The sequence below is a fragment of the Eulemur rufifrons genome, chromosome 9, assembly GCF_041146395.1.
Source record: "Eulemur rufifrons isolate Redbay chromosome 9, OSU_ERuf_1, whole genome shotgun sequence".
Taxonomy (NCBI): Eukaryota; Metazoa; Chordata; class Mammalia; order Primates; family Lemuridae; genus Eulemur; species Eulemur rufifrons.
In genome coordinates this window covers 43,785,812-43,903,883 of record NC_090991.1, presented here as the reverse complement: position 1 = coordinate 43,903,883, position 118,072 = coordinate 43,785,812, and the positions used below count along the sequence as shown (strand labels likewise).

General features: G+C 37.0%; 1 protein-coding gene across 1 annotated transcript; it reads left to right on the top strand.

The window, feature by feature from the left end:
• The first annotated feature begins 11,785 nt into the window (after nucleotides 1-11,785).
• Nucleotides 11,786-111,789, top strand: SMURF2 (SMAD specific E3 ubiquitin protein ligase 2). The gene is made up of 19 exons (XM_069481621.1): nucleotides 11,786-11,837; nucleotides 61,507-61,545; nucleotides 68,483-68,591; nucleotides 71,133-71,266; nucleotides 73,926-73,991; nucleotides 77,416-77,500; nucleotides 79,456-79,539; nucleotides 81,405-81,607; nucleotides 84,236-84,320; nucleotides 88,981-89,139; nucleotides 96,656-96,851; nucleotides 97,933-98,036; nucleotides 100,822-100,936; nucleotides 102,978-103,156; nucleotides 104,009-104,146; nucleotides 107,208-107,328; nucleotides 109,579-109,780; nucleotides 111,072-111,147; nucleotides 111,463-111,789. The coding sequence occupies exons 1-19, from the start codon at nucleotides 11,786-11,788 to the stop codon at nucleotides 111,560-111,562; spliced, it is 2,247 nt and encodes a 748-aa protein (XP_069337722.1). The 3' UTR covers nucleotides 111,563-111,789.
• The last annotated feature ends 6,283 nt before the right edge of the window (nucleotides 111,790-118,072 follow it).

Genomic DNA, 118,072 nt, shown 5'->3' with positions numbered 1-118,072 from the left:
TGCCAGCTGACCGAAGATGAGTAAGCAAATCCAGCTGAGACCAGAAGCCCAGCCCAAATTGCTGACCCATATAATTGTGAGCTAAGTAAATTATTGTGGTTTTACTCACTGCATTGTGGAGTTGCTTGTTAAGTACACCTGCTAGGGACATCACAGGTTTTACAACGGTTCAATTTTACTTACTTGATTTTGAGGCAAGCTTTGGAGCTATTCTAATCTTCCCTAACATTCTGAGTTTCCCCACCATAGTATTATGCTTTAGTGCAGGGATTATTGGGCACTGTAGTCACACACCTGGGGCTGAATCCAGTCTCTTCCACTTACCACTTCGTGATCTTGAGCAAGTCACTTTCCCCTCTCTGAACTTGATTTTCTCATCCATGAAACATGGAAGATAATATCCCTTGGGGTTGCTTATCCAATATCCATTTGTGGCCCTCACACTTTCTTCCTAACAGAGCCCTGATTTCATTTAGGTATTCATACATCCTCCACACGGACACCTGTGTATCCTCTCCATCCTCTACGTAGCCAAGATCAGGAGGTGATTCCCAATGATTCTCAACTCATCTTGGAAATTCCATTCTCTTTTCCAATAGCTTAAGAGTGAGCATATGGTCATATTCTGACCATTAGGACATGAAAGGAAACATGCTGGTGTGGAGGAGCTTTTGGGAAAGATTTCTTCACTCCTAAGACAGAGGAAGAGATGATCTGTTTCTTCTTCTGAAGATTGTTTGGTCTGGATGTGAGGCTGGGAACTGTCACCACTATTTTGTGGTCATGAAGGGAGTCACTTGAGGGCAAAGCCAAAGCCCTGAGAAAGGCAGAGGCAGGAGGTGGAAAGAAGCTGTGTCCTTGAACAAATCGCTAAACCACTGAAACGCCAACCCTATCTCAAAACCACTTATTATACAAAATAATTCTTGTTTATTACTTAAGCCTGTTCAAATCAGGTTTTCTGTTCCTTGCTAACCAAAGCATCCTATGTGATATATCCTTGGCATAGCATCTAGCACACAGTAAGCCCTCAATAAATATTAGCTCCTCTTATAATTATATCGGCTTTTTTCCTGCAGCTGTTAGGTGGTTTCAGATTTCATAGATCTTGGAAAAATACTTTGCTGAATCCTACCGACCTAGGTCTGGGTCTTTCCTCTTTACTATGGCTCTAGTTCTAGAGCAGGGGTTGGCACTACAGCTAGTGAGCCAAATCTAGCCCACTGCCTGCTTTTATAAATAAAAGTTTTATTAGAATACTGCCACACTCATATATCCATGGCTGTGTTTGCATTACAATGCCAGAGTTGAGTAGTTGCTATGAAGACCTGATGGCCCACAAAGCCTAAACTATTTGTTTTCTGACCCTCTAGAGAAAAAAATTGCTGGCCCCTGTTCTGGAGTAAATTCTTTATTTATTTATTTATTTTTTTTAGACAGAGTCTCACTCTGTTGCCCGGGCTAGAGTGCTGTGGCATCAGCCTAGCTCACAGCAATCTCAAACTCCTGGGCTCAAGTGATCCTTCTGTCTCAGCCTCCCAAGTAGCTGGGACTATAGGCAGGTGCCACCATGCCCGGCTAATTTTTCCTATATATATATTTAGTTGTCCAGCTAATTTCTTTCTATTTTTAGTAGAGATGGGGTCTCACTCTTGCTCAGGATTACAGGTGTGAGCCACCTCGCCTGGCCTGGAATAAATTCTTCATCTCCTCAATGTAGATTCACATGGGGACCTAGTTAACAATGCAGACTGCAGCTTCCACCCCAGCGATTCTGCTTTACTGGAAGTATTAGTTAGAACTCTTAGGGGGCAAGTGACTGAAAACCTGACCCAAACTAGGTGATGGCTTTAGGAATGACTAGATACAGGGCCCCATGGGGGTAATGAAGATCAGATTTCGCTCTCTTCATCTCTTGGCCCCTCTTCCCCTGTGCTGACTCCAGTCTCAGAATGTGTCCACCACTGAGGGTCACAGTATGGCCCAGCAGTGCCTGTCCTTAGTCCATGGCCAGTGGGAAAGAGGTAGAATCTTTGTCTCAACATTTTCAGGAAAGCTGGAGAATCACTGTGATCGACAACCTTAGCACTGAAAATGCACTCTAGAAAGCAATGGATAATTCCCTGCTTCCTTCTTTGTATTTCGTGTGGATTATCTGTCTTCCTTCAATAGATTACAAGCTTTAAGAACAGTGCTCAGCCCCTAGTGTATTCCTAGTAAATACCATTTCGAAGGAATAAATGTGTATTTAAAAATTGGGAATGGGCTCATTCCTCACATATATTTTTGTTTTCTGCCTTTAAAAAATGTATATGTTTATATTATGAACATTCTTTTATGTCACTAAATAAATGAAGTATGAAAACCTGTGCAGCAAGAATACATGTCAAATTCAGGATGGTGGTTTTCTCTAGGGACAGAGGGAAGGAGGAGAATTTTCTTCTTTTTTTTTTAATATAAAAATATGCAAAGAAAAAATTAAGCCTTTGGGAACATGATTTTCAGTGACTGCACAATAGTTTATCATAAGAATATACTATATATTTTAAAACCAATCTCCTTTTGTACATTTAATTTGCTTTCACTTTGTTCTTGTAAATAGTATTAGGATGAATATCCTTGTATGTGTCTTTATGCATACCTCTGATTATTTCCTTAGAATAGATTCCTAGGAATAGAATTATAGGGTATAATGTGTGGTCTTTTTTTGTTTTTCATTTCATTTTTTTTTTAGAGACAGGGTCTGGCTATGTTGCACAGGCTGGCCTCAAGCTAGTGGGCTCGAGAGATCCTAATGCCTCAGCCTTGCAAGTAGCTGGAAATACAGGTGCATGCCATGGCACCAAGCTGATGTGTTTTGATATTTATTCATAAATTTCTTTCTGGTAAGGTTGAAACCAATTCAGTGCATAGGATTTTAAACCTGCAATAACAAGTTTTTATAAAGAAATGGCCACTGAGGTTCTAATATCAAAAACAATTATTTAGAAATCCTATTCCCATTGTGTTTATGTATCTGTGTAGATAAACGACTCTCCTTGCTCCATAAATATCTCCACAGTTACAGATCAGCTTTCCAAGAAAATGGGTGCAATTACGCATTCTTCTCTGTCATCATTTGTAAAATACAAAATGACATTGCTTTATAATGATCTTCAAAGTCATTGTGTCTGCTTTTAATGAAGAGCAGGATGAGTTTGCTTCTTACTTAACTCCTGATGTTTCCTTACACATGCAAGGATGCCAGTTAATGTAATACTCCTGACCTCTCACCTCCCTTTAATACACTCAGGCCTTGGAAAGGTGGAACTTACCAACTGCGGGATTAAGTTTAGAATTTTTCTTAGAATCCAGTTGCCTACAGAGCACTTGCTTTTTCTTTAGTTTCTTCACACCATAAGTCTTCCTGGGATAGGCCTCCCATGACAGAGGCCCTGGGTAGTCCAGCCCTCCCTCAAGGGGAGGCCTGAAGTTTTGATCTGGTGTTTTGGGGGGGCTACCTTAAAGCCCCTAATAATGAAGAGGATGTATTTCAATAATTGACTTTATTGGCAGAGTCTGTGATGAGCACTAGCATGCACACTACAGGAGGCACGTGACTGTGAAGATGTCAGAAAACAGCCTAATTTTCTTCATCTAGAGGGAGGTGAACATAGATGATTTTTAGTGGTTCTCCCATTAAAAAAATCTATAATTAATTAAAATGACAAAACTCTAATATATTAACAGATACATTCACAGTAAAATAGAATTTATTAATCAATCAAGTAGTCAATTATGCAATATAAAAGACTTATATTCGATACCTTCTTGTTTTGATAGGGCAGACAGGCCAGAAAGCAGGTGCCTACTTAGTGTCTGAGGGTGAGAGGAGGAACTGACCCGGATAGGACAATGGGAACCTGAAAGATGAGAGCCTTGAGTCCTTTAGCACAGGAGGAGCAGAGAAGGAGGAAATGAGGCTGAGGAGGTGGCCTGGCAATGCCAGAAATGCCACGCAAAGCTCTTTGGACTGGATCGTAAAGGCAATGAGCAGCCATTGAAGGATTTTAAGCAATGGTTTGACATTGACCCCATGGGCTTACGAGTCATGTTGATCTCATTCTGGCCCATTTTCTCTGCATTACCCATAAAGACTGCATCGTACAAATATTTCCACATCTCCTCCCATCCCGCCCTTAGAGAATCGTGTTGTAGCTACTACAGTTTGTATTTTGAAGATGATTGGATGTGACTTTTTTTGAGGCTGTTCATGTGGCTCCGTTGTCCAAAGTAGTTGCAGTCGGGTGATGCCCCGCTCCCTCTCCCCCGGGGCCAAGGCTGCTACCTCATCCTGAAAAGATGTGTTGCTTCATGCTATCAGCTTACAGCAAAACATGCACAGATAACTTTTCAAACATTTAATTGTAATACTTCCATGCTTAAATCACCAAATTGGCCTTGGAAAATATGCAATGTCTTCAAATTACATTCTCTTTTAACTTGGAATTCATAATATAACAGGCCAGTTTGTATACTTAAGACATTTGAACATGGGCGCATAAAATGGCCTACATTTACATGATTTTCTATTTTTTTAAAAAGTACTGTATAAGAAATGCAACGGAGAATGAACATCAGCTGTGCAATGCGCCTTATTACCTGTATTGTATGTGAACAGGTTTGGAAGGGACTTAGTGGTTGTATTCATTTCCCAGGGCTCCCGTGACAAAGTACCACAAACTGGGTGTCTTAAAACAACAGAAATTTATTTTCTCACAGACAGAGAAGGCTAGAAGTCAAAAATCAAGGTGTTGGCAGGGCCATGCTCCCTCTGAGACTTTGGGTAGACTATTTCCTTGCCTCTTCGTGGCTCTGGTGGTGGCCTTGGTGCTCCTTGGCTTGCAGCTGTGTCACTCCGCTGTCTGCCTCTGTCATCACATTCTTCCCGTGTCTCTCTGTCTTCACATGGAATTTTTCTCTTCATCAAAAGATACCACTCATGATGAATTAGCGCCTACTCTAAAGGCCTCATCTTAACTTGATTACATCTGCAAAGACCCTATTTCCAAATAAGGTCACATTTGAGGTACCAGGGGTTAGGACTTCAACATATCTTTGTGCAGGACACAATTCAACCCATAGCAGAGGTCATGTAGCCCACCTCTCTTCTGGATATATGAATCTGCTGTACAAGATCTGTCTAGTTTTAAGACTTAGACACAGGGCATGATGGTCAATTTAAGGCAAAACCAAGTAGTTGTGGTAGGGGCTGAAAGAGGATCTTGACACTAGATCTTTCCAGTCTCACCAGGTGAGTTGCTGTTGAACCCACCTAAGCCAGAGAAGTTGGTTAGAGAGCTGGGTGGGTAAGGTGAGGCACAAAGGGTGATGCAGGCAAAGTCTGATGCTGGGCAGAGCACAGAGCCCACTGGTGGGGAATCCAGCTGGTGGAAAAACATTCTGGAGGTACACGGGTGGGTGGCCATTGCCTCTAGATCACCACTGTCCAATAGACATGTGATATAAATCACATTTGTAGTTTCAAATTTTCTAGTAGCCATATTGCAAAAAGTAAAAAGAAATAGGTAACATTAACTTTAATACTATATTTAATCCAAGTATATCCAAAATATTATTCCAACATGTCATCATATATTGAAAATAAGATATTTTGCTTTTCTCCCCATCCTAAGCCTTCAGAAGCCAATGTGTGTTTTACACTTGCAGCACATTGCTGTCCATATTTTAAGTGCACAATAGCCGTATGTATTAGACCACTCTAGTTCTCAAAGTGCTGCACCTGGGTGGTAGGATCCAAGCCACAGGCTGGATTGCACGTGAGACTCTGGTTGTGGGGAAGAACAAACACAGGCAGGAGCGAGACAGGCAATCAAGAGTCTCTGGAGATAGCCAGGTATGGTGGCATGTGCCTGTAGTCCCAGCTACTCAGGAGGCTGAGCCAGAAGGGTCCCTTGAATCCAGGAGTTGGAGGTTGCAATGAGCTATGATGACACCACTGTACTCCGGCTGGGATGACAGAGCAAGGCTCTGTCTCAAAAAAAAAAAAAAGTCTTTGGAGAAGGGCTTAGGACAGGTCTGAAGTGGAAAAGGTGTTCCAAGTGGAGACAAAGTGAATGCAAGGGCCAGGGGCCCACTTAACCTTGCTTAAGTAAGGGGCAGGGTAGTTATTCCACAGTGAGATCCTTGGAAATGAAGTTTGAGAAGTACACCTGGGCCAGGGGAATTGGCAGGGAATCTGTCAACCACTCTCTTTGTCTCCCTTTTTAGGGTGGAAGCCTCTTATCTCAGCTTCTCTCTGTCTGGCTTTGTCAGTCTCTTTCTATGGACTAATTTCCTCTTTTACATATCTACTTGGAAAGACCTCACTATGGACTTAAACTGGCTTCCTCAGCTACTAATCCTATGACCTCTCAACTCAGCTCCCTGTGTCTAGCTCAGTCTCTCAGTGTCCCCATCTCACGTTCCAAGGAGAGAAAATCTGATTGGCCTGTTTGTCAGTCATCCACCTTCAGCTCAATGAGCTAAGGCCAAGCTTACCTTAAACACGGCTACCCAAGCCCATCCCTGATGTAAGGCAGTGGTTCTCAAAGAGGGTTCTCTGCATCAGCAGCATTAGAAATGCACATTCATGGGCCGCACCCCAACCTACTGAATCGGTATCTCTGGGGATGGAGCCCAGGACACTGTATGAAAGCTATAGGTGAGGGCAGGTATCTCCAGAAGGGGATGTGTGTAGGGACTACCATTTTACTACATGAAGACAGAGGGCAAGAGGCAAGTGGCACGGAGGAGCCTGAATCTGCGAAGACACGGGTAGGGGGTGTGACCCAAGCTTCTATCACTGGGGACTAGGGCTCCTGGGAGGGGCCAGAGAAGGGGTTGTAGAGAACAGCTCAGAATGTGACTTAATCCTAAACCCTGTCAGGACAGGACTGCCCGTGAGGGTTTTTAGTGAACCCAACTTTGAGGAGCTAAAACAGGCAGGGGAGGAAATGAGAGGAGATAGCTATGGAGGGTCTAGGTGATGACAGCAAGTATGTCGGGGGCTGTGCATGCTTGCTTTATCAGCTCTATGCTGATTTGGAGGAAGCTAGACCTAATGTTAAATTAAGTTAAATTCATGATATCTTAAAAATGAAAGAAAGTTGACTTTTAAGCAACGAGTGCCTGATGTTTGCTTTTTCCAGGGCGCATAAACTGTATTAAATGTGAAATTTACACTACAAAAATAGCTTCGCAGGAGGACCATTGTTAACACAACCTTACCTCAGACAGATTTTTTATTACTGGAGATATTTTTTCTATGTAAAAATATATTAATGGCTGGAGCAGAAGAGACATACCAACCACAGATGGTAAGCATTTTCTTGCAAAGTCACCTCAAATTTAACATTAGCCCTGGAAAACAGAAAAATGTTTTAAACAAAAGGTTTGAAATATTCTTTTAACCATGTGTAGATTTTCACTTATGGCCTAGGATACCATCATAAAGAGTACAACTTTAAATGATTAGTAAAATATATTAATGAAAAAGTTTAAAACTTTTGCTCAAAAATGCTATTTAATGCATTTCTGGTACAGAATTTTCATTGGAAGGTTCTATTAAATAGCATTTATGGTAAAAGACTGATTTTATTGGTATGAAACAGGTGGTGTCACTATACTTGAGACAGATGCCTAAAACAATGATTTGATAAAATGTGTGCAATTCTACTGAGAGCAAATTAGAAGTCACAAGGGAATAAAAAGGCTTTGAAAAGATTTTCTGCAATTCCCATACCCATCAAAGGCATGTACAGGCACAATTTATATTGGAAGTGGATTTCTATTTTAGGAAGAAAGCAAAGGGTGAATTCTTTAAGAATTGTTATTCCTCTTCTTTTTTTCCCTCAAAAATAAATCTAAAAGTGTTTCTATGATGAAGTAATTTGGTGCATCTAATGCTGAAATTTAATCTAATGGAAGTTTAGCTTTCCTTAATGCTGTAATTTAAGATAGTGCAGTTGTTTTTAAAGTGTGGTTCCCTAATAAACAGCATCACCTGGGAACTTATTAGAACAACAAATTCTAGAGCGTCACCCTAGACTGACCCTATCTGAAACTCTGGGGCCAGAACACAGCAATCTGTGTTTAACCAGCTTTCCAGGCAATTCTGATACACATTGATTGAAGTTTCAGAACCACTTGGTTAGCAGTTCCTAAACTTGGTTGTGTGTCAGAATCCCCTGTGGAGCTTTAAAAATACTTCTTAGCCTGACCACAGAAAATTCTGATTCAGTAGGTCTGAGATGGGGCTAGGAACCTATGTTTTCAAACCCAGATGACTTAGGTTTGGGAGCCATTGGTTAAAAACCATGATTAATTAAATTCAATCTAAGTTAATGAGTCCTTTTCCCTCCCTCTCTCCCTTCCTTTCAAAAATTCTCTTTCACTAGACTGACCTTTAGTTATTATTATTATTTTTCTGAGACAGAGTCTTGCTATGTTTCCCTGGGTAGAGTGCAGTGGAGTCATCATAGCTTACTGCAACCTCAAACTCCTGGGCTCAAGTGATCCTCCTGTCTCAGCCTCCCAAGTAGCCAGGACTACAGGTGTGTTCCACCATACTTGGCTAATTTTTTCTATTTTTGGTAGAGTAGGGGTCTCGCTTTAGCTCAGGCTAGTGTCAAACTCCTGACCTCAAGCAATCCTCCTGCCTAGGTCTCCCAGAGAGCTAGTATTACAGGCATGAGCCACTACACCTGGCGTAGTTATTATTTTTTTTCCATCTCAGTATCTTCAAGGCCTAATATAGTGCCTGATATATATAAATCAATAAATATTGGCTGAATGAATGAATCTCATTGTAATATTTTGCTGTGTAGTTAGAGAATGGCCCTACTTTCATGTTCAATCCTATTTTCTTTGCTCGAAGACTTTTATACCCGGACATATAATTGATATAAGATTCCCAAACTTCAGTTAACTGTCTTCTTTGTCTTTCTCAAATTCTGACTATCAAATTGGTAGTTCCCTGCATATTTCCATTATAATATACACTTTAAACATATCCCAAGGGAGGGGAAACATAAACTTTTTTTTTTTTTTTTAAGGCTTCTGATCCAATCACCTCTGTAGTCTAGGATTGGATTAGTTGAGGCCGCTCCACTCAAAGATGCATTCAAAATGACTTTCCTATTAGTACTATTTTGCTTTATTTTATCATTTTACTTCATTTTAAACCTTTAGTTAATTTTATTTTTTATTAGATGTTTAAAGTCAATGTCAAATAACACTTAACATGGTAAGGAAAATAATAATAAAATAAACATCCATGTACTCAGCTTAAGAAAAAGGTCATTATCAGTATATTGAATGGTTTTAAAGTATCATTCTTGTCTGAATGTTTTCTTTTTTCCTTTTTTTTCCTGTGGTCCTATGCAGAATGGATGAATCTTTGTTTTAAACAATAGGATTTAATTTCATACACAGGCAAGCCTAAACAGTCCTCCTCTGCACATTATGTCTGTATACATTTTTCTGTGCTGTCACTTACATATTTTGAACTTACTCCTTTAAACTTCACAACAGGCAGTCTCCCCCAGGCTCCTTATCAAGTTCTGAAATCCTAACTTCTATTACCTAATACAAGACTACAGATTATGTTAGTTGGTGGTTGGGAACAGTGTATATCATAAGAATAAGGCAAATGGGTATGTATACATTAGTTTGCTAAGTTTATTGCCACCGTCCAGCCCCTTATATTGTGATAGCAGCTATTGTTCAAATTGATTCGTGTATCTTCAGATCTTTTGTAGTACAAAGAAGCATTTCTAAAGGAACTTGTCCATTGCTTTGCACACAGTAGGCACTCAGTATTCGTTGAATGAATTTCTAGCACTGTCCCTGGTATTTTTAGTCTGACTTTTAGAACTTCTTTATATAATTGTTGGATCACTTTAATTGTAGGGCTGTATCAGACTGATGAAATGCTCTTGGAAGTAACTTTATCTGGAGAATGAAGTGACTTCACTGATACATTAAAAGCAACGACTGACACTGAGTTAGGATTAAAATGCATTAGACTTCATTAAACATTTAAAATTGCATGTTATAACAGCCTTAAGCAAAACTAATAGAACACACAAAAATCCCTCGTACTATTATCCTTAGTTTACGTTGTGCTAGATACTTTTGCATATATACACACATACAACTTTTATTCTGCTTTTAAACTTTGCATTATATACATACTCTCTCATATTATATGATCCTCATAATTGCCACTTAAATGGCTTGCATAAAAAACCATGCGGTAGATGTACTATAATTCACCATTAAGCTGTTCCCTCATCCCCCCCTTTTTAAATTAATGTATTTATTTTGAAACAGTCTCGCTCTGTCGCCTGGGCTATAGTGCAGTGGCATCATCATAGCTCACTGCAATCTCGAACTTCTGGGCTTAAGTGATCCTTCCACCTGGGCCTCCCAGAGTGCTAGGATTACAGGTGTGAGCCACCCAGGCAGGCCCCCCTTTTGTTATTAACCAAATTTTGCAAAGAATATCTTTTGTATTATTATTAATTTGTCAAGAATAAATTCCTAGCAGTGCAATCACAGGGTCAAAGGGTAACGTACATTTTTTTTTTCATTTTCTGTTTTTTCCTCCTGAGATAACGAAATACAGTACTGTATGAAAAGCTTTTCATACATTGCTCTCCAAGGTTCATCTTGTTAATCCTTTAAAATACTAGTATCATCTCCTTATTCCTGCGCTATAGCTGAAAAGAGAGCCCGAGCAGGCGGGTAACCCGATCTCGTCCATCAGGTGAGTACAATACCAGGAGTAAAGCACTCCTGGGGATTTGCTGGAACCATCTGCGTGGGAGTGCTGTCTCTTCTCTCGCCCAAAAGACGCTAAATTCCCAGAGGGCAGCGGACGCGGTTCTAACCTTGCTCGCCACAGCCTCCCAGAGCGCCCTGCGCGCACTGGGTGTTTAATAAATGCAATCTGCCCTGCTCGGACAAAAGCTCTCCCTTGAATGGGCTGAACGCTAACCTCCAGCTGCCGCGGAGCTGCCCTCACTGCCCCCACCTTGTTCCTTTGCCCGCCCCCTCCTCAAGTTCTGCCTCGGACCCGCGCTGCAGCGCACACCTTCCCTGACGGCTGCTGCCCTGGCCGAGCCACGCCTCTTTCCCTGCGCCCGGGCACCCGGCGCGCGCCCGCCCGCCCGCAGGCCCCGCCCCGGCCCTCCGGCCCCGCCTCCCGCCTCCTCCCCGCCCCCCAGAGCAGACGAGTGGCGGCGGCGGCCCCAGGACCCGGGTCCCTCAGACAAGAGGGCGGGTGGAGGAGGAAGCGGCCGAGCCCTGAGTCCCGCTCCGGCGCCGCCGAGCACCGCCTGCTTCAGCCGACCAGTCCCGTTGGCTCCCGGGTCTCGCCGAGCCGAGAGGAGGGAAAGGCCGCGGCGGCTGCGAGGAGGCGTCGGGGGCGCGGGCGGAGGCGGCGCGGCCGGCCGCGGCTGCCGCTTTGTTGTGCGGCCCGGGCCGAGGAAGGAGAAGTGGGAGGAGGGGGGAGCTCGGCGTCCCGCTCCCTCCGCGGCTCATGGCGACGACGCTCGGCACATCCGGGACCCTCCGGCCGTGGCGGCCGCGGCGCCGGCTGCTCGGGCCCCAGCCCCGGCCGCTGTGGTGACTCTGCCGCGCCTCGCCGTCGCCCCCGCCCTGCCCGCCGGCCCGGAGCCCCGCCGCCGCCGCCGCCGCCCCCTCCGCCGCCGCCGCCCCCGCCGCCCCCGCCGCCGGGGACATGTCTAACCCCGGAGGCCGGAGGAACGGGCCCGTCAAGCTGCGCCTGACAGGTGAGGGGGGACGGGCGGGCCCTGGCCGGGCAGCCGCGGGTGGGCGAGCTGGCGGGAGGTGCCTGTGGCCTTGGGAAGGGCCAGGGTCGCGATCAATGGTGAGTTGGGGTCGGGGGCGTGGGAAGGCCTAGTTCAGGGAGAGGAATTGGAAAACCACTCGCTCTGCTTTGGAAATTCTTTTTAAAAAGCCAGAGGTGACTCGGGGGTCTTTTGTGGAGGCAGGAGTACACCGGTTCGAATCGCAGGCGGATTTGAGGTCGGGAAGTCTTGGCGGAGGAGCCGGGCTGGCTCTCCCCGGGCCTCGGAGAGCAGCCCCTGGGCTGCTGCCCAGGTGGGATCGTGGAGGGGATGAAGGGCTCCCGTGGCGAGGATTATTGAATCCGGTTGCTGACTGCGCGCAGTAAACACTCCTTAAAGATGGAGCGCTTAACGGGAGGGTGTGTGTGTGTTCACGGGTTGTTAACTTGTACACCCGCTTATGCCCGCGTGCAAAAACCTACTCTCTGCTGCCGGCCACAGCAGCCAGCGCCACACACTTTAAACGCACGTCTTTGGGAGGAAAGGAGACTGAGGTTGACTTTTTCCGGTATGTCTGCCTGATCCGACGAGTCGAGCTCATTGTACACTGTGTTTTGGAAGTGTTTGATTGTAGGGTAGCATGTTTTGGGTTGTTCCTTGTAGGCCGCAGAACTTATGTCTCGCGTCTAAACTCTAGACCTGCTTTAAAAACACAACTTTTTTTTGGGTACATTTCTAAGTATGTGCTCATACAAACTTTCAGGCGAACTTTCTCTCACTCTCCCCACCCTCCCCCTTCCCTTTTCTAAATGGAAAAGAATGTCCGGAGGGGTTGCCAGACAGAAGACTACTTACTAAGTGTTTATGATTCCAGGTGCATGAAATCTTTAACATTACAGGTACGTTTTGCTTATAGTGCCATTTTTGGTATTTTTACATAGACATGTCACCCCCATTTTAGGAAGACTTAAATTTGGTTTGAAAAGTGTTATTGAAATCAATGTCGCTATCCTAGTCTCACCATTTGCCATTAATAAATAAATTGTCCACGTTTATCTTCGGATGAGTAGTAAGATGATTTTCTTTAGAGGGTGTGTGTGTGTGCATGTGTACGATTAAACTGTAATTATGTTTGCCCACCCTAGACTTTGAGATTTATATGGACTAATTTTGTAGTTGAATGCTTTTGTGTCACATCCCAGTCCACTGGTTGAACTTTCTAGATAAAAATTTGCAGTGAATTTGGTATGTGAGAATTTAGCTTGGATGTATGTTGGCTGCAATTTAAAAAATATTACTTTCATGACAGTTTTGCTTTCCCTGAGGAAAATTGGAAAGAATCATTAACTGAGTGGTTCTTAATGGAAAACCTGGATTGGGGGATGCTTGCCTTCTCTCACCCTCCCATTCAGTGTCCTTATGTTGGGGGAAGTCAACGAAACCTTTATAAGGGATCCCTTATCTATTGCTGTTCCTGTCTGGAGTCAATTCTCTATCAGTGATCATGGAAAGAACCTGTGATCCCAGGTGTGCAAAATGCATCAGAAATAGGCTGTTGCCATTTACTTCCCTCTAGGCTATATATTAATACGCATAGAGAAAATGACAGAGAAAACAGGAATTTTGATTTTCTGCAGATGAGTTTTGAGGTTTTTAGTATTATTCGATAGATCTTAAAGTGTTTATCTGTGGTTTCCTTACTGCATATGATACGTTATAAAAATTTGTAAGAAAAGTTTGCTAGGAGGCAAGATTACACTTGTATTTTTAGGGGGAGAGGGAAAATTGAACTAAATTTATAGAGTTATTTTGTTTTAGATTTTTTTCTGAGGAATTTCAAATACCCTGTATCCCTTAATTGTAAAAACAGTTTGAGGTACTCTCAGTTTTTAAAACCATTGGGAATTTGTCTCTGAATAATTTTCTTTTAAAATTTGACAAATATTAAAAACATTGTCCTTCTTCCTTTCGTTACATATGGTAGAATCTCTTCTGTTTTGCCAGGAAAGTTAACATATATTTTTTCGTTTTTGTTCATCATTTACAAATTAGATGGTATAGATTTTAACAAATAGATCTCAAGAGCTGGATTCAATTAGCAGCTTTTTAGGACATAAACATTAAAGGGTTAGATGGAAAAGATTGTTTTGACTGACTGGATAAATGACAGGGCTGTGTTTGATGTGCGTCCAGGAATTGGTCTGGAGCTGGTGCCCAACTTCTCAGTCCATCTCAAGAAGCCAAATAAAATATTTAACCTAGGCCTCATTTTGTTTAAAAAAAAAAAAAAAAGTTGATTCTTTGTTGAGACCTTAAGAAATGTTTGGCATACCTTTAGACTAAGTGTTTAACAGTTCATTTAGATCCGGGTTCCCTAATAGAGGAAAAAAATCACTTAAAAAAAAAAAAAGCCTAATCCCACAGTGAATTTTTATTTGGTTTACAATACACTTGAGCTATGAGATGTTTTTAAATTATTGTTGTTTGCTTTAAGTTAATACCGTATTAGTGCTTTAAATTTATAGAGTGCCTTTGATTCCAAGGTGCTTTATGAACTGTAGTTACTCAGTTATATCCTTAGTGTGGAATTGCTCCTTTACTGAAAGGTGTAAACAATTCTTGCATGGTGACATACACACTCTCACTGAAGGAGAGGAAATATTAGTATTTGAGCCATGAGATGTCTGCCCATAATAGATATTAGATTTTCCACATATTATTCCTAAAACCACAATCAGTGAACTCTTTGGTACTTGCTGATGTTAAGAAGGAGGGGCTAATTTAATCCCAAAGTTGAGATTCCTCTGGGTATTGATGATTAAAACCCGAATTTGTCCATCAAGCTACTTCTGTTGTTCTTTGATACAGTAACACATGATCATTAAAATGGGCCGCGTGCTAACGCTAAACGCTATCAACTTCAATTAGTATTTGTAGAGCAAATTGATTATAAAGTGTATAATTTATATAGTGTTATACTTGCATGACTATCTGATATATAGCATTTCTCACAATGGTTTGAATAGAAAATATTCTTTATATTTGGTTGTAGTAAAAACTTTGGGGTAATTTTTTATACCATTATTGTTTTTGAAAACCAAAGGCTGGAAAAAGAAGTTTAGTGTAATTTCTAATATTTAAACTTTTTAGGTATGGAGAAATAACAGATTACTTCTCCAGAACATTTATTTCAGACCTTTTTGTAAATTCAGTGTTTTTGTATGCTGCTTCTCTTGTTATTAATTTACAAAACTTTTGGCAGTAAGGAGGTTAACCTTGTCTATAACATAAGGAAATTTAACTTTAAAAATCTCACGTTAGTCTGGCATGGTGGCTCTTGCCTGTAATCCCATTGCTTTGGGAGGCTGAAGCGGGAGGATTCCTTGAACCCAGGAGTTGGAAATTATAGTGAGCTATGACCAGGCCAGTCGAGCACTTCAGCCTGGGCGACAGAGGGAGACCCTGTCTTTATAAAAAGAGCAAAAAGCAAAAAACCAAACTTACTTTAGAAATGTTAGTATCTTAATATTGTTTGACTGCATATTTTATTGATTCAAGGCTTTAAAAATTAAAACTTGATTGTATCCTATAGGCTTCTAACTATCTGAATGTGACTAAACACCATAATGACTTATTCTAGGGGTATTAGTGATTTGAATGTCCCCAATTCATTTTATTTTCTTGGTTTTTGAGGAGGAAGCCAGTGTGGCTTAGCTCCTTCCTTTGTCTTAAATTCTCTCTTCTAGTCTAAGCCTCTTCAGACAGGCAGTAGAACATGCCTGGTAGGTTGATGTAGTTTGGTTTTCATGGTGAGTAAAGTGTGTGTGTGTTTTAATCATGGCTTTTACTTTTTTCTTGTTGGTTGAGCTATTACTATTACAGCATGCTAACATTCATTTAGCATATAAGTTAGCATATTTAGCATATAACTCAATTTTAAGGGAAAATGAAGGGTCACACTTAGGCATGCAAAATTTTTGTTTTAGTCATTTTTGATGAATCTTAAAAGATGTAATTTGTCCTACTCTTTTCAAAGAGGCCATTCTTAGCAGAACTTGATATTTTATTTATTATGATTCACTATCAAGAATATAAATTACTGTGTTGTTGTACTATGTAGTGTGAGGATATCATTATGGCCTGTAGAGAGAACTATTTGACCCTGGCTAAATGGTAATAGGTTGCTTAACTTTGTTCTTACTGGTTTTTCTCTTTGTCCTCATTTTTGGGTACTGTTACTTTCTCTCAGAATGCTGGACATTTGAAATATACTGTTGTAATCAGTACTTCTATGTAGTTCTGTAAGACTGACATATATTGTTTTTTTTATTTTTTTATTTATTTATTTTTTTGAGACAGGGTCTCACTCTGTTACCCAGGCTAGAGTGAGTGCCGTGGCTCAGCCTAGCTCACAGCAACCTCAAACTCCTGAGCTCAAGCGATCCTCCTGTCTCAGCCTCCCGAGTAGCTGGGACTACAGGCATGCACCACCATGCCCGGCTAATTTTTTCTATATATAGTTTTAGCTGTCCATATAATTTCTTTCTATTTTTAGTAGAGATGGGGTCTCGCCCTTGCTCAGGCTGGTCTCGAACTCCTGAGCTCAAACGATCCACCCACCTCGGCCTCCCAGAGTGCTAGGATTACAGGCGTGAGCCACCGCGCCCGGCCTAAGACTGACATATATTGAATGTTTATTAAGTGCTAGACACTGTGTTAAGTTTATGTCTTTTATCACTTTTAGTTCTCACAGTAGCTGTATGAGGTAGGAGAAACTGAAACTTGAGGGATTAAGTACATATCACAACTCAAGTTGTCTGTCTGGAAAGCCTGTTACAAGATTAGAATTTGTATGGAAAAATAAGTATATTCCATTCATTTGGAATTACCCTTGTGCCTAGCAATCCTTACTCATCTTTTAAGGCTCAGCTCAAGGATTACCCTTATCCCTTGAACTTTCCCTGGCCTGAATTGATCTCTCCTCTGTGACTGTTTAAGAGGCTCTTCTTCTAGTATCAGACCCAACTCACTGATATGCATTTATTGTTTCTATCCTTTAAACTCCAGGAAGGCAGGTTCCATGTGTCAGCATGGATTAAGACCTTTTGGGCATTTTATTGAATTCTGGAAAGATGTAAGTAGTTCTATATATGTTTTTTTTTTTTAATTTTTAAGTTTTTTCCCCAGGAACTGGTGCCATAGTATACATGTGTTCTTTATGGCTAATGCACTGGGTTTGAGTGGCAAAAGATGAGGCTATAGACAGGGACCAACCCAGTCAGGATTTTATTATAGTTCGCCAGGATTTTTTTTGGGTAGTAGGAACCGTTGAAATATTTTTAAGCTTTGATATATTTGCTGTTTAGAAAGAATCTGGGAGCAATATGGAGGATATGGAGGGAGCTATGAAGACTGGTTTTAGGATAACTGGTTAAGAGGATTCAATGGCAACCACTGTTCAGATTTTTTCTTGCTTTAATGTTTACTTCTAAATTGTGCTATTACAAATACTGTAAACATCTTGGTGTAAATAACCTTTATTTTATTTTATTTTATTTTTCAAAGAGTCAGTGTCTTACGCTGTTGCCCAGGCTGAAGTGCAGTGACCCAGTTGTAGCTCACTGTAACTTCAAATTCCTGGGCTCGGGATCTTCCTGCCTCAGTCTCCTGAGTAGCTGGGACTACGGGACTACAGGCCTATGCCACCATGCCCAGCTTATTTTTTATTTTTTGTAGAGATGGGGGTTTCACTATGTTGCTCTGGTTTGATTTTGTTGTTGTTGTTGTTAAGGATTATTTTCTTAGGATGTTTCCATAAAAGTAGTGTTATTGAGTTCAAGTGTGTGGGTCTTTTTAAGGTTCTTGATTAATTTTTTCTTAGGCTGCTGCTTAAATGAGTTGTGCCTATTTAGAGTAGCAGTGAATGAATAAGTATCTCTTCTTACTATTCTATTACAAACATTGGCTCTTGTTTTTTCAGTTCTTTGCTAATTTCATGGCATATACTATTCAAACATTTACTGGTGAAGTTGAATATTTTCCTGTCTGTTTACTAATTACATTTCCCTTTGTTGACTTGTTTGGCCTTCTCCTAATTATCTTGTAGGGCCTTAGTGTTTTTCTCATTGATCTACCTGAGACTTGAAAATATATTAATCTTTTGTTATATTTGCTACAAAGATTTCCATGGTCTATTATTTGTCTTTTAATTAGGATCATTTTTGGACATAGAGAAATATTTTAGGAGTCAAATCTGTCCAATCTTTTGTTATTCCTATTCTATACTTAGGCCTTTTTCTTCAAGAAGCTTGGTAGATAAGTACCTTTTATTTTAGTGTTTTTAAAAATGGTTTAAGAAACTACAGATGTCCCAAAAGTTGCCATATATAGGGAAAATGGGAAATTGTAGCTAAATGTACCTTTATTTACAAAATATTCATTAGAAAATTTTGTAAGATTTTTTTCTTTGTATGGAGAGTTTTGGAACACCCTGTGTTTCCCCCAAAATTGCTATTTAGCTGTTTCATCATTATTTATTAACCAATTCTTCCTTTTCACAGTGATACAATATCTTTTCAGTTATGTTAAATTAGTTATAATAGAGTCAGATCCCTCTCTTGTTCAGTGTCATACTGTTTTCATTATTGTAGGTTTATAATTTAGTTTAATATTCTCATTGGACCTATCTTTTTTTTCTTCCACATAAATATTAAACTTGTTAAGCTTAAAAAGAAATTTCACTGGTGTTATGATTAGAATTGCAATACTTTGGGAAAAGGAGACATTTAAATATATTTAGTTTTCTCACCTAGGACCATGCTGTAGTTTTACATTTAAGGTTTGGCCCATATTGCTCAGTATAGTTTTATAATTTTAGTCTTATGTTTTAATTAATTTCAGCTCATTTATGTTTGTGGCATTTACATTGTATTTTCTAATCTTAGTTATTGCTTGTATTTAGGAATGCGGTTATATATTTTTGCTTGATTGAGCAATTTTGCTGAACACTGAGCCTATTCATATTTTCATTTGATGCTAGTTTTCTAGGTACCAGTATTTGGTGGTTTTTACAGTTGAATGTCAACATTTAAGAATTTTCTTTTAGATTTTCCCACTAATGTATAAATATTTGAACAAAGCATGGAATTTTGTTTTAGGATGGCTTCTGAAGGCATTGACTCCTTTTTTACAAAACACATTTGATTCTTAAGGCTGGGCAGGTATGGTGGCTCACGCCTATAATACTAGCACTCTGGGAGGCCAATGCAGGAGGATGGCTTGAGGTCAGGAGTTCGAGCCCAGCCTGAGCAAGGAGACCCCATCTCTACCAAAAATTTAAAAAATTAGCAGAGTGCGGTGGTGTGTACCTGTAGTCCCAGCTACTCAGAAGGCTGAGACAGGAGGATCGCTTAAGCCCAGGAGTTTGAGGTTGTGGTGAGCTATGATGACACCACTGCACTCTAGCTAGGGCGACAGAGCGAGACTCTGTCTCAAAAACAAAACAAATCTTAAGTTTGGTGGTTTGGTTTTATATTAAAAATTGACAGTAGGCATAAAGCTTAAATTTTAAGATAAATGTTGATGTTTCATTTTTAGATAGGAATTACTACACAGATGCACAAAGGGCATTTCTTTCCTAAAAGTTTCCTCATGCCCTTTCATAGCCAGTCATTGTCTTCTCCCATCCCCAGAACTTGTCAACCACTGATCTGCTTTCTGTTGCTGTAATTTTGCCTTTTGTAGAATTTTGTATAAATGAAATTATATAGTCCTTAGCCTTCTGGGTCAGGCTTCTTTCGCTTAGCATAATGCTTTTGAGATCCATCCATGTTGGGTATCCTGTACTTTGTTCCTTTTTAGTCCTGAAGAATATTGCAGTGCATGCCGATTTGTTTATTCACAAATATCCACAGACATTTGTGTTTTCTAGTTTTTGGCCAGTATGAACTAAGCTGCTATGAAAATTTGAGTACATGGCTCTTTGTGAACATGTTTTTCTCTCCTTTGGGTAAATCAGTGGGATTGTTGGGTCATACAGTAAGTGTGTGTTTTAACTTTTTAAATATCTGTGAAACTTTTTCCAAGTTGTACCATTTTGCATTTCTACCAGTAATGTAGGAGGGTTCTAGTTGCTTCCTGTCCTAGCCAGCACTTGAGATTATCTTTGATTTTAGTCATTCTAATTGGTATGTGCAGACATTTAATTGTACTTTAATTTTCACTTCCCTTCATGGGCTTATTTGTTCATGTAATCTTTGAATATCTGTTCAAATCTTTTGCTCATAGTTTTAAAATTGGATTGTTTTCTTGGGTTTTGAGAATTCTTTATGTATTCTGAATACAAATCCTTTATCAGATATGTTTTGCAAATATTTTCTTCTAGGCTATAGCTTTTTTTTCTCCCCAGTGATGTCTCAAAGAAGAATTTTTGAAGGTTGATAAAGCCCTGTTTATCAATTTTTTCTTTTATGGTTCATGCTTTTTGGGTTCTAGGAAGTATTTTTCTAACCCATGGTTCTAAAGATTTTTCTCCTATGTTTCCTTCTGCACTATTTATTATTTTAACTCTTACATTAAGTCTATGATCCTTTTGAAGTTAAATTTTTTAATATCGTGTGAGAAGTAAGGGTCTAGTTCCCCCCTCCCCCAAGGGTATTCAATTTTCCCTATTTGTTGAAAATACTCTTATTTCCTCCACTGAATTGTCTTGGCACTTTGGTTGAAAATTGATTGACAATATAGTTCTGTTTCTGGACTCTATTCTGTTTCCTTTATTTATAATTCTGTCCTTTATAAGTTTGTCCTGTATGACTACTACACTGTTTTCATTACTGTAGCTTTAAAAATCTTCTGGTTTCAAACATTGATAAAAAGCTTTTCATAAATATTTTATTATACTAATAAGAATAATTGAGTCTTTGATTTAGGATCTTGCAATGCTTTAGGCCATTATTTCATTTATTTGGCCAAGAATTTTTTATTGTTTTTGACCTGTGTGAGACATTGATAATTTTTATTATGTAGTACCATGAATGGAGATACAAGAAATGAGAGTAAGCCTAGATTGGGCCCTACATTTTTCTTTTCAAAATTTCTATTATGGACCTTATATTCTAAAATTATTTTTTTATCTCATTGATGAAAGAGGATTGCAACAAGCATGACTTACCAAAGTTTGCCTATCTACCAGCTATCTCCTCCAAATCATTTTTGGGAAAAGGTGGGACCTAAAGAATAAACTTACCTAAACGGTGACCATGGAGAAGAAAGGATATAATTGTTATGTTAAATGTGGGTCGGATTATGAATATTTGTTTCATTTGTATTATGAATGTGTATCTTTTTCTACAAGACAAAAGAAATAAATTTAATTTTATTAAAATCTAAGCAGACTTTTTTTTTTTTTTTTTAACCACAGTAAATTCCTGGGAACTGTCATAAAGTGGAAATCCATAAGATCTTATTTTCTGTTTAAGATATACTTGGTAATTTTATTCGAGGCAGACAGAATGTTGTAGAAAGAATATAGAACTTGGAGGCAGAAAATCTGGGTTCAGACCCTAGTAATGCCACTTAAAAGCTTTGTGCCCTGAAGCAAATCACTTATTTTCTCTGTGCTTGTCCCTTGAGTTATAAATGCAAACTTAAAATGACAGTGTTATTTATTTTAGGAATCTGCTGGACAAGAAATAATGTATGTTAAAAATACTGTTCAAACTGTAATGTTTTATGTAAATATATTTTGTCACTTTTGACCAAAGATTGTGTTTTAAATAAGTTAGTCAAAACCAATTACATGTTACATTTTATAGGAGCAGGTACAACATTACAAATAATTAATATGGATATTTATTTAAACAAGATCATGTCTTTTAAATAGGCATAAATGTCTCATATACCTTGGAGTACCAGTGTATCATAATGTGTTCATATAGTGAGTAAAATATAATTAGCTACTTTGTTAAAATTTTTATCTTGGCCAGATGCAGTGGCTCACACCCGTGATCCTAGCACTTTGGGAGGCTGAGGCAGGAGAATTGCTTCAGGCCAGGAGTTTGAGACTAGCCTGAGCAACATAGCAAGACCCTGTCTCCACAGAAAATAGAAAAATTAACTGAGCATGGTGGCACAAGCCTGTAGTCCCAGCTACTCAGAAGGCTGAGGCAAGAGAATCGCTTGAGCCCAGGAGTTTGAGGTTGCAGTGAGCTGGGTGCACTGTACTCTAGCCTCGTTAACAGAGTGAGCCCTGTCTAAAAAAAACCAAAAAAAAAAAAAAAAAACAACTTTTAAAATCTTGAAGTAGTATAGTAGATATTTAAACAATTAACTCTACTTCTCTGTTCTTTCCCTCCCCAATTTTTTGGTAAGAAGTAGAAAATCTTTAGAGAATAGTTTGGATGGCTCAGGATTTGGGGAATGGGAGAGATGTTTGGAGGAAGTGTTTTTGACTTGATAAATTTCCCTGTAGCATGCTGGCACTTTCAGAAATAGCCTGTACTTTCACCTCCTGCCAGTAGATGGGGATATTTCTGCACTGGTAGATGTCACGAGTGAGTAAAGGCCTGTAAAACTGAAGCCCAAAGTTGAAATGAGTATAGTTAGAATAAATGGAGTTGAAGTAGAAACTGAAAGGTAACTCCAGCTTCTAATGAAAATCCATATTTTAGTACAAGCTTTCTTTTTTTTTTTTTTGAGACAGAGTGTCGCTCTGTTGTCCGGGCTAGAGTGCCGTGGCGTCAGCCTAGCTCACAGCAACCTCAAACTCCTGGGTTCAGGTAATCCCCCTGCCTCAGCCTCCCGAGTAGCTGAGACTACAGGCATGTGCCACCATGCTCGGCTAATTTTTTCTTTACATTTTTAGTTGTCCAGTTAATTTCTTTCTATTTTTTAGTAGAGACGGGGTCTCGCTCTTGCTCAGGCTGGTCTTGAACTCCTGACCTCAAGCCATCCTCCGGCCTCGGCCTCCCAGAGTGCTAGGATTACAGGCGTGAGCCACCATGCCTGGCCAGTACAGGCTTTCTTATGTAAATTTTTTAAATGCTACACGTTATAGGAGCAGATACAAAAATTCTTCTTGTTAGAGTTGCAAACATTAATTAGTCCTACTGTTATTTTTTTATGATCTTATATCATCAGGCTTTAAATATAACTTTCTTCCTTCAGTCAAGAAGAAAACTTATTGTTTGGTTAGATTACTCAGAACCATGTTAATCCAACACCATAAATGAACTTTTTCACAACTGAACTTTGGGAATTTTGTAAAGAAAGAATTTTGTAAAGAAGAATGGAAAAAATCTTTTTTAAATTTAAGAAAAATAAAGTGGCATTTGATACATTCAAAATAGCATCTCTAAACCAGTATTGGATACATAGTACATCCTCTAAATATTCGTGAATTAATGATGAAATTGGAAAAAAGCTTTCACAATCATAAGGACCTCATTTGAAACAAATAATAGGATCTCTGTGATATCATTATTGAATTAACTTACATTTATACTTTAATTTTTTTTTTTTTTGAGACAGAGTCTCGTTCGTTCTTTTTGTCCTGGCTAGAGTGCCGTGGCGTTAGGCTAGCTCACAGCAACCTCAAACTCCTGGGCTTAAGCAATCCTTCTGCCTCAGCCTCCCAAGTAAGTAGCTGGGACTACAGGCATGCACTGCCATGCCTGGCTAATTTTTTCCATATGTTTTTAGTTGTCCAGATAATTTCTTTATATTTTTTAGTAGAGATGGGGTCTCGCTCTTGCTCAGGCTGGTTTTGAACTCCTGACCTCGAGCGATCCTCCCACCTCAGCCTCCCAGAGTGCTAGGATTACAGGCGTGAGCCACCGCGCCCGGCCTATACCTTAATAATTTTAACAACATTAAGCTATAAAGTTATAGGACTGAATTGTTCATTTATTAATATTTGACTTGATGGATAGAATTCTTTTACCATAGTCTACAAATTTTGTTTCTTAATACAATAAAGATCAAATGATACTCACTGGAAAAAAATCTGTTTCTGTAATATCACCTAAGAAAAGTCACATATATAAGTAGCATGTTAATGTTAGGAGGATAATTTAATATCTTTTCAGAGCTCTGTGGTTTTAAAGTGTATAATTTATTATGTCATTTAATTACTGTTGAGATCCTGTCTTTATAGATATTCTGAACCAGTAAAAATAAAATTAGCACCTTTTATCTGATAGTTTGTTTCCTAAATCTTATGAAGAGAATAGTAATAGATTTTTGAGGGAACAATTGGTACAGCTATTCTAGTTCTTTAGAAATAAGGATAGATGTACCCAAAAGTTCTTTGTAATAAAATTTGAATCTTTATATATCAATAGTTTTCTATTTCCTAGGTTTTTTCTGTTTTACTTTAGCTTAGATAGGAAACCAATCTTTTTACTACTTTAAAATGGAGTTGGTGATATTTCAAGTTTCTTCTGATTTCCAGTTTAGTTAACCTTTAAATGTGTTTTTCCTAGCTTGAAAGAAGACTTGGAATGATGGTGAAGTATGTTCATATTTACATATTCATTCAGTAGACAGTTGCTGAAAGTCGTACGTGCACCTAACACTGAGGTGTGGGCTTTAGTATTTCTAGAAGAGGTTAGGACCTTGATCAAGTTTTCTGGGAGCTTGCAGTGTAAACAAACAGACAAGACTACACTCGATGGATGACATAACCACATAGTCAGTGCTAGAGTTAGTGGTACATGCAATGAGGGTGAAATAGAAGAATGAAAGCCCCTGGATATTTTTAAGGGGGCTCAATTTCCAAATTATAAAATTGATCAATCTTTCATATTTTCTACCTTCCACTTTATAAAAAGAAAGGTACACCACTCAGCCATCCCAAATTAGTACATTGTCCTGTGGTAAGAGACCAGCAAAGAGACAACTGAGAATATTGGTGAGGTTGCTGTGAAAACAGTGATGCCAGTGGCTGGGTAACATCTTTTCACAGGTCAGATGGTTTCCATTCTTCCATTTTCAACAAAATTGAAGGACGTGATCAAGTTTTAGCTGATCATTAAAAATTATTTTCATAAAAAATAAATAAAGGCCGTTATTTACCAGGAAGATTTTAAAAAATTACAGATTTTTATTTTTTTGGCATATAACTCAAAGATTTAAAATAATTTAATGGCATTGCTATAACGAAACTCCTTTCATTCCCATCTAATTATTTATGTAAGTTTTCTTAGCACTCATATTTATAGAAATGAGAAGTAGGAACAGAACTTATGCTGTACCATTACTCATTCTAGCGTAGTATTCACTAATAGAAACATGAACTAATTGAAAATAAGAAAACCCCATATGTTTCATTAAGAGATGCATTTCCAGTTCTTCTCCTCCCTCTCTTCTCTTTCTTTTTGAATAATTGCTTTGTTTATCAGAATCCAGAAGAGGTCTCTACATTGTATTGGTTGGTATGTCTTATAAGTCTCCTTTAAACTATAGCCTTTCCCGGCTTTTTTCTCTGAATTTTCCTTATTTTTTTTCAAATTAATTTATTATAGAAATCAGGCCTACTAAATGCCTTCAGTGTCTAAAAACTCATTATAATTTGGCCCTAGCCTTCCCATCATACCACTGTGTTCCACCACTCTGAACTCATCTTTTTTTAAATTTCACATTCTATCTTCAAGTTTTTGACAGTGCTGTTTCCTTAGGCTCTGTTACCTTTCTTCTCTACCTAGTCTTCCTGCCTAATCTACTGAGCTTTTAACATGTAGCTGAAGCATTATCTCTCTGAGAAGTCTTCCCAGACTTCCCCAGGCTGAGTTAGATGTCCCTCTCTTTCAGTTAGTTAATATCCTAGTAGGAAACAATTAACACTGTCACCTTAGGTGAGAGAGGGTAATGAAGGGACTACTTACAATGGTATGAGAAGGGTAAGGGAATCCAGCCAGGAATAGAACCTAGTGACTAGCAGTGACAGGAAGTTGCACCATCTTTGGGGCTAGCAAGAGATCAAAGTGGGAGAGAGTAGTTACGGGAGCCCAGAGAGACCCTTGCTGTTGCTTCTCATTAACTGAACCCAATTTAAAGCCAGAGGCAAGGGAACTCGGTTTATGTAGTCCATAAAGGGAGCCTCTTAGGGCATACAGGGTAAAGGGTGGAGAATGGATCTGGAGGAAACATCTAGCACACCCTATTTATTCTCCTATAGCACTTTAGCATACTTCTTATTGTATTATTTATCATATTGACTTAAAATTCAAAATTATTTGCATTGGTGTTTCCCCCGTAGCACTGTGAACTCCTTTGTAGCTACAGACTAGCTCTTATTCACATTTGTGTACCCACAGTGTTCAATAGATTCTTGTTTTAAAAAGGATAAGAAACATAACTTAAAACGTCTGTCCTTCTTAGTGGTAATATGGCGATTCTTGGTTCAACAGAGTAAATGTAATAATTTTTGGTTTGTTTGGCAGTTTTGATGCTTCTGCAATAAATGGCTCACTCATTTTGGTTCAAGAGAGGCCAGGGGCCGGGCATGGTGGCTCACACGTGTAATCCTAGCACCCTGGGAGGCCGAGGCAGGTGGATCGTTTGAACTCAGGAGTTTGAGACCAGCCTGAGCAAGAGCGGGACCCCATCTCTACTAAAAATAGAAAGAAATTAGCTGGACAATGAAAAATATGTAGAAAAAGTTAGCTGGGCATGGTGGCGCATGCCTGTAGTCCCAGCTACTCGGGAGGCTGAGGCAGAAGGATTGCTTGAACCCAGGAGTTTGAAGTTGCTGTGAGCTAGGCTGATACCACGGCACTCTAGCCCGGGCAACAGAGTGAGACTCTGTCTCAAAAAAAAAAAAAGAGAGGCCAGGGATTAATATGATAGATAACTACTGTACTTAGAAGGATTGTAATGCAAGGCTCTCGGTTGACTACTCAGTGGCCTGGTAAATATATTTATCTTGCTGCAGAAGAATCATGGTGTAGGGAAAGAATCTGTAGCGGTTATAAGGCCAGTTATGTTAACTTTGGGAAGAATGGGCCATATTTTCTATGAGTTCTTACCTAGCTTTTTCAAATCCCTTAAATATATGAAAGCTGGTCTCTATCTGGAAAATCTACCTGTATTGCTAGCCAAAAAAATTATTCTTCTTCCCCCAGTTATTTGAATGAATTATCATATATTTGCCATAAAGGCTTATTAGAATTGCTGCATAAAAAATAAGTTCAAAACTTAGAGGCTGAAATAAAACCCCAATAATTTTGTATCTCACAGTTTGTGTGGATCAGGAGTTTGGCAAGGGGGCTCAATTGGGTGATTTGGGCCCAACGTCTCTCATGTGTTTGTTCAGATGGAGCTCTGGAATAGCTGGAGGCTGGCTTGGGATTTCTCTCTGTTCAGGTGGTGTCAGAGCCTCCATGTGTATCTGCATGGACTAGTTTATGAACATGACTGGCTCAGGACATCAGGAATTGTCCAAGGAACAAGGTGAAAATTGCATCTCCTTTTTGGACTTAGTCTGGGAAGTCCTTGTTGCATTATGTTGGTTATAAGCAAGTTATTTAATAGTTAAAAGCCCTTCTAGATTCAAGGAGAGGGAATTTAAACACCCACCTCTTGATGGAAGAAGTGTCAGAGAATTTGCAGTCATTTAAAAAAATTGTTATAGGTGGTGGTGGTAGCAGTGGCAGCTGCTGCTGCTGCTATTTTTTGTTTTGGACTATTTATTCTTTGGTATACTAATAGATACCATTTTCAGCTTTTAAAAAATTTATATTTTAGGAATTTGGAGGAAAGAGACTTTATTCCAGTGAATGGTTTGCAAACCAGGTAGACGGAGCTGGTATAAAGCAGAGGTGCACTCCCATTTTTAAACTTTTATAATTTAGTTATTTTATGTTGTACCTTTCAGTTTCTGGCAATTTTATTACAGAGTACTTAACAAATGGCATAAAAATTTTCAATAGCCTCTAGAAGAGTTATGATAGTTTTTTAATAAAGTATAAAAATACATAAATTATTTTAGTAAAGGATTAAAAAGATAATACTCGTAAAAAGAAAGATCGCAGACACTATTTGAATAATATAATTTTATGCAAATATGTGACTTTAATTCTTCTCTGGAATTTTTTTTTATATATATATATATATATATATTTTTTTTTTTTTTTTTTTTTTTGAGACAGAGTCTCACTCTGTTGCCCAGGCTAGAGTGAGTGCCGTGGCGTCAGCCTAGCTCACAGCAACCTCAAACTCCTGGGCTCAAGCAATCCTCCTGCCTCAGCCTCCCGAGTAGCTGGGACTACAGGCATGCGCCACCATGCCCGGCTAATTTTTTCTATATATATATTTAGCTGTCTGTATAATTTCTTTCTATTTTTAGTAGAGATGGGGTCTCACTCTTGCTCAGGCTGGTCTCGAACTCCTGAGCTCAAACGATCCGCCCACCTCGGCCTCCCAGAGTGCTAGGATTACAGGCGTGAGCCACCGCGCCCGGCCTGGAATGGTTTTTATATTGAAAAAATACTATAATTCAGAGTTAAGAATCAAAGAATGTTAATACTCCCCTATAGGGGCTGCATTGTTTTCCTTTTCTTTAACCCTTCTACAGTCCATTCTCCACAGAGCATCTTCATAAATTAAAAGCAAAAGTCAATTGAGTGATTTTACTCCCCTGCTTTAATACTGCTTTCCATTATACTTTGAATGAAATAGACATTATTTACCCAAGACCTTATATAACCTAGTCCTTGTTCACTGGTCTTTCCTTTGCTCATCATGCTTTAGTCACGTTAATTTTCTTTTAATTTCTCGAAAAGAGCCAGTCTCTTTCCCACCTCTGGCCTTTTCTCTCTCTCTCTCTTTCTCTCTGTCTCTCTCTCGCTCTCTGTCTCTGTCTCTCTCTCGCTCTCTGTCTCTGTCTCTCTCTCTCTCACAGCCACTGTGGTAAATAGTTCAGCAGTTCCTCAAAAAGTTAAACAGAGTCACTGTATGACTCACCAATTCCTCTTCCAGATATATATATAAGAGAATTGAAAATATGTTTACACAAAAACTTGTACATAGTAGCATTATTCATAATAGCCAAAATAGTTGGGTCGAAATAACCCAACTGTCTATCAACTGATGAATGGATAAACAAAGTATGCTATATTTGTACAATGAAACATTGAGCTATAAAAGGGAATATAGTACTGACATATACTATAGCATGGATGAGCCTCAAAAAAATTAGTAGATTCAAAGAAGCTAGATACAAAAGGCCACATATTGTATGATTCAACCTGGCAAATCCATAGAGACAGAGAATAAATTCATGATTGCCAAGGAACAGGGGGAGAGAGAATTGGGAGTGACTGCTAACAGGTATGAGTTCTTTTTTCAGGGGGTGATGGAAATGTTCTGGAATTAATGGTGATGGTTGTACAGTATTGTGTGAATATATTAAAAATCATTGAATTATATAGTTTAAAATGGTGAATTTCATGTTTTATGACTTTTATCTCAAGCAAACAAATTGCAGACAAATCTGCCATAACAAAAACATTTTTCTGGTTTTATGTTTGTGTTTTTTGTCAGCTTGTTAAAATGTTTGATTTATTTTCTCATTCTAAATTGAATATTGGTTCTCATACCTAATTCTGTATTACTCTTAAAGTGGGCCCCCCAAACTATAAACTCCAGGCTACAAAATCTGAATGTGCCCCAGGATATATATTAGCATCAGATAAAAATTGTTCAAGAACTGTGTCATCTTTTTAAGAATGGAGGATTGAACAAACATGTTTGTTTCTTCTATGTCCCAAAACCCCATTCAAGGAGAATAAAGGGATTAAAAATAGCATACATGTATAAGAGTAGAAAGAACAGAAGACAGCAAAATAAGTGATGTCAAAAAAAAAAAAAAAAAAAAGGAAGATGAAAGGTGGTTGGAGTGGTTTCTGTAGCTGAGAAAGTGGAATGTAAAGTGTCTGCTTTATATATATTAATACAAAGGGGTATACCAAGTCCTTGCAGGCTTCTGGCCTATTTTTATCACAGATCTCTAGAAAGACTCAGGAATTGAAGGCAGCAGATATCTTTGAGGGTGCAGGTGAGATGTGAGGCTGAAAATGGAAAATGGTTTCATGCTTGTTCTATACACACCTTAGCCTGGACTAGCAGGTGACTATTCTTCCCCTGCTCTCTCAAAAAGTTAAAGATTTATCTTGTGGAGAAAGTTAACCAAACTGGCTCCAGGCCCAGGGGTACCTGGCACTGTAGAAGATGGTCCCACCTGAAAATGGGACTGGCTACATCTAAATGGTGAGAAGCCCCCTCACACTGGTCAGATCCAAGAACACTAGCAATAAATTATGTCTTTTCTTCTTTATAAAGAAGTCTTTTCTGGAAAAAATTGGACAGCTCTAGAGAAAACATTTATAAATACTGATATTTGGAGTCTCCCGATGAAACAACCAGGTCACCCTGCCAGACATTCTACAGAGAAAGCCGTCAGTTGCCAGGTGGGGAGGGGAGGGGCTTGCCACTCACTTGTTATGTTTTTTACTTCCACATTAAGAATTAGAAATGGCACTGCCTTTACAGAATACCAGAAGTGAGAATACAGTGGAGCATGCCCTCAAAATTCTGAGGAAAGATGATTGTTAGCCTAGAACCCAGCCATATGCTCAGTCAAGTGTGAAGGCAAAATAAAGTAATATCTTTATTGACTGTTTCAGGATCTTACAGTCTGAATGTCAGTTTGAATGCATTTTAGTATTGAAGCCTTAGTAATGTAGGAAATTGGATTGAGCACCCCTACATACTCTCAAGCTTTTAGTTAGTTTTGGAGATAAAGCTTAAGGTCTATACTTTGCTGTGACATGTCCCTTGAGCAACTACTGAGCTTAATGCTGTGTCTTGTCTATTTTACTAGGCTGAAACTTACTTGAGGGAGGAATTTAGCTTACGTAATTTGCATAAGCATATAAGAGAATTCAAAGCATTATTTATTAAATGATGAAACCTAAGGCCAGGTGTGGTGGCTCACATCTGTAATCCTAGCACTCTGGGAGGCCGAGGCGGAGGATCACCTGAACTCAGGAGTTCAAGTCCAGCCTAAGCAAGGGCAAATTCTTGAGCCCAGGAGTTTGACGTTGCAGTGAGCTATGGTGGTGCTATTGCACTCTAAGTCTGAGTGACAGCAGAACAAGGAGGGGGGAAGGCCAGGGGGGAAAGAAAAACAAAACAAAATAAAACAAAACCTGATTACAAAATAATACTTACCTACATTTCAGAAATTTTGAAAATTACCATAAAGTACTAGAAAAATAAATCATTACCTGGTGATCACCTTACGTTTTGGAATATATTGGAGGATTCTTTTTTTTTTTTAAGTTGATGGTCCGAGGAATGTACTTTAGTAGGGAAATTACTTTCTTTTTCTAAGTTTAAAAATAGATTTAAATTGGTATGTATTGAAGGAATTGTTTTGAAACTTTTAAACTTTGCTACACAGTGGTGGAGTGGAGAAATCAGTGTTGCATTGGGGTAGTGTTATTTGGCTTGAACTATGAAGAACAAGACTTGGGACTTGTGGTATTGTGATTGATTTGAAGTGACGTGAAGAAACAAGTTGTTACCCAGTTTTTATGTCTTCTGTACATAATTTTAAAAGTTTTAAGAAATTGAATAAATGTATATGCATGGCAAATTTAGCTTGTACAAAAAAGATGGTACAGGAAGATTAATTTTTGTCAGTTCCCTAGTTTCTTATTGTGGCCCGCTACTCAGTTATCAGTTTCTCCTACTTTGTATTAGGTTATTAAATATGAAATGTATGATTCTAATCAAAAGTTCATTATATCCCAAACAAGCAGCAGTACAATTAATCAAAGTATGTGCCTAAATCATCAACACAGTTTTGCTATCTTAATGGTAGCTTGCTTATGCCAGCAGCGCAGAAGCCTGGAGAGTGGTGATGAAATCGCAAAAGGCATTTTCCACAGCTTGTTGAGAATTGAATATTTTTCCTTGCAAGAAGTCGTCCAAAGCCTGGCAGAAGTGGTAGTTGGTGCAAGGTCTGGTGAATACTGTGGGCGACAGTTTCCAAGTCTGGCCTCTGTAGTTTTGAGCAGCATTGTTTTTTGCAACATGTGGTCTTGAAAGAGGCTTAGCCTGTCTCTATTGACCAATCTGAGCTGCTTAATTGCAAGCATCCTCCACATTTCATCCAATTGGTTGCAGTAGGCATCCTTTGTAATTGACCAGGTTTCACAAAGCTGTAGTGGATAATACCAGTGCTAGACCACCAAATAGACACCATTAGCTTTTTTAGATGAATATTTGGTTTTGGAGTGTGTTTTGGCACTTCATCTTTATCCAGCCATTGTGCTGACTGCTTGCAATTGTCAAAAAGAATCTATTTTTCGGCACACGTAACAATATGGTGTAGAAATGGTTCACCTTTATGTTGTGACAGCAAAGAAAGGCAAGCTTCGAGACAATTTCTCTTCTGACTCTGGTTTAATTCATGCGTTACCCATCTATCCAGCTTCTTTACCTTGCCCATTTGTTTCAAATGGTCCAATATTGTTGGAATAGTAATGTCAAACTTTGCTGCTAGTTCATGCGTAGGTTGAGATGGATTTGCTTCTACTACAGCCTTCAGCTTATCATTATCCACCTTGGTCTCAGGTTACCCACATGGCTCACTTTAAAAATTAGTATCACTGGAATGGAACTTCTCAAACCATTGACACCCTGTGTGTTCATTAGCCACATCCTTCCCAAACACTTCGATGATATTTTGAGCTGTCTACACTGCATTGATGCCATGATGAAACTCATATTCAAAAATAACATGAATTTTTGACTTATCCATGTTTTCACAAAAATTGCTCTAAAAGAAATTGTGAAAGAGAATCACAAGCCAAAATGTGCATTTGAAAGACTGAGGAGGTACTTTCACAATAGGGGAAAAAAAAAAAAAAAAACAACCAAGAAGTGTCAAAGTGAAATGTCAGAGATACTAGTTGTTAAACTTAGTACTTAAGGAAATCAGACATTTCATACTTAATGATCTAGTAAATTGCTAACTGCTTATGTAGCGGGTACTTGTGATTTTTGCCTGCCTATCCATTTCCTCCTCTTGTAACTTTTATCCTACTTTTCCTTTTGGGAACCTCTCCTACCCCACTCTAAGTCCAAGTAAGTCCAGTGGTCTAAACTCCTCCCCTGGACTCAAACTGTTCTATTCTTCAGGTGGAGAGAGAAGCAGGAGCAAAATCAGAAGATACAAAGTACTAAGTTATGTGTGGGGAGGGGAAGAAAAGGAACTCTTGAGGTCAAACTGTGATTTAAATTATAGGCTAAGGCATCTGTATTTTATCCAGTAAGGATGTCAGGAGTTAGTATAACATTCTTGAATTGTAATTGATTCACCATTCTTCCCAGTCCATTTAATTGTCAAGCCCTACACGCTCCTTTGAAATCTGTCGACTCATCCCTTCTTTTTCCACTCTTACTCATTCCACTACCATAATTCAGTCCTTTTGACATCAGACTGAGATTGTTGCCATAGTTAACAAAACACATGGTTTTTCTGCTTGGAGTCTTTTCTCCTGTAGCCCATTCTGGACAGCACTATCAGGTTATTTTACTTAGATCATCACTTTGATTGTTTTTCTCCTGCTTGGAAACCTTTAGTAGCTAGCTCCCTGTTGTTGACAGGATCTGATCCAGGCTCCTTAGCCTGTCATTCAAACCATTCCAAAAATTAACCCCAGTCTACCTTGTAAGCCTGTTTCTTTGTAACCTTGAAAATACTGAGTTTTAACAGATCTTTTTAGTTTTTGCCAATTTGGTGGATTAAAAATGTTACCATGATGTTTAATTTCTTTGATTCATAATGTAATCATATTTTTATATTTTTATTTGCCATTTCTACTGTGAATTCCATGTTTTTATTGTTTTAACCATTTTTCTATTCTGTTTGGTTCCCCCCCCCAATTGTAGAAGCTCTTTATATATTCTGGATATTAATCCTTCGCTATACTCTATATTTGTTTTGTCTCTGTCATTTCTCTTTTCACTTGGTTTATGGTATCTTTTGCCATACAGAAGTTTTTAAATGGTTAATTATTATGGGATTCAAATTTAATATTGGATAAAGATCATACATGACATTGTAGAATTGGCATTATTATGCTAGGTTTTAACTGTTTAAGAAAAGCTTGATAAATGTTAACTGATTATAGTTTCATTTCATTTACTTGCCATTATTATGACACTGACTTTAAAAAACCATCCTTCTATGTAAAACAGGCTTCCTTTTTCTCCTAATTTTAAATTATAAGGACAGTTATAAAATAGTTGGATTATGTCATGAGATATTGAAATGATTCAATTTTTTAAAGGGCAGTAGCTTCTATAGTATAGTTTCTTTTTTTTAATTAATTTATTTTTTATTTCAGGATATTATGAGGGTACAAACGTTTTGGTTACATTTTATGTCTTTGCCTCACCCAAGCGAGCATTAGAGGCATTTCCTTCCCCTCTGCAATGCTCACCGTGTCCGTTAGTTGTGAGTTTACCCCCCCAATCCCCTAATCCCTGGAGAATATTAATAGTATAGTTTTTTTAAAGTGATTTTTTTTCCCCACATAGTTGATTTCATTTAGAATTGTTACATTTTTTGAAACATGAAAGCCTAGAAAACCTGTTTATTTTCTGTGAAAAAATAGGAATAGGAGAATAAAACTTTGTATCACATTAGGCTGAAGGTTCTTTTCTGATGTTTTAATAAGCACATAGTTATGCTACTTGAACAAGAGGTTCTGAGCATGTACAAATAGAATTTAGAGTGTCTCTTCAACAATTTTGAGCACACTTTCTGTGAATATACTCTGAAAAGAATTGTTTTAAATAAGTTTTTAGTAAACTATTTCTAGCAATGTTTAACCTCTCTCAAAATTAAACAATTAAAACTAAAACAATTAAAACTAAAAAACAAAAATTCATCTTGACAAAGTAAGGTTTATCCCAAGATTGCAAGGGTGATTTAATGATAGAAAATGTTAAATACAGTTGACCCTAGAACAACATGTGTTTGAATTGCATGAGCCCACTTATAAGTGGATTTTCGTCCACCTCTGCCACCCCGAGACAGCAAGACCAACCTTTCCTCTCCTCTCCTCTCCTCCTCAGCCACCTATTCAACGTGAAGATGATGATGAAGAATTTATGATGATCCACTTCCACTTAATGAATAGTAAATATATTTTCTCTTCCTTATAATTTTCTTAATATTTTCTTTAGCTTACTTTATTGTAGGAATATGGTACATAATACATATAACATACAAAACGTGTTACTCAACTGTTTATGTTATCGGTAACGCTTCCAGTCAACAGTAGGCTATTAGTAGCTAAGTTTTTGGGGAGTCATAAGTCATATGCAGATTTTCTACTGCACTGGAGGGATGTCAGCTCCTGTAACCCCCGCATTGTTCAAGGGTCAACTGTAATTACCATTAACAGAATAAAATAGAGAAAGCAAATGTTTATCATATTTGATGCAGGAATAAGTTTTAACACCTGCTTATGTTAAAAAAAAAATGCTTAGCAAATTAAGCTTAGAAGAAACTTCCCTCCTTGAAAATGGATTATCTACTAAAATCTTATAAGGAAAAATCCCATTTAATGATCAGTTGGTATAGAAGTTTTAAGATAAGGAATAAGAGCAGAAAGTTCAGTATTTCTGCTTTTATTCATCATTGCACTGGCAGTCTTAGGCAGTACTTAGAAGAAAATATATATATAAGGATTAAGAAGGAAGAAATAAAATCATAAATGACATAACACAGGGTTCAGGACAGTATACTAGGATGATGACCACATTTGAGAAAGACTAAAAGAAGCCAACAAGATAGTTGTCTTGATATAATTTTCTTTGAGACCAGTTTCACTATGTTGCCCAGGTTGGAGTGAAGTGGCTGTTCACAGGTCTGATTATAGTGCACTGCAACCTCCAGCTCCCAGGCTCAAGCAATCCTCCCGTCTTAGCCTCCCGAGTAGCTGGGATTATAGGTACATGCCACCATACTTGACTTTGATCTACTTTTTAATTTAAATGTGATGAACATATTTCTGCTACTATATTTGACAGTTTGAAAATTTTCTTTTAATAAACCATTAAAATTGGTTGCCAAATTTTGGGAATAAAGCACCAGTGAGAGTCTGTGTCTAGGAGGATGGTCATTTTTAGTGTCAGACCAAGCTGCAAATAATTTCTGGTTACTTTAGAATGTCATCATACTTACTAGTCAAAAAAGCCTTTACATGTTAGTATTCAGCAGTAATTGGTCAATTTACAATTATGTCTCAGTTTATTCAGAGAGAAATTATCCAGATTACCCGTAGATATTCATTCATCCATTCTGCTGCCTGCTTTGTTAAACTTAGGCCCTGTATGTGGTATTGGGGCTACATAGATGGCTATGTAGATAGATGAATGAGACAGTTTCAGCCCTTCTGGAGATCATTTCATAGCTGTCGTGATAAAAATTATCTAAATGTTTCAGTGGTATAAATGATGCTTCATTGGTAAATGTGCTATAAAAGGGATGTATGTCAAATATATTATGAGAGAATAGTGAAGTAATTGGGTCTATTTTGGACTTTTCTGTTCCTTCAGTCCGTCAGTGCACCAATGTCTGTTCATGTGTTAGTATTAATTATAGAGGCTTTGTAGTTTCAGTATCTGCTAGGCTAGTTCTCCCCCCCCCCACCCCCCAATAGCTTTTCCTGTTCTGGGTTTTCATAGCTATTCTTTTCTGATATTTTTGTATGAACTTGGGCATCTCTGTTTTCCTAGCTTCAGAAAAAGACTTCTGGCATTTTTATTGGCATTTCGTTAAATTCATAAATTAACATAGGGATAATATTTTCATGATGTTGAATGAGACATTTTAATCAAGATCTGAGGGATTTAATTTAATGTCATTGATCACATTTCATTGTCATCTGAGTGTTTGTAATATTTCAACTTTAAAGAATTTTGATTTGAGGGGGATGTCCTAATATGTGATCATTTTTCTATGACTATTATATGTGTCTATGTGCTTAATATTGTGTTATCAGGGCATATGTATATAAAATATGTCAGAACATACAACATTTGTATACTATTCTTTTACCAATGTCCATACCTTTATTTGTGATTCTAGAATTAAATATAATAAGTGTTCACCACCAGTTCTTTTGCTGAACTTGCCTTGCCTCAGTTATTTCTTTCTTGGATGAGACTCATCCTGCAGTAGACCCCTCAAGAAGGGTTCTTGCACATGCACAGCTGTTTTTCAGTAGCCTTGTACTTAAAGGATTGCTTTGCTGGATGTAAAACCTTTGGCTTGCACTTACTTTCCTGGACTTTCTTGAAAATGCTTCTCAGCAGTTGCCTTGTTATTTGTGGTGTTCTTGAGAAGTTTGATACCAGCCTGTTTTTCTTACGAGTAGTTATCTTCTTGCCTGGAAGTCCTGGTGGTGGTGGTTGTTTGTCTTTAAAGTCTAGTTTTGTTAGGCTATGTCTCGGTGTTTATTGTTTTGGGTCAGTTTTCCCAGGTATGTCTTGAGCTTCTTTTTTTCCGAGAAAGTTTTGTTGGATTATAATTTTAAATATTCTTTTGTTGTTTTTCTTTTTCAGAGACTCCCAATTATATGTGTATTGGCCGCCTTTGCCTCCCTTGAGTTTTAACCACTTTCTCTCTGACCCTTTCTACTGTTTCTTATTTTCATTGTCTTGATTGTCTTTTTGTTTTCCTCAGTGACTCTTACTAGATTTCATTTGATTCTGTTCTCCATGAATACCTTGTTATTTATTTGAGACAGTCTCACTCTGTTGCCCAGGCTAGAGTGCTGTGGCATCAGGCTAGCTCACAACAACCTCAAACTCCTGGGCTCAAGCAATCCTTCTGCCTCAGCCTCCCAAGTAGCTGGGACTACAGGCATGCGCCACCATGCCCAGATAATTTTTTCTACATACTTTTAGTTGTCCAGATAATTTCTTTCTATTTTTTTAGTAGAGACGGGGTCTCACTCCTCTTGCTAAGGCTGGTCTTTAACTCCTGAGCTCGAACAATCCGCCGGCCTCGGCCTCCCAGAGTGCTAGGATTGATTACAGGCGTGAGCCACCGCACCCAGCTTATTTTTCATTTGTATAGTGGTTTTATTTTCAGTATCTTTCCTGAGTTTGATCAATTATTCTTGCCCTTTTCCTTCTCCTCCTCCTAATTCTTTTTCTCCTTGTCCTTCTCTTTTTTCCTTCTCTCCTTTCTGTTCTTTGTTTTTATGCATCTTTAAACTCTTGTGTAAGCATATTTAATTCGTCTTGGAGTGTAATGTTACAGATTTTTTTTCCCCATTGTGCTTGTTTTTTGGGGGCACAATTTTTCATTAGCCTGAGTGTTTTATTTGCATCTTATGTTTTTATGGTTGTATGGAGAGTATAAAACTCTTCACAGCCTTCTTTTGGCAAATCTCTTGGTAGTTGCCTGTGTTCTTAAGTTACCTTAAAATAAAGTTTGGTATTGAGAGTTGTTTGGTGTTTTAAGCATATTATTGAGGCCTCAGAATTGTAGGGACCAGAATTTTACTGATATTCTTGCCTGTAATTGAAGTGAGATTATTCATATTATGTGAACAACAAACCAATGGAGGTAGTTAAGTCTTGGAATTCAAACTTGCAACATAGTGAATGTGGAATATTTAATAGTTATTATGTTGCATGGTAAATATATAGTAAAGAGTTTATGTAGTAACTATTATTTTTACCAAGCAAATACAAACATTTCACCTGGGATGGAATGATACTGGGGTAGGTGTGGAGGGGTTAGTGAAAAAGAGAGTTTCTTTTCTCTGCTTCTGTTTTTATGCTCTTCTTTCTTTTTGAAGTTGTTTTTTTCTCTATCTGATTTTAAGGGACCCTGATCAACTTCCTACACCTGAGTATAGAGGAATCTGTCACTAGAGATTCTACCTTTTATTATAATAATAAATACCATGTATCCATATTTGCCAAGTTTTAAGAAATTATTAAATCTCACTTAATCCTTAAAGTAATACTATGCAATAAGTACGTACAAATATTATCATATTGTCATTAGAAAACACCAAACTCAAAGAGGTAAGTAATTTGTCCAAGGGCTCACAGCTAGTTAAGTGTGGAGGAGCTTGAATTGGAATCCCAGATGTGTCTTACTCTTGTCTGTGGGCTCTGTGTTACACTGTCTTCTTAGATTGTTTAGGTCTCTTGACAGAGGTCTAGAGGCCTTTGAACAGTTTTTTGTTTCTTTTCTTCCCCTAAACGGTTACTTTTTGTCTCACTTTTCCCTTCAGCTTAAAAAAAAAAAAAGAAAAGGTAAAAGAAGCATTTGTAACTTCCTTTTAGGACCAGGTTTTAGGTCAAATAAGCTGAGTGTGTGTTTTGAATTAAAAGTTTTTTGTTCCCCTGCTTATGTCTCTTTCCCACAGCTGTCTGAGTGTTAAGTCAGTTGGAGATACACTTGGTTTAATCGGCACGGATTCCCTAGGAGGATTGACGTTAGGAGTATGTTGGGGCAGGGTCAGTTCTTAACCACATGGTGTGGATTACACAGGATACTTTGGGTGGTATAGTTTCATACATCTCAGCTAATGGAGAAATCTGTGATTAATGTGCCAACAGTCAAAACTTCTGGAGATGAAAAACTTTGCCTTTTTTGCGGAACACTAGAGTGATGGGTGGTTAATAGACGAGGAGAGGTAGTATGTGATAGTTAAGTGCAATTTTACTGGTGACTTTATGTTGCTGATCCTCTAATCTGTAATTTTCTTCCATGGAGTGGGAATAATATTATTAATCCATAGTAAATTCTCATTAAATTTTGAGCTAACCCATATAAAGTGCTTAGTATAGTGCCTGGGAAGTAGTGAACACTAAATGAATATTAGTTATTGTGTGAATACCTCTTACATCCAGTGAAGAGAGAGTGAAAATGAGGGCAGACGTAGAGTTTAGGGTCTTGTCAAGTTTCTGTTTTTTGTTTGTTTGGGAGGGCTTGGTTAAGTGCATTTTGTGTTCTGAAAGAATACGTCTTAGGAGCTAGACTGGTTTTCAAAGACCAGTCAAGATGTGTTCTTCAGCTGTCAGGGTTAGTTAATTCCCCTCTCTGGGCTCTGGAACTTTGTCCTATCAAGTAGTCTTTTTGTTTTCTTTCAGAATTTAAATATCCACACGTCTGTCATCTTTAAAAGTCCTTTAGCCCATTTCCTTTAACTCCTGCATTTCTTTTCAGGTCTGTTAAAAAAGTAGTCTGCTCTCATTTCTATCCATGTTTTCGTCTTTTATTTATACACAAATTCAGTCTTTGCCCAGTACTCTTACGAAGCTGCTCTTGGTGAGGATACTGGTGCTCTAATTCAGCAGTCCTCAACCTTTTTGGCACCAGGGATCAGACTGGTTTCATGGAAGACAATTTTCCAGGGGTGTGTGGGTTTGGGGCGGGGGAGGGAGGCGGAGCTCAGGTGGTGGTGTGCAGCCCTCTTTTCCTGGGAGGCCACAGACCTGGACGGGCCATGGCTGGGGAGTTGGGGACCCCAGCTCCAATTGATAAAACTAACAGAGCCTTTTTCTGTCTCACCTTTCTTGACCTCACTACTTTATTTGACTAATAGTGCTTTTCAGGGATACCCTAGAGTTAGTTGAGTGCTGGTGAACGTGGAGCCTCCAGGGATGTGTTTTAGGTTCTCCCCAATCAAACAAAGGAAAGCCCTTAGCTGGAGCCTTCAAGGAGCTTGCAAAAGCAACTTGTCCTTATCCTTATCAGTTCAACTAATGAGAGGCAAGCTCTGGGTAGCTCTTTTAATTTTCTAGGGACAGCTTAAAAAACCTATTTGTGCTAAATTTGTTTCAACTCTGGGTATAATATCATTTGTTTTCTTTCCCCCTGTAGTTGTCCTAGAGCTTTCAAACAGAAATTTTTAGGGTTGACAGTATTAACAGTTCTTCTGCCTTACTGCTTACACCTAACCTGTTGCACCAGTTTGGGTGTGGTGGCAGAAACTAATTTCTTGTGTTTTGGCAGGTTAGCTCTCTGCACACTTGTAGAGTAAGAGGCTCCCTTTCTTTTGTGGCATTTAATTTGTGTAGGATTGTATATTTTTAGAAATTCCCAATTGGCTGATAATCTCTAAAATGAAGTGGTTTTTTTACTTGATGCAGGCATGAAGACTTGGGAAGCCTTTTATATAAAAAAAAACAAACACCTAGAATTTTTCTAACCATTTAATCTACATTAACTTTATACTTCACTACTTAGGAGCAAAAGCTGATGATTTTTCCCTGCAGTTATCCTCAAGTGACTAGTCTATCATTTATTGTCCTCTGGTAAAACCATGCCGTTCGCTGAGGTCAGGTTTACCGCTAATCTTAATATTATGAGAGCATCTCCAAGTTCAAACTTTATATAATTGAAATACAAATAATTTCATGTCTCTTAGCTTGATATTTGTTTAAAATATTAAATAGCTCCTTCCAGGTACTTTTTGTTATTTCCTTTTGTGATTCTCAGGTCATTCCTCTAAATCTAACTAACAGTTAGTGTTATTGTCTTTGTAAGTTTTTTCTACATCTTCCCTTAGGCCTAAGCCTTTACTTTGTGAGACCTTTCTTACCCTGAGACCAGCAGCCTAGGTCTCAGGGTAAGAAGTATTTTCCTTGCAGTCAGATCACAAGTTCAGTTTTTATAGACTTCAGGTCAAAATTCTTCTCTCAAGGAAGCCTTCCTTGTGGATGTTTTCCAGCAGTCCCCAACCTTTTTGGCACCAGGGACCAGTTCATGGAAGACAGGTTTTCCATGGACGGGGTGGGGGTAGAGCTCAGGTGGTGATGTGAGTGATGGAGAGCTGCTGCAAATACAGGTGAAGCTTTGATTGGTGTGGGCCCCTGTTTCCTAAGTTTCATGGAAGACAATTTTTCCATGGATGGGGTAGCAGGGGCTGGGGGCCGGTGAGGGGATGAGGCAGCAGAGCTCTGTGGCCCAGTCCCTAACAGGCCATGGACTGATACTGGTATGCGGCCGGTGAGTTGGGGACTGCAGTTGTAGGCTCTTCTTGTAGGTGGTTTCTCAATAGGCTTTCTTTGGTTCTGGAAAGTTAGTTTACCTGTTGGTTAACCTGATTGATTCTCCTGGCCTGGGATATTGCTAAATAATCATGTGATTCCCCATTATCTGATGAGGGAGTAATGTTGCAAGATTAATTTTTGAGCAGAGTTGAAGAGTGATATACAAAGTGAATAATGAAAGGATTTCATAAGAAGTAGGATAGCTGAGAAAAAAACAAAGGTTGCTCAGAAAGAAGTACCAAGAATTGCATAGCAGGTGGCGCACATCCAGTGAGTGGAGAAGCAAGCACTATGTTGGTGAAGGTGCCATGACGTGCAAACAGGAAGGGTATGTCTTAGCAAGATAAGCGGTGGGCTTCTGGTGTGAACAGAAGCCCATTGCTTATGTAAGGAACGGAGGGGAGGGTAGTGTTTGATTATGAGGTACTGGGAATCTAAGGATCATAGTTCTGTTGATTGCCCTGAGATCTTGAACGTATTAGTAGTCTTTTCCTTTAAGTTTCTGAAGGAGAGCAATGCAATAGTATTACCAAGGACTACAAGTCTTTGTTCTATTATAAAAAGACTCAACAGAGGGCATGGTGACACATGCCTTTAGTCCAGCTACTGGGTAGGCTGTGGGAGGATGGCTTGAGGCCAGGAGTTTGAGGCTGCAGTGAGTTATGATCATACCACTACACTCAAGCCTGGGCGACAGAGCCAGACTCCGTGTCTAAAAAAAAAAAAACTCAATAGAGAGGTTTATTCTTGATAATCTCTTCAGATTTAAGTGGATATTGGTGTAACTGAGGCAGGGTTTTGTAAAGATCAATTTTAACTTTTTTAGTAGAATCAGCACCACGTGTTCTGCCTGTCAGTAGAATCTTTAGCTAAAGATTCTGGCAGAATACGTGGTGCTGACCCTACTAAGAGTACAGGTATCTGATCTAACGGTGCGTTAGGAGAGGCCAGCATATATATGAAAGCAAGTGTGTTTAGGGCTGCTATAATTTGGTTTTGTGCACACTTTTCGTCTAGGATCTCTAAATGTATGCCTTCTGTAGAACATTTAATTTGACAATGCTGTTTACAGAACAAACCTCAACCTAGTAAATTAGGTAGAGCAGAGTCACACTGTAGGAAGGCGTTTTCCTTTTCTGGTGGACTAATTGAAATTGGTAAAAGTTGTAAGACTGGGAAGTTAATAGGTATATTGGGTATAACCACCAGCTATTCTGTTGATACTTTGAGGAAGAGTGGGAAGGAATTTAAAGTAGAAATAGAAGGCCCTGTATCCATTAGGAATTTGTATGCCTGTCCTTCAAAAGAAATTTAACTTCATTTTGTCTAGTAAGAATATATTATAGTAAGGTGCTATTAACATTCAGTGGTATGTCATTACTGTGTCTCTAACTTGCCTTGTTGGACTCCTTTCTCAGTTTTTAAGGGATAGTTACTTTTCTGGTGCCTGAACTGTATGGTTTCAGCATGCCCCCAGGATAGTTCTTTCCTGTATCAGTTATGGGAGGGAATGTTAGACTTTAAGTAAGTTAAAGGGACATGTTCTTTAAAAAAATTTGTTCAGAGTTCTTTGACAATATTATGTTGTAATTCATCTAAATAATCTATTTGCCAATCCAGTGATATTCTTACTAATCTGGCTATTTCTGGTTTTAATCTGTTAAAGAGGGCTTAAAGGGCCTTGTAGTGGTCTGTCTCTAGGTCTACACAGAAATATTTCCTAAAAGTTTCTAAAATCTTCTGATAATGAATGATTTTGCTTGCAATTTTGGATTTTGGTCCAATCTACTTTGGTAAGAAAGGCTTCTGAGATGGCCTGCAGCAGACACTTTACTTTAAACTTTCTTCTGATTAGCGATAAAAGTTTGTCAAGTTTTGTTAGGCCTGGGAGTATAGGTGTTTAAAAGTATTCTAAACTCCTCAGAAAACCTTCGGTCCTTAGTGGGCTTGGGGATTCTTCCTGGAACCAGAGTTTAAAAGCAGTAACATGACTTTCTTTTGAAGGGTAGGGGTCAATCCTTAATGGAAATTTGTGGGATTGTATGTCCCAGACTGCATGGGTGCTTAGTAAGAGTGCGGGAGATAGAACCATGATATCTAAGACAGGAAGATGTTAGGGAACCCCATGATGGTAAAGAAAGTTGTAAGAGCAGTATGAGGTCTTCATCTGAATAGTTAGAAAATCAGGATTTTACTATTATAGCAGATGGGATAAAGGCTAAGCTTTCAAGGCAGGAAGTCAGGGATAGGAGAAAGAGCTGCCTATTCTTTAGCTTTTGCCAGGGAAGTTAATTTAGAGTTATTGAGGCATTAGGTGTCTTAGTGTACCAATTTAAGAAGGTAGACTATTGCTTTGGGAGTTTTACCTCCTTTGGTTCTAAGGGATTGTGAGAGTATAAGCCCTTGTTGAAATCACAAGTTCCCCAGAGTGGCTGCTGCAATTATAAACTATCTTAGTAATTATGCCATAGTGTTAGACATGTATGTGAATTTGGACTATAATGAATAACATATTAAGACTGAGGGATCCAGACAGGACTTGATTTTTTGACTTGATGGATCCATAACAAATATTGAGAAGGAGATTTCCTTCACCATTTGATAGACAAATGTACACATAGAGTACCTAGGCAGTTATGATAGACCCAGTAGTTTAGTACCCACAGCCCATGAATGTGGTCCAAACTATGAGTTTTCCGAATAATTTCTTAGACAAGACATAGGTGGACTAGCAGAACATATACAGAATAGATCCACTCTTTGTGTCACTCAAGGTAGAGACCAAATTTCTTCTCCATGTCTACCCATAAGAAACCAGCTGGCTCTGAACCAGAAGCAGCAGAAACTTGTGAGACAGAACAGAACAAACTCAGTGATGAAGTGCTGAATCACCATCAGAAGGTACCAAAAACTTGCCCAAACCAGGGCTCAGTAGGTTCTCAAGTGTTGGTGGTTTGTTGGCTTCACTTGGCAGCTCAATCATACGATCTTTGTGGGACCTCCAAAATTGTTAAAGTATAAAGACTACAAGAAACCAAAGATTGTGTAGTGAGTGAAAAAGCATTATTGCTGTACAGGGAACCTGATCTAGCACAAAGTCTAAGTAAGCCCCCAGGAATGGAGAAATAGGGTAGGTCCCATCCTTGAACCTATCATGAACTATCTTGTTTCATGTAAGAAAAGCCAGATCTTTGAATGTTCCTGATTGGCTGGTGATGTCTGGGTTTGTTGGTTGGTAAGCATGAACTGGCTAGAGATGGTCTGTGGAATATGTGTAGGATGAAATTATGACACCGAGCTGCCTCTGTTTTATATGTGATATGTCTGAGTTAGGATTATGTTGCCTAGTCACATCTGTGTTGGCATCACCAGGCTTGGTGGCCAGATCAGGGCTTATCAGAGTTTAGTAATCATTAGGATATGAGGATGTGGATGTCAGGAGAGAGGTGGGTGTAGTTCTGCAGCTATATACTTTGGAAAGTGGTCTAATAGAGAAAAATGTCAGCTTGAATGGGTCTTAATGTTTCTCAACTCATCTAATGGTATTCTAATTATCTATTGATGCCTAGCAAACTATTTCAAAACTTAATTGCTTGAAACAACATTTATTTTGTTTGCAAATCTGCAATTTTTGTAGGGCTTGCAGGGATCAACTTGTTTGTCTCTTCTCCATTCATTGTCAGTTGGCGTGGTTCAAAAGCTGGAGCCTATATTATCTGCAGATTTATTAGGTAATATTTCTGGCAGTTGAGCTGGCTGGAACCTTAGTTGGGACTCTCAGGTGAAATGCCTCCAAGTGGCTCCTATATGTGGCCTGGGTCAGTTCCAGTATGAGTACCCAGAGAGAGGAAGCCAGGTAGCAGTCTTTTTTTTTTTTTTTTAATGTTCTAGTCTTAGAAATCATGCAGCATCACTTCTGCTATGTTCTATTTGTCATAGCAGTTATAGAGGCCTGCCTGGTTTCAAGGACAGGGGAAATAGACTTCCCCTTTTCATGGAGGAGTGGTGGCAGGCCTTGGAAATAGTTTGAAGGAATAGAAATACTGCTATGGCCATTTTTAGAAAATATCTGAAAAACCATTTTCTAATTTTTAAAAGGAAAACTATTTTAAATCATCAATGGAGAATAATAAAGGGGGTGAGGCCGGGCGCGGTGGCTCACGCCTGTAATCCTAGCACTCTGGGAGGCCGAGGTGGGCGGATCGTTTGAGCTCAGGAGTTCGAGACCAGCCTGAGCAAGAGCGAGACCCCATCTCTACTAAAAATAGAAAGAAATTATATGGACAGCTAAAAAATATATATATAGAGAAAAAATTAGCCGGGCATGGTGGTGCATGCCTGTAGTCCCAGCTACTCGGGAGGCTGAGACAGTAGGATCGCTTGAGCTCAGAAGTTTGAGGTTGCTGTGAGCTGGGCTGACGCCACGGCACTCACTCTAGCCTGGGCAACAGAGTGAGACTCTGTCTCAAAAAAAAAGGGGGTGGTGTTGCTGCTGTTTACCCTCAGTATTTTTATGAAGTAAAAGTATTTTTGTGAAATTAAAATACATATTTTTATACTAAGAAGAAAAAGTTGACCATTTTTTCAACCATATCAAAGTTAGATATCTTAAAATAACTTGGTTTTTTTTTTTTTTTTTTTTTTGAGGCAGAGTCCCGCTCTGTCACCTTGGCTAGAGTGCCGTGGCATCAGCCTAGCTCACAGCAACCTCCAATTCCTGGGCTCAAGCAATCCTCCTGCCTCAGCCTCCTGAGTAGCTGGGACTACAGGCATGTGCCACCATGCCCGGCTAATTGTTTCTTTATATATTTTTAGCTGTCCATATAATTTCTTTCTGTTTTTAGTAGAGACGGGGTCTCGCTCTTGCTCAGGCTGGTCTCGAACTCCTGAGCTCAAACAGTCAGCCCGCCTCGGCCTCCTAGAGTGCTAGGATTACAGGCGTGAGCCACTGCGCCTGGCCTAAAGTAACTTGTTTTAATTTTCATAAAAGAATATTTTATTAAAAATAAAATATTTTTTGGGATTTTTCCAAATGTGAAAAAGGTTTATGAATTAAAAATATTGGAACAGTAAGGCTTTTCATCATTTTTTACAGATTTTATTTATAGTGTCTGTCATATTTCAGTCACTATGATAGATGCTTTTTAGGATACACAGACCTAATAACCTTTTGAAACAAAAATCCTCAATATTCTACCCTTATAGGATAAGTGATCTGAATATCATAACTTATATAAAAGTGCTTATTTTTCTGTATTTTTCCAGTGACCCAGAGATCTTTCAGAAAATCAGTTTCTCAAGATACAGTGAATTTTATGTATAGGTTTGAGTGGAGAGAGAAGGGTTTTTTTGAAGTGACTCTTCATAGAAAATAATTTGGACATTAGCTTTAATCTAGAGGTTTTTTTTTTTTTTGAGGGGAATACATGCATGTTGTTCACGTGATAATTTAATGTTATTCCTAAGTGTGTTTTTCTGTTTAATTATATCTAGAATACAGATTTTGTCTGTTATGTAGATTTAATTTTATCTATTTTTTTCTGACAAAGTGAGATTGTTTTCAGGTAAGTTTTTAAAACAGTCTTTCTTCGTTAATGTTAATTAGTGATTTGGATAAAAAAGCCTGTGCATTTTAAAAAAATCAAGATGAATATGTGAAATAACCTTTAGGTAAAAGTTCCAAAGTATATTTGAAAAACATGGATATGTATGACTTGTTTAATGAAGTTCTTAACCTAGAATCATTTGGAAGGGTTTGTGGATAAGCTTTTGAGTTTCCATAAACTCTTCAAATTGTGTGTGAGTACATAGTTTTCATCAGATTTTCGACGGGGCCTATTACTATCACCATCTCATCACCCCCCAAAAGTTAAGAACTGTTACTTTAAGGTCATGATTCTCAAAGTGTGGTGTGGAGACCATCAGCATCATCATCACCTGGGAACTTGGTCCTGGGGCCCACTCTAGACCTACTGAATTAGGAACTCTGAAGGTAAGGCCCCAGCAGTGTGTTTTAATAAGCCTTCTGGAAGGAAATATGATGCATGCTAAAGTTTGAGAACCATGACTTTAAGGTAATAGAGTAGATATAATCTGACAAATACTAGTTCTACATATGTGGGCCTATAATCTACACTAATGTTAATTTGCTGGTGTCATTATAGAATAGAGATCTCTGTTGAATACAAAAGTACATAATGAGTGTGTTCATGTGTTCTTATCTGCATAGCAGTTTTTTTTGAACAGATATCATTTTTGTTGATATTTAAGATTGGGACTAACATTTGAAAATATTTTAACTTGTAAAATGTTAATGATTTGGGGGTTTAATATTTGTACTTTTGGTTAAGCGTGCCTTTGGCCTATGCCAGTGATTCGGTAAGCATTGTGGATTACCTTTATCTTAATGAAGGTATTTTTGGTTGTAATAGGAAAGCAATCCACTCAAACTGACTTAAGCAAAAAGAGATTATCAGGAGGATACAGTTTTGGCACCCAAAGGACAAAGTGCAGCTTGGCTTTAGGAGGGACAGGATCCAGGAACTGGAAGACCTCAGGAACTGAGACTGGGATTCCCAAAGACGCCCTGAGAGCTGTTTAGAATCTTTCTAAGTGCTTATGCTTCCTTCTCTGTAGTGGCTCTGACTCTCAGTCCTAGTTTCCTAAGAGAGAGGATCTAACTGGCTTATACTGGATTTGGTAGCTGCTCATTACCTAATCAGCTGTGGCCAGTGGGTCAGGATCACATACTACAAATATGGCCACAGATCTCTTATCCTCTATGGCTTATGCTCCAGCTATAGATTATATTTTATTGAGGTAGTACAATTTATAGCATTTTGGTATCCTTTTAAGGTTAAAGTAGGACTCCATGTAGGATTATCTGACTTGCCTTTTAGTCAGTAGTGAGTTTTCATTGTAGCTCTCTTTTTCCTTACGGTAACTTTCTCTGGAAAACAAGCCATTACAAATTATTTAGTTAATATTGTAATTGTATCATAGATACAAAGTTGTTTAATAGAATCACCCTATTATAATTTTGGCTTATTTTTGCATATAGTTAGATGGGTTCTGGAAACGGGTCTTCAAATTACCAAACTGCACGGATAAGACAATCTCTTTTTAGCTTAAGCTTTTTCCTATCTACATGTTACAGATTTATAAACGGATATTGGTAGGTTTCAGATGCTTTATTTTACATACATACTAACTGGGTGTTTTGGGGGTATTATGTGCAATTTGGTATCAATAGACTTTTGGCATTTTCCTTGTCAGTAATTTTTCTTCTGCTGATGTTGATAAGGATTTGGCATTATGCCTTTCATTTAAAACTCTGCATAGCAAGTTAAAATGGTCATCTGAATAGAACTTGGAAAAGCATGATGTAAGTGGCAATATGCCATTATAGAAAGAATCTAGGAAATGTGATGTATATTCCTTTGCACTGGAAAGTTTGCTGGGGAATACTTTTGGCTTGCAATAGAATAAGAGGGAGGAACAGTGGAAAAAGGAAGCCTTTTGTTTACTGTAACAATGCAGTAAATTAGACATGGTGATGTTAGAATACGAGTCTAAACACGACAAATCTAGGCAGATCCTATTGGAATGGCAAATCACGTTGTGAAACCCATCTTGAGTCTTATTCTGGAGCCTCAGAATTTCTAAGATTCTCAGTGTTTATAATAGTTATTGAATGCCTACACTGTGCACTGTTTTCTAGACTCTGAGAATACAGAGGAGATGAAAATTCAGTTCTTGACTTCATGAAGCTTAATGTGGTAGTGGGGGAAGACCTTAGGAGCTAAAGGGTTCGTTGGCTTAACTGTTTATATTTGAAAAATGTGTCTTTATGGATGTTTCAATTTGGTAATTCCTAGGGCTCTTTAAAGAAATGACCGATTCTAGGGCCAGGTCAGGGAACATAGAATATGAATCTAGAGCATTTTCTAGTGTTAGTATGAAAGTGCACTTCTTTTTTTCCACTGATGGAGGTATGTCAGAAGAACACAGGAACCAACTGAAGAGCTCTCAGTGGCCAAAGTTGTAACGATTTGAGCAAAAAAATAAAATAATATTGGATTATAACCCAAAGTATAAAATAAATATTTGAGTCCATATTGATATAAATAAATGATTAATGAAGGAGGATAGACAAATTGCCCATGCAGAAGAATGCCAAATAATTTATATAGATATTATTCCACTCTTAAGGAGGTAGAGCATAACTAGTGTGGGTTGTGCAGGGTGACTTCCTTCCAAAGAGTACAGTATGGAAAGGGGAAATAAGAAGAATAACTTTATAGTGGAGAAACCTGAGAAATACTATTAATAGTTTAACCAGGTTAAGGTTAACATCAACAGTGATATGTTGATAGTTGGTACCCTGGATATGATATTACAAGAATGATCTTTGTGGTCTTCCAATATCCCGTAAATACAATCTAATCATGAGAAATCGGACAAATCCCATTTGAGGGGCATTCTACAAAATATCTAACCAATATTATTCCTCATAACTGTCAAGGTCATGAATAAATAACAAGTCTGAGAAGCAATAGAAAAGTCTGAGAGACTATCACAGCCAAGAGGAGCCTTAGGTAACATGACTAAAGGTAGTATGGTATCCTGCATTTGGTAAAAATGAAAGAAATCTGAATAAAACATGAACTTCAGTTAAAAATGTGTCAATATTGGTTCATTAATTGTGACAAATGTACCATATTAATGTAAGATGTTAATAGGATAAATGGATATGGGTATATGTACTATCTTTGCAACTTTTCTGTAAATCTAAAACTATTATAAAAAAGTTTATTAAATTTATGAATTCCTATTAACCCAGGAAATATTTCAAAAGTATGTAGTTATATAGAAATATTTTCTTATTATAAATTACAGTCCTTTTTATAGTTGCAGTCTTCTTTCCTATTTGTGCTAGCGACCTGTGTTTACAAATGGAGCCTATTTGGAAAACTAATTATCTCTCACTTTGCTCTGTTACTAGGTCATCAGGTATTTGAGTACAGTTTTTAGAGTCTGGAAGGATGCAGAAGACCTGGAAGCTTATGTTTGTTTACATTGCTGTAGAAACAAGGCCAATAGAGAACATTTTTTTTACAATATACCTTTCTATTGTGTATGAGATAGAAGGCTCAGTAAGATCTGTTATTAGGAAACAACTCCGATAGGTAGTTGGGCCCTAAGGGATGGGCAGGCAAAGTACTTACATAATAGTTAAGGAAGCCATTCCTAAGGTAAAGACTTACTAAGTTAAGAGAAGCAAGGAGTAAGTTTCATTTATTATTTACCTTTTAGTTTGCTCATCCTTATATCTCATCAGTGGTTTTCCTAGGATGTTCATTGATTCAGCAAGTATTTGCATATTATGTTTAAGATATTATATAATCTATAGGAGATATAAAAATTACAACCTTTGTCTTCAAGAACTTTACAGCTTAATGAGACAGAGGGCAAGGTAAGACATCACATGAATAACTTTAATACAAGCAAAATGAGAAGGGACTATAAGTAGAATCAAAGTATTGGAGGTTCACAGGAAGGGAGAGATCAAAAATCAGATTGAAAATGGAGAGCCTTTTCAAAAAGGCTTCACATGGAGTTGAAGTTTGAATGGATAAGATTTTGAAGATCAGTGATTAGAATAATTGCATTTGAGGTAGGAGAAATATCATAAATAAAGATAAAGGCAGAAACATCGTGGGCTTATTTGGGGAGACAGAGGATGAGCTTGTCTAGGGGCTAATGAGACAGACAGAAGGCTGGAATTATTGATACTTTTTGAGTTGAGGGATCTATCGAAAAAGAGGATGGAGGCTGAATTCAACATGCTTAAATTCATTTACTAGGTGATGGTTTGGGGTGAGCCACAACTCTGACTTATAGTTTTCTTTTTTGTGGATATTAGAATATAACTCACAAGCTTGTAGAGATTAGGCAAGATACTCTGTATGGAAGTTTTTTGGCACATTATATAATATTCTAGATATATTATTTAAATGTGAACATTGGAAATGGAAATAGGCAGAGATATATGATACCTGATATAATCTGGCAACTGCTTTAGATGTGGGGTGGTCAGGGATAAGGAGAGAGAGAGAAGAAATTTGCTTTCTGGCTGATTGGAAACATGTGGTGCAGTTCACAGACCTAGGCAGGTCAGGAGGATGAAGAGCAGGTTCACTAGGAAAGCTGATGAATTCAATTTTGAGTAAGTATAATTGGAAGTGCTGATGAGGTTATCTAAATGGGTTTTTATAGTAGGCAGTTGAACTGTGGGTTTGGAGTTCGGGAGAGGAGTAAGGCCGGACGTACATATTGGGACTCACTTACCAGCATTTACTGAAAGCCTGCCAGGCACATGAGCTTTGCTGTGGACTGAATGTGTCCCCCTAAAATTCATATGTTACAGCCTAATCCCCAGTGTGATGGTATTTGGAGGTGAGGGCTTTGGTCATGTGGGTGCAGCCCTGATAAATAGATTAGTGGCCCTATATGAAGAGACACAAGACAGACAATCCACCTCTTGGCCATTCAGGGGTACAGCAAGAAGGTAGCTATCTGCAAACCAGAAAGAGGGCCCTTGCCAGATGTTGAATCTGCTAGCACCTTGATCTGGGACTTCCGAGCCTCTAGAACTGTGAGAAAAAAATGTTTGTTATTTAAGCCACCCAATCTATGGTATTTGTTTTGGCAGCCCGAGCTAAGACAAACTTCTTGTCAGATTATGAGATGACCCCTTTTGCTTGCTCTTAAGGTGCTTTCGCAACCTGGTGGATTAATTTTATTAGAAATTTTAGAGTAGAGTAATAATAATAGCTAATATTTATTGATAACTTGCTATGTGCCAGGTACTGTTCTCAGTGTTCTATGTGTTTCAATTTGTTTAATCTTTAAAACAACACTATGAGGTGGCTGTTAGTATCTTAATTTTTACAGATGAGCTATTTGAAGCAAAAAGACGTGAAGTAGTTTTTAGGGTCACAAGTTAATAAGTGGTGTCACCAGTTTCAAACAATAAGGTTTCCTTCTCTTGATGTTCTGATGAAGAAAGTAAATTGTGTGGTTTAATTTATGTATAGTATATCCACGTTATGAACAGCCATCAGTTATGAATGGGTCTGTTTCAATGAAGCTGTCCAGTAGAGGAGGGGATGAATGAGTCTCCAGTAGCAATAGCTAGGGTAGTGTTTGGTCTGCAGATGGCCTAGGAGGTCTTTAAAGTATAGTGAATTTATGAACGGAGAACAGTACTTTTATGTATTTTTAGCCTCAAATTGGAGAAAAGAATTCACAGAAATACTGGTTTAAGATATATAGCTGAAATGCTTTCAGATAGTTTCTCAAAATAACGGCCTTCATAGTATACCTGCTATGTGCCTAGACTCAATGCTTTACATATATCTCATATTGAATATGCTACTTGGCTTTAGCTGAAGCTTTTTTTTTTTTTTTTTCCCAGACAGAGTGTCGCTTTGTTGCCCAGGCTAGAGTGAGTGCCATGGCGTCAGCCTAGCTCACAGCAACCTCAAACGCCTGGGCTTAAGCAATCCTACTGCCTCAGCCTCCTGAGTAGCTGGGACTACAGGCATGCGCCACCATGCCCGGCTAATTTTTTTTTCTATATATATTTTAGTTGGCCAGATAATTTCTTTCTATTTTTAGTAGAGACGAGGTCTCGCTCATTGCTCAGGCTGGTCTCGAACTCCTGACCTTGAGCGATCCACCCGCCTCGGCCTCCCAGAGTGCTAGGATTACAGGCGTGAGCCACCGCGCCTGGCCTAGCTGAAGCTTTTTATTTAAAAAAAAAATTAAAAAATTGTTTGTAATGATGGTTGTCTCACTATGTTGTCTAGGCTTATTCATTTAAAAAGTAGATTGGTTTGGGGCCAGATGCAGTGGCTCGGGCCTATAATCCCAACTCTTTGGGAGGCCAAGGCAGGAGGATTGCTTGAGCCCAGGAGTGTGAGACGCACTTGGGCAACATAGCAAGATCCCATCTGTACAAAGAAATAAAAAAATTAGCTGGGTGTGCTCGTTAGTCACAGCTACTCAGGAGGCTGAGGCAGGAGGATCACTTGAGCCCAAGAGTTTGAGGCTACAGTGAGCTATGATTGTGCCACTCTACTCCAGCCTGGGCAACAGAGTGAGACCCTGTCTCAAAAAAATGTTTTTTTACTTGTTTTGGACATTTTTTGACCAGAATCTTCATGTTTGTTGAAAAATTTTTTTAAAAAGTAGTTACTTAAAGTTGTTTAATATGAGAGGACTAGATAGGTCATTTTATATTTCTTAACTGAACCAATGTTGCCATTGGTGAAATGTTTAAATGCTGATGTTATTATTATTATTTTTTTTTTAGTAAGAATATTTATCTCATTGTAGTAGAACCTGTATCTTTTAATATACCATCTAACATACTAATTAAATTAAATACCTGCCAGGTACTAAATACATTAAGTTAAACTTAGGGGCTCAGTTTATTTTGCAGCATGCATGAAATGAATTGCCTAAAATTCTTTGATTAAATGGCACTGTAGCAAGATATTTAGTTAAAACCAGGCTAATGTGATTGTATAGGTAATCTATATCTATTGAAAGAGAGGAATTCTTAATCTTTTGGAGAAGTCCCTTCTTGCAACCTAGGTTGTGGTTAACCATTCTGTGAACTTATGTCACCAATAATTCATTTAGGTAGAGTAAGATCCTTTAAGAAGGAAGAGCTAAACTGAGAGTATGTTTTATTCTATATGGTGGTCAAGAGTTTGGGTTCCAGAATGAGACTACTTGAGTTGGGATCTCAACCCTAGCACTTAGTATAATCTTTGGTAAGTCTTTATGCCTGAATCTCACTTTCCGCATCTCTAAAATTAAGTAATACTACTACTTACTTCACATGGTAGTTAATATACACTTGCATATAGTAAATATTTGATGAATGTTATCCAATATTTTATATTCTTTACTAAAATTATATTTTATAAATGTATTATTTGTAAATGGGCAAATTATTAACACATACTAAGAAAATATTTGCTACTATATAATTTTTAATGACTAATATTTCAACCTGCTGTTTGCCAACATTTATTATACTTGTTCATTGTTATGCACATAGGATTGTATCTGATATTTTTGCTTATTACAACATTTTGTAATAGCACTCTTGAATATGAATCTTGTATAGTGTAGTGGCCCTGTTTCAAGTAGCAACTAAAGCACATACATATAAAGAGTATATTGTGTACAAGTTTCTGTAGAACTTAAACTCATAAACATGAAATGAAAATGAAATTTAGGTAGAGGCTGTTTCTCAGAGCAGAAAGATCTAAATTGCTGTTGTGTACCAATGGTTAGGAATGGTGTATATTAGTTGACATTTTTAAAGCACTGGGCTATCTTGGAATTTGTATAGGAATGTTATCCTGAACTTTAGTTTTATTTTACATTGATAACATAAGTTCAAAGAACGTGCAGAGAAATCTATTCTTTTCAAAAATAGTTTATACAACTTTTGAGTTGCAGGAACAGTATTATAATTTATTTATTTATTTATTTTTTTTTGATGGTATGAAGGAAGACGGGATGTCTGAGTATTTTTTTTTTTTTTTTCCTCTCAAGCAGTCTCCTTCCAATCAGCAGTGTAATTGGAATGCAACTCCAGTCTGAAGAAGGAAGGGGAATTTTTGGCAAGGAGATATTGAACAGTTGGGAGCTTTATTCAGATTAAGCATACATAGCCATTCATTGTGAATACAACTCGATAAGAACAGCACAGCATTCTATTTCTACAACTGGGATTTACTCTGATATTATTACATGGTGTGTGGCATATGGATAACTCCTCTCCAGCAAGAAAAAGAAATCATTGAGTTAAATGAAAATGGTAAAATTTACTGCCATCTGCACCTCTGAAAATGGTTTTCTCCAATCATGGCCTCAAATGAAATATACCAAAAGAAATTTTTAAAAACATATCTTGAGAAAACAACAGGAAAAGGCATTTATGACATGGTATTTTAATTATACCTGAGCTCTGAGGGCAAAGAACCATGTTATTTATCTATCTTTGTATCTGCAGAATCTATCTTAGTACTTGGCACAAAGTGAATGCTCAGGAAATGTTGAATGAAAGAGTGAATGATGTGGGAAGTGTTCCCTTCTCCTTAACCATCTCAAGATGGTCACACCTGCATCCATGTGAAATACAGAGGTGTTACCAGTATACCAACATGGCTGACCTTAGCTTGTTGTGATCATCTCCTTTAATCATTTCAAACTATCTATCAGTAGAAGGAGTAGAATAACTAAAACAAGCTAGGTTTGGGGAGTATAGACTTAAGAATGAGAAATACTTTGAAGGAATTTGAGAAGGGTAGTAACATCAAAGTAGTATAATAAAATTAATCTAGTTCAAATCTACAGGCTATTTGTGACATTGTCCCTAGTGGATTTGGTAGCAATGGTACTGTGGTGGTTTAATGTTTAATGTTGCATTTGTAGTTGGCATTAATCAGAATTGACACATGACTGCTAAATATCTGTAGTCCCATGTAATGTTTTAATACAAAAATTAGTGAAAATTCATTGAATTATGCACTTAAGATATCTGTGCGTTTCTGTATATATTGCTTCAATAGAAAGCTTACTAAATATTAAAAGAGAAAAGCTGTACTCCTTAGCCTTTGTTCTGGGCTCTACCCACCTTACAAGATTTCTCTCCTGCTGTTTCCTACATATAATGTAGCCCAGTGTTTCTCAAAATTTTTTCTACCTATCTCCTTTAAGAAACATTTAGAAAAGAACAATGAAACTTCCCCCACACTGCCACCCCTCCCTGGTCCCACAATTCCCAATTTTAGTTCTACTTTCCATAGTTTCTGTTACAAAAAAGGTATTTATTTTTTAATATGAAATTATATAATGTATATATTAATATTTCCCAGGAGATTCTGATACACACCTCCTCAGTTGAGAATTTATTATGGTGACATAATCAGGAGTTTGTCATATTGAGATTCATGAATTCTTTGAGCATTTACTGAACTCCTATAATTGGTACCCCAGGATGCATGTCCCCAAGGTACCTTCCTCAAGAAACAAGAACAGTGCAGTAAAGGCTCTAAGGTGTGAAAATAATTTATTTATGCAGATAAATAGAATGACCAACTCTCAGGTCGTATTTGACAATTTTCTTTTTAAAAATTTAAAAATTTCAGGCCGGGCGTGGTGGCTCACGCCTGTAATCCTAGCACTCTGGGAGGCCGAGGCAGGTGGATCGCTCAAGGTCAGGAGTTCGAGACCAGCCTGAGCAAGAGTGAGACCCTGTCTCTACTAAAAATAGAAAGAAATCATATGGACAACTAAAATATATATATACAAAAAATTAGCCGGGCATGGTGGCGCATGCCTGTAGTCCCAGCTACTCGGGAGGCTGAGGCAGTAGGATCGCTTAAGCCCAGGAGTTTGAGGTTGCTGTGAGCTAGACTGACGCCACGGCACTCACTCTAGCCCGGGCAACAGAGTGAGACTCTGTCTCAAAAAAAAAAAAAAAAAAAAAAGATTTAAAAATTAATCTTGTTTCTTTTATGACTCTGATATGTTATACCTTAAACTCTTGATTGCTAAAATTTAATTTCTCTTCATAAACTTTGAACTTGATTTTAAAAAATAGTTCTTTGCTCTTTTAACTTTTCAGTTGCCTTTAAAACTTAATGTCATAGCCAGGTGAGGTGGCTCATGCCGGCAATCCTAGCACTCTGGGAGTTCAGGGCAGGTGGATCGCTTTGAGGTCAGGAGTTTGAGACCAGCCTGAGCAAGGAGACTTCATCTCTACCAAAAATAAAAAAAATTAGCAGGGTGTGGTGGTGTGTACCTGTAGTCCCAGCTACTCAGGAGGCTGAGGCAGGAGGATCACTTGAGCCCAGGAGTTTGAGGTTGCAGGGAGCTGTGATGATGCCACTGCACTCTAGCCCAGGTGACAGAGCAAGACTCTGTCTCAAAAAAAAAAAAAAAAAAGCCACAATTTAATGTCATACATTAGCAATGTCTTCTTTGTGATTTTTAAAAGAAAATTTGTTAAACATTCTTTTAAACATCAGTATATAAAAATATAGCTAGACATTGATAGGTATATTTTAATTAAAGAGGAATAATAAAAATAAGATTTTATAAGTCCAACATCATGATTATGTGAGAATTAATAATTTGTTATGTAATATAAAAATCTCCCCTTTCAATGAAAGTATTTTAGATTATTTTGGAGTCTGTTTCATTTGTTCAACAAATATTTATTGAGTGCCAATCAACTGCCAGGTGCAGTATGTGCTTTGTGCTGGGGATGCAAAGAGATGAGGCAGACATGATTCGTGCTGTATGGAGTATACACCTCCTTAGTTATAAGCAACATTCTAAACTCAATCATAATAAAATGATGAGAGCCTGTGGTAAATATGGGCTTCTGTGAAAGTACAAGTAGGGGGAGAGTTGAGAGAAACACGTTCTAAAAGGCTTCCTTCCCTTTTGAGACCTAAAAGATGAATAGGTGAAGAAGCCTGGGAAGAATCTTTCAGACATAGGGAATGGCAAGTGGAGGCTACGGGTGAGAGATGTACTGTTGAGAAAGTGAAAGTTCACTATAGCTGCACCTTAGACTTGGGTTTGGAGGGGAGCTGTGGTGATGAAAGATGAGCTCAGAGGGTTAAGCAGGAGCCAGGGCTCAGAGAGATTTGAAGCCAATGTAAGTTTGGGCCAGAAGACCTTTGGAATGTTTTAAGGATGAGAGGAGGGGAAATGGACAGAAGGACTTACTCAGAGTTTTAGAAATGTCACTTTGGGTCCAGTGTGGAGAACTGAATGAGAGTGAGACTTGAGGCAGGGGATTGATCAGGAGGCGGCTGTTGTAATTACCTAGACAGTAGTTGCTGGTGGCCTGGACTATGGTGGTGGCACTGGTAATAGAAGTGGACAGATGAGGGATATTTCCCTCATTAAATTGATTAAAATTGGTGACTGCAAAGGGTTGGGTTTTACAGATTTAGGTGACACCATAGAGTAAATGGTAAAAACCAGGGAGAACATACAGAAAAGTGGCTCCTCTTTATTTTATTTTTTGAGAGGGGGAGGAAGAGTTTTGTCAGTCTGTAAAATTGTGAACTCTCTCCCAGGAAAAATGTGAGTTCTCTTCCCAGAAGGATACATATACATATAGCTGTTTACATATAATTCCAAGTTTACAAAAATGAGCACCTGTGCTCCTCAGGTTATAGAGTAAAAAAAGAGGACCTAGAGCAAAATCCTGAAGAACCTCAACATTTATAGCATAGCAGGAAGGTCTGGCAAAGAAGACTTAGAATGAGTTTTATGCCCTGTGTAAAACCAGGTGAATGTGGTGATACACAGAACTTTCTGAAAGGAGACTTCCAGAAGGAGTAGTCAGTAGCGACAGATGCCCCTAAGGGCTTCAAGTGCTATAAGGAGTCCATTGGATGGATTTAGTAATTAGATCTCCAGGGCTTTGAAGCAGCAGTTTGGAGGCAGTGGATTGAGGCATTAGTGGGAAGTAGAGAAGTAGAGTCAAAAAGTATAGACAGTTCTTTAAGTTTCATTATGAAAGAAAAGAGGTAGATGGTGGCTGGAGGGAAGCTTGGGTAAGACTTGAGTATGTTTAAATGTTGAGAAGGCAGTCAGGAGACAAGATAGAGGATGTGTGTAATGGCTTTCTAGGTCCCTGAGAATGATAGAATGGATATGAGAAATCCAGAGCACAGGTAGAAGAAAAGTCTTAGGAGAATAGGCATTGTAAGTGGAAAGAAGGAAAAAGAAAAAAAATGAAAAAACAGTTAAGTTTGTGCTTGGTAACAAGAAGTTGGAGGAAATCTCATATATTTCCTATTTCACAGAAGTTGAATGTGAAATCATTTCACATCATGAATCATAGGGTGGTGGTTTTAAAAAAATCAGCATCAATCATGACCTCATTAAAATTGAAGGTTATAATTTGGATTTGTGTGTTGCATATTGATCCTGAGTATTCAATTTATGTGATGATAAAAGTTTGAGGAGGAGTTCTTCTAAGTCCAGCTTGCGATTTGGTATTCTTTTTTTTTTTTTTTTTTTGAGACAGAGTCTTGCTCCGTTGCCCAGGCTAGAGTGCCGTGGTGTCAGCGTAGCTCACAGCAACCTCAAGCTCTTGGGCTCAAGCAGTCCTTCTGCCTCAGGCTCCTGAGTAGCTGGGACTACAGGCATGTGCCACCATGCCTGGCTAATTTTTTTCTATATATATTTTTAGTTGTCCAGATAATTTCTTTGTATTTTTAGTAGATACGTGGTCTCGCTCTTGCTCAGGCTGGTCTTGAACTCCTGAGCTCAAGCGATCCTCCCGCCTCGGCCTCCCAGAGTGCTAGGATTACAGGTGCGAGCCACCACGCCCAGCCTGGTATTCTTAATTATGGATCTAGTTTTATGTTTTTTTAAAATAAAACTCTAAGATATGGCCTAAGGGACTCTGACTAGTAAGTCAGTATCTTGTGCTTACTTAATAATTTTATTTATTTACTGATGATGTCTGTCTTTAAAAGGATTTTTATTTGAACTTTTAAAGTGATTAGTTACATTTATTTAGACTTATTCCCAAGTTTATGTCAAGTGAGATTTTATGCACTAAACTTCCATTAATTATAATTAATTGAACAGACCATTTAAACTGAGTAGAAACTAACCAAACATTACATTTATAGATATTTAATAAATTATAAATATATGAAAATTGATGTTTTCCCTTCCTTGTATCAAGTTCAGATTGAAGAAGTTTAAGTCTATGACTTTATAAGCAGTAATTTTTAAATTGATATATAATTCACAAACTGTAAAACTTAAATTAGTATGCAATTCAGTGGTTTTTAGTGTACTCACAAGGTGTTGTATCCATCCATATATGTAATTTAATGCAAGATAATTCAGAAAATGTGGATTTGGGATATCTAGCTTTAATATATTAACTTTTAATTCTGAAAAGGTAGAGTAGACCTATCTTGTCATTGAGCTGATGATTTTAGGGGAAAGTAATTGATCTCTCCCGTAAAGTTTCTATGGCATTTAGATAGAGAACAGAACATTTTTTAAAAAATCTCATCTATATCAGGAAAGCTTTAATTTCTCTTATTTATGATCCTCTTCAGTATAAAATTATTTCATCCTTAAAATAGATATGACATCCTGACTTTACATAATCTCCTCCTTAGAACTGTTTTTTCCATTGCCACTGAGTTTCTCTGAGACTAGATCTTGATTTATTAGAAAATCAGATTTATAAACTTCCTTGCCCCCAGCTGTTACTGGTGATCACTGCTAAAGTTACAGCCACTGGTTCACCTGTCTTTTATTTGCTAGTCTTTAGTAAAAGTTTGTGATCATATTTCATACATTGCTGTAGTTAGGGTTTAATTATCTACTGCTGTTTTCAGTGTTTTAAAATGTAACAATGCACTCTTACCATTTTAATTTTCCCATGTATTTTTTGTTTCCTTTGCAGTACTCTGTGCAAAAAACTTGGTGAAAAAGGATTTTTTCCGTAAGTAAATTAACTTTAAATATAAATCTTACATATTCTATGTAGACTTTTTTGGATAGCATTTTCAGGATTGTCTGGTTTAGGGATTTTTCTGTTCAGAAATATGCCCAATGTTATTTTATAAATGTTTTGATTCAGAGCCATGAGCGTCACATTTTTAGAGGATTTTGTGATTTTTAGCCTTGGACCCTTTCTCTTTATTCACCTCTCCCACATATTTATGTGACTGTGTGTATATGCAGGTGTGTGTAATGTATATTGAAGGTGTGCATACTGCTAAAATTCTAGAAAAGGCTTAAGAGATTATTTAGTAAATGCTTTTTTCTTTTCTAATATTTTATAGGAAATTTTATTCATGCATTCTGGATTTATTGGAAGGTAGAAAAGTCATTGAACCTGCTTAGAATTTTCGGAGTGTAGGAAAGAAAGCTCTGCCACAGTTGATCAGTAGATACTGCTATGTCTCAGACTCCAAAGCAGGTGTTTGGTTCCCATATGTGCAGTCTTTTTACCAGTCGGTTGTGAAATTTTTTATGGCTTTATTTAGGATTAAGTTTTACGAGAGAGGATTGGGAAGTACCCATCATGTGTGTTGACAGTCTCTACCCTGTAATGTCATGCCTTAAAATAGCTTTGAATTATTGATTAAAAATGATATAATTTTTAGTAAAAAACTTTTTTTAGCCTATAAAATTTTATATGTGGAACATTTGAAATTAGAAATAGAGAAGATTCATTAGATTTTTAAATTCAGGTCCTACAAACCAGCAAGAACAGGCTGTGTGTGCTGTCAAATTTCATATGACATTAGGTAATTTTCAGGGGTTTTATTAAAAAAAAAATAAGCTCCTGATATATTTTACAATCATACTTAATTCATTCTACTTAAAATGTTATTCCAGTTTTTCTGGAGTAGAACCTGAATTAAAGTTTGTGAAATAACATCTTATAGAACTATATAGTTATAAATTTTTATGGTATCTCTGTGCTTAGATGGGAAAGCAGTTAAATAGGATAATTTGAAACATGGTTAGAAAATTATAAGCAGTCTTCAATATATGTACCATCTGCCCTCCACACTGCAACATCACAGTAGGGAGGGCCCAGTGGCCGCAGAATTCCCCATCTTTCCCTGCTGTCACCAATTAATGTTCTCTCTCAGGCTGCAGCTCAACTACCTACCCTCCTACTTGTCACTAATAACCTAATAACCAAGGTGTACTTTTTAAAATCCTCCTTAAGATTGATCTGAGGTAGGATTTAACCTAGTGGGACTGCAAAGTGATAAATAGGATTGGATAGGATGATGACAAAGAGAAAAGGGAGGAAAGTGTGAGCAGCACCGTCGCAGCTGCTTCTATACCCTCCAAGACATCTGCTCTGGTTTTGAAGATAAAATCTTCAGTTTTGTCTCCTAGCCTTCCTTTTCAAATTCTTTTCCTTCCTTTTGGGCCCCAAGACACAGCTTCTCCAATAAAATATCCAGATATTCTTGTCTGTTTTTCTAGGAAATCTAGAGGAATCTTACTTTAATTTAATATTTTGTAAACCTCTGAGAGCTGATTATTATTCCTTATATGATCTTTATCTGTTCTTAAATTGTGGGTGAAAGAAAGAAGGAAATCTTCTGCCTTTTGCCTTGGTGTAGGCAGTAAAACTTGATGAATTTTAAGACTGTGAGCTTGCTTTAGGGATAAGAAAATTAGGGGAAACTGTGTCATTCAGATGAAACTCTGAATGAGAGACACTTGATGGCCTAGAAAGGGAAACAGGAAAGCCAATTCTTAGGCCTTCAGAGAGGAGTCAGCCAGGGATGAGGGATGGAATTATCTCCCAGGTTCACGCTGGCCAAAGTTCCAAATCCCTACTCTGGTAGATTTACATATATATGTACGGATATTTTTGGCCTGTTTGTGAGTTGAGAGTTGCCCACATTAGTTTCAGAGAAAAATAATAGTTCCTAAATTCTTTAATTAAATTTAAATAAGTATGTGTTTATTGACCAGAGTACAGTTATTAATATTATTAATAGTAAAATATAGTTAGGTTTTTGCTTGTGATTCAGTTTAAATTGTGTTGAATGAGAAAAGTAAATTTTAATATGAAACATGACTATAGGGTGATAAAGTAGATACATATTTTTTTCACTACAGGAAGAAATCCACTGCCATGTGTTACCTTTTGTAGAATAATTTGTGTAATAAGACTATTTATTCTAAGGCACTACTATTGGTGAGAAAAATTTTGTTAATCCATATCTTGGAACTGTTTTCAAGGTTGTTGGCTTTTAAAGATAAGTTACTTCCCCCAAAATTTTGGCAGGAAAATTTTCAAACATAAAGCAACAGGTAAAAGAATTTTATAGTGAACACTCACTGTCTAGGTTCTACCATTAACTTTATCACATGTCTATTTATCCATTATGTGTTTTTTTAAAAGTAATGTTTTTATTAGTGTCAAATTTGTTCTATCTTTTATGCAATATTAAAAAACTAATGTGTAATATAATGTATTAAGGTGTTTTATAGGGGTCAAATTAAAGTCATTTAGAACCAAGATGGCTTGGTTGAATTTTCTTTCATCCAATAAAAGACAAAGCTTTATTTTCTTTGGAAAGTAACTCACTTTTAAATTGAAATTGTTATTTCATTATTTATAGCTTAATAAGTGTATTCATGTAGTAAAGAGGTTCTCGCAGATGGCTCAAGCCTGTAATCCAGCAGTCCCCAACCTTTTTGGCACCAGGGATTGGTATCATGGAAGACGATTTTTCCACAGCCAGGGTGGGGATAGGGGGATGGTTTCGGGACAATTCAAGCGCATTACATTTATTGTGCAGTCAAACCTCTCTGTTGATGATAATCTGTATTTGCAGCCACTCCCCAGCGTTAGTGTCACCGCCTCAGCTCCATGTCAGATCATTAGGCATTAGATTCTCATAAGAAGCATGTAACTTAGGTCCCTCACCTGCGTAGTTTATAGTGGGCTCTGAGTTCCTATGAGAATCTAGTGCCCGACTGATCTGACAGGAGATGGGGAGCAATGGGGAGCTGCTGTAAATACAGATGAAGCTTTGCTTGCTCACCTGCTGTTCACCTCCTGCTGTGCAGCCTGTTTCCTAATAGGCCACAGATGATACCCATACTGATCTGCAGGCCAGAGGGTGGGGACTGCAGCTGTAATTTCAGCACTTTGGGAGGCTAAGGTGGGAGGATTGCTTGAGGCTAGGAGTTCGAAACCAGCCTGGGCAGCACAGACCGCATATCTTAAAAAAAAATAAAATTAGCTTCCTGTGATGGCATGTGCTTGTAGTTCCAGCTACTCGGGAGGCAGAGGCAGGAGGATTGCTTGAGCCCAGAAGTTTGATGTTATAGTTTGCTATCATTATGTCACTGCACTCCAGCCTGGGCAACAGAGTAAGACCCTGTATCTTTAAAAAAAAAAAAAAAAAAATGTTCTTGAGCTTTAGCTATTCTCAGAAATAATGGGGAGAATTGAGAAAATTTTTAAAAATATGGAAAATACTTTAGCCACTTCATGTTTACCACTACACATCTAATTAACTTCCGAAAACTTGATAGCTTTTGACCACATTATAGTAACTTGACTCTCAAGTTAAATTTTTGTAGAATAATCAGGTTAAGTTGAACTTATGTATTTTTTGTTAAGGTATTGAGTTTATATTCTGGTTGGTTGTTTAACAGAAGAGAAACAGGCAGCTGGGACTCAGACTTTCCTACTTAATTAAGAATCTGGAAGCCAGACCTAGAGTGTGGCTCCACCTTTTGTGTGGGAAAAGTTGTTTTTCTTAGTTCTTTATTTTGTTTATTTTTTTATATTTTAGAGACAGGGTCTCAGTCTGTTGCTCAGGCTGGAGTGCAGTGGCATGATCACAACTCACTGCAGGCTCAAACTCCTGGGCTCAAGCGATCCTCCTGCCTTAGCCTTCCAATAGCTGGGACTATAGGTGCATGCTGTAACACCTGGCTAATTTTTTTTTTTTTTTTTTTTAGACAGGGTCTCACTGTGTTGCCCAGGCTGGTCTTGAACTCCTGGGCTCAAGCAGTCCTCCCCACCTCTTGGCCTCCCAAAATGCTGGGATTACAGGCGTGAGCCACCACACCTGGCCAGTTCTTTAACTAGTTAAATAATACCCAGAGAGGCTAGAAATGCAGTTTTTGTTTGTATTTTGCTTATAAACATATATTTGTGTTTATTTAAATAGTAGAATCAAAAGCACAAGATAAAGTGCATTCTTCCCAGGAGAAAATACTTAATGTTATTGAAGGTAGATGTAAAATATTCTTTTATTATTAAATTAATAACACATTTACAAATGGTTATGTTATTGAAATAATACGAATAGCACTAAACTTTAGGAACAATATAGTTAAATAGATTTGATACCCTAACTTACCAAGTTTCTTTAAAACTTAACACTTAAATTTTGGTCTTCCTTTATTTGCAGGTGATAGATCACAGAATCATAGAATTGGGGAACTGATAGGTGATTTCTGTCTGTTCCTTGAATCTTGGCAAATTAGCATCTTGGCTTAAAAAATTAATATAGACTGGCTGGGTGCGGTGGCTCACGCCTGTAATCCTAGCACTCTGGGAGGCCGAGGCAGGTGGATCATTTGAGCTCAGGAGTTCGAGACCAGCCTGAGCAAGAGCGAGACCCCGTCTCTACTAAAAATAGAAAGAAATTATCTGGCCAATTAAAAAATATATTTAGAAAAAATTAGCTGGGCATGGTGGCACATGCCTCTAGTCCCAGCTACTCGGAGGCTGAGGCAGTAGGATTGCTTAAGCCCAGGAGTTTGAGGTTGCTGTGAGCTAGGCTGACGCCATGGCACTCTAGCCTGGGGAATAGAGCGAGACTCTGTCTCAAAAAAAAAAAAAAAAAAAAAAAAAAAATTTAACATAGATATTGAGATGCAAATTTTCTCTAGTCATTAATACTTACCAATTCTAGATTTTCAGCTGTCCACAGGAAATCTGCTCTATCCTAGTATGTCTAACATGTAATTTATCATTTTTGTCTGTGTAACACTTAGGTCTGCTTTCTCCTAACTTTTAAATTTTTGTCAAAAAAGACCATTATTTTCATTATTGCTTTGGATGGAAAAGTATAGTGCGATATTTGACATGAATGTCTTATTAATTCACGTTAGATCTTTCAGAGTAGCTCTCTTAACTGTCATTTCCTTTCCCTTATTTTAATTTATTTTATTTATTTTTTTTAATATAGACAGTATCTTGCTCTGTTGCCCAGGCCAGAGTGCAGTGGCACGATCGTAGCTCACTGTAATGTTAAACTCCTGGCTCAAGTGATCCTCCTGCCTCAGCCTCCCGAGTAGCTGGGACTACAGCTGCGCACCACTGCACCCAGATAATTTTTCTATTTTTTTGTATAGACGGGATCTTGCTATGTTGCCCAGGCTGGTCTCGAATGCCTGCGCTCAAGCAGTCTGCCTGCTTTGGCCTCCCAAAGTGCTGGGATTATAGGTGTGAGCCATTGCGCCTGGCTGCCATTCCCCTTTTCATGTGACTTCTCTAGTTCAGGGTCTTCTCATCCTACTGTTGGATTATTGTAACAGCTTCACAGGTGGTCTCTTGTGCCTCTAGTCTTTCCTTCTCCTAGTCTGCCCTGAATACCACTAATAGAAAAATATGACTGTATCCACAGCCATGCTCAAGAACCTAAAATGGCTCCCTGTAATCTACCACAATCGGTCTAAGCCCTATTTTCTGTCTTTTAATCCCCTCTCACTGGATGTTGTCTCTTTCCAACAGTGTTTACTTTTATACCTTAGTTATAAACACTTTGGTGAGACTCTTCAAAGCCCTGCAAATATTTTATTTTTATACCCTGCTTGGCACTCTTCCTATTGCGAAGAAAGTCCTGCTTTTCCTGTTTGTCCTTTACAGCCCAGATGAGTCCCTCCCATCCCCCAGAGCCTTTTCTTTACTATCCAAATTCAAACTGTTACCCTGTTTTTCTGAGCTCTTCTTACTTGTACTCACTGTTGAACTACATAGTAAGTGAGAGGTATAATACAGCATAGTAATTAAGAGCATGAATTTTATAGCCACACTTCATGTTGCATGGGTTTAGAATCTAAATTTTAGACCCTGGCTCTGCCACTTGCTTCTGTGTGACCTTGGACTAGTTAATTAACCCCTTTGTGCCTCAGTTTCCTCATCAGTAAAATGGGGACAGTAACAGTATCTACTTCACAGGGTTATTTCTAAGGATTAAAGGGATATATGAATTATTTAGAATAGTACCTGACATGGTGTTACAAGTATTCACATTATAACCAGTACTGCCAAGCACTTGTTTATTCTCAGGTTTTTTTGTTTTCTTTTTTTCATATATAGTATTTTTATCTCTCCAATAAGATGGTAAGCTCTTTTAAGGCACAGAGTATTACATTTTTTTGTTTCAGCCTCTCATCATTCATGGTAGTTATTCAGTAAAACTTATTGGGTAATTTGATTTCTCTGTAGCCCATATTCCTGTGTGAAAACCTTTAATAAGCTTTTTATTTCAGTGAACCACTAAGAGAGACACTGGAAAAAGAGAGCCATGGATGTTTTCAGCATTCACCTTCCTGGGGTCAAAGGGCTGGTAACAATCAATAAAAATATTCACATATGAGGTGACCTCTAGACTTTGGTAATTTAAACTGAGAATGTTTTGAGACAGGAACAAGAAAAAATATAGTTTTGGTATTTAATGCAGAGGTAATTTTAATCTGTTTTAAAGTAGACCACTTTCCATTTATAAGTTAAATGTTAAGCTTTTTAAAAAGAATTAAAGAATGGAATAATCTTTTGCTTTGTAGCAAATGGTAATCTTTATATAATTACCAATTATCTTACATATCAAAATTTTCTTTAATTTAAAAAAAATCTTTCCCTTTTTTCATAGGACTTCCTGATCCGTTTGCTAAGGTGGTGGTTGATGGATCTGGGCAATGCCATTCTACAGATACTGTGAAGAATACACTTGACCCAAAGTGGAATCAGCACTATGACCTGTAGGTTTAAATGAGTAATTTGAAATGAAGCATAGAATTAATATTATTTGATATAGTCTGAGAAGAGTAATGGGAAATGATCTGACTTTCATCTGTGGTATAATTTGGCCTTCCCAGAAAGGGTATGAAACCCAGGAGGAAGGTGCTTTGGTTTATTGATAGCTTTCAATAGGTTTTGAAGATGAGGTACCCCTAATAATCCAGTGAAGAACAAAATGAAACTGGCTCATGGCATAGAAGTGTCCCTTCCTTTTTTCAATTAAATAAAGGTATTAATTCACCTAGGCCAGCTATAAATAGGAAACCAGAAATCAGAATTGGTGTTATACTCATAGACATTCTTTTATATGGGTAGTTTCTTTTAAATTTTATTTTAATCATAGGAGTGTATATACCTTTTTAAAAAGGCAAATGATACTATAAGGCTTTAGTTTTCGGTATTTTAAAATTTCCTACCTTAGTAGGTGATTCAGGTTTTAAAACTGATATTCCTCATCCCCACTCCCGCAGCTCTCACATGCTCCTTCCTTTCTCCATCTCTCCAGTATAGTTACATGAATCTTTTTGGTTAAATCATTGTTCTATGTTCATATTATTATGATTGTGAAAATATTCATAGCTGGGTCACATGGGCATAAGGATTACATTTTCTTTCTTGACAACTTTTATTTTTTTCTGAAGTTAATAACTTTTTTGCCATTTGTTTAGTTTCTTATCTATCTCATTAATTCCCAAACTCACCTACAGAATTAAACATCTCTCCGTATATTCAGTCCCATCAGGTATTCCATTGGCTTTGTTCTCTTCTTGGAGATACCCCTCCTGGAGCCGCTGTCCTCTTGCTCCAGTCTGGTCTGGTGGTTCTCTAAGACCTGCTGCACATTTGTCCTGGGACTTGCCTTTATCATTATGTTGGGAATTTCCTTTGACAACCTATTTTTTTGTTTATTCCCCTGTTTTGATGAAGTCTGTCTTCCACTGTCATTTTGAGAGAGAATACAAAGATGAAAATATGTTTTGTTGTCTTACTTGATTAGTAGTTTGTCTGAGTATAGACTTCTAGGTGGGATATCACTTCCCCTCAAGGTCTAGATCAGCACAGTTGAATAGAAGTATAATGTGAGCCACAAATGGGAGCTCATTTGTAATTTTAAGTTTTCTAGTAGCCACATTAACAGAAGTAAAAAACAGATGAAATTAAGCATAGTAATATATTTTACTTAATTCAGTATATCTAAAATTTTCTTATTTCAGCATTAAAATATTGAACTATATATATGATATATGTGTATATATACACGTACATGTTTACTAAGTCTTTGAATTCAAGTGTTTATTTTACAACTCGCCTCAATTTGAACTGTACACATTGGAAATACTTAACAGTCCCATGTGGCTGGTGGCTATCATTTTGGATAGTATAGGTTTAGAGTATTGCTATCCTGATTTTGGTCTTTCATGATTATTGTTTTCCACTGGAAGATTTCAGGATATTTTCTTTATCCCTCTGTTGCTAAAAATTGCTGTTTTCCTTAAAAAATTAAAGCCATTCTAGTGGGTAGGAAGTGGTACCTTATTGTGGTTTTGATTTGCGTTTCCCTAATGACTAATGATGTTGAACATCTTTTCATGTGCTTACTAGGTTTTATTTTACAGTTAATGTTAACTGGCTACCCAGGGATTTCTCTTTTGCATATTTCCAAGGTGCTACATTGGAGGAGAAAAGAGCAGGGTGAATTTTTCCAATATTGCTGCTTTACTCAGTTACACCTTAAGATCAAGGTTGCTGGACCAAAAATTTGACCTCTTAGAGTCATTGAAATAGTTAGGGTTCTACTTGATATAATTATGTTATTTTATTATCTTTTTGCATGGGTTGATGCCATGTTAACAATTGGCTATGGTAGAGCTTTTACATACTTGCAGGCATATGCACAGACAAGTACAGTAACGCTTTTCCCTGCTCTGCTTGTCTGCAGGCAGTGAAGTGAAATCTGCAAGAGTCCTGCTCTCTCAAGGCCTGCATGCAGGAAAGAAGCAGGGGAAAAGCGTTACAAACAGCTTTTGTTCTACAGCATTTTAAAATATAACAGGTAGGTCAGATTTTTGGTCTGTCAGCCTTGACAATGTCCCATGAAAGTGAACTAAGTAGTCTTTGAGATAGTAGGTCATGTCATTGAGATGTATTTAAAATGTGACTGTGATAAAAGTTCTTTTGGAAATTTTCTTCTTGGAAAGAAGTAATCATTATCAACTCCCTTAGCATTGTTAGACACTACCTGCTAAAATAGCTTTTTTCCTAACAAGAATTGTTGCCTGGCTTGGGAGTGGCAGATATGATAAAGATACATTAAAAATTCTTTTTAGATTTTTAAAAATTTAAATTCAATCCTGTGGATTGACTGAACTCAAAACATATTTTGCATGCCCTAGCCATATTCTGAAATATAATTGTGTCTTTAGACTATAAAAAGAAAAAAAGAAAAATTTTACATTACCTGTAACTACCAAGTTACTCATGCACCCATTTTGTTTTTGTAGGTACATTGGAAAGTCTGATTCAGTTACAATCAGTGTGTGGAATCACAAGAAGATCCATAAAAAACAAGGTGCTGGATTTCTTGGTTGTGTTCGTCTTCTTTCCAATGCCATCAACCGCCTCAAAGACACTGGTTGTGAGTAGATACTAGTGCTTTTTAAATTAAAAAAAAAAAGAAAATTTATGTTGGCAGGGTTCCCAAAACTTAATTTACTGTATATGCTATATATTTCTGAAACATTCCTGGCCTAAATTTATTTTATAGACTTAAAAAAAATGAACCATCAGCTGAATCAGAGCTGATGCTTCACTTCCAGTGAATTTGTAAGTGTTAAGAAATGATTGAGGCAGGGTGTGGTGGCTCATGCCTGTAATCCTAGCACTCTGAGAGGCCAGGGTGGTAGGATTGCTTGAGTTCAGGAGTTTGAGACCAGCCTGAGCAAGAGACCCCATTTCTACTAAAAATAGAAAAAATTAGCTGGGTGTGGTGGCATGCGCCTGTAGTCCCAGCTACTCAGGAGGCTGAGGCAGGTGGATCCAGGAGGATTGCTTGAGCTCAGGGGTTTGAGGTTGCTGTGAGATAGGCTGATGCCACAGCACTCTAGCCCGGGTGACAGAGGGAGACTTGGTCTCAAAAAACAACAAAAATAAATAAATGATTGATATCCAGAAGAATGAAAAGAAGGATGTCAAGGTACATATGCCCTTTTAAATTTCTTAGCACCCTTCTCTGGTTTTGGTGAATTTGTGCGATGAAGTGAGTATTTATTTAGGTGATTGGAGTGTTTAAGGTGGCAGTTAAAGGGGAATTACTAGTGGATAAGAATGGTATAGAACTGCTGTGACAAAATTAAAAGTTAAAGGTAAGACATTATTTTGAGTGTAAGACAGCTATATTAACTACTTAACTAGAGCTCAGTTTATCACCAACCTGGATATTTAGAAGGTTAGACCAAGATCAAGGCATTAGAAGTGATTTCATAATGGATTGACAAATTGACTTAGTGTATAGGTAATTCATGTAACCAGGTGACAAAGAGTCTTTTTGGGGTCTTTCCATAGGGCCATAGATGGAAATATCTTTTTCAACAGATTGTTTTGTTTCTACAGAATTCTTTTTTATATAATATAAAAAATATTATTAGTGTCATGGATTTTAGCCCAGATGCCTGTGCTAAACAAACATAAAATTTAGCTAAGGAAATTAATAAATTAAAAACAGTAAATTTAGTATTGAATGTTATATTAAGAAATGATTTCTTTTAATGTAGTGTGATACCAAAGCCCAGAAATGTAAATATTGACCTAATATAAATATCAAAAAGAAAAGGGTAGAAAATTGAGCTAGGTGTTCTAAGTCAGAGGAATTTAAAGGCATCTGAGAAATTCTTATATTTCTGTGTTGACAGGGTGACCAACAGGAGGGAGAAGATATTGGGATTGAGAAAAATGAACTGCATATAAAAACAAACTGTTTTATTACCTGACCCAGCAGGCAGACTGAAAACTTAGAGATCAAATGTCTGACATGATCCCTGGTTCATTTCACCAAACATTTATTGAACTCTTAATGTGCCAGGTACTTTTCTAAACCCTGGCAACATAAAGGTGAAAAAGGTGTGGATCCTGTCCTGAGAAGGAAGGGCAAAGGCCTGCTGGCAAAGGGGAGCATGCCACGTTGGGAGGACTGAATAGGAGAAGAGGAATTGCTCTGTGGAAGTCCACTGTATAGCCAACTTAGCGTCCATTTATTTTGCAAAGGAAAAAATGTCTGTATTTTTGGCTGGATAGCCAGGGGCTATAGATTAAGGGCAAGGATTTTTCTTTCTGCTGCTTGTAAATGTTTCATTGCATTAATAATTATTTGATCTTTCTGATATGCAATAGTACTTAATTAAATATTTATTGACCACCAGGTAATAGTATCCTAAACCAGGTTGGAGTGGAGAATACAAAGACTAAGATATGGTCTCATCCTCTTACTGATTCAGTTATTTAAGTAGATAGGTGGAACAGAGCTGTAATGGAATTCAGCTATAAGTACTGTAATCAAAGTAAAACCAGCATTCTTTGAGTGACATTTTTTCTCACTGTAACTTTGAGGGCCAGTCCAGTGTGACATCTGTTTTACACATGAGCCATCTGAGAGAATAAATGAGTTGCCCCTTAATGAGTTAGTGACAGAACTGAGTCAAACACAGATCTTATAGTTTGTTCTTGGCTTCTTATTAATACTTAGTGTGTGTGTCATTTGAAATGGTTAGATAAAAAATTAACAGTAAGTAACAGGTAAAAAATAACAGTAAATGACAGTTAACATTTATTGAACACTTAGGTGCCAGGCACTATGTTGAGAGTTTTACATAATTATTTGACTTAATCCTTAAAAAATATGAGATAGTTACTGTTGTTACATGTGAGAAAAACAAGGCTTGGGGAAAATTGCTTAAAACCAATAACTATTAAGAGGAAGCCAAGACTGACTCTGGAGTAGTCTGAAAGTTTGGAGAGAAAGTAGTGGTCTGTTGGCAATGTAATACACCAGTGTTTCATGGTTTTTTTGTTTGTTTGTTTCATGGTTTTTGAAGTCTGAATTTATCAAAACTTGTTGAGACATTTATACTAATTGTATATGCAGTTGGAGAATTTTAAACATTTATAATTAAAACATTAATTCTTTATATGGTAGATATGATTTCTAGTGAATTGTGGAAATTTACTGTCACTCTGTAGATATTAGAATCTCTGATACAAGCTAATTTTTTGATGGCTTTCTTTTGGTTGATTTCAAATAGATCAGAGGTTGGATCTGTGCAAACTTGGGCCAAATGACAATGATACAGTTAGAGGACAGATAGTAGGTAAGTGTGGAATTTACAGTTACATGAATTTTGACCTCATTCAAACTGACCTAATGTCTGAGTACCTTATAGATCAAAATATCATAGCATGTATTGTATTAGCATGAATTAAATATAAATCATGTAAAATGTTACAGTGAACCTAGGAACTAGGTTAACTTAATTTTAAAAACTTTAAATAATGTCAAAAAAAAAATAGTAACTCCTAATGCTGGGAGGAACTAGTGATGCTTTAGGAAGGAATTCTTTTAAAATATTCAAATATGGTAGATTGCTAAGATAAACTTTACAGATGATAGTAAAGTTTCCTGAAAATAATTCTCAAACTAGTTTTTGAGTAAGAAGAGACTATTCTTTTGAACCCTTTGTTTAATGTTTAATGCTTTTCAGTTTTAAAATCTGTGCTAATTGAAAAAAATAGAATAAGCAATGGTAGTGTAACACTGATTGGAAAAAGGGAGAAATTGTTACCTTATTCATAAGGCACTTAGTGGACTGGTAGGCTATCTTGAATTAACCTAGAGGGAAAGGCTTGATATAAAATTTCCTGAGACTTTCTTAAGAATTGATGGGTTGAGATTTTTATCAAGATACATAGTGTGGAAAAACACTGAAGAGTGCACCTTGGAGGCTTCTTAAAGAAGAAAAATGCAATCTTACACGTCATGATAGAGCAGAATATAAAATAAGGTGATTTCATCGTGAACCCATCAGAGAGGTTTTAGTTACCAAAAGCACTTGAAAGATTTTGTTTTATAAGGCAGTGAATGAATTGGGTTCATAATTAGGGAACTAACTGCCAGAGTAGCCACATAACAAAGTCCTATTGCGATTGTCCCAGGGAAGTATCTATACCTGCAGCGTTATTGACAATTCCTGTAATTATTAGATTGTGAAGAGGGTAAAAAAAATTTCAAAAATCCTGGAATTCAAGACTTTACCTTGAATTCTTCCTACTGTATTTGATTTGGTATGTTACATAATGCTTGCCAGTTAATGTCTAGGAATAACAAAAGTTTTACTATTTGCATTTATATAAATAGCAGACTTTCTTTGTTAGACATTAGAAATATACTTACTGGATTATACTACATAAAAAACAAGTGTTTTGAGTATGTGCGTGAATGTGTGTGTGTATATGTATATTTATCTAAAGTGCTTGTGTGACACAGGTGTTCATAATAGGACCATTAATAAGAGAGAGGCAGGCTGGACTCAAACATGATCCTGTAGTTCTCTCATTCAAAAATAAGGAGTTCCAGTTCTTGCAGAATTAGTCCTCTCCAAATAATTGTAAATAGATATATATGACATCTTTTTGGAAAATGAAGAAAAGTATACTAGAAGACTAACTTTAAAAAATATATATCTTCTTCTAGTATTTTTATTTATATGTATTTCTGTATATTTTTGTTTTTAATTACAGTGAATATAAAATTTTCACTTGGCTTTTTTCTACTTACCATAACCATTTTTAGTATTTGCATATAATCTTTGTAATTAATGATTTTTTAAAGGATGAATTATATAGCTATATCATTAATCATAGAACCTTTTAAGTTATTTTTTGCTGTTATAACATTTAAACTTGCAAACATCTTTGTATACTTTGCTTTATCATTTTTTTATAATTGTTACCCTAGGGAGAAAAACCTCCCGAATTGAGATAATTCAAGGGGTACAAACCTTTTCCCTTGCATTTAAAACTGTTATTCAACTTTTTCCACCCCTTGTGAAGTTTTTTACTTTTTTATTATAAAATAAAATCTAAATATTGACAGAGAACCTAAAGAATACATATAATCATCGTTATCACTTTGATATAAACCTCTTCTTAAAATGAGATTATACCATGCAATTTTTTGTTTTTTGTTTTTGAGAATGAATCTCACTCTGTCTCCCAGCCTGGAGTGCAGTGGCCTCATCATAGCTCACTGCAACCTCAAAACTCGTGGGCTAAAGCGATCTTCCTGCCTCAGCCTCCTGAGTAGCTTAGACTACAGGCACGTGCCACCACACCCCACTAATTTTTCTATTTTTTGAGAGAGGGGGTCTTGCTCTTGCTCAGGCTGGTGTTGAACTCCTGCCATCCAAATTTTTTGTAACCTGTTTTAATCTATTATAAACATCTTTTTTTGGTCCCATGGTTACACTTGTATAACATTTTTAATGTTGTTTGGTAGTCCATGGTGGGTATATAATTCATTTAGCTAGTCCTTTATTGTTGGATATTTAGGTTGTTTCTTATGTTTTACTATTATAGACAGTACTTTGATAAACATCGTATTTCTAAGATTCATTTCATATGTTGTTAGAATTAGGCCATTTAAAAACACCTATAGATTGCTTAGGTGTTCTGTAATATAGCATTCTGGAGATATAAATTGAGCCCATGAAATTCTTTAGCTTTGAACCTTAATGTTATTTAAACAAAAAAATACATTGTTTCTACTGTGATTGCATTTTGGTAAGCATTTCATTTATTTTGTCTGTATAAAAATTGATTAGTATAGTTTTCTAGTATAGTTTTCATACAATATTTACCTTCACTGAAGAGGTATGTTACAGTGTTCTTAATATAAAGGAGCTCTGAACTTTCTGATTTTTTTCAAAACTTTTACAGAGCTGGAAGATTTTAGAATTTTGAGATCCTTCCTTAAATGAAGGGGTCCTTATTATACTTTATGGGGTAACCTATTAATTCTTTAAGAAGTTGGGATATAGTCAGGTTTGGCTGTACCACTTGTATCTTTTGGGAGAGTTGCTGAAAATAGAATTAAAGGATACCAGAGCAACAAGGAAGGGCTTCAGGGATGTCATTTAACCTAACTTTCCCATTGTTCAAATGAGATTATCTAAATCTTAAGTATATTAAGTGTTTTCTTCAAGATTATGGTGCTAAACTAGTTGGTAGAGCCTGCTCTAGTGTTTACATCTCTTGCTTCCAAGTTTATTATTATTGATTCTGAGTTTATAGGGATGATTTTATACTACACTGTTAAAACTCATGGAATCCAAAGATTGCCCTCTTGCCAGAATCCAATGTATTTTTTTAAGATGGTCAGATTATCAAGAGTTAAATCCAAATTAATATGAACTTGATAAACTCTTGTACATGAATATGCTGTTAATATGGTAGGCTTCTTAAGTGCAGTAGTGACTTTGCATTGTACCATCACAGTGGTAAAAAACGAATTAGACTCTCCTCCATGAATATGGTAAAGTGTAGAAAACTGTTAAAATTGTAATATCACTCTTGAAGGGAAAAAACTATGGAAAAGAAATTACAGATTTTAGTAGAGACCAAAAAGTTCATTCTAAAGTATTAAAATAAGCCAAATGTCTTCTAAAGATAGAAATTTTAGATTGAAGTAGTTCCTTTTAGTTCTATGAATCTTAGTAAATTGTTTCTGTTGTTTAATAGTAAGTCTTCAGTCCAGAGACCGAATAGGCACAGGAGGACAAGTTGTGGACTGCAGTCGTTTGTTTGATAATGATTTACCAGACGGGTAAGCTAACACCACTAAAATCATTAGAGAAATATACAGATGATATCCTTAAAAGAATGAGAAATAAGTTAATGTTTATTGTATACTTTAGAAATTTGCTATGATCAATTCCAGAATGTAGATTTTCCTTCTACTGGTAAAATTAGTGAAGGATCTTGTCACAACAAATTTATAAAAGAAGCCATGAATTAAATGTGTTAAATTTGGTTTTTAAGAGTTTTGCCTAGGAGACAAATGAAATTTCTTGACAAATATAACTCTCTTGTAAATCTTATCTATTTAAAAAAACAACTTTTTTGTTTGATTAAATTATTCAAAGCAGGACATACAAGTACTGAATTTGAAACATTGCTCTATTTAGAGGGATAGGATAGAGAATTTAGGTAATAGTAATTATAATATAGTAACATTATTGAACATATATGTGTCAGATACTGCTCTAAGCACTTTATATACATGATATCACTTAATTCTTATAGCATCTTGGAAGGCGGTATATAGCTTGTGATTCTAGGATTAGACCATCTGGGTTCTAATCCTTACTCTTCTGCTTAATGACTTTATGACCTTAATTTATTTAAGCTCTGTAAGTTTCAGTTTATATTTTTTTATAAAAGAGGATGATTAATAATAGTACATACCCCATAAACTTTTGGGAGGGTTAAATGAAGTCATTCATATAAAGCACAGTGTCTTGCACGTAAGTGCTTAATAATTAGCTTCTATTATTTCTACTGCTACTACTATTGTTAACCTGTCATTTTATAGATTAAAAAAACCTGAGACTAAGGTTAAGTAATTTGCCTAAAGCCACATATAGTAAGTGGCAGAGTCAGAGCACACAGACCCTTTTTATTTCAAGGGTCAGATCTTTATCATTGCTCTTTGTTTAAAGCTAGTACTGACACTTTTCTGATTTTATTTTTAACTTTCAAAGTATTTTTAATTAACTTCAATGAGATATAATTTACATACAATAAATTGCATCTGTTTAATGTGTAGAAATGGTTGAGTTTTGACTGAAATTATTTTTTCATAAGAAATTTTACATTCAAGCTATGGTATTTGCTCATTTTGTTTACACTGTTAAAAATCACTATAATTCACTGTTTATAGATCATTTTACTTTCTCGATCTGTTAACTCTTTTATGGATGTGAGGTAGATTATAATATTTTTGAAGGTGAAGTTTAGAGTGAAATAACTAATATTGAGAGAGTACAGCAATGTAAGTCTTATTGTCCTAAACTTATAGTACCAATTATTGTACTATAATTGTAATCATGGGGGGAAACCTAAGCATCTCTCTATTTTCTCTTTTTTAATGCTATCTAACCTCTGCCAGTATTTTGGTAGAAATATTAACATTACTACACTTCTATAGTCATTTGCCTATTTTTTATTATATGAATTATAATAAAGAGTTGAGAGAGAAGTGGCATTCTTGATTTTTAAGAAATTAGTTTGGGAAGGCTGCATGCTTTACAAAACTTTTATGTTTTTCTAGTAAAATTTAAATTTTTAAGAAAATTATGTGTAATTTTTATTTTTAGACCACCTGGGTTCCCATCTTTAGTCTTCTGGTTACTAGTTTTATGACCTTAATTTTATGCTTAAATATATTTTTAGTATAGCCATTTTCCACAATATTCTGGAGGAATCAGTATACTTTTAGTGTTGATATTATTAAAACATTCTCAGAGTTTGGCTGATGGAAAATATTTGTCACATCTCAGTGTAAATGTTTTAAAAGCTTCAGAATTCCATAAGATATATGGTGCAGTTCTAAAATAAGGTGAAAAAATTCCATATTGTGTGAATTAATCTTTCAATTTGGCATTCCAGATTTATAACAACAGATGTATTACTGGCTTATTTATTACACTGAAAACATTCTGTGTTCCAGCTTCCTGTTAATACTTATTAATGCCTTATCTTTCAATATTTTTATATAAGCTGGGAAGAAAGGCGAACCGCCTCTGGAAGAATCCAGTATCTAAACCACATTACAAGAACTACACAGTGGGAACGCCCAACACGGTAAGAACACACAAATAGTTTCCCAAAGTCTATGCTAGTCACCCTCTTGAAGTCCCTTTCTGTTTTATCTGTCAGCTTTATTAAATTTTTTTTTTCCCCTCCGGGATATACTGCTATAGATCTTCAACAAAGATTGCTTGACAGGGTCATCCTGTTACTGTAGCTCTAGGAGCTACAATGATACTCAACAAATATTTATTGAATGAGTTAAATGAATAAGTTGAGCCATCATCTTATTTCTGGGAATCTTCTATTAATTTATTTTTTTGAGTTGAATCTATTATTGAATGGCTGTAACAAAATACCCACATAGGGTCTCCATTCTTTCAGTCACATGGGGGATGATTATCTTCTCTTGGGTCTAGGTAAGGTCTGTGATCAAGACAACCAGATGCTCTGGGACCACATGGAGGGGCGTCTAACTTAGAGTGGGGGTAAGGAGGTGGTTAGAACTTGGAAAGGAAAACTCTTGAAGGAGGGGAATCTGTGAACTAAATCTTGAAGAATGGCTGTTAGTCCCTTTCTTTATGGAGCTTAATGTGTAAAGATATTAGGATGGAAGACAATTTTTAGAAACTGCAAATAGGTGCTTTTTAAGTAACTGAAAACAAATAGGGTAAGTGGCTGACTCTTGCTCCCTGCCTCTTGTAAGGTGTAAGAACAAAGTTTATCATCTCTGCTCAGTGTTATATTTTGCCTTGGTTTTTTCCTTCTGAGCAGGACTGGCACCAGGCATGGAATATGAAATGCTTCTCATTAGCTATGCTTACTGTTATTTATTGGGGATTCATTGTTTAATTCATTGAATCACGAAGTTTTCTTTATTCCATTATTCTCAGAAAGAATCTTAGTTCACGTTGCCATTTTTTAAAATGCTGATTTGAGAGTTGCATTTCTAATATAAAACTGCCAAGGGTTGTACTGAAGTTGCAGGACCCGTTTTTATTATATCTGAGCGTAAATGAATTTGTATTTGTGTCAGTGTTTAAGTGATGCTCATTTCCTTTTAATTCATTTAACTGCTAAAATTAATTTATACAGGTATAAAAAGTTGAGTATTTTAAATATTAGTTTAAAAATGGGCTCTTGATTATTTTATTTTCTAACATCTACAGTAAACTGGACACTCTTAAAGAGACAAACTATATTCATTCAATAAACATTTATTGAGCTATGCACATATATATGTCAAGCACTAGGTACTTGGAATATTTATAGTAGGGATTAAGCTAGTCAGACTCCCTTCTCAATAAATATTCTAGTGGGAGATGAGTGACAAAGACAAGGGTGCAAATAAACAGGAAAAATATCAGAGATAATTGCTGTGCTGAGGAGCTGAGTTGATGCACACTATCAAATGACTGGGTGACTTAGGAGGCAGTAGTAAACTGATTTAAATGACAAAGCCAGGCCTACGGAGAGTAGGAGAAAATGATATTCCATGTGGAAGGAAGAGTTAACTGCTCTCAGGTAGAATGACCTTGGCAGGTTCAAGGAACAACAGGAAAGGATATCAGTGTGGCAGAAGCAGAGTGGGAGGGAGAATGGTGGGAAATCAGGTCTGAGAGGTAGGCTATAACTAGATCAAGTAGTGCTTTGTAAGCCAGTACTCACATCTACAATATATGTGGATTTTATATAAAATAATTTAAACTCATAATTGACATGCTTATTGCTTGGGTGGTTTTCTTTGATGCTTAGAGACTTCAGGCTTGCTTTTAACTCAGAGTTCTTAAAATCCTATTTGTACTAGTCATTCCATTTTCTTATGTGATAAATGATATTGCAGTATATACATTATCTAGAGAACTCTACTTTTGATATCTAAATTGATAACTATTTTTTTTCTTGTTAACTTTCAATAGACCGGCATCTGAATATTCTAGTCCTGGCAGACCTCTTAGCTGCTTTGTTGATGAGAACACTCCAATTAGTGGAACAAATGGTGCAACATGTGGACAGTCTTCGGATCCCAGACTGGCAGAGAGGAGAGTCAGGTCACAACGACATAGAAATTACATGAGCAGGACACATTTACATACTCCTCCAGACCTACCAGAAGGCTATGGTATGACAACTAGCAAAGGAAAAATAAAGTGTGGTTTACTGTTTTAGCTTGCTAAGAAACTCAGAAAATCAACTTTAAAAAAAGTTTATCAATCTGGGTTTAAGGATTCTGCATGAAAGTAAAAGTAAATGTAAGACCTCCCAACTTTGAAAAATCTTTTTTTTTTTTTTTATTGAGACAGAGTCTCACTTTGTTGCCCAGGCTAGAGTGAGTGCCGTGGTGTCAGCTTAGCTCACAGCAACCTCAAACTCCTCGGCTTAAGCGATCCTACTGCCTCAGCCTCCCAAGTAGCTGGGACTACAGGCATGCGCCACCATGCCCGGCTAATTTTTTTTCTATATAGATTTTTAGTTGTCCATATAATGTCTTTCTATTTTTAGTAGAGACGGGGTCTCGCTCAGGCTGGTCTCGAACTCCTGACCTTGAGCGATCCACCCGCCTCGGCCTCCCAGAGTGCTAGGATTACAGGCGTGAGCCACCGCGCCCGGCCTGAAAAATCTTTGAAGTGGTAGAAGACCTACCTAACCAACTGTTAGACCCGGCTAGTCATTTAACCTTGGCTTTTGTGCCCTTTATAATGAAATGAGATAAATACCTTATCACAGGGGTTTCGTGAGGAGCATATGAGATGATGTTGAGACTGCTTTGTAAATAGGCACTATATAAAGGTAAGGTGATATTTTTATTGATAACGGTAATCTGAAGTCTGACGGCCGTCATTTTCTAGGCATACATATTTAGAAATTATTTCAAAAGCATATTTCTGGTAGTATTTATATATTTGTATTCTCTATAATTTTAGATTATCTGAGCGATTGGATTGTTGTAAATGATTTAGTCACTTCTGTTTGTATAAAATGATTATAATATATAAATTCCTAGAATTATAGAATTTCATGTGGAAGATGACATGAATCTTCTGCTAGCTGAATACAGAACTTTTAAAATTAATCACATCTTACAATCACTTGTATATAGTATGAACTCGACTGTCCTCTCCTTGCTTGCCGAGGTTACATCCTTGCCCTCTTAACACTGACTGTAGATAAACTATTTGGGACTGTGGTGACACCTAATGACCAACATTGGGAATTGCCTCATCTAAGTTTTATGTTGCTCAAGAATATTTTTTAAAAATGTTCTGCAAATGCATGATTCTAATTTTAATTTTAAATGTATTTTAACTCTTTAATTAGAAAAAAATTATACATTAACTGTGCTATGCCTCATAAAGTTAATTTATAGCACAGTGATTATTGTTGTTGGCTTGTTATTGGCTTGGGAGACCTAGTTCATATTGTGACTTTGCCACCTTATACTGAACACATTATTTAACCTCTCTAAGCCTCGAGTTTTATCCTCTATAAAATGGGGAAAATAATGGTACCAACCATATGCATTTGCAAGAAATAAATTTGTATTATTTCATATGAAGCACCTGACGTACTGTCTGGCATAGAAGGCACTTAGTAAATTTTAGCTGTTGTTATCAATATTCAGACTTTAGAATAAAGTATGTCCTGCCATTTCTCTTTGAGATTATAAAGCAAGCTGTTTGAGTGGGAGTGGTTATACTTTTACAGTATTTGTGTGATTGGGATTAAAAAAAAAATTGTACAACCAAAACATACAAATAAAGTGGATACCAAGGATGAAATTATTGCAGCTGTCATCTACAACTGATTTTAAACATTTTTATGTTTATAATTTTTAACAGTTTAAGGTTGAAATTTGTTGACTTTATAGGTTTATAAACAAATTAAGTTTATACTAATAAATATTAGCAATAGCTTTATTTTATATATTAAAAATTCTCAGTAGATTTTCTTTGAGGAAAAGTGATTCTGTTACTTAAAAAAAAAAAAGACTACAAAAAAACTGAAGAAACCCTTTTTATAGATTTTCTCTTCACTCTGGTTTCCCTACTTTCCCTACTCTCTTCCCAAGAGCTTTGAGTTCAGTTCACCATTGACTTTTTTTCTCCCCAGTGGGCACACTTACCGTTTAGTCTTCTTTCTGACTTTGTTATTTTTCTATCTTTTCCTATTTATGACTGTAGAATTTCTCTCCTGTATGTTGTCTGTTTGGGGGCCCTTTAAGCCCACAGTGTAGTCTTGAGAATACACTTCCATCCAGAAAAGAGAGAACATAAGTTTTGGTTTAAAATTAGGCATAATAAAAAAGGATTATCAGTCTCCAGACCCTTTGAAAGTTTCTGAAAGTTACCCCCAGTCTTGCCAAAGTCATCCAGCCTCTTCCCTTGAGCCTTTGTTCTTCTCAGTCTCCACATTTAACACATATAAAAGATCATTTCTTTATCTTTTCTTTTGTTTAATTATTGGTATTGTAACAATCTTGTTTTCTTTTTTCCATTGCAACATGTTTAGTAGTATTTGAGTCATATTATGAGTTTAATTAGCTTTTATATAGCTGGCCTCTGATCCTCATCACCATTTATAAGATTGTTTCCAAGGGACAGAACAAATGGTTTGTAAAGCCGTTTTTGTAATGAAATAGATTGGTAATTTGGAGATGTTTCCCTATTAGTATATCATCTTAGTATATAGCTGTCTTTATCTGGACATTCTGAATATTTTTTTTTTTTATTAATTTTGATTATTTTTACAGAACAGAGGACAACTCAACAAGGTCAGGTGTATTTCTTACATACTCAGACTGGTGTGAGCACATGGCACGATCCAAGAGTGCCTAGGTAAGAACATATCTTAAATACTCTTTATACCATTGACTATCCATTTTGTGTAGGATTTCTTTGGTTTTTTTTTTTTTTTTTAAACCTTTAACTTCTAAAAATAGTTTATATAAGAGTTTGGCTCTTTTCTAATAGTCATTTCAGTTTGACATTTAGTAGAAAGTCTCTAATTTTCTCTGCAATTCCACGCTAGTTTGCACCCCAGCCTTTTTCCCCTGCTCCCCCTTAAAAATGGGGGAAAAACATGGGTCTTTTAGGAGTTTGAAAATTGACCTGGGGAGAAACATACCCTTTAAAAAGGGTAGTAATGGATTGATACTCTTATTTCTGGTTAGGCTTTTTTTTTTAAAGGTTAAAAAAATTTTTAATCATATATAAATGTATTCAGTGTTCTTTTATGTGTTCCTTAATAAAATTTCATGTTAATGTAGAAAACAGCCTAATTCAACTCAATTATATTTATTTTAAATACCTAAACATATATTTGAACTGCAGGCATTACATTTACTGATCAAAATGTTATCTTTTAACTTTAAGAGGATGGACCAACACACAAATCAATTTAGTGCTTTAATATGTTTTTGATACATTTTAGTATCAAATAATGAGTTTTTCAAACATTACTTAGCTATTTTGAGTTATTTCTAATGAACAGGTACAAAGGACCACAGTCTGGTTGAAGCTGCAAACTTGAATTCTAAATTAAATTCTAAATCAGCTTTGTATGTGTACATGTACCTTTGTAGGATGAGCATATTTTATAATAAGCACAATACCTACCTCCTCTGCAAAATAAAACAAAACAAAAAAAACTCAAAAAACAAAATACAGCCCTTCCAAACTCAAAACAACCCACAGAAGGTCTGGAGATCTTTTTCCTGCCTAAAGCTTATACTCAGTGTATTTGAATCAAAAACAGATGTGACTAGCTAATCTTAGATTGCTTTGATACTCTCTATTTATAAATAAAACTATCATAATGAAAATGTTTTACTACTTTGTTATAGAGCTTAATTAGAATCCTTTGAGGGTGGTAACCAAGAGAATGTTCTATCATTAATTACTGTATCAAGGTTGTCAGTTCTGTGTCTTGGCAGTATAAGCTGTTAGTTTTTGAAAAGTAGTGGGGAGGATATTTTACATTTGTTTTTTAAGCTTACTGAAAAAATCCAAGGGCCTAACTTTTAGAAATCAGAGTTTTGTTATATAAATTATGTAAAAAATATTTTGGCATCTGTTTATCAAGTTGAAGGTCAATAATAAGCTTTTCTTTAAAACTATTAAAAATCAAGGATGGTCACAGTGGCTCACACTTACAGTCTCAGTACTTTGGGAGGCTGAAGCGGGAGGATCACTTAAGGCCAGGAGTTCGAGACTAGCGTGAGCAACATAGTGAGACCCTATCCCTACAAAAAATAAAAAAAAACTAGGCAGCATGGTGGCATGCATCTGTAGACACAGCTACCCGGGAGGCTGAGGCTTGAGTCCAGGAGTTCAAGGCTGTAGTGAGCTATGATTGTGCCACTGCACTCCAGCCTGGGCAACAGAGTGAGACCCTATCTCAAAAAAATTAGCTAATATTAATTTAAAAATACAAAATTACTATAAATCATTCATAGGAAACGTATAGAAAAATTATTATTTCTTACTAAATGGTGTACAATAGTGAGAAAGTTGACCTTGAGTTATCTATTGAAAGAATAGTATGTAAGCTGGCAACAGAAGTTGAAATTGAGATGGATTTCAGCACCGTTGTTGGTAATAGCCCCTTGTTCTTGAGGAGACATGTCAGTTTTTCATTAATGACTGAGGGATTTCTAGAGAGGTTTAAGAATATCTCATGTTGAGTATTGACACCTATTTTGAATAATGACTATGAAGTAATGGTCTGGATTTTTTGTTTTCTTGTTCTCTGTGCCCCAAATTATCTTAAAAATTTGTATCTTTGGGGGGATCCTTTAGCAAATATGCTTTTTGTATGGAGGATCTTTTATCAAAGCAGACTATAAATATTTAGAGTCTATTAAAATATCACTATTCAAAGGCATTTATAAAATTGCATAAATCAGACTCTTTAAAACAAACTTTATTTAAAGATACCTAGTATGCTTAATCCCATTTCATCATGTTTTGCATTTCTCTTTAAAACAATGATTAATGCCTGTTATTCATTATATTGGATACTAACTGTAGTCTTGAGATACAGATCTATATTTTTATGGCTGCATAACATTCCATTTTTCTTTAATCAGTTCCCAATTAGATATAAAGATTACTTCAAGTTTTCTGCTCTTTTATCAATGCTTTAGCACTCTCCCTATATGACTTTAGATTTATAAAATTCTAAATAAAATGATACGAAATCAAATTCTGCATTATATCAGTAGAATTATTCATTCTTTGATTTCAGTAATTGTTTTTCATTTCTAAAAGTTCCATTAAAAAATTCTATCTGTTCATTCCTAATAATCTCTCATTGATAGGTCATCTTTGTGATTGTACCTTTTTATTTTTTTAAACATTACATATCATAGCTATTCTCTCTTTTTGGTCTCTGACCGTACGTGGGGATCTAATTCTGTGGTTTATTGTTCCTACTGACTCTGTCATAGTGGCTTTCCTTTCTGAAGTGTTTGGTGTTCTTTGATTATGAGTTTATTGTTTGATCCAACTAACGAAGTTGGAATTCTGTGGACCTAAAGTAGGAATTTAGGAAGTTTTCCTGGCATCACTTCATCCCCCCTTTGAGTTCTCAGCTTAGTGAGGAAGTTCCAGGTTTCCTTTCCCAGCCTTGCTGCTGGTCTGCCCCTCGGCCTGCCTGCCACTCACGTACCAGCTCCATTCAGTTCACTGTTTTTGAGGAGGATTTTTGGAACTCTCCCTTACCTCCTTTGAGACTAGCAGTGTCTCAAATAGTGTGTTTTGCCCCCTAAGCTTTAGTTCTATAGCAGGAGAGTCTCCTGGAGCACCCATAGCAGAAGTCAAAATCACTGCTTCAACAAATCTGAGTGCGGTATGTGCCCATCATTGTGTTTTACTGTGATCACTAAAAGATTATTTCAGGAAAAATCTTTTTCTGGTTTAATGTTTAAAACATGATTTTGATGAAATTTGTCATTATTTATAATTATCTGTTATAGTTTAAATTTACATTAGGATCGGTCATGGTGGCTCACTCCTGTAATCCTAGCACTCATGGAGGCTGAGGCCGAGGAGGATTGCTTAAGGCCAGGAATTCGAGACCAGCCTAAGCAAGAGTGAGACCCCAGCTCTACAAAAAGTAAAAAAAATTAGCTAGCATAGTGGCACGCACCTGTAGTCCTAGCTACTCAGGAGGGTGAGGCAGGAGAATTGCTTAAGCCCAGGAGTTTGAGGTTGCAGTGAGCTGTGATGACACCACTGCACTCCAGCCAGGGCGACAGAGCAAGACTCTGTCTCAGAAAAAATAAATAAGTAAATTTACATTAGACATGCTGCATTTTATTCTTTTTTTTTTTTTTTTTTTTTAAATGAGGACCACAAAACAGTTTTTACTGTCTTAGGTGTTTGAGTTTGTTTGGTCAGAGTATGTCATTTCCTTGGTATTAACAGATGGATCTGATAGCATAAAATGTTCATTTAGGGATGGAAATGACCTGAGCATATCATACATTTTTATACACTGCCTCAGTGGGGTCACTGATGGCAATGACTTTACTCTCTCAGTGGATGACAACAGCAACTTCAACACTTTGGAAGCTCCACTCTGGAAGATTTTGTTCTAACAGTGTGGAGGATAAAAATTTGCAATCCTATTCCCCGTTTATTATAAAGAATGTAACTCAGGAACAGCTAAGTGGAAGCAATGCTTAGGGCAAGGTATGGAGGGCGGGGCAAGGAGCTTTGATGCCCTCTCTGGGTGCACCACCCTGTACCAGCACCTCAGTGTGTTCACCAACTTGGAAGCTCCTCACTTCGTTCTTTGAGATCCTGAAATCCTGCCCTTATATAGAGAGACATTTTATGTAAGAATGTAATGATTTTTGGTTCATTAAAAGTCTTTTAGCTCTTTTTATAGTAGCAGTCACCCTTAGAGCATTATTCCTTAGGTGGCTTAAACAAGTTCTTCATTCACTAGTGTTACATATTTCAGAATTCAAAATGGAGCAGTTATCCTTTAAAAAATATACTGTGACATAATTTCAGTAACATTTCTAGTTTTGCTTTGTTGTAGAGCTTAATCATGGAATGGACATTTATTTGCACAAATTTTATGGTATAGTAAAGAAAAATGATTGAAGGGAAATTTTAGAAAACTAATTCCTTATATCACTGACACTTATAAAACAATATTTTCTGTCAAACAAGTATTGAAATGCAGTTTATGTTGGCAGATGTTATGATTGCTTTTATATTAATTTAAAATCTGTACTACATTAAAACCTAGGAACTTACAAAAAGTGTAGGGTATGTGATAAGTTTTTCTAAGCCATTTATAGATTGGGTTTTGAGTATGTGAGTTTGTTAAGCCATTGGGAATTGAAGATTCCAGCTGAACATCTCAAGTTTCTGAAACAATACATTTTCTCAGCCTTCATGGAATTGTTCTGTGTCATTTACACTTGCTTGGCACAGCGGGCCCAGCAATGAGGTATTTTTTATTTTATATTTGTTTTTGCAGGGATCTTAGCAACATCAATTGTGAAGAGCTTGGTCCATTGCCTCCTGGATGGGAGATCCGTAATACCGCAACAGGCAGAGTTTATTTCGTTGACCATAACAACAGAACAACACAATTTACAGATCCTCGGCTCTCTGCTAACTTGCATTTAGTTTTAAAGTAAGTTTTTGAAACAATACATGTTAAAATGTGAGTCTGAACAAGAGGAAACTGATAGGTGCTTTTTATAATAAATGTGAAAGAACATCTGTTCTCCAATTATAATTTACTTTTGTTGAGTAAAATTTTATGTAACAGTGTGACAAATTTTACTCTGATATGAATATTGTAATTTAAACCCACTATGTTCCTATGTGTAGGAACCAGTCCTGAAATGGTAGGAAAAGAGTATGTATCAAAGGTGCATAATCAAGAGAGCCTTTTGCAGAGGCAATAGCTTGACAGGTGAAGTAGAGGTTGAACAGGCTAATTTTGTGTTGCCATTGTAACACAAAATTATTAATATTAATGGCTAAGACTTTAATAGCACTTATTATGTGCCAGGTGTTCTTTGTAATTTACATATTAGCAATTTCATCCTCAGGAAAAATTCTGTGTTAATGCCATTTTTATAGATGAGAAAACAGGCATAGAGGTTAAGCGATTTCCCATAGGTCACTGGGCGGGCAGTAAGTGATCAAGCGGACTTCAAACCCAGGCACTCTGGCTTCAGTCTGCTGTGAACCACTATCCTGAGCATTGTTATATATTATTTGCATCCTTTGCATTCCTTTTCTCTGTAGCTGCTTAAGTTTTTCTAACTCCATTACTTATTGGCATTGTTTTCTAAGGAAGATGAGAAGAAAGAGAGAAAAGGAAACTTCATCACCAAGCAAAGTAGCAAAGTATCTTTTTCAGCAGTTCCTGCAAAAATACTGTGACAGTGGCATAGCAACAAGGGTTTTAAAAAGGCTAAGAATCTGGAGAACCAGGTTCACTGTGACGCCCAATAATTCACTTTATCTTCTCTAAATGAATGATGATATTACCTGCTCTACCTTTCTCATTCATTTGTTGTAAAGTTCTCAGGTATGTTAAAATGTTAAAAACAAACAAAACAGTACTATAAGATGACTTTTGAAAATATCCTTGTTTTGTTAATCTTTTCGGAGCTAGGTTAAGTAAAGCAAAAAATTTAAACGAGAACTGTACCAATTGTTTTAGGATAACAGGAGAAAGCATTTTTAAAATATATATCTTTGGTTCCTTCTTTGAAATATATATAGTTATACTGGCAGTCTCATTATGTCAGTAGATCTCAGCTTATTGTGGATAGCAGATCCTAAAACCTTGGTTAAAAATGAGGGTCACTAGTATTTAAAAGCCTTACAATGAGTAAGCAGCTGAAGAAACACAGAGAAGTGTGGACTATTTCTGTGCATTAGGATCAACAGCCTAGATAGCAAAGTAAGTGTGATCTGCAATCTACACTTTGAGTAATACTACTCTAGGGTATTTGCCTAGTGGTGGGATTGCTACATCATAGAATATTTTTATCTTCAACTTTAATATGTAAGGGTGTATTTTCTATAGTAGCTATACCAATTTAGTCCTTTACCAGCAGTATATGAATTCCTGTTACTCCAGAGTCTTGCCAGTACTTGGCATTGTTGGACTTAAAATTTTTTTGCCAGTCTGATGATTAATGGTATCTCATTGTGACTGTAATTTGAGTTTGCCTAATTACTAAGGAGGTTGAGCACCTTTTCATAGGTTTATTGACCATTTGGATTTTCTGTTTTTGTGAAGATGTGTCTTCACATCTTTTGACTATTGTCTGTTGATAATGAACAGCTTTTCATTGGTCTACTTGACCAATTGTATCAACTCTTATGAGAATTGTTTATATCTTTTGCCCATTTTTCTAGTGTTTTCTTTGTATTTTAAAATTTTAAGTATAGATGAATGTTTTTAATACATTCATAATTTTGCCTTTTAAAGTAAACTCTTTAACCCATCTGGACTTTACTTTTGTGCATGGATTTTTCTATGTGGCATATGGGGGCAACTAATTGGAATTTGGGGTGATAAGGAGTAAATGAGATGTTGAAGCTCTCTACAGAGTGCTTTTGTTTTAGTTTTTTGTATCATAATTTTTTACCTTTCTGCTTCCCCTACTAGACTTTGAATTACTTAAGAAGAGGACCCATATCCCATTTATTTTTGCTTCTTTAGTATGTAACATACCCAAGTACTTGGCAAATGTATAACGATAATGAAGAGCCAGAACGGCTCTTTCGGAGGCCCAGAGAAGCTCCAAGAGGTGGTTGTGTACTTTGTTTACCTCCTGCCCTCAGGATCATCTCTTTAGGTAACAGGAGTTTGCCTTGATATTGCCAGTGGAACATTTCAGTAGAACAATTATAGATTTTCTGTCTTTTGGCTGAAGGGTTAGTTGTAGTAAATAACTGAACAAAAATTAATGTTCTGAAAGAAGGACTACAGGTGAGATGGTGAGAAATGTTTGTTGCCTTTTCTGAATGTTGGAATAACTGACAGGAAGTAATTTGAAGAACATTTGACTATTTACCTAAAATTATTATTTTCCAATTCTGTTTATTAGTTTGCATTAATATGGCCAACATTTGCTTTACCTCAGAGCTTTATGGATATATATACTTTTTTTGAGATGGAGTCTCACTCTGTTGCCCAGGCTAGAGTGCCGTGGCGTCAGCCTAGCTCACAGCAACCTCAAACTCCTAGGCTCAAGCAATCCTTCTGCCTCAGCCTCCTGAGTAGCTGGGACTACAGGGATGTGCCACCATGCCCGACTAATTTTTTCTATATATTTTTAGTTGTCCAGCTAATTTCTTTCTATTTTTTTTTTTTAGTAGAGATGGGGTCTCACTCTTGCTCAGGCTGGTCTCGAACTCCTGAGCTCAAAGGATCCACCCACCTTGGCCTCCCAGAGTGCTAGGATTACAGGCGTGAGCCACTGTGCCTGGCCCTTTATGGATATTGATAGTAGAAAGTTTTCACTTGGAAATTTATTTTTGTATTGAAGTATTATTTTGCTGCTCTCTTCTGTATCTTTGACTTGCAAATTTTTGTGCTATGAAGAAGCTTAAGCATTTGTATATCTGTTTTTTTAAGGACAGAATTTCAGAACTGTAACTGCCAGTGTCATCAGTAAAATCTCTAACCTTATAAATCTTCCCTGGGTTTTATATTCATGTTGTATTAGACAAAAATACATAAAAATTATTTTATATGCAGGATTAAAGTTTTTATCATAATTAACTTAAAAGTGATAAGAATTAGATTTTATTCAGACATATGATATAAAACCTAATTATGTGGAACTGAATTTATTACATTGAGATATAAAAAAACTACTTTAACCTTGAATTGCAGTTTTAAAAAGAGCGTCATAAGGCACAAATGTTAAAAAGTTAATTTATTAATCCTTACCAGGATATGTTGGATAGAAGTTACTTTTTTCCATTAATGTTTTATTTCTATTTTAAGAGATTTTTAAATTTTGGGATATTTTTTAGATGGGTGTTAGTGGAGTTTTGAATCTATGTGTGCTATCAAATACATTGTTACCTTATTTGATAGATCTAATATGGTTTTTATTGGTTTTCTCTCTGTGGAATATTTTTTTTTGGGCAAAAAATGTTATCAGTGTAAGTTGTTATCAGGCTAATTCTGAATTGATTGAAATTAGTTTAACCCTTAGTCTGAATTTTAGGGTGCTATGATGTATGGATTATGATAACATTCACAGGTATTTTTAGATTACTTTGAGTTTTAGCTCGTGTTCTCCTGTTTCAGCATTTTTAGGAAATGGGAGATGCTGATTGCATTATAATCACGTAGAGGGTGCTTACCTGAGCCAGATAAAGATGTGGTGGGGCAAACTGTTTTAGAGAGGAATATAGTAGTCAAACTAGGAAGAATTGAGAATTAATATTTTGGGAGGAAGCAACAAGAGAATTTACTACTTATTAATAGAAGTGTGTACTGGGCCTCTGATACATAAATACGTGTTTTAGGACATCATGTTTGACTTTAAAAAAAAAAAACCGTTTCTTATGAAGATGCATTTATCTCCCTCAGCCCTTACCTCTTATATGAATCCCTCCTGTAATATTATTGTCATCATTCTCTTTAAAGGGATGTTTTTGATGTTCTGAAGATTGTGCGAAGCCTCAGCATATAATCTGTCAATGGCAGGGCACAGTGTTGTTAAACTATTGCAAGACACTGTCACTAGGGTTCAATAAATAACTTTGCCAAGGCAGCATATTCTTCTACAAAATCATTTTTAGTCATTTTTTAAATTTCTCTTACTTTGAAAAGCATGATTTTTTAACCCAGTTAACTATCTTAGTAGTAGTTATAACTAACATTTACTATGCACGTCTTATGCTTTGAGTGCTGGTTAAGCACCATCTCATGTCATCTGCATTGCAATCCTAGGCTGCTTCCCTCTCACCAGTGAGAAAAATGGAGCTTCATGTAGTTACATAACTTGTTCAGAGGTACATAAAAATTTGCTAGAGCTGGGATTTGAACTCAGTCGATCTGACTATGAAAGTTTTTTTTACCCACTTCTTATTTTGATCCCTTTAACACTATTTCCCTCCCTTTGACTGGCATTGTAGGAAACTTTTTTTGGGGGGGGGTAAGTGATGACTGTGGCAAGGGGTTTACAATTTGAGTCTTTCCTCTGTTTATCAGATTCACTTGATTTCAAGAAAATCATTCGATTGCTTGATTATGTCTCTGGACATTGGCAGAGGCCTTAAAGGATAGCAGAGCAGCACCTCTGCTATTTCCTGGCTGGCACTGACATCAGCTCTTACATAACTGTCCCTTGCACCCTGGCACACATAAAGAAATGAGCCACTTTATTGGGTAGTTAGATTTTTTTCCCTGAGTGCATCAGAAGCGGTAGTTCCAGGATAGCTGCATCCATCCCAGAAGGATTTTCTGTCAGTTTTGTCCTTCACCTTTAAAGCCGCCTTTTCCATTTGCAGGTCTTAGACAGTCTGTCATCCACGGCTTTGTGAATAGGCTTGATGTCCCTGGATTTTTTTTAATTAGCCTTATTGAAATATAATTGACATACAATAAGCTGAATATTTAAAGTGTGCAGTTTAAGTTTTCACATAGTCTATACCTGTGAAACCATCACCACAATGAAGCTAGTTGAACATATCCATCACCCCCAAATGCTTTCTCCTGCCCCTTTGTCATTTCTCCTCCTGTCCCTCCTTGTGGGGCTTCCACCCTGTATTAGTTTCCCAGGGCTGTTGTAACAAAATACCACAGACTGGGTGTCTCAAAACAACAGAAATTCATTCTTTTACATTCTGGAGGCTAGTAAGGCGGTCAGCAGGGTTGGTTCCTTCTGGAGACTCTGAGGGGAGAATCTGTTCCATGACTTTCTCTTAGCTTCTGGTGGTTTCTGGAAAACTTGGTGTTCTGGCTTTTAGACCTGTCACTCCAGTCTTTGTCTTCTGTCTTCCCATAGTCTTCTTTCCTGTATGTCCATATCTAAAATTTCCTCTTATAAGGACACTGCCTATTGGATTTAAGGCCACTCTAATCCAGGATGTGATCTTTTCTTAACTTGATCATATCTGCAAAGATCCTATTTCCAAATAAGGTCACATTCACAGGTACCACGGTTGGAACTTCAGAATATATTTTGGGGGGATACAATTCAACCCACAAAACACCCCATCCTCAGCCAACCACTGATCTACTTTCTATCACTGTATATTAGATTGCATTTTCTAGAGTTTTAGATAAACAGAATCATACGTTATGGGCTCTTTTTTGTTTTATTTTTCTTTCATTTTCTTTTCCTATGGTATTTTTGTTACAGCATGTTTGGTTTCTTATACTCACATAATTTTGAGATTTGTCCCTGTTGCATGTGTAGTTCATTTCTTTTCATTGTTGGTGGTATTCCATTGTAAGAATATATCACAATGTGTTCATCCATCTATTGATGGGCATTTGGGTTGTTACCAGTGTTTGACTATGACAAATACAACTATGATGAACATTTATGTACAAGTCTTTGTATGGAAATAAATACCTAGGAGGAGAATGGCTGAATCATGTGACAGAGTTATGGTTAACCTTTAAAGAAACTATTAGATTGTTTTTCAAAGTGTTTGTGCCATTTTATATTCCCACCAGTAGTGTATGAGACTTTCACTTGCTCCACATCCTTACTAATACTTGGTATGGCTAATCTTGTTAATTTTAGATGTTTTAATAGGTATATAGTGGTATCTCATTCTGGTTTTAATTTCCATTTCTCTAATGACTAATGATGTGCTGATAGTATCTTTTCATGTGCATTTGCCATCCATACGTCATCTTTGGTGAAATTCCCCTCCTTCCCTCCCTCCACCCTTTTAAATTGAGCTGCTTGGTTTTTATTGTTGAGTTTTGATAGTTCTTTAGATATTTAGATGTCAGATATATGCTTTCTCCTAGTCCATGACTTGTCTTTTCATTTTCTTAACAATGTCTTTTGAAAAACAGAGATTTTCTTTAAAATTTTGATGAAGTTCAATTTACCCATTCTTTTATGTATTGTGCTTTTGGTGTTGTATCTAAGAAATCATATATTGCTTAACACAGGTCATAAAAAATTTTCTCCTGTGTTTAGAAGTTTTATGGCTTTAGATTTTACATTGAGGTCTGTGATTCGTTTTGAGTTTTTGTGTCTGGTGTGAGATACAAGTTTGTTTATTTTTATTTTTATTTTTGTTTTTATTTTTTGAGACAGTGTCGCTGTCACTTTGGCTAGAGTGCAGTGGCACGCATCGTCATAGCTCGCTGCAGCCTCAAACTCCTGGACTCAAGTGATCCTCCTACCTCAGCCTCCTGCATAGCTGGGACTGTAGGCATGCACCATCATGCCTGCCTGATTTTTCTATTTTTTCTAGAGATGGGGTCTCGCTTTTGCTCAGGCTGGTCTTGAACTCCTAAGCTCAAGTGATCCTCCCACCTCAGCCTCCCAGAGTGCTAGGATTACAGGCGAGAGCTGCCATGCCCTGCCTCATTTGTAAAAGATAGAATTATACAATTGTTTATGGAATACTTTTATTCATATTCTATTTTGACTTTGTGTGTATAAAAAACACCTGTCTCTATTATAATGTTTATAAGAGTAATTAATATTGACTTGACATTTTCAATAAAACAGTATTTTCTATGTATAGTCATATGTTTTAGGTATAAAATTTGGCCTTGTACATAAAAAGAAGGGGTCCCTACCAAGCTGCCAGTTCACACTCCTGTTTGGCTCCCAGAAAGACAGACTCTAGATAACAAGCAATGTTTGACATATACCTGAATTTTAAAATGGGTGATGGTAAACTATGTAGAGGAAAATGGAAACAATATTCAAAAATTTGTTATTGGCAGCTGTATAAAGCTTTATGGATAAAACTCCATTTTCCAGTTCTATCAGTCCATATGGACTATGAGAAATAAACTTTGGAGCTGATTTGTTGTTGCCAAAATGTTAAGCAAAGCATTGTATGTCCTTATTAGGCTTGGAAATGATAACAGCTGAGCTTGTTTTACAGTATTATGCTATTTTAAACATACAATTGCAATTTTTTATTTAAAATACTTCAGTAATATTTTTGTTTACTTCTAGTCGGCAGAACCAATTGAAAGACCAACAGCAACAGCAAGTGGTGTCATTATGCCCTGATGACACAGAGTGTCTGACAGTTCCAAGGTATAAGCGAGACCTGGTTCAGAAACTAAAAATTTTACGGCAAGAGCTTTCCCAACAACAGCCTCAGGCTGGCCACTGCCGCATTGAGGTTTCCAGGGAAGAGATTTTTGAGGTAAGCTTTACAAATCTTATTTTAAATTAGAGAAAAATTAAATTTTACTGTTTTGCTCTGTCTTTTCCAAGAATACTGTTTTTGGGACTCCTATCTCTTTAGACTGGGAGAGTTCTCATTAACTTCTTTTTTAACTGTAGAGAGTGAAGGGTATAATATTGGAGAGATTTAATATGTAGGATAAGCATTTAATTGGAATGAAGAGTGTCAGATGTTCCAGTTGGTTCAGTTTGGCCTCTGCATTGCAAATTCTTACTTGTTAATGAATTTTAAAAGACCACAAATATTATCCATCCCTTACTTCCTAATTCTGCTGAAAGGTAAGAGACTCTTAAATTATTTTGTCTCATTACTATTGGATTACTTCCTTCATGTATTGAAAATCTTCCTTTCTGGTATATACTTTTATCTTTGGACTACAGCCCTAATATCAGCTTCAAAGTTCTTTCATAGTAGGTGTCAGAGGTCAAAGGAAAGGGTGTTTCCCTCTCACTAGAGGATTCCTGGACAAGAGATAATCCTTTTCCCAAAGGATGAACTTTTTTCTCTTAGAATAGTCTAACCTTGTCTGTAGTTATTCATTTGTATTTTTAAATGATTTAAAGTTGTCTATGTAATGAAGGTCATCACGTTAATGATTATTTATGTTCTTTCAAAACTTTATTTTTCTTACATTTGTGGTTTTTTTTTCCTTACCTTTGTTTCTACTGGTGCCTATGACCTAGAACTAGGTCAACTGGCTTTTTAAAACTTGCTACTTCTACCAGATTCTGGTTTTAATATGGGTGGAACCATTGCTATAGAACTTTAGATTCATAGAACTAAAATATGTAGTTTTGTACCCAGTAGGCTTTTAATATATTTATCAAATGAATTGGTTTTAGTATGATTAAGCTATATCCATTTTGTAAATCCATTTTTTTAAAGTTCCATGAACTTTAAAACATTTGGAATTTATGTATTGATTGTTGAACACATTTCATCTTATTTAAATAAACTTACATTTCGTGGGTGGAATGGGAGGGAGAGTTTGAATAGTAGGTTAAAAGTACTTAAAAAGTATGTCAAAATATTTTTTCAGGAATCATATCGACAGGTCATGAAAATGAGACCAAAAGATCTCTGGAAGCGATTAATGATAAAATTTCGAGGAGAAGAAGGCCTTGACTATGGAGGGGTTGCCAGGTAAGGACTTGCTTGCCAGTTAATGTCACATGAATCTTTATACTTACAAATTTAAGATACTTTTTGTGTAAATTTCTATTCACATTTATTTTCTGGTATATCGTTACCTAATGTTTGCAATGCAGAGGGTATCTTAATAGATATATTCATAACAAAGTTAGGATAGTACTGCTACCAGAAGAGTATTGTAGAACTCCACTATAGATCATACAGCCCAGTGAGACTTTCTCTGAAAACCGTGCTGCAAACATACATGGATCCTGGGTAGGACTTGCAGGCCATATAATTTCTCCATCTCTTTCCTTCAGCATATGTGATTGCCTCTGCTTTACAATTGTTCCTGACAATTCAGGGACAGTTTTTAAACTTTAATGGTATGTAATCTAGACTGGATGTTTCCTTTGCTTCCATTGCTGTGCTTTTTTACCTTGTTAAATGGATGTGTGTGCATACAGGTGTGTATATACACTTGTGTAAACACATGTTTATGTCATGGTCCTTAGAATGTTTCAATACAGAAAGTGTAATATTTCTGCTACATTCATTTTTCATAGATCAAGTCAAATTGATTAATTTCATCCCTCAGAATACCACACAGTTGGCCCTGCAGAACCTGTATATGAAAAGTCAGTCCTCCATGTATGTGGATTTTATATCTCATTAATATTTTTGATCATGTTTGGTTGAAAATCCACCTATAAGTGGACCCATGCTGTTCAAACTTATGCTGTTCATTGGTCAACTATATATGTGTGTGTGTGTGTGTGTGTAATGCTATCAGGATTTTTTTTCCAGTTGTGAAAATCCACTTTTTGTAAATGTAGAAGAAACATCATAGCTTTATATTAAAATGTTCTAAGGACAATTATGATTCCACTTCCCCTGATTTAAATCCAACCTAAATTAAATTGTTTCCACTAGGACCCATTAATGGTTATTTAGTATTACATGTTTTCGTCTGTAGACTTACTTTCATTCTGTCACCTTTTAACCTCCAAATGGGTAGTTTCTTTAGTTTGGATTTTTAAAAATGATCTCATATGTCATACTTAGGACTTTGATAGTGTCTGTGGAATTCTTATTATTTACTCGTAACTAGATTTTGAATATTTTAGCATTTGCTAAAAGTATATTATTGGGAGAACTTTTTAGTTATCTGCTGACAGTACCTAAGTACTATAATTATATGTGTGGATCAAATAAGTAGTTATTTTTTTGTTTTTTGACCTTATTACTGTCAGGGTTTGGGCAGAATAAATGAGATATGGCAGTGATCTGCTTTTTCTGAACTTTATTCTGTAGTAGAACCCAAAAATAGTTGAGTTCTGCTCTTATGTGTGTCTTAAATACTTGGTGAAACAAAATTTAGATGTTCTTTTAAAAAAACATACACACATAAAAACATAAAAGACACATCATACAAGCATACAAATGTATGTTGGGAAGGCTGCTAATGTGGAGACTTCCCTTTTTTTTAAATCTCTAGTTTTTCAAATTATTTATGGTAGTAATTTGATTTAGACTCCATCACGTTATAGAATTCTGAAACATTTTCCTTTAGTTAATAGTATTCTACCACATTTGCTAAAAATATGTCATTCAGTTTGTTTAATTTGTAATATCAAAAGACATCATTTAAATAACCATCCCTAGCTGAGGAATGACAAGAATTGAGTCTAGAACTACACATCTTAAGTCTTAGACTAGAGGTTTTTAGTTTTACCAAGGTAACAAATTGTCTTTCATACTTTGAAAAGTATGAAGAATTTAATATTTTTGAGGTGGTAGTACTTTCTGTTATAAGGTTTTAAAAAGATTGATGTACATTTGAAATCAAGAAGTGGTATGGCAGTTGGGCATGGTGGCATGTGCCTGTAATCCTAGCTACTCAGGACGGAGAGGCTGGAAGATTGCTTGAGCCCAGGAGTTTGAGGCTGCAGCGAGCTGTAAGTGCGTCACTGCACTCCACCCTGCACAACAGAGTGAGATCCTGTCTCTTTAATAATAAAAACAGAAAAAAATGATATGCAACATACCTAAGAATGCAGGCTTGTCCTTATATCCATACCTATACCACGTGGCTTGGAATCTCTGACCACTTATATTTTTATCATAATATGTTTTAGGGTTTATACAGTAAAAGATAATGAAATGGATAATGAAATTTCCTTACTCAATACCAACAACAAAACACACCCTTGTCTAAAAGTAAATTAAAGCTATATTACATATCTATATAAACTAGTATAAATCTGCCATGATAGGAGTGGACCAGGATAGTGTAGATCACATGGAAATTTTGAAATCATATTCTTCCCTTTGCTTTATATTTGTATTGGATTACAAATTTATTTAGTAATTAAAAGTAACAGACCACTGGGCTGTAGCATCTCATGAGTAGTTGAACTGCTGGATAATACCTTCATACTCTCTGATGCTAAAATGTAGTAAAGTCCAAAATTTGAGCAAGAAGTGACTTCAATATAATAAAGTTTTTATTTACTATTTGCAATAATGAGATATGGCAGTGGTGGAATTTTCCAATGTGATCTTATGTAACTACAGTTAGTTCTTTATTTCCTTTTATCAAAGTAAAAAATTATTTGCTAAAGTGATTAGTGGCATATCTCCCATCCAAGTACTAACCAGGCCTGACCCTGCTTAGCTTCTGAGATCAGACAAGATTGGGCACGTTCAGGGTGGTATGGCCATAGATGATTAGTGGCATATCTTAATAAAAATGTATTCATTAACAAAAAACCTTTTGTCATGTATTGTTTTCTAGGGAATGGTTATATCTCTTGTCACATGAAATGTTGAATCCATACTATGGCCTCTTCCAATATTCAAGAGACGATATCTATACGTTGCAGATCAATCCTGATTCTGCAGTTAATCCGGTATGATTTGTAGTTATGTGAATTAAATTGTGATCTACAATGTTTTTCCTCTGTAAATGTCAGTGCAGTTTATTATATATGAATTATTTGTCCTTGTCCTAGTTATAGCCTTTGACTCAACAATTCCTCTTCTAGAAAATTTCGCAAGTAAATGATTATGGATATGTGTAACAATTTGGGCACAGGGATGTTTATTGTTTATAGTAGCCCCCAGTTGGAAACAACACAGTTGTTTCCACAAGCAGGGGAGGGGAATTGATTAAATTATGACATAAGGCAGAATAACGTAAATGGTTAAGAACATAGATTCTGGAATTAGAAAGATACGGACTCATATTCCTGATCTCATTACTTACTAGCTTTGAGATCTTTGGCAAGTTCATTGACTTAGACCTTAATTTTATCATTGTTAATAATAATAGATATAGTTTATACCTCAGAGAAGAGTTGTGAAAATTAAATGAGACCTTGTACATTAAGCATTTATTTAGCACAGTGCTGTACATTATTAACCCTATTATACGTTATTAAGCACTCAACAAACGTTAGCTATTGTTAACTTATTGTTTTTATATTCTGTTATCTTTCCATTCAAGGGCATGCTCCATAGCCACTAAAGTGATAATATGGGATAATAGTTAATGACATGTAAAGATGTTGTTCGTGATATGTTAAGTGACAAGAAGATTACCAAGTAATGTGATACAACTTTGGCAAATATGTATATATGTCAACTTTGAAAGGCTCTACACTATAATCCTCACAAGTTATCTCAGGGTATTAGATAATGGATGATTTTTACTTTTTTGTTTGTATTTTATCTAAATATTTAATAGTGAACATATGTATTAAAAAACTATTTTAAGATAAAAGGGAGGTTTAAAGATGATAAAGGTTACTTAGTAAATAGAGAAGTAAAATTATTTAGAAATACAAATATCTAACAAAACAATCTATAATGAAAGACCAGATATATTTAAATATGGTGGAAACGTTCGATTCATTGCAAGGAATTCTTTATTAAGGGAAGATTTTTAGGTGAAGGTTCTTGGGGCACCCACTATACCACTGTCATAATGACAGCTTACATTTGTTGAGTGCTTACCATACTTCAGGCCCAATGCCATGGGTTTCGTCATCTCATTTTACTCCTCACATAGACCCTTTTTAGATACTATTATTACTATCATATTTCCAGGGGTTAATTTGCCCGTATGCATAGCCAGTAACTAGCAGAAAAATGCCTCTAATCCAAGTTTGACACCAAATCTGTGCTCTTAAATCTATGTTGTTTTCATATTTAATTTCTGGTTAGGTCTAGGAAGTAGAGAGGTTTAGGTTAAAAGATTTTTCCATGACAAAGGGCTCAGAATGTGCAAGTGGTTTAATGAAGCTGCAGTGGGACTGTAGTTTGGATTTAATTTCTAAAAGATAAATTTTACAAAGTGAGTACACCCTTTGAGAGAGGCATTGACTGTGTAATATGTCTGTGGTCCCCAGCCCCTGGGCTACAGACTGGTACCGTGGCCTGTTAGGCACCTGGTGGCAGGGTTGGGGTGGGGGACCCACCATGAAACTTGGGGGCGGTGCACAGCAGGAGGGCTGGAGGTGACCTGCAGGTGAGTGAGTGAAGCTTCACCTGTATTCATAGCCTTACAGTCGCTCCCCATCACTGGCTTGAATCACCACCTGTTCAGCTCTGTGTTCTGCACAAATCCTCCTCCCCCCCCCCCCCCCCCGCCCCCGCCTGGTTCTGTGGAATAATTGTCTTCCATGAAACCGGTCCCTGGTGCCAGAAAGGTTGGGGGCTGCTGTAATATGTGGTTTTATAGTGATTTAGAGAATCTTGATCAGGCTCTATAGAAATATTCCCTACTAATTATTGAGCTTTGGTATGATAACCTATTTCATTTAAATGGTTGTAGAGTACAAATTTGATACTTATTAAAAAAATTAACGTTGCTTCAATATTTAAGTTTTATTAAAAATTCCCTGGATAGTTTCTAACTTGAGTATTTATGTAAACTCTTTTCAATTTCAGGAACATTTATCATATTTCCACTTTGTTGGACGAATAATGGGAATGGCTGTGTTTCATGGACATTATATTGATGGTGGTTTCACGTTGCCTTTTTATAAACAGTTGCTTGGGAAATCAATTACTTTGGATGACATGGAGTTAGTTGATCCAGACCTTCATAACAGTTTAGTGTGGATACTGTATGTATTGAGTCTTCTGTCTGTTCATTATACTTAAACTCTGAGCTTAAAAAAAGTTTAAAAACTGATGTGCTTTTGTAGAATTTAAAAAATTTTGCACACAAAATATTGAGTGGCTCTCTGAGTGATAGGACCAATAATACTTTTTTCCTTCCTACCATTTCCCTGTACATTTCAGATTCCTTTAAGTTAGTGTCATTACTTTAAAAAGGAAAAAAAAAATCTATATATTCTGTTTTTAAAAGTACTGGATATAATAATTTCCTCAACATGATGCAAGTTCTGCTCCAATCCTGCCTGTATTAGAATAGCAAATTCCTGCTGCCATCACTTTTAATAAAGGGATGATTTTGGAACCATACTTTAAAACTAGGAACTAATTCTGTTTAAATTAAGGTAAGAACTAATTCTGTTTTGTAAGTGGTCATTAGTTTATGAAGATACAAGGCATTATTTATTTTTACAAAATACACAAGTAGCTCTGTCTCACTGGGGATACTTAGGCATTTGGTCTCTTGGGGAAACCCAGATTCAGCAGGACTCTTATCCGAATGCCAGACATAACTGAAATTTTCCTATGTTGGTGGTTCTAGCAAAGTCCAGCTTTGACCAGGGCTCTTTCTCATTACTCAGGAAGTGAAATGTTTCCTCTGTTTATTAAGGTTAAAACTTTTTGACTTTTTTGAAAGAAGTAGGTGGTGTGATAGGACAAGAACTCATAAGCATAATCTGACTTTATGTTTGTTGTATATACAACTGTCTTAGTTTTATGTGTCTCACCAATTAATACACCTAGAGGATCTGTGTTTTAGGCTTCCCACTTACATATCTTTCCCTCTTTTTCCTATCCAGTGAGAATGACATTACAGGTGTTTTGGACCATACCTTTTGTGTTGAACATAATGCATATGGTGAAATTATTCAGCATGAACTTAAACCAAATGGCAAAAGTATCCCTGTTACTGAAGAAAATAAAAAAGAATATGTCAGGTAAACAATTCTCTCTTCTCAAGGCTGAGAATTTTTTTTTAATGTTCTAAAATGGCAGTATGAAAAAACATGTAAGCATTTAGGTAAAATTACTTATTACTACAAAACAGGTAAAAAACAACCATCTTCTTATTTCTCACAATTCCAGGGGTCAGTAGTTTGGGCCAAGAACAACAGGGATGGCACACTCCTGTTCCATGAGATGTCAGCTAGGACTGAAACACACCAAGCTAGTGTCTTCACTGAAACATGTGATACTTCAGCTAGGATTAGCTCAAATGGCTGAGGGCTGGCTGGAGCGGCTCTTGACTGGGGTCATTGTCGGGGGCCTACTTCTCACTGTTGGCTGGGTTCCTTGGTTTTCCCTGTGTGGTATCAAAGGCCTCTCCCTCTTCCCACAGCCTCCCTCCCTCCCTCCCAGCAAGATAACCAGACTTCTTATGGAGTGGCTGCCTTTCCAGATCACAAAAGCGGAAGCTGCCAGATCTTTTTAAGGCCTAAGCCTGGTACTGGCCAACATGACTTGTGCTGTATATTTTGGTTAAATTGAATCAGCTTGTTTGGTGTGGAGGAGAGGCTGTACAAAGTTGTGAATACCCGGAGACATGGGGCATTGGGGCCATGTGTAGTGTAGCTGTCACAAGTGGCAATTCAGAAGTGCTTCTGTGCTGTATATTACAAACACTTAGTCTGTTTATAAATGAGCACATTGTGAGTTTAGGGGTAAATATTAAAAAATGTTCTTCAGGTTTTATAAAGTAGAAATAAAAATTGAGGAGGCTGAATGTGGTGGCTCACACTTGTAATCCCAGCACTTTGGGAGGCCAAGGCAGGAGGATCGCTTGAGCCCAAGAGTTCAAGACCAGTCTGGGCAACATAGCAAAACCCTGTCTCTACAAAAAATAGAGAAAAATTAGCCAGGCATGGTTTCTGCTAGTCAGGAGGATTGCTTGAGCCCAGGAGTTCAAGATTACGGTAGGCTGTGATCTGTCCACTGTGTTCCAGTCTGGGCAACAGGACCAGACCCTGTCTCCAAAAAAGAATTTTGAAGCATTGGGTTCATTTGGCCGATGATAACTAAAGTCTTCTAAACATAAAACCGTGGTAATCAAATCTAGGAGTTTGAACTTCACTGTATTTACGCAGAAACATGTATGCTGTATTTTTAAATATTATATTCAATGTTTTGAGATATTCTCAAAATCTGTCAGCTAAAATTTTCCTAGTTTACAAATGAGTCTTGTACGCTGTTGATGGAAGTGCCATTGGCATAGCTTTTTGGGAAAGCGGTTTGATACCAGCCACCAAAATAACCATGTACATGCCCTTTGACTAGCAGCTTCATGTTTAAGGCTCTTCTGCAGATATACACATGCAATTAAAGAAATAGGATAAAGGATAGTGAAATATTACTTATTAAAAAAACTATAATGTTTTTAGAAAAGATTGATTAAATACATTGAACAGAATATTATGTGAATATTTAAAGGAAAGACTGCATAAGAGGTCAAATTTAAAAAGCAAGTCTTAGGAGAATTATGTAGGAACAAAATCTGTGTTGTTTAATTATATGGAAGATGTTCAGGATGGCCACATACCAAATACAGTGTTGTCTAGGATGAGGGAGCAGAGGTGGTGGGCCTGGAAATAGCAGAAAAAGGGTGAAAGAATGAACTTGTAGGTTTTACTTTGTCTTCTCAGTTAATGTTTGATTTTTCTTTTTACATGTAATAAGCATGTATTATGTTTCTAATTAAAAAAAAGAACAAGTGGGAATTTCTTATGTCTTAGTAGTGTGTCACTTCCAGGATCTAGTATGTCCTCAATCCCTAGATTCCACTCTCTTGAGTTTGATCATGCTTATAGCACAGTAATAATGCTTTGCCAACTATAGGTATTATGAGATAAAAAATTACAAAGAAAAACTTTCACAGTTTTGCTTTCCCGTTAACCCAACATACAAAGATGAGGTATTCTCCAAAGGATATAATGTTAAGCAACTTATTTCTTAGAGAACTATTTCACCACGTTTGGAAAAGGAAATGTGTAGATAACAGATTTGACAGATGAGTCAGTTACATGATGTATGAGATGAAGAGGTTTTCCCGGGTAGACAAATAAATGCAGTTCACTTACAAATCCTAAATTCATACAGTAGATGAGGTTTAGTGCACTTTTTGTTGGTAAAATTACGTCTTCCAGAATTTTTACAGCCTCCAGGGAACAAATGAGTATTTTATCAAAAAGTGCTTTCTCATTTTGGATATGACCATTCTCTACCTCCTCTTCCTCCATCGATCGCCCTCAAATGTAAACAAAAATACCCAACACAATCAGGTTTTATTTTCAAATAAAACCAGAAATAGTCATTTTTGAGTGAATGGGCTCTTTATTCTGGTTATTGGCATGTATCTTATAAGTTTAGAAAGAAATTTCATCAAGATTTTAACTTCAGACCCATCTAAGCTCTAGAAGACTTCTAGTTTGCTAGGAATTGCTCTGATTTGAAGAGTTGCTTTGTTAATGCTGCTTTTGCTAGTAGAAGGTTACCACTTTTTATCAACATTGAGCTGCCTCACAGCTCAGGATTCTTTTATTCCCATTAGTCTGAGATTGTTTTTTAGACTTTAGACTAAATTATTTTTACATTTATTTATTTTCGAGACAGAGTCTCACTCTGTCACCTGGTTAGAGTGCAGTGGCATCATCATAGCTCACTGCAATCTCAAACTCCTGGGCTCAAGGGATCCTCCTGCCTCAGCCTCCCAAGTAGCTGGGACTACAGGTGCGCACCACCATGCCTGGCTAATTTTTCTATTTTTTGTAGAGACGAGGTCTGGCTCTTGCGTGGGCTGGTCTCGAACTCCTGACCTGAAGGAATCCTCCCACCTCGGCCTCCCGGAGTGCTAGGATTACAGGCGTGAGCCACCATGCCTGGCCTAGACTAAATCCTTAATGCTAGATACTTGTAAAGAGCAATGTTGTGAAAGTAGAGATTCATAATAATTACCAGATCTGAATATATATATGATCATTTGAAACCCCTGCCCAATGTTTACAGGCTCTATGTGAACTGGAGATTTTTACGTGGTATTGAGGCTCAATTCCTGGCTCTGCAAAAAGGTTTTAATGAAGTAATTCCACAGCATCTGCTGAAGACGTTTGATGAGAAGGAGTTAGAGGTTAGTGCATTAGTGTCATGACATCATCTAGTATAACGAGATTGGGAATTATCTTGTTACTTAGAGGAAAATTATATTTTTGGTGCTTTTGAAGTTTCATGGTTCAGTGTTATGAGAATTCTTATTCACAGGAAAAGTCTTTCATGCTTTTGAATGCCTTTCATGCTTTGGAATTTCTACAAGTAAGCAATCTCTCTTATATTGTGAACAGTCTTAGTTTGTTTTTCTATGTTGTCCTTTTATTATTTTAAACAGATTTCATGTCTTATATGTACTTCCAATGTTATTTTCTATTCTGATTTAGTGGTTATTGATTTGGTTAAATAAAACCTCATTAATTGATCTCTACCATATTGAAATTTATTTAAAGGCCTCCTGTCAATTGGGTTTACACTAAGCTTTGCAAGAAAGCATTTGGTCAGGCATGATGGCTCACGCCTGTAATCCTAGCATTTTGGGAGGCTGAGGTGGGAGGATCCCTTCAGCCCAGGAGTTTGAGGCTGCAGTGAGCTGTGGTGACGCCGGTGCACTCTACCCATGGTGATGGAGTGAGACTGTCTTCAAAAAAAAAGAAAGAAAAAAGCATTTGGTAGACAAGATCATGGAGGAAATAATTAAAATACTAAGGATAAACTGTATCTAAATGTCTTGAGACTAACAGTAGCTGTACCGGTTAAATTTTTTGTTTCCTTTTAAAGATGGCCCTTAAAGTGCCTCAGGTCTGGTTTTATAATTAAGACCTTTAACAAATACATCTGAATTTTCTACTGAACTACTTTGAAAAAATAATGAGGTTTTATTCTACTAAAAGTCCCAGATTGATTTAGTGGTTAGGGATAACATAAATATTTAAAGTCTACAAATTGTTTAAAACATGATTTTATTCATTACCTTTATTTTTTTTCTTTTGTTTCTAATATTTTCCATCCTCAGACTTCAGGATATTCATTAACTTTAGTGTCCTTTCTAGCTAAATCTGTTCCTGTTAGCAAACCTAAAAAGATTGGTTTGATTCATTACTGTCCCCATTCCTTTTGTGATTGAATTATTCATAGTGAAATGTCCAGAAGGGAAGTAGTCAGGAGGAGGAAAACATAGGAATGGCAATAAAGTTGAGATATAATGAATTTTCATCTGTACAGTAAATGAGGAATTTGGCCTTATAATTGCCACTTCTCTGAAGAAAAGAATTTAAAAGGTGTCTCTTTTGTTATTCAATACATGCATAATTCTTTTTGGATAACCTTTTCCCTGTTCAGTGTGGCATCCATTCAGTGATCTTTTCAGAATCCTATAGCAGCTTTGCTGGAGATTTTATTCAGTATATGTAGTTTCTACTGCTAATGAAATCATCAAACTTTTTAGAAAAGCATATGTATGTCATTTGTTTTAGTATTATACTGGATTAACAGGATTAATTTTATAAAATGTAGGATTTGGAAGTTATGTTTTATACTGCATATTATCATAATTCACATTATAAACATATTAATCTTGGACTCTAGGGAGATGTGAGCATTAATAGTATCAAAATGATTTTGATGTAGTTCATCTATACTGAGCTTGCATCATAATGTCAAGCAGAGCTCTGTATCAGTGTGTTCATGTATTTTGTGCTTCAATATAATTTTAAGATTATTAAGCAAATTGTGTTAATCACTTATTTAACACACATTTCTTGAGGTGCTATGCACTGTTGGTTGCTTTCACAGGATATAGTGAAAGATGTTACTGCCATATTACAGCAGAGGGAACTGCTAGCAGGGGAGGAACTGAATTGTTTCAAATCACAAAGTTAATAAGTGTTGAAACCAGGATAATATGACCTGGGTCTAAGGAAGGCACATATAAACTATATTTACTCTTTAGGTCTCAATTTTTGTCCATTTTTTAAAAAATTATAGAATTGTGTCATGAAATTAGAGAACTTTCACAATTTTTTCATCTTGTCAAGTCTGTCACAGCAGTGGTTCTCAGATCCTGGGGAGGGAACCTGCGGTGTGTAGATGCCTGTGGAGCTTTTTAAAATACAGATCCTGACTGCCACCCCAAATGCACACAATTAAGTCTCTGAGCATAGGACCTACCTAATGTGTATATTTTGAAAAACTTTCCAGATGATTCTTTTGTGCACCTTTGATTAAGAACCACTAAATGAGAACCAACAATGCAAATCTAAAGTTCCCTTTTTAGTAATTTTTGGCATGGCTTTGATTTCCACTGGTTCATTACTCCGCAATATTTTAACAGCTTATTATTTGTGGACTTGGAAAGATAGACGTTAATGACTGGAAGGTAAACACCCGGTTAAAACACTGTACGCCAGACAGCAATGTGGTCAAGTGGTTCTGGAAAGCTGTGGAGTTTTTTGATGAAGAGCGACGAGCACGATTACTTCAGTTTGTGACAGGATCCTCTAGGGTGCCCCTGCAGGGCTTCAAGGCCTTACAAGGTAAAAAGCCTGAGGGACAGACAGGCTCAGATCGGGTGGGGGAGGGGGAGGGGATGTCAGTGTTCAGTTTATGTATTAATAGCTATTTTATAAACCGTGTGCTTATAAACAGATTCTCTTTTCACTCTATTTCTTACCTGTAACTCTCATGTTGTGATACCTTCTTCTCCTTCCTTTCTCTTGTTTCCCTCCCAAGAGCCTTTTCTGCGGGGTTCTCTGTGATTGTAGTGAGTGCCGCATGCCGGAGACGTTCGTGCTGATGCTCTGCCTTTCGTTTTCTGCTCACCTTGCTTTTAATTCTGCTGCACATTCCTGTAGGGGAAGTCCACTTCCATGTTCATCTCAACCTGGCAAAACATTTACCCACCTGGGATGCCTCTCCCGTCCACTTTTTGAATCTTTCTTTTATTTGAAAGAGGCAGCATGAGTCATGGACGCCATCCGTTTGGTCAGAGCACTTTAATTATTGCATGGCATAGTACCATTTATTTACAACCATATTCCATTTTGAAGAATTGTTTTCTGTGGAACAAGCTGGTTAATTTTTGGATGAGTTGGTAATATTGCTGATGATCGTTGTGCTTCACCGGGTGGCAATTACTCCCTCTACCTCTTAAGCCCCTTCATTTTCAAAGCTACTGCCAGTGGTGATGAGTGAGGACGTACAAGGCAAGACTGGTACATAATTCAATAGTGCTGCCCACGGCGCACTCGTTGAAAGTCCACAGGGAAAGCCTGTTTGAGTTGTGCTCATCTTCCCTGTTCAGAGAGCTCATCGTTATCGGACTGCCCAGAGACATACAGTGAAGTTGTATTTCCCCTACATATATTTGTATTAATATGTGGTGTCTGTGGTAACTGAAACTCATTCTATAGGCTGCCCATCTTTTGCTCTCAGCCCAGTTTGAGTCATGAAATCTAAATTTGCATTAGATTGTCAGCTTTCTGAATGTGTACATATATGTATTTTACCTTGGATTTGCCCAATTACTTTTCAGTGCTTTTGGGATATTGATTTTCTATATAAGATAGAAGTTGGTAAAGGAATTTCAATCCTGAATTTTTTCTCAAATTAAAATGCAAGCATATTTAGGAATCCAGCCTTATCCAAGGTCAATTCCAGCTTTCAAAACCCAGATTATTTTTCTGCTGCCATTTGGTAGCATGTGTGGATTTACCAGCATTGCCCTGTCCCTAGACCCTGTGGTTTATGTGCCAGTTTTATCCTAAGATTTTTGGAGCCCAGTACATGCACCTGCGGTGATCTGACCCACATTCACCTCATTTGCAGGTGCTGCAGGCCCACGACTCTTCACCATACACCAGATTGACGCCTGCACTAACAACCTGCCTAAAGCCCATACTTGGTAAGTTATTTTTGTAGCTTTTTCCCCATTCCATGTACATAGATATTAGTTCCACACAGATTTGACTTTTCATTGATCATACATACTAGTAAGTGGAGCTTTAAAAGTAATGATAAGCAACCCTTTTAAGTGATTTATAAGTTAAGACTATTCAGAAATTGGTCGGAAAGCCTCAAAGTGCTCATGTCTACTTTAGAGAAATACAAACTTTTAATTTTCTATGTGACACAAAGAGCGATGTGGCTGTGTTGGTATATACTTGCTAGGCCATTTACTTATTTTGGAGGAGCTGAAATTGGATTTGCTTATTCACAGCTTCAATCGAATAGACATTCCGCCCTATGAAAGCTATGAAAAGCTGTATGAAAAGCTGCTAACAGCCATTGAAGAAACATGTGGATTTGCTGTGGAATGACGGACTTCAAGGATTTACCCAGGACTCTATTTATACCCCTGACTGACAGCCTCCTTCAGCAGAGTTTCAAAGAATGCTGAAATACAGAAACACCCCCCCCCCTTTTTTTTAATTTTAGGACACTGTGAGGGGAAAGGACAATTTTGAAATTCCTTTTCAAGGAAAAAAAGGTCTTTATGCTTTGCCATGAGGCCACATTCAGCTGCTATTTAAAATTAATATCTTGAACCTAAAGAATGCTGACTTTTCCTACATTTCCAGAGTTAGGCAGTATTCTACACTTAAAGACTACTACTATTTTTATAAAAGGTAATCTATTCAAATCGCTTCACCGATTTCAAGTCTCTCAAACATCAAGACAACTTCAGCAGTCGGTACAAGTCACATTTCATTTTGATTGAATACATGATTTTGAATAGCTCCTGTACTTGCTCTTTGTAAAAAAAAAAATAAAAAAAAATAAAATAAAATTACTTTGAATTATTCTACCTTTGTAAACAATTGGCTGAAAGAATAATTATCTTTGAGAAATTAAGCCATTTACATGTTTAATTATGTTTTTCTATAGCAGAGCATTATATTTTGCATTATATGTTTCAACCTAGCCTAAGTGAGTCTTTTATATTTTTCAAGCATGAATTTCTTGGAATACAGCTTTATAATTTTAGTTGTCAAATTCCTGATGCAACCACTTAGTCTAAACTTAGTAGTTTATTTGCTACAATATGTGTTCAGGGGCTCCCTGTTTTTAAGAGACTTAAAAAAAAAAAACTAATGTTTTTATCTTGAATCAGTATGATTAGGTATTTTGGATTTACTTTCATCTTAAATCAAAATACTGCATTTTTATAGCTTCTCAGAGCATGTGGATGGGTGGGATTTTCATTCCTCGCTGGGTCAGCTTATCTTTATATACTGTTCCTATAAACCAAAGTCTCTGACAAGTGCACCTAATTTATATTTTAATTACAGCATAAGTTTCTATCAAGTAAACCATCCTAAAGCTTTGTTTAGCTGCTCATAATTTTATTTGGCTAAAATTATGAAAAAGGAAAAATTTAGCTCTGAAGATGATTTAGTATGCTTGGAAAACCCTGCTTTACCTACCAGAATGGGGGAGGAGGGCTAGGTAGGGATGTGATGATTAAAGAAACAGTGATTTTAACTCTATGGTGTCAATTACTTTAAAACTGAAGAGTTAATTTTGGAATTCAGGGAATCCCAGTTCCCTTGGTGTTGAAGATCTGCACCTGATTTTGAAATGTCCAGATTTAGCTTTCAAGGTGTATGGCATATTGCATGATCCAGAAAGCAACCAAAACTCTGGGGTGAGGGATTGGAAAAATCTGAAATCACAGGTGAATTTTTAAATTCGACCAGAAAAAATATGAACTATTCTTTTTTAAAATAATTGATATAAAATAATCAAGAATAGCAAATTTTGATAACTTTAAATTTTGCAGCTTAATTATCAAGTGAATAGGTCCTTTGTGTTCTGTTTCATGTGATGGAGGGGGTTTCAGTCTGTGCTTGGAGCCAAAGGGTTCCTCAGGGTGCCTCAGGAATAATAGTTTGAGAAGAGTGTCAGGGAGGAGGAAGGTCTAGTTGGTATTGAGTAGGGGCCTCTAGTTCCCCATCTCCATCCCCCTTTACCCAGAGCAGCTCCAGTTTTTCTCTTTTATATATTGTAATTCCAAGTAAGCTTTCGTGGGTTATAGGGGGCAGGGGAGGAATGAGTAGGATAAAAGAAGTGGAGATTTTGCTGCTTTAAAAAAAGAAAAGTTGAGAACTATTTGTGTAGTTTCTAAGTATTTTAATGTATTTCATTTGGCCAAATTTGCTGCAAGTAAGCTAGTCGTAATCATAACCGTGCAGTGGTAATACGCTTATGCCAACCTTTTTCTCCCCAAATACTTTGTGTTTTTCTACTGCATTCTTAGTAGTACTGAAGAACATCTTGAAATGTACAGAAATGGTTTCTATGCTACTTGCTTATCAGTGATTTTTCAGCTGTCATGATAGTCCCTTATTGGTTGCAGGTCCATCTCTTTTATATTAAAGCACTTAGTGCAGTTTATGATTGTGCCTACTCTTAAAATTTCTCTGTAAAAAGTAAGCACATGATGAACACTTTATGGAAATCATAACCAACAGGGATGCAGTAATAATGAAATGCTCCTATCACTTGTTCTAATATACAATGGAAAGCAGGCAAATACCATCGCTTTTTGAGTGCCTTTTTAACTTTATACTAATAACCTAATAGAGCTTTAAAAGAAAAAATTACCCTCCCTAATAGTCTATGGTATCACCAACCTGCTTTATCAAAACATGATTTAGATTTTAATTTCAAAGTTACATTACCTGATTACTTCCAAATAGGTGCTAAGCAAACAAAAACTCCCAATGTGTCATTGAACCTAGGACTTGCACCTCATGTTTAATGTGAATATTTATTTCCACATGTCCTCCTTAGCTGGGTTTTTTCTTATCCCTCCTCTAGTTGTGTTATTTCAGACATGTGATGTCGCCTTTCCATACTATTTGCCTTTCCATCATGAATGCTCAGTTGTGCAGTACAGAGGTGAGTTTTGTTTCAGAGGGCCTTATTTTTTGATGTAAAGAATTTTTAAATAGTGCTGTGTATAGTGTACATTTTGTTTTGCACATAGTTGTTGCCCTGGATGGGTTTATTTTTACCAAGTCTTTTTTTCTTTCTTGTATTTGCAGTCCAGAGCACAAGTTTCTCTTCTTTTAAATACAATGTAATTCGCTTTATGTTACAACACTAAATCTGCTTTGAACTTCCGGTGCATTGGACTGATTGCGTTGGTGAGAGTTAGAGGTCGTTCCAGCCCTCTGTACGGTTTGGTAGAGCAGCTCCTTCTTATGTTTTTAAGTTGCAGCATACAACGGGTGCCATTTGTGGTATTTAACATTCTTATGTTAGGATGATGATTGTACCAAATGCTGAGTTGTTTTATTTCTAGATGTAATTAGTTCACTTTATGTAATATTCTTCCTTCTCTCAAACTGACTTTAAAAACAAAGTTTTATCATTTTCATTGTATTTGTATTTATTACAGAGTGTTTTAGCTTTGATATTCTTTGTATTTTCACTTGGTTGTTACATGAGCTTTATCCAATAACATCTGTATAAATGGTTTTTAAAAATTAACTATGTATGTGCCCATGCTGAAGTTGAGCAATAAAAGGAATGCTGTTTGCACTGTCACAGCATCAAAGTTTTTAAAGAACATCGAGTTTGTAATGAATTGTTTTGAAAAAGTTTACGATCAGCTCTATGAAGTGTGACAATGTTAAGAGTCATAAAATGAGAAGTTCAGGGAGAACACATGCCTTCCTTAGTTGATGACTTTTGTCGCATTGCAGAGCCTCGGAGGGCTCAGGACCCCTTTCTGTCTCCAGGTAGAGCAGGGAGGGTGCATGTCTTCTGCCATGGCAGCTTGATCAGTTGCAGTGGCTGCTGGCTGTGAGGAGATGGGTTTCTGGGGGTGGTCAGGGCTGAGTGGGGAAGAGTGATCTGGTCCTGTAGCCATCTCTGTCAGGGGTCTGGAGGGCAGAGCTACAGTAGGGGCCTCACATTTGCCAGCCCTACCTTGGTGTTGAGCAGTGGAATCCTCAAAATGAAAAGGAGAAATCAATTATATTTTTCGTAGAAGCCATGGACTGTAAGGTTTACGATTCACAACTCTATAAATGCTAGTGGATGGATGAAAGTCCAACTAAATACATGGATGGAAAAAGGAGTGAATATGGACTGTGTGAGTCTCTACAAAGGCTACAGCACAACAGAACGAGTGTAAGTAGCGGTGTATTAAAGTTCAAAAGGTAGGTCCGCTGTCCTTTTTTATAGTCTTTTGAATGTATTTTTTTGCTTTGTCTCACATTGCCGTATTTATCTAAAATTTGTAAAGTTTTAGTACATTAAAGATTTCTAGTGTTAGAATACTCCATGAAATTACCCAAAAGTTTGATTGGGCTAATAATGTGTGGTTGGAAGTTTTTCTGTTGTGTGCTAACCTGGAAAGTTTGTCCCTTGGTTATCAAGAAGGGTAACCATGTTTATACACCTGCATTGACTTGTACTTTGTATCCCAAATGCTTACAACAGGATATGTACAACAGAACACCCTAGTAACAGGATACAGGAGGTTTTTACACAGAAAAAGGGTTACATTCCTCTGTTAATACTCTTAGCAGGCTGGGCACAGTGGCTCACACCTGTAATCCTAGCACTCTGGGAGGCCGAGGCAGGAGGATCACTCAAGGTCAGGAGTTCAAGACCAGCCTGAGCAAGAGTGAGACCCTGTTTCTACTAAAACTAGAAAGAAATTATATGGACAGCTAAAAATATATAGAAAAAATTAGCCGGCCATTGTGGCACAGGCCCAGCTTCTCGGGAGGCTGACGTAGGATTGCTTGAGCCCAGGAGTTTGAGGTTGCTGTGAGCTAGGCTGATGCCACAGCACTCTAGCCTGGGCAACAGAGGGGGAGACCCTGTCTCAAAAAAAACATGTTTTCAGCATGTCTAAATGTGGGCTCTAACAGATCCCTCTATAAACTGCAACTTTAAGCCCTGATTTTGGATTCCTCCTTTGGTGTAGACCAAAGGATGCTCACTCAATCCTGTGTATTTCTCTTCCTGGTGCCATCCTCTGCCCTGCCCTTCTTGTTCTCCCCTTGCAGACCTCCCAGCTCCTTCCGTTGCAAACAAGTTTCCCCTACCCCCTGAGCCCCTCTGGCAAAGGCTTTATTCTCCTGCCTTACCTTAACACTAGCTGTTTCCCTCCCTACCCTTTTAAGAGGAAGTAGCTAATTCTCTAGTGCTCCACACCATACAGTATTACACATACCCAGTTGAAGATACACAGTTTGAAAAAAATCACATACACTTAAAGGCTTAAAAAACTCTCATCACCCTTTCCTAGTTGTGCTTTCCAGAGGCCACTCCATTTAGATCTTCTGTCATCTCTTCTGGTATTTACCTCTACATTCCTAAATATGCTATTAATCTTCATTAATTTTAGTCTGGTTAGTCCCTATTTGTGACTGATGAGGACTGAGTTCTCACACCAAGCCCCTCATTCTGTAACAGCCTGCTGTGTCCCTACACAGTAAGTTCTAAGTCATGTTCAAGTGCGTGCATCATGACAACGAGCCGTTCCTGTTCTGGGCAAACTCGCCTCATTCACATCTGATTCCCTCTCCATTGTGCCTGAATCTCAACACCCTCCACTTGCTGAGTTAGTCACCATTTCACTTGCTTTCAATTTTTCAAAAATTTGTTGGCATCATTTATTTTGTCTCCTATTTTCTGACTTTGAGTAATCCTATCCCCTCCCTCGTCAGGTCTCTCAAATTCTATCTTGTGGTTATTCCTAGTTACTCCTTAGTTTGGTCAAGAGCACCAGCTGCCACCCAGTCACCAGAATGAGCAACTAAAAGTCTTGCTAAATATTTTACGTTTTTAGAAAAGTATAAAAGCATTGTTAGGCTTATTTTAACAAATCTAAATAGTATTAAAGTATATTAAGCAAAGAGTTAAAACTTGTATGATCTACCTATCATGTTTGGGGAGTATCCTTCATTCCTCTAGACCTTTTTCTGTATTTGTATTCATATTGCATTATAATACCCACTCATTCCATAGTTCTTCAATAGCATCACACTTTAAAATTTGCTTATTTTACTCAAGAATATATTGTAGGTATCTATGTTGATCTAATTTATTTTTCTCTGTAACATTTTTTTTTAGAACTTACATGCTACCTCTTGGGTGTCTGGCCTCTTATGTATTTCCCATCCTTTCCATTCATCCATGCTCGTTGACTTGTCACAGCATGTCATGGTTGTCTGCATGTCTTACCATGCTCCAAATTTCCCCCATCGACCAAGCCTTTCCCCTGGGAAGCGCCTGCCTGCTGGCCTGCCTCCTGGAGCTGCCATTCCAAGAGGTCAGCACTCAGGACCACAGCAGTCCATCCAGATGTTGCCTCTTTTCTCTCGGACAATCAGATCTCACCACTTCATGCCTCCTGGCCTCTCTTCATTCATTCACTCATCCCCCGGGCTTCTCCATGTCCTGATGGATGCCTCTCTTCTCCCCCCGTCCTGTCTTGGCACCCTCTGCCACCCTGGCATTAATCAGCAAAGTTTCCATAGCCTCAGCTGCTCTGAAGCTTCCCTCTAGCTCTTGGCCTTCACTGAAGCCTTCCTCTCCACGGAAGACACTACCCCGAGTGTGAGTTCTTTTTTCTCATGTCTCCCCACAGCAGAGGTGGAGTTGGTCACTCCTTCCCACCGGCAATCACTAGTGCTCCTTGGAAGCATATGGTCTGGCTTTACCCACTTCACCTCTCCTCACTGCTATCTTCTACTCACCGATAGAAGCCACAACGCATAGATCCTCCCATCTCCCAGCCATGTTGTGAAAAACCCACATAAACACTGTATCATCAAGGTTTACTCTAAGGCCCACCTTTTATG

Excerpts from the sequence above, each read along its gene's own strand:
- SMURF2 (XM_069481621.1), top strand. The coding sequence starts at position 11,786 with ATGTCTAACCCCGGAGGCCGGAGGAACGGGCCCGTCAAGCTGCGCCTG. Across the intron at positions 73,992-77,415 it reads AGTTAGAGGACAGATAGTAG|TAAGTCTTCAGTCCAGAGAC; the intron begins GTAAGTGTGGAA and ends GTTGTTTAATAG. Across the intron at positions 77,501-79,455 it reads GATAATGATTTACCAGACGG|CTGGGAAGAAAGGCGAACCG; the intron begins GTAAGCTAACAC and ends TTTTTATATAAG.